The following is a 144,179-nucleotide window of genomic DNA, read 5'->3' on the forward strand; positions in this document are numbered from 1 at the left end:
ATAACATATGCCCATATACACAAAACATGGGGAGTTAGTACTAGAAGAATTTGCTTGAAGGAAATACCAAAGAAAGTCTTTAAGCTTGAAAAAAAAGTGATATCAGACAGCAATTTGAATCAACATTTAAAAAAAAAAAAAAACAAGGAGCCCTGGTAACGATAATTCTGTAGATTACTATGAAAGGTAACATAATTATGTATATATTTTTCTTTATTCTAAAATGGCTTAAATAGTAATTATAGTAAATAATGTATGTTATGCTTATAACTTATAAAACTATAATACATTGAATAGTAAAATGCACAAAGGAGGTATGTAAGGGAAAGAAAAAGTTGTATTGAAATAAGGAAATGAGACCAGATGGAAGCTCAAATTCACATTTAAAAAATAAGGAAAAAAGAAATGGTAAATTGAAACTTTAGTACAACAAAGTCTCCAGATATATGTTTGTTTCTATTCTTTGCTCAACTCTTTAGAGGTACATAAGATTACACAAAATAATGATTATAATTATCTATCTATCTATCTATCTATCTGTCCATTCCTGTATACCATATAGCAATTGCCAACATAGTACTGAAGAACCATTTGGTTACGTAACCAATCATAAGGGAAATTAGCAAATGCTATTTTTTTTTTTTTGCGATAACATGTCATGTGAGCAGGGAAGGGGCAGAGAGAGATGGATGTTATTGACAGAGCATGACCTGAGCCAAAATTGAGAGTCAGACACTCAACTGAGTGCCACTCAGGCACCTCAGCAAATACTTTGATATGAAGAAAAATGAAGATAGTACATACAAACACTTATGGATGCAGCTAAAGCAATACTTAGGAATTTATACGCTAACCCACATGTGAAAAAAAATCAAAATAGTAACAATCTTCTACCTTAAGAAAATAGAAAAACAAAAGCAAAGTAAATGCAAAGCAATATTAAGAAAGTCAATAATAAAGATCATAGAAAAAATAAATTTAAAAGATTTAAAAAAATCAATTGAGAATATTAGTGAAGTAAAAAAAAATATTTCAGAAAAGGTAAATAAAATGGATGAAACTTTACCTGAACTGACAAAGAAAGAAATATAGATGATTAAAATTACTAAAAGCATTTATAAAAAGGGGGCATAACTACTAATCTTAGAAATATTAAAGGATATATAAGGTTACATAAAAGAATCACATGCCTACAAATTAGATACATTATATGAAATGGGAAAGTTCCTGGAAGGACACAAACTAAACTGACTCAAAAATAAGAATAAACCCTAAATATACATATAAAAAATAAAGATATTAAATTAGTAATTAAAAACATCCCACAAAGTAAAGCCCAAGACCAGATGACTTCGCTGGCGAATTCCTTCCAAGCTTTTTTTTTTTTAATTTCATTTTTTAAAATTTACTCCCAAATTAGTTATCATATAATTCAACAATGATTTCAGGAGTAGATTCCTTAATGCCCCTTATCCATTTAGCCCATCTCCCCTCCCACAATCCCTCTAGTAACCCTCTATTCTCCATATTTAAGAGTTTCTTGTGTTTTGTTCCCCTCCCTTTTTTTATATTATTTTTGTTTCCCTTCCCTTATGTTCATCTGTTTTGTCTCTTAAAGTCCTCATATGAGTGAAGTCATATGATATTTGTCTTTCTCTGACTAATTTCGCTTAGCATACTACCATCCCTTAAATTAGATAATTTCTGAATGTATTCTTTAAGGACAGATTAAAATCGTACCCCAAAAAGGCAAAAATAGCATGTGAAAACAAAACAACAAACCAATGCCCTGTATGATGGTAGATGCAAAACATTTCAACAGATAGTTAAGAAATGAATACAGTGTATAAAAGTATTATACACCATGATCAAGAGAGATTTACCCCAGGACTGTATGGTTGGTTTAATATCTAAAACATCAATTAATATCTAAAAATGAATGTAATATGTAATATTAAAAGAATAAAGACAAAAAGTCCAGTAAATACTCATCTCAATATAAGCAGAAAAAGAGTGTGTCACCAAATCCAACCAAACTCAACAAAGTAATAAAACTAGGGAAACATTTCAACATGATAAAAGACTTTAAGGAAAAAAAATCCACAGCTAACATCATTATTTAATGGTGAAAGAATGAATATTATTTCCCAAGATTAGGAACAAGACAAGAATACCCGGTTTCACCATTCCTCTTACATTGCACAGGATATTCTAGGACTATTAAGGAAGAAATATAAATGGCATCTAGATTGGAAAGGAATAAATTATCTCTATATTCGGATGGCATTACCTTTTATGTAGAACACTCTAAGAAGTTCACTCATACACACATACACGCAATTAGAACTGATAACAGGGTGCCTGAGTGTCTCATTCAGGTGAGTATCAGAATCTTGGTTTTGGATCACATCATGTTCACTCAGTGTCTTGAGTTAAAGCCCCACATTGGGCTCTGCACTGGCAGCCCAGAGCCTGCTTGGTCTCCTCTCTTTCCCGCTCCATCTGTCCCTTCCTTGCACGCTCTAAATAAATAAATAGATAGATAGATAGATAGATAGATAGATAGATAAAACTGGTAAGTAAGCTAAGATACAGGATACAAGCCCAATATACAAAAATTAGTTCTATTTCTATATATAAGCAATGGACAATGTAGAGATCAAATGAAGAAAACAAATCAGTTTACAATAGCATCTGAAAGAATAAAATACAATACTTAGGGATAAAACTAATAAAGAAGTGCTGAAATGACAAAACATTGCTGAGAGATTGAAGAATATTTAAATAAGTGAAAATATATCCTATTTTCAGATTGGAAGCCTTAATATTGTTAAAATGGGGACATACCTAAAATTGATCTACAGATTCAATGCAATCTGTATCCAAATCCCATCTGGCTTTTTGGCATAAAGCGACAAACTTATCACAAAATTCATATGGAAATACAAATGACTTAGAAGAGTCAAATTTATCTTGAAAAAGAATATAAACTTGGAGTCCTCATACTTCCTATTTCAAAATTTACAACAAAGCTATGGTGATCAGCACAGTGTCATTCGGGCTTAAGAATAGATATCTAGATACGGGCGCCTGGGTGGCTGAGTCGGTTAAGCATCTGACTTCAGCTCAGGTCATGATCTCACGGTCCGTGAGTTGGAGCTCTGCTTTGGGCTCTGTGCTGTCAGTTCAGAGCCTGGAGCTTGCTTCAGATTCTGTAACTCCCTCTCTCTCTACCCCTCCCCCACTCATGCTCTGTCTCTATAAAAAAAAATGAATAAATATTAAAAAAAATTAAAAAAAATAAAAGAATAGATATCTAGATTAATAAAATAGAATAAACAGTCCAGGAATAAACCCCTAACTTTTCTGGTCAGTATTTTTTTTTAATTTTTTTTATGTTTATTTATTTTTGAGAGAGAGAGACAGAAAACGTGAGTGGGGGCAGGAAGAGAGAGAGGGAGACACAGAATCCAAGCAGGTTCCAGGCTCTGAGCTGTCAGCACAGAGCCTGACATGGGGCTTGAACTCACAAACTATGAGATCGTGACCTGAGCTTAAGTTGGATGCTTAACTGACTGAGCCACCCAGGTGCCCTAGTGGTCAATAATTTTTTGACGAGAGTATTAGACATTTCAAAGGAGGGATTTCAATGGATGGTATAGTGACCACTGGTTATCTATATGTAAAATAATGAAGATGGCCTCTACAGGATTTTTAATGCAAAAATGAAATCAAGCAGTAATTTAAGTGTAAAAGCTAAAACTAAAATAACTATTACAAGAAAATACTGGAGGGGTGCCTGGGTGGCTCACTTGGTTAAGTGTCTGAGTCTTGATTTCAGTTCAGGTCATGAGTTCAAGCCCCCCCTATTGGGTTCCATGCTGAGTGTGAAGCCTGCTTGGGATTCTCTCTCTCCCTCTCTCTTTGCCCCTGTCTGCTCACATGCTCGCTCGCTCTCTCTCGCTCTGTCTCTCTCTCTGTATCTCTAAATAAATAAACAAACATTGAAAAAAACCAGGAAAAGAAAATATTGGAACAAATATGTGTGATCTCACATTAGGCATTTGTTCTTAGATAAGATCCCAAAAGCTCGATTGGCAAAAGAAAGATATAAATGGTTCCTTATCAAAAATAAGTACTTTTATTCTACAAATTATACCATCAAGAATGTGGAAAGACAGCTCAAAGAATGGGAGAACATATCTGAAAATCATATATTGGATGAGGTTCTTGTATACATTATATATAAATATGTCTTACAACTCAAAAATAGATAACTGAGAATAAATCAGGCAAGAGATTTAGATAGACATTTCTCCAAAGAAGATGTATTATGTATAATAAGCACAAGAATATGTTCAATATTATTAGTCATTAAAGAACACAAATCAAACCTTAATGAGATATCGTTCCATATTCACTGGGATTGTTATAATAAAAAAAGATAGACAAAACAGATGTTGACTCTGATGAGAAGTATATGAAACCCATAAACATTGCTGGTGGTAATATAAAATGGTACCAATCTGGAAAACATTTTTCCAGTTCCACAAAATGTTAATTATAAATTTACTATATAACCTAGTACATTCCCTCATAGGTATAATATCCAAGTGGAACAAAAATTTATGTCTACAAAAAAAAGTGTACACAAAAGTTCAAAAAAGTATTGTCCAAAAGGAGAAACAATTCAAATACCTACCAACTGATGAGTGGATAAATGATATATGGTATTTTCACACAATGGAATGTTTTTCAGCCATAATTTGGAATAAAGTACTAATATATATTACAACACAGATAGACAGTGATACTATTTTGTTAAATGAGAGGACACAATCATGTAAGACTATGTATTATGTTGAGAATAGGCAAATCCATAAAAACAGGAGGTAGACTTGTATTTTCCTAAGACTGGGGATAAAAGGATAAGGAAAATAATCCCTAATTATTTTTTGAATATATTTTTTGCAGGTGACAGTAAGGTCTTAAAATTGGATATGGATATGGTTGTGTTTTTTATGCTTAAATTTGGCGGATTTTCTGTTACATGAACTATATTTCAGTATAACTGGAGTGGAAAAAAAAAGAAAAAAGAAAGCCTTAGATATTTGTAAATATTCTCAAGTAATGATTCAAGTGGTATACATGTTTTTTTAAGCTACAAACATAAAAGGGAAATGACAAGGCAATAAATGTTACATATTTATGCTGTCATTGGCCCTCCTCTGTGTGGGTAGCATATGTGACTTATGTCTCTCTAAAAATTCTGGGGCCAAGTAAAAATGTACAAATACAGCTTAATCTCCTTTGTCTGTCATCTGTTTCTATATCCTTAGCTAATGAATTGCAAATTTTGTCCCAACTAAATGTCAGTGCATGTATGTGTGAGTGTGTGTGTGTGCGTGTTTGTGTGTGAGCATGCATGTGTGTGAATGTGTACTTTTTTCCCACCCCAACACTCTGGTCGCCAATTATAAAATAAATTTTTAAGCCATTAACCTAATATCACATACCTGGAATCTTTGAAATTAGGAACATAGAAGTCCACCATGCTCTATTATTTACAATGTATTAGTATAGACTTCTATGGTTGTATTTTAGAAGAATGAATAGTATATCTCATCTGTGAAAGAGAGTGGGCATGAGTAAGAAGAGAAATATACAAGGAGTGCCTACACAACAAAGATACCTACAATAATTTCACTTTGCTACCTCTTGTTGCTACTTGGGACAAAATCTTTTCCCTTGATATATTGCATACTACCACCTGAAAAAAAAAACATTGTATCATATTGAAAACATGTTTCTAGGAAAATATTTACAGAAAGGCTAAATGAGCTTTCCTTAGTCTTTGATAGAGAGACTTCACAATTGATGTTATCAAACCTTTGGAGTAAGTCTCAAAATGTCAAGTCAATTAAATCTCAGAAAACACTTGCACAACTAAACTTAAAATTTCCATTTCTTCATTTTGTAAGATCACCTTACATTCCAGGAATCCAGTAATGAGTGCAACTATAGATAGTATGTCATTTATGAAGAAAATACTACACTAGAATAACCTCTTGGGCAATTAATTGAATGGTAGGGATCGAAGTGAAAATAGGCTTTCTATTCCGTCTCTCCCATCTATCTAAACACAACCCTAGCTTCTTGATTCTTTGATGGTCCATACTTTGGTCCCAGGACATTTGCCATAAGTATCTTGAGCAGTGTGAAATGTCCTTAGTGGTACCTGAATACTCCATACTGTTGTGAAGAGTATTGGGGCTGAAAAGCCCCTGCCCTCTGCTTCCATGACTTCCCCTTTCTCAGTTACAGTTCTTTTCACATGATATTGTCACTGTTTGTGTCCTGTTTTCTCTACTATTCTTGAAGCGACGAGAGGACAAGGGCATTGTCTAATTCCAAAATTCTGATCATTTGTGGGGGTGCTGGGTGACTTGATTGATTGGGTTTCCAACTTTGGCTCCAGTCATGATTTCACAGTTTGTGAGTTGTAGCCCTGCGTCAGGCTCTGTGCTGACAGCTCAGAGCCTGAAGTCTGCTTCTGGTTCTTTGTCTTCCTCTGTCTGTGCCCCTCCCTTCCTCATGCTCTGTCTCTCAAAAAATAATACATAAACTTTAAAAAAGTTTAAAAAAAACACAAAATTCTGATCATTAATAACTAACACAATTAAGGGGGAAAGTAGATACTCTAAATATGAATGAATTAATGGGTGAATAAACAAATTAATTGAAAGCAAGATATATTTAAATTTTTATAGGTTTGATACTGGAGTAAACCTTTTAGGTCACCCAAGTAAGACTATCTCTAAAGAAGAATGACATTTGATTGTTTTTAGTCAGTGAATTGCACTATTGAGTGAAGCCCAACAAGGTAAACTACTGTGGGACAGTTCTTATTGTTTTTCTTTATAGTGAACAAAACCTCCTTGTTTTAAACTAACTTTCCTTAGAAGCAGGGCAAATCACATCCAACATCTCTTTCCCATTTAACTGTGGATATTGAGAATGCCAACATGGAGACTTTACTTTTATGTGCTAGACAGTTCAAGTTTCTTCAACTTTCATTCCTCTGATACCAATTGTGAATCATTTTCAAAAAATTTATTGGAAATCTATAAAAGAGCTAGGCACCAAGCCAGGCAATCATCTTGCTTATCCTCTGTTCTTGTTCTAATTAAAACAGGAAGCTAAGAATATTAAAATTTATTACATAATTTATTGTCTTGAGATAAGTAGCAAAGGAGAACTCCAGGAAGGGATAAAATATCACATTCTCAGTGAGAAGATTATTTATAGCATTATAATTCCAAATTAGATCTTTCTTGCATGTCAAGTTTTTCTTATTCTTGTGGAGAAATTGTTTATTCCTCTGGATGAGAATAATGTTTGGTTGTTATTTAAACCACCACCACCACCACCACCACCACCACCCACCCACCCTCACACACACACTAACAATTTCCCATGATTTACATATGCTAAAAGTATTTTTAGAGGATGACCAAATTTATTTATACAGTTTACCTGGAAGTACAATCTTTTTTTTTTTTTAATCTCCATTTAGCACTTTTTGGTACACTAGTTTTACCACAATTTCATTCTAAGGAATGAAGGTTTTTTTCCCCCTTCCAGTAGACAATAAAGGCAGTATTTAAACCTAAATTATTCAATAATTATCTAGGTCACATTCACAATCTTCAGGTGGCATAGTGGAAACCTTTCTTCCTTTCCAAGATGAGAGAGGCTATGTAAGTGTTTAGGAAGATAGATAGGGAATCATGGCTTCTTGGTCTCATTCTCACATTTTCTTAAGTCCCAGGGGTAATTTTTTGGCTTTTCCAATTCACAAACTTAATTTCACTAGTTTACAATGTGAAAGGGCTGTAGCCTTGGTGAATTGAATCATACTCTTCTAAAACACAAGAGACTGTGGCACAAGAACAGACACTCAGGTCAATGGAACAGAATAGAGAACCCGAAAATGGACCCACAAATGTATGGCCAACTTATCTTTGACAAAGCAGGAAAGAATATCCAATGAAATAAAGACAGTCCCTTCAGCAAGTGGTGCTGGGAAAACTGGACAGCAACATGAAGATTGAACCTGGACTACTTTCTTACACCATACACAAAAATAAACTCAAAATAGATGGAAGACCTAAATATAAGACAGGAAGCCATCCAAATCCTCGAGGAGAAAGCAGGCAAAAACCTCTTTGATCTTGCCTGCAGCAACTTCTTACTCAACATGTCTCCATAAGTGAGGGAAACAAAAGCAAAAATGAACTACTGGGACCTCATCAAAATAAAAAGCTTCTGCACAGCGAAGGAAACAATCAGCAAAACTAAAAGGCAACTGACAGAATGGGAGAAGATATTTGCAAATGACATATCAGATAAAGGGTTGGTATACAAAATCTATAAAGAACTTATTGGGGCACCTGGGTGGCTCAGTCGGTTGAGCGTCCTGCTTTGGCTCAGGTCATGATCTCACGGCTTGTGAGTTCGAGCCCCATGTCGGGCTCTGTGCTGACAGCTCAGAGCCTGGAGCCTGTTTCAGATTCTGTGTCTCCCTCTCTCTCTGCTCCTCCCCTGTTCATGCTCTGTCTCTCTCTGTCTCTCTCAAAAATAAATAAACATTAAAAAAAATTTTAAAAAAGAACTTATCAAACTCAACACCCAAAAAACAAATAATCCAGTGAAGAAATGGGCAAAAGACATGAATAGACACTTCTCCAAGGAAGACATGCAGATGGCTGACCAACACATGAAAAAATGCTCAACATCACTCATCATCAGGGAAATACAAATCAAAACCACAATGAAATCCTACATCACTCCTGTCATAAAGGCTAACATTAACAACTCAGGCAACAATAGGTGTTGGCAAAGATGCAGAGAAAGAGGATCTCTTTTGCATTGTTGGTGGGAATGCAAGCTGGTGCAGCCACTCTGGAAAACAGTATGGAAATCCCTCAAGAAATTAAAAATAAAACTACCTATGACCCAGCAATTGCACTACTAGGCATTTATCCATGGGATACAGGTCGGGACATATGCACCTCCATATGTATAGCAGCATTATCAACAATAGCCAAAGTATGGAAAGATCCCAAATGTCCATCAATGGATGAATGGATAAAGAAAATGTGGTATATATATATATATATATGTTATACACACACACACACACACACACACACACACACACACACACTAGAGTATTACTCAGCAATCAAAAAGAATGAAATCTTGCCATTTGCAACTACATCGATGAAACTGGAGGGTACTATACTAAGTGAAATTAGTCAGAGAAAGAAAAAAATCATATTACTTCACTCATATGAGGACTTTAAGAGACAAAACAGATGAACATAAGGGAAGGGAAATAAAAATAATATAAAAACAGGGAGGGGGACAAAACAGAAGAGACTCATAAATATGGAGAACAAACTGAGGGTTACTGGAGGGGTTGTGGGAGGGGGGATGGGCTAAATGGGTAAGGGGCACTAAGGAATCTACTCCTGAAATCATGGTTTCAATGTATGCTAACTAATTTGGATGTAAATTTTAAAAAATAAAAAATAAAATTAAAAAAGTGCAAAAAAATAAAAAAAAACACAAGGGACTGTTACAGAAGTCACAATACCAAGACATTAATTTATATTTTTACAAGTTTCTAGTGGAAGAAACACTAAAGCCTTTTGATCAAGAATATCTGCCTTCAGAACAAGAAAAAAAAAATCTAGAGTTATTTTGTTCTTCCAACAAACAGAACTTGAAGTCCATTCTTGATACATAATGACTTTCACAGGAGACCCTAAATGTAGTAGTATGAATATTTTGTACTCAGCCACAGCACAAAACTTCCCATCAATTGTTTTTTATCTTGACCAGATAAATACACACTTGTTGGAAGCATCAGTCCCTTTCCTATACTGCCTTATCTCATCTGATGTCACTATTCTATGACTCTTCAAAATTAAACTGCCTAGTTTTTTAGACAGACCTAACTAGGATAATTCTGAGAACTGTACATTTAGTCTGATCTCCAGTGAGGATTAGAAATAATTTTGTAGCTATAGATCTTATCTCATTACTGGTTGAAACCATAGGCAATCAATCAGTTGAAACAAAAGATGCCTGTTTGAGACTGTAAGTACATCCTTGCTCTTGCACAGATGTCCTCCTTTTAGTTACTTTAATACCTTACTGTAGCATGCCTTTAACTAATAAGCATATATTCTTGGATATACCAAAAATACTGTAAATTCTACATCCCTTTAACTTGAACTCAAGATCCTTTCACCCAAACCAGATTTATCTTCCACAGCACTTATCTGAATGAATTGAAACCACATACGTAAAATCATTCCAGTTGGTGTAACAATGCCTTCATTTGCATTCTTGGAGTACGTAATTAAGATATGTTATTTATTTAATCAAATTATAATGCCTTTGGGTCCCTACCAACACATAGTAGCATAAAAACGAGTATTTTCTTGGGGACCTGTTCACCAAATATTTCCTTGAATACCAGAAAAATCTGTGGATGCAGTATTATTCCTTTTAGCTTCAGGAAAAATATATACTCATTTGCCTCCAGCCACAGCAGTGAAATTGTTGCAAGAGTTGTCCTCACAATGAAAGATTAAAAAAAAATCACTTAGAGGTGCCTGGATGGCTCAGTCGGTTGGGCGGCTGACTACAGCTCAGGTCATGATCTCATAGTCTGAGAGTGAGTTTGAGCTCCGCGTCGGGGTCTGTCCTGAGTGCTTAGAACCTGGAGCCTGCATCCACTTCTGTTTTTTCCTCTCTCTCTGCCCCTTCCCTGCTTGCTCTCTGTCTCTCTGTCTCTCTCATAAATAATAAACAATAAAAAAATTTAAAAAATCACTTACTAAAAGAGCACCAATGAAGGGTAGACAACAACATGCATGTTACATGTACAGAAAGGAAGAAAAAAAATATATATATATATACATATATATATATGTATATATATATATATACCATGTAGTATATATACATATACCACATAGTGTGTATATATATATATATATATATATATATATATATATATACACACACACACACACACACACACACACTATGTGGTGTGTGTGTATATATATATATATATAACTGTATCAGTAATAATAAAAACATTAAATCATAAAAAATGCTCTATAACTACAATAGAATAAAATTAGAAGGCAATAGCAGGGAGGGAAGATGGGCTAAATGACTAAGGGGCATTAAAGAATCTAGTCCTGGAATGATTGTTGCACTATATACTAACTAACTTGGATGTAAATTTTAAAAAATAAATTAAATAAAAAAATATGCTGCTATAAAAACAGAAGTCAATAGCAGATAGAAATTTGAGAAACTTACAAATATGTAGAAATTAAACAGTATACTCTTAAACAATGAGTCACAGAAGAAAATGCAAGAGAAGATGGAAAATATTTTGAGAGAAATAAAATGAAAACACAACAATATAGGATGCAGCTAAAGCAATTCGTAGAGGGAATTTTATAGTTCTAAATGCCTATATAAAAATTAAAAAACAAGAATAAAGTTCTAAATGTCAAAAACCAAACCTTCTACCCTAAAGAGTAGAAAAATATAACAAAATAAACACAAAGCCACAAAGGGAAGGGAATAATAAAGATTACAGTGTAAATTAATGAAAGAGAAAACAAAACAAAACAAAAACAATAGAGAAAGGTCAATCACACCAAAGTTGTTTTTTTCTTTGAAAAAAAATCAACAAAACTGACAAAATTTTAGGTAGCTTGATTAAAAAAAGATACAAGTCTCAAATTATTAAAATCAGAATGAAAAGAGTAGGTAATACTACCTAACTTAGAGTAATAAGAGGATTATAAAGGAGTACTACAAACAGTAGTATGCCAATAAAATAGGCATTTAGATGAAATAGACTAATTTCTAGAAAGACATAAACTACCAAAACTGACTCAAGAAGGAAGAGAGAATCTGAATAGAAGTAGAACAAATAAAGAGTAAATTAATAATTTTAAAATTACCCTAAAAAGACCCAAAAATACTCCACCAAGTACTAGTAATAAAATCCAGCTACATATAAACAGCTTTATACAACATGACCAAGTGGGATTTTTCCCAAGAATGCAATGTTGGTTTAACACCTAGAAATCAATGATGTGATATAGCATATTGATACAATAAAAACAAAACAAAACAACTAAAACACAATCATACCCATAGATGCAGAAAAATCATTTATGAAAATCCAACACTCTTTCTGGATAAAAACACTGAACAATCTAAATATAAAAGAGACTTAACTTGATAAAAAATATCTATGCAATACCCACAACGAACATTACAAGCATATCTGTTTTCTCCACTTCTATCCAATATTATACTAGATTTGGAGCAACAGCAGTTAGGAAGAAAATGAAATAAAAATTATTTATATTAGAAAGAAAAAAGAATAATACTCCATTCAAAGATAATGTGATCTTTACATAGAAAATCCTAAGGAATCGATTTAAAAAATCTATTAAAATTATTAAACAATTTCAGGAAGATTGCAGGATACAAGATGAAAATGCAAAAATCAATTATATTTTTATATAATTGCAAAAAACAATCCCAAAATGAAATTAAAAAAACGATCAATTTGCAACACCTAAAAGAATTCAATAAATTTAACAAAATCAGTGCAAAACTCATACTATGAAAAATATTAATCTTTTAAGATTCTAAAAAGCTGATAATGGAAGAGACAAGGATGCCATCATATATGAAAAGGTATTAACATAGAATGCTTACTATTGTAAAGAAGGAAATGCTCATCAAAATGATCTACTTATTCATCACAATCCCTATCACAATACCAGCTAGCTTATTTGTAAATATACTAGCTGCTCCTGAATTCACATGGAAACTCAAGGAACCCAGAATAGGCAAAAAAATAAATAAATAAATAAATAAATAAATAAATAAAATATTTTTTAAAAATGGAGAACTTTTTCTTCCTGATTTAAAAACTGAAAACAACATAATAGTAATCAAGACAATATAATTGACTTTCAACAAAATGCCAAGACCGTTCAATGGGGAAAGAATAGGTTTTCAACAAATAATTCAATTGTATATCCTCATGAAAAAGAATGAAGTTGACTCATTCTTCACACTGAGCACAAAAATTAACTAAAAATGGGTTACTGACTTAAATGCAAGAGCTAAATCTATAAAACTCTTAGTAAAAAATGTAAGGATAAATCTCTGTAACCTTGGATTAGGTAGGTAGTGGTCTCTTTTATATGACATCAAAAGCTCAAGTGATCATGGGGTGGGGCAGGGAGAGATAAATTGGACTTCATCACAATGAAAAATTCTTGTGCTTTGAAGGATACCATCAATAATGTGAAAGCATGTGTAATTAGAGAAAATATTTGAAAATCACATATGATAAGGTATTAACATCCATAATATAAAAAGAATTGCTGGAACTCAACAGCAAGAAAATAAACAACCCAAATAAAAAAAAAAAAGGCAAAGAACTCCAATAAACATTTCTACAGGGAAAGTATACAAACAGCCTATAAGCATGTGGAAAGATCCTGAACATCACTAATCACTATGGAAATGAAAGTTAAAATCACCATGAGATACCACTTCACACTTAGTAATATGGCTTTTATTTTAAAACAAACAAAACAAAGCAAAACAAAACAAAAGTAAGTGGTGGTAATGATGTGAAGAAATCAAAACCCTCATACACAGCTGGAAGTTATATAATGGTACCATTGCTTTGGAAAACTGTTAGTTCCTCGATAAGTCAAGCACAGAGTTATTTGACTCAGAAATTCCATGTATACAAGGTATACATAGTGGAAGTGAAAGTGAATGTACAAACAAAAATAATACACACATGTTCATAGCAGCATTATTAATAATAGTCAAAAAGTAGATACAACCCAAATGTACACCAACTTATGAGTGGATAAATAATATGTGACATGTTCATACAATAGAATATTATTCAATCATAAACTGAAATGGAGTACTTACATATGTTACACAATGGACAAATTTTGAAAACATTATGCTAAATGAAAAGAGACAATCATGAAAGACCACATACTGTTTTATTTATAAGACATTTTCAGAATAGGGAAATCTATATACAGAGAAAGTAGGTTGCCTAGACCTGGGTCAGGCAGGAAAGTAGAGAGTGACAACTGAAAAGTACAGCATTTCTTTTTTGGATGATAAAATTACTCTAAAATTATGTCTCAATAAACCTTTGGCCTAAAAAAAAATTTTTTCAACACTGTGCTAGGCAATTGGGATAATGAATTCATTCATTTTAAGAACAAGTGTAGAATAGCTACCTCCAGTACTTATCACTGTTATGTCATACTGAGTAATAGTTCAAGTACTGAGACCTTATTTTGTCAATAGGAAATTCTGTTCCATAGTCCTTTATCTCCCTCTGTTTGTTGGCCCAGGATTATGTGTTAATTCGTATTTTAGGTGACTTAACCAAGAACTTGTATTTGGCCTCACATGTCCTTCAAGAAGAAGGAATTATAAGTAAGGTCAAATCCAAGCCACAAAACGAAACCCAAACAAAACCAAACCAAGAAAACATACACAAAACACCCAGTCTTTTGCCAAAGCCAAGAGATTTCCTACATGCTAACTCCTGAGACTTATTAATAGGGATTCTCAAGGTTTCTTCTTCCTAAACTTCAACCCTCCTCTGACGTATATCCTTCTTTACAAAAAAAAAATCTAATTTCCAAGCTGACAATGTTTACTGTTATGTTCAGCAGTTTCTTTGGTGCATTTTATAGTACAATGAACCTGTAAGTCACTCTCTAAATTTAGTTTCATGGTTAAGTACATTTTGAATGATAAGTGTGGATAATCTTAACATTAAAATTTCTGCAAATTTATGAATGTCAGAATTCAGTTTAACTCTGAGTCCTAGTCTCCAAAATAGAATTGACTAGAAAGTATCCCACTACTTATTTTTTTTATTTTACTAATTAACAAGCAGAAGAATTGGTATTCTACAGGACATACATTGGGAAATACTTTGTTGGTGCCTACATTATAAGGTTTTTCATGTAGCCTGATTCAAAATGAAGTTATTGACAAATGATTTACCTGCAAATGGGCAAGACAAACTATGATCTTATGAAATCGATACCTCTCTTACAATGGTCAGATAGGCTTGCTGAATCAATTTGAAAAAGATTGTTATTTCCCAATGATGAGAACTCAGTCCAATGTACTATAGTGTTCTTGATGGTAGTCTGTGTATTGGCATTCTTAAACTTTCATTGTCTCTACATACAAACTTTTCATTGGCATCAGCTGTGCTAATATTCTTTGGTTGTCTCAAGTCAACTCAGGTTGCACAAATCCCTTAAATTTCTCTGGAAAATATTGGTAGAACACTTTTCAAGTAAGGCATTACTGATCTATGCATGTTTGCATTTATTTTGTGGCTGGCAAGAATATTTAGCTAACCTATTTATGCTCCATTAATAATCTTACCACAAATAACAAAGAAAAAGACATAAATAAAATATTAAATAGGCCATATTCATGTGGCTTTAAGGTAAATAAGAGGTAAACATTTCTACACTGCCCAAATAAGGAGAATTACATGGAAAAATATTCCTGTAATGTGTTGCTTCTAGGCTGCCAATTAGTATTATGTTAAAATGGCTACAACCATCTGGCAATTGCAGGATGTTGGAGATAAAGTTGTCATTAAATTTAACCACATGAGGTCCAAACAGAATTCTTAGTTTTCCTATAGAAAATTCAGCCTCACTATTATTCATATGTCCATTTATTTATTTAATCAATTATCATCAAAGCCCTAGTTGCAAATCACTGACTTTTGCTATAGAAGGAAGTGCTAAGTAGGGGTAGTATGATTACTGACATCAAGAAATTATATTCTTAAGAGAAAAAGACATTTACACAATTATAAAATAAGGAAAGTCAGAAGTGTCATAATTTGGGGAAATGAAATAAATATTAAGTGCCTCCTGTATATGGGCAGTATGCTATACTCTATAACTAAAGGTAAATTTACTGATTTCCTAGACCTGCCATAAAACAAACAAACAAACAAATAAAAACGAAAAACGAAAAACAAAAAACAAAAAACAAAAAACCACCACACACTGATGGTTAAACAATAGATCAATTTTGGAGGTTCAAAGTCCATGATTATGGTTTGGCTGACAGGTTTGGTTTCATCTGAGACCTCTGTCTTTGGCTTGCATATAGCCACCTTCTCACTGTGTCCTTATATGGGTGCCCCTTGAATTGTGTGTGTCTGTGTCCCAGTTTATTCTTCTAGTAATGCCAGTCATAATGGCTTAGGACTTACCTTACAGACCTCATTTTAACTTAATTACCTCTTTAAAGATTATATCTCTAAATGTTAAATTCTGAGGTAGTGGGGGTTCAGGACTTCAGAATATTACTTTGAAGGGGGACACAATTCAGCCAATAACATTAAGTATACTTTTACCAATTCAAAGATGGAAAGTCTGAAACTCAAAGTGAATCACCAAGTTCCCACTGGAGAGCAATATGTCTTCTGCTCCCAGACTCTTCGTATCAATGATAATAGAGAACATTTTCAAGAAGCCACTGTGTTTCATATTCTGTGTTAAGAATTTAGATGCAGTGATTCATTTGGTACTTATATCGGTGCTATGAGATAGGCATTGACAATTGTACTATTTTAGAGCTGAGAAAAAAAATGAGCCTTAGAACGATTAAGCTACTGACTCAATGTCACATAGTTGGTAAGCACGAGAGCCTTGGTTTAAATCTTTTGTGCTCCAAATCCATCCTTTCTTTTGTGGAACTTGATTGTTTCAAATGTTCTGACTTATGAAAAGCAAAACAAAACAAAACACATCAGCATGTGTTTTAATATTTGACTTTATAAATATGTCTCAATATGGATAACATTAGTATGTTTGGGAGTTTGGAAAACAAACATAAAAGGTTACTTATTGAATGCATTGGCATCCAAGCAAGGGGCACAGAATTAAACCAGGAAAAATAGCAGGGGAAAAAATCAGTATTTAAATAGACTATCTTTTGAAACTGAAAAAAAAAAGTTATACATTTAAGATATGCCATGGTCCTTTTGCATTGCAGTTTGTTTGAGGAATTAATGTATTATAGTAATTTTACTTTCATTTGATTAACATTTCATTGATGATAAAAAAAGAACCCCTTACATCCTTAGAAAAATTCAAAATATCTCCAAGGATGGAAACTCAGTGAATTATGATTTAGAGACAAAAGAAGAGACAAGACTGACACTTCTATCTAATGGGCAAAGATGTAAATGAGCAGTGGTAAATCAAAGGGAAAAAGTGAGCACTTGATTTTCAACACTGCCAGGTTGAATAAGAATGAGAGAGTCCATCTGTCTGAGTTGGTAGAAATGTGCGACCTCTAGAAGAGGTGGAGAGGGATCCTTTAAGATGAGAAATGAAAATGTCACCAAAATTTTGAGAAAATACTACTTCCCAGGAGCAGATTAATGAAGCAGAAGTAAAGCTCCAACTGTCAGCAGCTGAATTATTAAAGGAGGAGAAGCAGAATCTGTGGACAGGTGCAGGCTTGTCCAGAAATTGAAAAATCTTAAACCAAATCTCCAAGTGAATCACAAGGAACTTCATTAGACTTTTATCTGAACACTTTAATGCTTCATTTGCTCTAGATTTTAACATTTTTAAGAGTTCATGTTTTTCATACATCTATACCCATTCTCGTCCAAAGAGGAATAGGAACAATTCTGCATCAAAAATTGCAGATGGGAAAGTGGGAAAAGAAGGCAGGCTGGTATTATGCTAGTACACTCATCATATATGTGCCTCCAGTTAGATATCCCAAATGCAAGCATACCTTTTAAAGAGTTTTCTAGCAGGTGAACCAGAATAGTGGATTAAAAGTTGCACTTTAGGTCAGTAGAACAAGATTTAAATCCTCGCTTTAAAAATATTGCATGTGACCATGAGCAAGTTCCTCTATAAAGTCTTTACCTAAGGTTTTTCATTTGAAAATACCTCTTGATTAATGTATACTGAGAAGATTAAAATAAATAAAATATACGGAGTACAGCTGTTTGCTTTCCTTTTCTCTGTCACATCTACTCTTGTAGCTTTACTCTGGTCTGGTTTTACCCCCCAGAACTCTTCTTAAAGGAACACTTGACTTCTCTGTATCATTTTCCTTGGCTACAGAATAAATTTTTTGAGATCCATAGCTCGGGAGGAGACACACTCATGCATGACACTTTGCAACCTTAAATTAAAAAATAAACAATTTGTCCAACTATGGGCAGAATATCAGGATGACTCACAGAGGCTTTATTTATTTTTTTCTTATGTGATGATAAACATGTAGAAACTACAATATCATTAATCATTTGGATGCAGGAATTCAGAAATTGTGCCTGTAATGCACAGCAATCAATTGCCCTAACTTAAGAATCTAAAACAGGGGTGCCTGGGTGGCGCAGTCGGTTGAGCCTCCGACTTCAGCCAGGTCACGATCTCGCAATCTGTGAGTTCGAGCCCCGCGTCGGGCTCTGGGCTGATGGCTCAGAGCCTGGAGCCTGTTTCCGATTCTGTGTCTCCCTCTCTCTCTGCCCCTCCCCCGTTCATGCTCTGTCTCTCTCTGTCCCAAAAATAAATAAACGTTGAAAAAAAATATAAAAAAAAATAATCTAAAACAATTTTAGTATCTAAACACATTGATTTCTAACGTTCAGCAATTGATAAACTTTTCAGTGAGTCTTTTCTATCTACGAATAATGCAGGTTTAACTAGAAATTCACATATATGCTTTTGTGTCTGTAAGTATGTAGATTAAATATTTTATAAGATGTTACTGCAGTAGCTGTCTAATCCACTATGCTGTAATTTCCTTATTTGTTATTTATAACAATGCATTTATGCATATGATAGAATACATGCGCAAAGCATGTGTGTGCATAATTTATATTATTTTGCTTATAAATTATATGTTATTTTCTTATAAACTTATAATTTATATTATTTTGGATAATTACTATGGTGGATGCTGTCATGCACTGCACAGTCTCCCTTTAGGAATGAAAGTCTCATTCTTTCACCTGATGGGAGTGCTGCCAAGATGACCATTTGGCCCCCAGTTGTCTCTCCTCCTTGTGACTGTCTCAGCTGAAGAAAGCAACAACATCCAGAGTCAGGTGTCTCCTGAGGCACGCACCATGATGCAAATGATTACTGGAAGGATACAAGGCTCAGCCCCCATACCTGGACAGACATCCAGCTTTCCATCAGATAAACAACTCTCCTTCCTCAGATGTTAACCCTAGGAATACTCCCTTCTGAAAATCCTGTATCGTTACTGCATCTCAGGATCCTTTCCAAGGAGAAATAACAGAAACAAATGCCTGGAAGGAAGAGTTGATTGAAATGCTGACATAGGCCTTCAACAATAACAGAAACCAAAACAGAATATGATCATTGCCTTTTCGGGGGGGAGGGGGAGTTAATGGAAGAGGAAAGGCAGTGATAAAAAACAGTGATGTTATCTTTCCTGATAGAGGTATAGTATCGAATGCACATAGAGTGACATATTCAATTGTGCTGGTGTTAGACATATCTGCTAAATTTTTGGCTCTGCCTCTGCTAGCTTGTGTGTCTGTGGGCAAGACTCAAACTCTCCAATACTTATGGGGGGATCAAATGATAGAGTGCATGCCCGGCACATGGCATTGCGTCTGGTACATAGCAAGCAGTAAATAAATGAACAAATAAGCAGTTTGTGAAAGCTATAATGGTTAACATCTAAATTAGTCCCAGAACTGAACTTCAACAATGCATCTTTAAAATACTTTTTTTTTCCATTTTAATTTATAATATACAGTTCTACTCATATTTGCAAAGGAAAGGATACATTGAATAATTATTTGCTCACAAGCCAGTAATCTCCTCCCTTCATAATAGAATTCTTTTAAGACGAAGGGTGCTTCCATTTGGTAACTCATATGCATTCTTGACTCTCCTTTACCCTGTTCTGCCCCAGAAACTGGTTTATATGGGTCTGTCCTATACTCTTTGCCAGCCATATCAGTTTGGCCAATGAGGGACACCAAATGAGATTAGGGGATGAGAGGAGACTCAGTGTTCATTCTCCACGAATCCTTGCATGCCAGTTTACTGTGGGCCACAGTGTCCCTTAACACAGGCTAATACCAGGTCCCTTTGTCCCATGCAGCTCACTTCTCTAGTTTTCCAATAATCACCATTTCCTCTTGTTTCCTCAGTCCCAGTATTTGTTATATCTTTCTGCTATTGTTAGATATAGAGTATTTCACTATCCCTTGATTCTTTCCTTATAGTCCTACCATATCTTGATAAATAGTGACTTAAATTAGCCAGCTTGCATGGTCTGTTTCCCTCCTCCTCCTGCTGGGACCTTGCCTACCCTAAATGACTTTAACTGGTGATTTAAAAATGTGTTTTATTTGAAAAATGATATTTCATTCATTTTTTTTCTGGAATTACTTTTCTTCATCATGTGGAACTTTAAAGCAAATGATCTGAGCTGCACTGAATGTGAAACCTCTATAATTTTATTCATAAAGAAATCTTGTGTATTCAGCTTTAAGTATGTCAAATGATAAAGTGGATTGATAAAAGTTTTTTTTTTAATTAAAAGACCTCACCCAAAGGGTTCACCCACAATGACAAATGGCATTTCTTTGTGTGTGTGTGCGTGTGTGTGTGTGTGTGTGTGTGTGTGTTGTTGGTTTCAGGTAACTTAAAAAATAAATATCAAGAAAAAAATAAAGCAGGAAAATAAAGCAAACAAAAATATATTTATTCTCAAATATGCTCACTTATATCTTGCTCAATACTGAAATTTGCCTAAAAATCCAAAAAATATATAAATCACAATATAAAGCATGATACATCCTACCACTGTAGTATCCTGTAGGCACAAAAAGTACTTTTATGAAAATGTCTTAATTTTTTCTCACCAACATGAAGACATTTCTTTCACTAAGTGCTACTATTCAAGACATTAATTTTAAAATATAAAATTTCTAGAAGAAAACACATAACTATTGATCTGATTGCATCCAAGGTGTAGGGAATAGATAATATTATCTGCTAATTCAAAGTTTTTGAACTCACAAATTGCCAATAATGAGCATACAAGTCATTTCAGAAAAAGTACCCATTTCTCTAATTTCTAAAATAAAACAGTGAAAGGACAGATATTTCTTCATATAAGTTTATTTTAATGTATTTAAGGGGTGAATTTGTTTTATTAATATATCTAAACTAGTCTGGCTCTAGAATTTATTTAGTTAGTTTTGGAGAGAGAGATGGGAGCAGGGGCAGAGAGAGAGCGGGAGAGAATATCCCAAGCAGACTCTATACTGTCAGAGCAGAGCCTGACTTGGGGCTCGATGTCAAGAACTGTGAGATCATGACCTGAGTCAAAATCAAGAGTCAGATGCTTAACCAGTTGAGCCACCCAGGTGCCCCTGGCTCTGGAATTTAAAGAATGAGGTGAATAGCCCCAAAACTGCTACATTATTTTTATAATAAAGACCTTATTGTAGTCATAGAAGCTTGGGTGAGAAGAATGTAACAGGTATCACTCTAAATCCCTCGAAATTGTATTTCACTAATGCACTGATCTTAGTATTATGTCTTAGAACTGAATCATTTTCACAAGAAACCAGTTCAGTATAAATTTTCTAAAGACCTAGAAGTAGTAACATAATAATGCAGAAGATTTCAGAACAAAATCACCTCAATTCCTTGGGATTTAACTCAGAGGCTTTTTGTCCTTTTGACGTAGTCTTATTTCAATATTGTCAGAGAAATCACAGGAATTTGGCTTGATGTTAATGTTAGGTTAAGAGTAAGAAAATACCTTAAAAATATTTTGGGGACTTAACAGGTATTGTCCTGTTTATGCAAAATATCGAATTTGCCCCCAGATAAGTTATATAAGTAAATATTAAAACACAAAAGAATTCCTTAATGATGACAGTGCATCAGGCTGCATATTGCCCAATTTGGAAATTGTGGTGCTTTTTAGTCTGCTTGGTCTAGTTCAGTCAACTCCTCCTTATTTCAGAGAGGCCTGATATACTATGCAGTATTAGACTTCATTACATACATCCATCAGATGTATTCTTTGTCAATGAATGTACAGTCCTTCAAGTGGAGGTAGTAAAACATACTCAATATTCTTCTCTTTTGTTAATTAAGGTGATTTTGTTGTCTACAAGGAAAAATAACATTATGGTAAATAGGTACCAATGTTGATATTTTTATAATATATACCTAAATCAAGGCAGTTGTAAACATTTAAAGTAATTACAGAAATTTGTATTGATGTTTTCAGTTCTACAAAGTCAGATCAGTTGGGCCCAGCCTATCTTCTAGTTTCATTTCTCTTGCATTCTGTATTCAAAATATTTCTAACATCTTGAAATCCCAAATCCTTTCTCCCAAATATCTGTAAGTCTCTCTAATTTTCTACCTACTCTTTCCTGTGTCCAGATTGCCCTTAGCTTTTTTGTTCAACCACTGAAAATTCTCTTCATTCTCTCAAACAACCACAACAACGACAATGGCAATAACAATAACAGCTTTCAAATGTTACTTTTAGCATGAAGCCTTTCCTAAGAGCCTCACATAGGATTAAACTCTCTTTCTTCCTTTCTTTTTTTAACTTTTTTAATTTATTTTTGAGATGGAGAGAGACAGAGCATGAACAGGGGAGGGGCAGAGAGAGAGGGAGACACAGAATCTGAAACAGCTGTCAGCACAGAGCCCGACGCGGGGCTCGAACTCACGGACCGCGAGATCATGACCTGAGCCGAAGTCGGATGCTCAACTGACCAAGCCACCCAGGCACCCCTCTTTCTTCCTTTCTTGGATAGAATTTTACATGCCTGTATGTTAGCATTTACCATATTGCATTGTTGTCTAATAATGGTGACTAACAGGTTAATATCAGGCCTAGTCTCTGTAGGCTTGGCTGGGAATGACCTTGGTGTTCCTCATCACCCAGTAATATTTCCTTGGAAACACTAGAGTTAAGATAAATGTAAACAGCTGTTTGGCCTCACTTACTATTTGGGAACACACCTGATTTTGTGAAGCAGGGTAGTCAGGCAAGTGTTGGACCTATATCTCTCAAATGGTATAAAAGATTGGTGGAGAACTGAAGGGAAGACTCCTCTGTATCAAAATGACCCACAGACACTTTTAGTCTTATTCATGGAAGCCATATATGGCCTGTGCAGATGAGGAGGTAAAAGGAGCTGTGCAGTCACTCCAGAAATTGTCAGGTCTCTAGTTGAGATGACAATGTTGTTCCTGTTGTGTCTATTGCCTGTTATACTTTTATACAATTGTTTAAACTTCTTCGTTTTTGTTTTGTGAGTCCGATTGTTGTGCAGTCTGGGTCTAGAGTTCTTTCCTGTCCAGAAAGAAACAAGGACACAGTATTAAATGCAAGAGATGCTAATGTCTGGGAGAAGACAAGAGCCCCAATTAAGGGTCCTTGCTCCGTTTTTATTACAATCAGAAAACTTACAAACATAGGGATGGAAGTGCACAAAGAGACAATGAAACTGTGAACATTAACTCATGGGCCTCAGGGAAAGGGGGTTTTGAAGACATGGAGGGGAGGGGTTAGGGGTTTGGGTTAATACAAAACAAAAGCCTGGCACTGGGCAGAAGGTTGTTTACACCAGACATGAGACACCACCTCTGTTTACCTAAACTGGTCTAAGGGACAAGAAAGACAGAGCATGCTACCCCAGGGTCAACAAGGCACCTTTCTTTTGCAATTAGCTCCACTCTGGGCAACTTTGCCCCACAGAGGTCTATAGCCCTATTTACCTATTTACCTACTTTGGTCCTTCCTTCCTGTGAAAGCAGCTTTCTGCTCTGGTACTAAATTAGGGGGTGTTTCTGCCCTGAATACCTAATCTTATTTACCTCATATCCCTTTGTTCTATACTGGGGCCTTTGCCCTACCCTGTCTATACCTATTTACCATATCTTGTTTACCCAAACTTGGGTATGAACATCCTATGGTTTTCTAATTCTTCATGCCTTGTTAACCCATTGGTGCAAGCCCAGGAAATTCATAAACTTATTCCCCACATCTCATTACCAACTAGAACCCATACTACAGCTTTGGTGTTGCAATTATATACATACATTATAGGTATGCTATAGTATATGCTATACGGTTATATATATATTATATATATATTATATATATACACATACATGTATCATATATTACATATATATGGTCATTTGCTTATATTTCTGGGTTTTTTTTAAATAAAATTTGTGTTGTGCTTCTCCTTTCAGGCAGTTTTCTTTTAATATCTAGTTCCTGGAATATTTCTTCTACAGTTTGTTTATAATATAACTTATTTATAAAAATGTTTTAAAAAATAAAATAAGAACAACAGAAAAAGGTGTTAAGAAGATGCTATCATGGTTTGTTTCTAGAGGTTTGGGTTTTTTGTTTGTTTGTTTTGTTTTGTTTCTTCAATGCAGTTGAAGTCTCTTTGATAAACTATCTGCAACTTCTTCATCTCCTTTGAGTCAAACTAACCCTGTAGGAAACATAATTTTCCAGAATGGTGCTTTTCAAGTATGCTGTAATAACTTCCTATCATATTAACTTTGTTGCTTAAATTATCGGGACAACTCAAGAGTTGTCCATAATGCCAAAGTCAATCTTGTCTCTTGTCTTAATGATCAATTTGCTGGTATATCTGGGTAGATTTTGACATAGTCCATTGTAAGGTTTGAGGATGCAATTAGACAACAGAAGTCAAAGACATGTTTTGGTTTTGTACTTTACATTCAAATAGGACTCAGCATGAGAATATAGATAATATATAAGGCTCCTCTATCTAGCTATGTGGTTCATACATTGAAAGATGAATAGGGATATCAATTTGGCCATGGTTATTACAATCCTTTTTATTTGAAGTGCTACTGTGTTCCTAGCTGAATACTAAGTGATTTACCATGATGTGGGTTGCATTGTATAGAGTTGAGGCCAAGGAATGGGGGGAATCTTAGGGATTAGATAATCAAAGAAAGAAAGATAAGTTACATACTAGAAAAGATTCAAATAAACACCAATCATATAAAATATACAGTTTGGAGGCCATAAACAAAACACTACTTATTAAGTAAAAACTAAGGCTAACTGGGCATAAGTTTGGGTAGAGAATGTTTAATAAGTGTGGAAAAACACTGATGTGTAGGTGTATTCTGCTGATGTACATGATCAGCAATATATTAGAAACTGGAAATGAGTATTAGTTACTAACTCAGTTTGTAATGGTGAAGATTCCTGATTCTGACAAAAGAATTTCCATTTGTTTTTATTAATTATCTTGAGTTTTATACATTTTGCTGAAGAAGAATCATGGTTTATTTCCATTGTCCAGCAGAGACTGGTCCCAATGCCAGTTACTAGGATTTCCTAGTTTTAAAGATCCCTCAGAATACTGGAAATAAAGGTAGTTAATTATTTTTATGAAAGGTAGATAATATTTAGCTGAAATAATAACCACTAATTTCCCAAATGGGCAGAATCATAGTCCCAGAAATCACATATAATATGTTATGGAAGAACCAGACTCATTCCATGTCAAGAGTAAAAAAATAAAAAAATAATACAAGGTAAAAAAAGAAAAACAAAGTTCTTGATTAAAGGTAAGCCAATGCATGTAACATCAAAATTTAGAATGAAATCAGCAGGAGTATACAAAGAAGGCTCTCATACTCCTTGGAACTCCTTTACTCAAAGCCAGAAAAAAATCAAGACAGAAATGAAATTGGTCAAGATTTTAGAAGCATGATGTAGTAGCCGCTTGACCCTCAAGGAAGAGAAATGGTTAAGTGTGATGACAGAAATCTCTACTAACAAAGGTCTTTAATAACATGGGTGTCTGTAATTCTCTAGTTTCTAGTCTTTGAGTCTTATTTATGTTGTGTCTCTTTATAACAGAAGAACCTAAATGATGTAAGATAGGGCTAAAGACCCAAGGAAGTTTTATTTCTCCATTTTAAAATAAGCAAATTTTGAGAAGAGTTCAATGAATTCTTCAGATTGTCTGGATAAAGTATTAATGTTGGGGGGGGGTCCTAATTTGATCCAGCATCCTTCTGGTTTATAATATCATAGGACGTTGCCAATCCAATCTAACATGAGGGCCCTGCTCATCATTTCATTTTCATAGAATTGATACAAAAGGACCAGCATATTAAAAGAAGCATGTTTATCTTTCTCTCTTTTTATCACTGAGTACTAACATTCCCTCAGAAAAGAACAGTGATACCATAGCACACATATTTATGCAAATACCTATCATGAATAAACTGGAAGGGTGTTTCCCAAATTTCCACCTAAGATCAAATTTGTCTTTTTAAAATTTTTTATTTAAATTCCAGTTAATGAACATACAGTGTGATATCAGTTTCAAGTGTACAATTTAGTGATACAACACCCAGTGCTCATCACGAATGCATTCTTTAATCCCCATCACCTTTTCCCCCATCCCCTGCCCCCTCTAGTAACCATCAATTTGTTCTCTATATGTAAGAGTCTGTTTCTTGGCTTACCTCTCTCTCTTTCTATTTTCTCATTTGTTTTGTTTTTTAAATTATACTTATGAATTAAATCTTATGGTATTTGTTTTTCTCTGACTGACTTACTTCCCTTAGGATAACACTCTCTAAGTATTCTTTATTATAGCTGAGTAATATTCCATTGTGTGTGTGTTGTGTGTGTGTGTATATATATATTTAATTTTAATTATATACCATATCCTATTTATCAATTCATCAGCTGATGGACACTTGGGCTGTTTCCATAATTTGGTTATCATAGATACTGTTTTTATAAATATAGGGGTGCCTCTCTCCCTTTGAACTAGTATTTTTGTATTCTTGGGTAAATACCTAGTAGTGGAATTGCTGGATCATAGGGTAGATCTATTTTTAACTTTCTGGGGAGGCTCCATACTGTTTTCCAGAGTGGCTGTGCCAGTTTGGATTCCCAACACGAGTGCAAGAGGGATCCCTTTCTCCACATCCTTTCCAGCATCTGTTTCTTGAGTTGTTGATTTTAGCCATTCTGACAGGTGTGAGGTGATATCTCATTGTACTTTTGATTTTAGTTTTCCCTGGTGATTAGTGATGTTGAGCACTTTTTCATGTGTCTGTTAGCAAAATGGATGTCTTCTTTCGAAAAATGTCCACTCGTATGTTCTGACCATTTTTAAATTGGATTATTTGGGGTATTTTCTTTTATGGAGACTTGAACATCAGATTTTTTTTTATTTTTAAATTTTCTTTAAATTCCAGTTAGTTAGCATGTAGTGTAATATTAGTTTCAAGAGTAGAATTTAATGATTCATCTCTTACATACAGAACCCAGTGCTCATCACAGGTGCCCTCCTTAATATCCATCAGCCATTTAATTCATTCCCCAACCACTTCCCTTCCAGTAACCCTTAGTTTGTTCTCTGTGGTGAAGAGTCTGTTTTATGATTTGCCCTTCTATTTCTTCCTTCCTATGTTCATCTGTTACATTTCTTAAGTTCCACATTTGAGTGAAATCATATGGTATTTGTTTTTCACTGACTGGCTTATTTTGCTTAGCATAATACACTCTAGCTTCATCCATGTCATTGAAAATGGCAAGATTTCATTCTTTTTATGGCTAATAGTCCATTGTGTGTGTGTGTGTGTGTGTGTGTCTGTGTGTGCACCCAACTCCTTTATCCATTAGGCTGTATGTGTCCATTTGAATCAGTATTTTTTATCCTTTGGGTAAATACCTAGTAGTGCTGTTGCTGGATCATAGGGTAGTTCTATTTTTAGCTTTTTGAGGAACCTCCATACTGTTTTTGAGAGTGGCTGCACCAGTTTGCATTCCTACCAAAAGTGTAAGAAGGTTGCCCTTTCTCCACATCCTCACCAACACCTGTTATTTCTTGTGTTGTTAATTTTAGTCATTCTTACAGGTGTGAAGTGATATATCATTGTAATTTTGATTTGTATTTCCCTGATGATGAGTGATATTGAGCATCTTTTCATGTGTACATTAGCAGTATGTTTGATGAATAGACATTCATGTCTTCTGACTCTTTCTTTCTTTCTTTCTTTCTTTCTTTCTTTCTTTCTTTCTTTCTTTCTTTCTTTCTTTCTTTTTAATTTTAGAGAGGTAAGAATGGCAGAGGGAGAGAGAGATAATCTTAAGCAGACTCCATGCTCAGCATCGGGCCCAATGCAGGGTTCAATCTCATAACCCTGGGGTGATAACCTGAGCTGAAATCAAGGGTCAGACACTCAACAGACTGATGCACCCGGGTTCCCCTTCTTTTAATTTCTTAACTGGATTATTTGTTTTTTCTGTGTGTTGAGTTTGGTAAGCTTTTTATAGATTTTGGATACTAACACTTTATTAGACATGTCATTTGCAAATATCTTTTCTCATTCTGTAGGTCACTTTTTAGTTTTGCTGAATGTTTTCCTTGTAGTGCTGAAGCTTTTTATGTTGATGAAGTTTAAATAGTTTATTCTTCCTTTTGTTTCCTTTGTTTCAGGAGACATATCTAGAAAAAAGTTGCTATGGCCAATGTCAAAGAGGTTACTGCTTGTGTTATCCTCTAGGATTTTTATAGTTTCGTGTCTCAAATTTAAATCTTTAATTCATTTTGAGTTTATTTTTGTATATGGTATAAGAAAGTGGTCCAATTTCATTATTTTGCATATTATCGTCTAGATTTATGAGCACCATTTGTTGAAGAGATTATATTTTTTCCATTAGATGTTCTTTCCTGCTTTGTTGAAGATTGATTGACCACATAGTTGTGGGTTCATTTCTGGGTTTTCTATTCTGTTCTATTGATCTATATGTCTTTGTGTATGTTGGGGGGGGGTGCCAGTACCATACTGTTTTAATCACCACAGCTTTGTAATACAACTAAGTATAGAATTGTAATGCCTTTGCTTTACTTTTCTTTTTCAATGCTGTTTGGGCTATTTTGGGTCTTTTGTGGTTACATACAGATTTCAGGGTTATTTGTTTTAGGTCTGTGAAAAATGTGGTTGGTAGTTTGATAAGGATTGCATTAAATGTGTAGGTTGCTTTGGGAAGTATAGACATTTAGCAGTATTTGTTCTTCCAATCCATGATCATGGAATGTCTTTCCATTTCTTTACATCATCTTCAATTTCTTTCATCAGTGTTTTATAGTTTTTAGAGTACACGTAGATAAGACTAACTTTGGAATGCTGAAAAAACACATAGGTTTAATCTCTGATATTCTGAATCAAGTTGTAAGAACTAAGGACATTGGTGACTCTGAACTGGTGACCCAAAGTCTGCAATTAGAGAAACATAAGACATTATTTTAGCCATTGTAAAAATAAGATGTGCTGTGCTTATATTCTGTTCTTAAGGAGCACAGCAGGAAAGAAGAAGAAAGAGAAGAAAGAAGCATAAGAGTAATTGAAAGATGAAAGCATGTGTCAAGAGAGAGGGGAGGTAAAATACAATATTGAGTACCTTTTATCTTTCATGCACTCTGCATGGCATTTATATACATTATAGACTTTAGGAGAGTTTATTTTGCATACAAGGAAACTGAGGTTGAGTGAACTTAATGAATCAGTCAGGGGCCCCATAACAACTAAGTGGTAGAATAAGAATATTAACCCATTTCTAAAAAATTAATGGTTTTATCTTGACAGTATACCAGATTGAAAAATGTGTGCATGTATAATTATAATACAGAAGAGACAAAAGGCACTCCATAATACAGGCACAAAATACTTAAGCAGGTTGGAAAATACCACAGGGACTGGCCTGGAGTAGGCATTTAGTAAAAGCTACTTACTTTCTGTTTTTTTAAAAAACAATTTGCTCATTCAAGCAGATCGGTATATGGATATATTTGATTTTGTAATTATTATTTTCATTTTGATATACATGGGAGCAGCAACTAGATGCATGCAAAAAAGTTAAAGTCCTAAAAATCTCGGAGATGTAGCCAGCTCTTGGTCTTTATGTTCAAATGAGTCCCCAAAGGATAAATAACTCACTACTAATTACAATTAATTATCTCTGCTAGCAAGACTTTTCATGGTAAGACACTTTTTAATGTCTCCCATTTTTCCTATGATACTCCCCAAATCACAATGTAAAATATCCTTCTATGCCAAGTGTAATAATGGATATTGTATTGTGCCAGGTATTCAGATCTATTTTGTACCCAAGCACTCTTTCCTCAGTGCAGCTGGGAATGTAGACAGCTAAAGACTCTCAATTGGTCTTTCTTGGGGAATTTTCCTTACTAAACAGAGCCGCCTGATCCAAGCTGATGCCCCCTCCTACCCATGCCTGCATCATCTGACTGGTCATTGTCAGAGTCTAGCTGCTTTACCTTAAGACAGAACAATTCTGAAGGATCAACCCATCACCAGAGCTCCCCACATAATGTCTGATTCTTTTATTGCATTTCAATCACAATTAAATTCCTCCTTGTGAACAACCCTACTACCTTCATTCCACTACAGATGTTGATTTTCAGGACACTCCTAATAGGTAAGTCTCCATCTCTGAGCCTCTTATCCTAGGAATCTGATAAAGACATCACTTATTATCTGTTTCCCTCAGGTACTTTAATTTCCTATATATTTATGACTATGAAATGCTGTCTGTTGGGGCACCATTCTTCCATGGACAACTCTATATCACTTTCAGTTTAAACTGTGCATTAATTAGGATTTGAGTAGGAAATTGATGACATATCAAAGCTATAATTTTATAATTTTTTTATAATTTTATAATTAAAGGGAATATTTTATAAGGTGTAGATAAAATATATACAAAATATTACATACATTCTTTCCTGCACTGTGGAGCAGAGTTGATTCCACCCTTGATTTCAATGGAAAAAGAGAAGTGAAAGAATTTAGGATAAAAGCCTCCAGGGAAGACCACATTCAAAAAGGTTGGGGCTGTTAGTTGAGGGAAACAGTTGTTTCAAATACCTTGTATGGAAGGATATGGAAAAGCAATTATATCAAGGCCAAGAGTAAGGGTATGGGTGGATCTGAATAGGCAAATGGAAGAGGCAGTAATGCCTAGGGATATAAGTGTCTTGCTTAAGGCCACAGAGTTAGTAAATTATGCTGTAACTATAGAACTGTCCCACAAACATGCCTATTCCATCATTTGATATAAAAATTGTACATTTTGTATTGTGATATATTTATTTTTATTTTTTTTAAGTTTTTTTAAATTTATTTTTAGAGAGAGAGAGTGAGAGCAAGCAGGGGAGGGGCAGAGATACAGGGAGAAAGAATCCTAAGCCAGCTCAGTGCTGTCAATTAGAAGCCTAACATGGGGCTCAAACTCACAAACCATGAGATCATGACCTGTGCCAAAATCAAGAGTTAGACGTTTAACCAACTAAGCAACACAGGTCCTCCTATTGTGATATATATCTATGCTCATATCTGAGGAAAAGTTGAGCTTCTTAAGATTTGAGGCTTAATGTTACCCATTTCAGAATTTCTAACACCTAGCATGTTGCTAGGCACAGAACAAGTTTCTTATTTCTTGCTTTTCCTTTGTTAAATATCGTCTTTATTCCGTGCTTATCCTTTGCTAAAGAGTAGTTAACTTATCTCCCTCTAAAGATTATGTATTATAGTTTCCTGGGGGATGTACAGGGAGACATTAATGAGAATGGGACATCAGTCCAGAAAATCACAACAGCTGACAAACCTTGAGATGAATGGGGCAATGCTGTCATAGCCATAATGTCATTATACTCAGGAAAATCAATGAAACTTTATTAAGTGACTGAGTGAGTGAAGGAAGTTAATGGCACAGCTAGGATGAAATAGTAGTTTCTTCATTTTCAGCACCACTGTTTCTTGCCAACACATGATAAGACCTCTTGAAAGGAAAGATGAACATATCGTGAATTACTAGCATCCTCAAGAGCAGACAAATGTATGAACAAATCATGCATTAAACTATGTTAAAAGAAGAAAAAATGTATATTCAGCATCTTTTGATAAATAAGGAAGTTATCAAAATATAGGAGAATTCAGCTTTGGTAAAGGGATTTGAATGAACAAATCATTGACTTTAATTAATCACTATTGATTTTGTGGCATTGGGTTGAAAATAATGGAAGTACATTAATCAAGCAGAAGAGAAATGGCAGTCACTAGCTTATGACAGTCAGATAATTTGATACAAAGGTCTTCTTATTTTAAGCTACTGTGGAAAGCAAAAGGGAAATTTAGACCTGCCAGGTTTCAGAGGCCAAAGAAACAGGCCCCAGATGGAGTCCTGTGGACTTCTGCCATCTCCTTGGCTGGGCTGAATTTCTGCCATTTGTCTGCATCTGTCAGTGCAAAAGGCAAAATCTCTCCCCTCCCACCCCCCTACTTCTACCTCCATCACCCACCCCAGCTTTCAAAACACATTTTATTTTATTGTCTCATTACTTACTTATTGAAACAAGTTCTGGCCCTCCTCTCCCCACCAAAAGCAGCCCACTTCCTGCTGTATGGGAACTTACTTCTCTGCCCAGAGCAGGTGTTATTGTTTAAAAATACCAAACAAAACTCCTTTAGCTACTATAAAAAGCATAGATTTAGAAGCTTTATATAATTTTCAGAGCAAATGGCATTAAGAAATTTGCTCTTGCACCTGCCTACTCTTTGGATTTGCATAAATGTTCATTGCTGTACAAATGTAACACGGCATTTGGTTCTATTTAATGCAAAAAAACAGAGGCCCTGTCCATCTGTAAAGCATCTTCCAAAGGAATCAGAGACACTTACTTTGCTTAAGCACATGAAAGAGTCAGGGAAGGTTTCAAGATTTTCATACTAAAAGAAATTTTTAAAAACACAAAAAATTAAAAATTAACAAGAAAAACCTATGCACATATTTTTTGTCTTTGTAGAATATGGGTGTTTATTTGAATATATTACATTCTGAATATTGGGCATTGATTTGTGAGAGAATTTCCTTAATAACATTAAGCTAACAAAGCCTGTTTGCAATAAATAATGTGAACAAACATCCTTAGATTCCAGGACTATCAGATGATATGGTTCAACAAATTACCAAGGATCTAGAGTTTTCAAAATACAAACTATTTTAAAAGAACAAAGGAGGAAAATAGCAGATGGGAATTCAAGCCGAGTTGTGTTGCTCCTGTAGACACACTTATTTCTTTACATCTTGCTTCAAATGTAAATCTTTTCATATAGGTTGCACGAAGTGAATTAGTGAGTTCTCTCAAACTTGTGTTTTTTTGTTCACTAATTGCTGTTGTATGTACTTCCTTCTGATTTGCCATTCTGTAACTTGCTGTACCTCTGTTGTCTTATTTCATACTCTTTTAATTGCTTACCAGAATTAATATAAGAATTATTACAGTAGTCTAATTATTTGTATCACAGCACTCAGTTTCAGTGTCAACAAATTTATCTCCCATATTTTGACCTGAATAATTTTCTTAGAAAATAAAATTATAAACATTTAATTCTCCCATGAAAACTATACTTCCTCTCATTACCCATAATGAAACATCAGACTTCCATATTGAAGTCTTTGACTTCACTTCGGATGTCTTTTTCTATTGGTTCTTTACCCACTTCCTTTAAATCACTACTGACATTTTGGGCTGAATAGTTTTTCATGTCTGATGAGGAAACTATCCTATGCATTGTAGAGTATCTGGCAGCATATCTGACCTCTACTCACTAGATTCCCAAAGCATTGCCCCACGAGTCATAACAATTAAAGATGGCTCCAGGCATCGCCACATGTCCCATGGGCACACGGTTTTCCCTTTCCGAGAATCTTAACACTGTTTTCATGGAACTCATGTATATCCTCAAGCATACGAAACCATGTACATTTTGAATTTTTATCTCCTCTTAACATATTCCTACTTATCCATCTAAATTAAGTGCCATTGTTCTTGTGACATTTTCTGCAATCCTTCTAACAGTGAATATTTGTGTCTATATTTGTGCCTGTCATCCCATTTTAACACATTACTCTGAATTGAAACAATTTTTATTTCTGTCTTCTCCATAAATCTCTGAACTTATCAAATGCAGAAGTTGTGTGTTTTTTTACACAAATCTTTGTGTATCCTATTACATAGTAAAAAAAAAAAAAAAGAAAGAAAGAAAAACATGCCACATGAGAGAGAGGAGCTTATTGAATATGTTTGAAAGAGATTGAGTGATCGGGTAGATTTTAAAATGATGAACAGGTGTGACACTCTAGCATATAATAGATACTCAATAAATATATAGAGAATGGATAAGCAAACCATTTAGTATAATGGCACACAAAATGGTGGCAGCCTATATAACACAATGACACACCAGCAATGGATCCCATAACCTTCTTGAATATTCATTTCAAATTATAAAATGTCTCAGAATATTATCACATAAGTGTAAGCTAAGGTGAATGTAAAAAAATTATCCTTATTTTATTTTGGCTGTGCTATATTAAACAGATTCTTGTTCAATCTTGTCTATGCTGTGACCTTTACTAGAATAGAAGATGTATCTTAAATGGCCCTGGATAGTTTTTGATCCTTGCCAAATAATTGAAGTCTATTTACCTCTCCTCATGTTTACCCTTTCCTCATAGGGCAATTCTCTTGTCCTTCAGTTTTTGTCTGGTTTAGCATAAACTAATGGCTTTACTTTTATGCCTTGAGGATTTATAGTCTAAATTATAGTAGAGATGGCTTTTGACATGAATTTGCACTGTTCATATTTGCTACAAAAAATAAGAGAAGGGGAATAAGGTAATGAACTGTTTGTGAACTCTTTTTTCTCTTCTCTGACATGTGAATCAGAAACAGGCAGGTCAGGACTGATGGCTAGAATCTTAGATGGCTTATAAATTGGTGAAAGTCAGAGAAAGGATAGGGTCTCTGTCTTTATCCTCTTATTGTTACAATCTATGTTTTGTGACAGACCTTAAAATAAGCCCTTTTCCTTCTAAAAGTCATTAACAAAACAGACACAAAACTCTTGCTTGGTAACTTCTGGGACACTTAGGAACTTCTCTCTGTTGACTCGAGTTAAATGTATTCAAGAAGTGGTGAGGAATTCTGCAATGATATGAACAGCCCAGCCAGAGGATATAAATACAGTAAATCAGTAGATATTGGAGCAGGAAGTGAGGGGATGAGTTAAAATATGCCTCAGGTGGTAATCTGTGTGTGTGTGTATGTGTGTGTGTGTGTGTGTGTGTGTGTGCGTGTGTGTGTGTGTGTGTGTGTGTGTGTGTGTGTGAGATTGCAAGAGACAGAGAGACAGAGAGAGAGAGAGAGGTTTATTTCAGGAATTGGCTCACATGATTACAGAAGCTGAGAAGTCCCACAATCTGCCATCGGCAAGCAGGGAAACCTGGAAAGTTAGTGGTATAATTCACTTTGAGTCCAAAAATTTTAAAATTCAGGGACCCGGGATGTAAATTCTGGTCTGAGCCCTAAAGCCCAGGAACCGGGAGCACTGATATCTGAGGGCAGGAGAAGATGGATGTCTCAGCTCACACAGAGAGCGAATTTTCCTTTCCTTTCCTTTTTTGTTCTACCGAGGCCTTCAGTGGATAGATGGTGCCCACCTGCTTTGGTGAGGGCGATCCTTTTTACACTGTCTGCTGGTTCAGTGCCAGTCTTTTCCGGAGATACCCTCACAGACATACCCAGAAATATGTTTTACCAGCTAGTTTGGCATCCTTTAGCCCACATAAAATTAACATCATAGTTGACACATAAAATTTAACATCAAAGGTGTGTTCCAAAACTATAGAATAAAAAGTTAGCAACATAATGGAGAAGAGGGGGAAAATGGTGAGGTATGTAAAGAGTTAGATTTTAGGCCCATTCCCACTTCCCCATATGTATGTGTTTAATGTAAGTGGAATAGAAGCCGCTCATATTCTTATTGCTATTATAGTTAAAATTCTATGAGTAAGCATTAGCACATGATGAGCAAACAAGCTGGGTTGTAGCTAGGTTTAGAATCTGTAGAAATGCTTTCAAATCCTTTCAACAATGCCATTTTTATCCTTTTTAAACAAATTTTTTTTGAACTCTAGTTTGCCTGATTTGGACACTCTGAAGTACTATACATGTCTTGCAACTTACATCTGTTTATGTAATATTGAGAAAAAATTGCCTTATTTTGAAAATTTAATACATTTTTTCTTTAGATTTCTAAAATGATGTTACAAGTATTTTAAGTACATTATATATATGTATATGTATGTATATATGAGTGTGTGTGTGTGTGTGTGTGTGTGTGTGTGTATATAATTATGCATAATACTCTCTTCTGGGAAGTGGCTAAAATAGGAAAAATAACTCTCTTTCATAGTAATTTTTTGTGACTTTATGATATTTTTTCCATGAGCAATCAGCTTTCTTCCTCTTCATGTTATCACATAAATATTGTTGTTTGTAAGGATAAAAATCAATGGCTTGATTTATATATCTCTGTATCAAACACCTTACACAAAACCATTTTCTAATATTGAAAGGCAACAAGAAAAGTTATTTTTCTCAGAAATTGTAATTTGTTTTCTTGTGACTTATCAGCAATGTCTGCATAGTTTCAGAAAATTCCATAACCAGATTTGTTTTTTTCCAAAAGAAATGTTGGGGAGGCAATGTGCCCAGCTTTTCACATCATAGAAAACTAATTACTATGAGGGGACAAATGGAAAAATATCAGAAAATGATGAAATGAAAGCAGATTGGAAAGTGGTGACCCTACACTTACATACATTCCCAGCATATAGCAGTCTATATGAGGCAAATAGATCATGGTATTTTTTACAGTATATTGAATCAATCTCTTTACATGTCTGTATCTTCTACTTGTTAAGTTCCTCTGGGCAGAAACTGGCATAGTCAGCTTTATAGCACTATCCAATTGCTGGAACATAGTAGGCAGATGTTAATGTTCATTTTTGAGATATGATTTGTCCTCACTGAAATCATAGTCACATACAACTCGGTTTGCTTTCTGGAAACATTGAGTCTGCCTCTCATCTATGCTTATTCTTACATCTAACCATATTTGCAAAATGTGTGAACATGGGTACACATACATGCACATGCCTGCACACACATTACTTTAGTTTTTAACTGAAGTCATTTTATGGTGTTTTTCTTGCCATAATTCAGCAAAATGTATTTTTAAAATTGCTTTTACTTCATAATGAATCCTGTCTTGAGGACAAAGTGCCCAACCAGGGAATCTGAAATGAATATGATGTGACTCAATGAATTAAAAGTGTAATTTCTTTCCTCTCGTTATATGAGCACCATAAATTTTCCAATCTCATTTTTGTTCTGAATATTCATAATTCTTTTGATTATGTGGTTCTTTTCTGTAAAAGAAAAAAAGAGATAAAGGCTTTATTTGTAGTAGATGTTAGGGTGGGTCTACTTGTTCAGAATCACTTCAGGTAATTTAATAATTTACATTTCTTTCATATGTGTTTGAAAAGGGTACTCTGTTCACGTCAATGGGTACTGAAGTCATTCACATCAAACCTTGCCTTCTTATTCCCTCTCCTGTGAAATGAAATATCTGAATCAAGAATTACCATATCTTAGAGGCTCAGAGTATGTAATTATGCCAATTTTCAAGGCAGCTCAAATGGTTAGATAAAATGTATTTGAAAATCAGTATTTTGTGCTGATCACTTGATTCAGTCTCATTAGATAGCATTACCTTACTCCCAGACATCAATTAATGGATGGCTGGAGGATGATTCTCTATATTCCTGACTTCAGTTTGCCTTCAAATTAGGTGCAGACAAAAATGAGGGACACAGAACAGTAGGCGTGCAAAGAAAACACTTTTCAAAATGATTATTCAACGTGATTACATGAAGGAACAGAAATATTTTGAAGCCAGAGCTGAAGTAATGACATCTCAAAGAAAAAACAATTCTATAGGAGATTTGAGTCTTATTTTCATATAGCTCTGGGCCTTTTTGCCAAGAACAGGGCCTAGTGTAGATCAAGCTCATGATCTCAGAAATCACCAAATGAGCCTTTTGTTGTTGTTTCTGGTAAGGAAACCAGGTCCTAGCAGTGGTGGCAGTGAGTAATTTTTGGAAATAGAAAAGGAAATCAGCAGGTCCAAAATGGGAACACATACACACACACACGTGTGCGCACATGCCCCCTCTCTCTCTCTCTCTCTCTCTCTCTCTCTCTCACACACACACACACACACACACACACACACACGACTCTAAGAGTTAGATGCTTCCCAGCACATTATGGCCAAAGCCAAAGCCAAGTCCCTGATGAAAGCCACCTTTCCCTTTTACTAAATTTGATACAGTATAGCTATGCTGTTCAAATTCTTTCAGGAAAAGAGCTCTTCCTTGCTTGCATCATCTACTTAGGATATCCTATTTGCTAAAGTAAGGACATTTAGACACCAAACATAAAAATGTGTACAAACTTTACTTCAGCATTTTATTTTTCTTTCCAAATTATGGAGAAGACAAAGTATTTCTCATGTACCTCCTCCCATGTTTGCATGTCTTCCATTAGGATTAATAATGTTATATACATTAAGATATGAAATAAAAATGTATTCCTACCTCCATGTAGACATCCAACCCATACAGCCAAGTAGCTAAATATCATAAAACTGTGCAGCACATATGATCATAGTAGTTAAGGATATGGTTCCAAACTCTGCCACTTATTGATCATTGCACCTTGACATGCTCCTGAGCCTATTTTTTTGAGTTCAACACCTCGTTCTCTGATATAGTATCTTCCTCTGGTAGTGTGTTCATTACAAATTTCACTTCCTAGTAATCAGCCTTGGCTTCTCACTCATTTCTTTTTACTGATTACAGAGCATGATTTCTCTATTCCTGCTTCAGAGGGTTTATTCCAGGATGCTTTGCTGAGGTATTTCCTGAGAAGTATCAATATAGCATTCTGTTGAGGTGGGTGGCATGCTGGGGTCCTGTTTTCCTTTGTGTCTATATGTACATCTCCATGATGTTCTCAGCCATGCCCTTTGCCTGTCCATGGGAGAGGAGGGATAAGACTGTGTGTCTGAAGGCTTAGAGCTCATAACTTGTCCTGGCTCTCTCCAGTGTCCAGGGGCCTGGAGAGACCAGCAGTCACTCAAAAGAAAGAAAAAAAAAGAGGGGGGTAGAAAAGAAAACAAAAGAAAAAGATGAAGAAAATAAAAAAGGAGGAATAAGAACTGGCCAATTCTCACCCCTGTGTCCATTCACAGGCATTAGTGGGTTCCTGTGTATGGTGTCATGAGATTCTGTACTTCATAACAAAAGGATGATGGATAGACTAACAATATAGCTGTTTGCAAAACTGTGGACACACTGAAATCAGAGGATTTGGGTTTTGCTTTGTTTTGTTTCGTTTTGTTTTGTTTTGTTTTTAGTTAGTTTTTGTTGTTTAAATGCTGGTCTACTTGCAAATAATACAACTGAATAGTGTCCTAGGAACTGAGGGATGTGGTGGTGATAACTTAGAAGATAAACCAGATGCTGAAGTTTGGCACCTTGATAGTCATGCTAATTTCCAAAAGGACACCGTCCCCCCAAATATCAGCAACTTTTTCTTTAACTGAAGTACAATTAACAGAGGATTGTATTAGTTTCAGATGTACAGTATAATTCAACAATTCTCTATATTGCTCCAGACTCATCAGGATAGGTGTACTTTTGTTTTTAAGTTTAATTCATTTTTAGAGAGTGAGAGAAAGAGAAAGAGAGACAGAGTGGGGGAAAGGCAAAGAGACAGGGAGAGAATGAGAATCCCAAGTGGGCTCTGTGCTGTCAGCTGTCAGCACAGAGCCTGATCTGGGGCTTGAACTCACAAACCATTAGATAGTGACCTGTGCCGAAGTTGGATACTTAACCAACTGAGCTACCCTGGCAACCCAGGATAGGTGTACTCTTAATCCCCTTTATTTTTTCCATTCTACCATCCACCTCTCTTGCAACCACCAGAGTTTGTATTTAAGAATCTGGGGTGCTTTTGACCTGGTTTGGTTTTTGGTTTGTTGTTGTTGTTGTTGTTGTTATTTTCCCTATCTCCCTTTTCCCCCAAAGTTTTATTTCTTTTTTTTTTTTTAATTTTATTTATTTTGAGAGAGAGAGAGAGAGAAAGAGAAAAAGAGAAACAGACAGAGAGAGAGAATGGGGGAAGGGCAAAGAGAGAGGGAAAGAGAGACAATCCCAAGCAGGCTCCGTAATGTCAGCATGGAGCCCAATTCAGGGCTTGAACTCACAAACCAAGCAATCATGACCTAAGCTGAAACCAAGAGTCAGATGCTTAAACCAACTGAGCAATCCAGGGACCCCTGTTTGTTTTGTTTCTTAAATTTCACATATGAGTGAAATCACATGGTATTTGTCTTTCTCCAATTGGTTTATTTCACTTAGTATTATATCTTCTTGGTCCATCCATGTTCTTACAAATGGCAACATTCCATTGTTTTTCATGGCTGAATAATGATCCATTTTATATACATATATATATATATATATATATATGATCCATTTTATATACATATTATATATCACATATTCTTTATCCATTCATTTATGAATGGGAATTTGGGTTGCTCTCATATCTTGGCTAAAATAAATAATGCTGCAATAAACACAGAGGTACATATACGGTTTCAAATTAGTGGGTTTTTTTTAGGAGGTAAATGCCCAGTAATTAAGTTACTGGATCATGTGGTAATCCTATTTTTAATTTTTTGAGGAACCTCCATACTGCTTTCTACAGTGGCTGCTGCACCAATTTGCATGCCCACCAATAGTGCATGAGAGTTCCTATTTTTCCCACATCCTCTCCAACACTTGTTATTTATTGTTTTCGTTTTTCCTTTTTTTGGTTCTAGCCATTCTGGCAGGTATAAAGTGATATCACATGGTGGTTTTGATTTGCATTTCACTGATGATGAGTGATATTGAGCATCTTTCCAATGTCCAGATGTCTGTTGGCCATCTGTATATCTTCTTTCGAAAAAGTTCAGTTCTGTTTATTAATCAGATTATTTAATATGTTTCTTGGCTATGGAGTTATGGATATTAATCTTTTATTGCATAAATCATTTGCAAATATCTTTTCCCATTCAAAAGATTCCTTTTCTTTTATTCTTGGTTTTCTTCCGTGTGCAAAAGCATTTTATCTGGTATAGTCGCAATAGGTTTCATTTTGGTGTTCTCCCCTTTTCCAGAGGAGACATATCTGGAAAAATGTATCTATGTCTAATGTCAAGGAAATTACTGTCTATGTTCTTTTTTATAATTTCAGGATTCAAATATATGCCTTTACCATTTGAGTTTATTTTTGTGTATGGTGTAAAAAAATGATTCAGCAAGTTTTAATGGAATGAGCCCTGTGCCATTCTTCTTTGTTTCCTATAATTCCTTGAGCTTATTACTTAACACTGATAAGCTTCAATATCCCAGTATGCATATAGAGCTGACAAATTGGTTTTCCTATCTGGAAACAGGCAGGATAGATTGAGATGTGAAAGAATATGGTTTTGTACACAAACAGCTGTATTTTTTTCTTGTTTAATACCATATATATTTATCTTTCAGACTTACTAAAACAAAAACAACCAACCAAAAAAACCTATTTTAAATATCAAAAAGTATTCTTTTAAATTAGGCATAGGCAGGCATACACAACATATAAATGAATGGACATAATTGTCTTCCATTATCATATTTCTAAATCAAGTTAGAAAATAAGGAGAAATTCCAGATGAGATTTGCCACCTGGAGACAATGCCATGTTTTGTAAATCTGGAATCCTGTCAAGGCTTTGGGATCAGAACCAGTCAGGCATGTGGTTTCTCTTTTTAGGCTAACAAAGGCATGAAGGCAATGCTATCCTAAAACACAGTCTTGTGTTTATGTATACTCTGCCTCAAATTGTGATTTGGGGGGAAAGCACTCACTTAGCACCCACTGTTCATAGAACTCTTAAAAACTGAGCATTTAAAACAGAGTTCTTTGTTTTCTTGCTGTCACAAACCTTCTGCACAACTTGATTCATATAAGAAAGTAACATAGTCCCTAGTTAGTACTCATTAAGTTGTGTCATTGGACAGGTGTTCTAGACATGTTATCTCAGTGAATATCTCAAAAACCCTACTCAATAAGGACTATTATGCTGGGTTTTGTTTATTTTAAATAAGGAAAGTTAATTTAACTAGCAGGTTCAAAGTCACACACCTAGTAAAGCAGAGCTGGGGTTGGAAACCAACATTTTGACTCCTTGTGTCATAATTTTTTCATGACGTCATACTGCTAAGAAAGATGGGGAATGTGGAGTTTCTCTTGATGAATCTATGTTGGTTCACTATACGGGGCATGACAGTCTTTCCGGGTAAAAACAGACATTCAAATAACCTGGGATTCTGGAAAGAAAATATAAATAGACTTTTTTTCTTAATAAAGGTTATCATTCCTAGCCTAAGGGCCCCTTGGAAAGAAACAAGCCTAGCTCCTTCCAGATTGCCTCTAGGAGTGTATTGCAAATAAATATTCATAGTCTTTACCCATAGAGCTTTTGCTTCAGAATGTCCAGGTTGGACCCTGAATATCCTTACTCCTCTTCTCCTACTACCACTTCTGAGAGATTCTTCCAAGTAACTGAGATTGGAAGTTACTGCTTCACCTGTATTCTTAATGTCAGATTAGGTCAGAATCCCAGTATTCACAAAGAATATCAGATATGCCTGCAAAGCACTTAAAACATCTCATGTTATCTTCTTAGGAAGTCATGTTTTGGTCACTTAGAGGGGCTGTCTGGTATGGTCATAAATAACACAGATACTGAGTTCAGACAGCCTGGGTTCCAATCCTAAGTACATCACCTATTATTTTTGTATTTGAACATGTTATTTAAACTCTCTGTGTCTAGGGATGAAAAAATGTTCTATAATTATGGGAAGATCACACGAGACAAGTTATAGTAAGCCCTTGGCAATCTATTACTATTATTATGGATGCCTATGAGCACCAGTAATATAATATACCTTTTAGCTACTGTCCAATTGACATAACAAATGATCCCAAAACTCAGTGGCTTATGACAATCAACATTCGTTCTTATAGTCAGGGAATTATAGGTCAACTGTGATTTGGCCGAGCTTGTCTGCATCTCAGCTGGGTGGATTTGCTTCAGCATGCAGATGGAGTTAAGTGTGGTTTTAGGATCTGGATTGGGTTCAGATCTGCTCCATGAGCTTTTGTTCTGGGGCTCAGAATCCAGGGCCAGCAGATGCCTATGGCATACTTTTCTCATGGTGGGTCATTGATGTGCAAAACGCAAGTCAAACTGTACAAACACATATGAGGCCTCTGCGTGCATCACTTTTGCCAACACCCTTTTGGTCAAACTAGTCACACAGTCAAGGCCATATCATCTGAGATGAAAGGGGGACTTTATCAAATGCAGTTAGGGGCAGGAGGATTAGAAATATATGGAAAAGTAATCTATCCTAGCAAAAACTATAACAATGATTCTCAATGAATAAAAATTTTGTCCTTTAATAAATTTGTGAGACTACGATTTACCATGTCCTATGCTGAACACTTGATATAGACTTTTCTTAAGGAGAATAGAAAACCACCATCATTTGTTATCATCATCTAATGAGGACTACTTTCTTCTTATCCTGCTCTGAGAAGCACATTTGTGGCCTGACAATTCCTTCACTGGAACAGCTCAGAATAATATATAGTAGAACAACTGATTTCTTCCAGACACTCTGCTAATACTCCTTGAGACATCAAAGATAGAGAAATATATCAGAGGTGTGCATCCTGGGTAGGAGCTGAGTACTACCTGTGAAAGAATGTTGGCTGACTCTTGAGTAGAGGATGACCAGTTTGAGTTGATTGATTCAGCAAAGATTTCTTGCAAACCAATGTTATCCTAGATTTATACCAGGTAGAATTTAACAGCAAGTTTATAAATATCACAAGATTCAGTAAGGATGTTAACAAAAGACACAGCTAAAACCTAAAATAAAATAGTAAAAAAAAAAAATAGATCACAGAGACAAATGGAAGATTACAAAGAAGAGATTTTATTGTATAAGAAGTAGAGAGGAATTGATTCTGGCTAGCAAATACTAATATATAAGAGATTCACCTCCCTGGAAGCACTACACATATCTATAACGTTGGTTGACTACTTAATATAATTTTAAAGGACAAAAAAAAATCAAAAGAAAAATAATCAACTTACCAACAAAAATAGAAAACATCATATAGACAGTTCACAGTGTCAAGAACATACTAAAAACTAAGGCATTTGAGAGGTTGAATTTCAATAGTAATTAAAGAAATGCATAATATATCAACAGTTGTATTGGTTGTGTGTCCTTTTTTATTTTAAAATTTATTTTATTTCAGTGAACATACTTAACATGAGGTCTGCCTTCCTAACATCTTTTTTAAAATTTAGAATCCATCGTTATTGACTACAGGTACAATCAAAAAATTTTATAGGAGATATTATTTTAAAAATAAATAAAAAATAAATATTATTAATATCCAGTGGTGGAAGCAGTGTGGGATTCAGGATAGTTTCATAAAATTTTAGTGGAAATAAAAATTGGTGCAGTATTTTGAGACCAAAGCTTGTCGGCATATATAGAAATTTAAAAAAAATTTTTTTTTTAATGTTTACTTATTTTTGAGAGAGAGAGACAGAGTGTGAGCAGGGGAGGGGCAGAGAGAGAGGGAAACAGAATCCAAAGTGGGCTCCAGGCTTTGAGCTGTCAGCACAGAGCCCAACACAGAGCTCAAAATCATGAACTGTGAGATCATGACCTGAGCTGAAGCCAGATGTCCAGCCGACTGAGCCACCCAGGCACCCCAGCGTCTATAGAAATTTTAAAAATGTTTTGCTCTTGTTCAGTATTTATATTCAAAGATATTTATCCAAGAGGAAAGAAAATAACAACAGTAATAAAAACAAAAGCGATAATAAACTTAAAATCTTGTCCATGTAGAACAAAAAGTAAGGGGAAACTTTATTAAAAACTTTCTATAGCAAAATTGGAACTGGGCTAAATGCTCACATTGGTAGAGACAGTTATATATGCCCACCTCCATTCATTACATAGAATTCGATGCAACACTTTTTCAAATACTCTAGTTGGAGAAATATCACAGAAAACCTGGCATCTTTTATAAATGAGGTAATGTTGGTAGTTGTTTGCCTGTCACTATTTCAGAAGTATGTCACGAAGTGTGGGTTCTTTTTTCTCCATTCATTTTCTTTTTTCTTTTTCATTTGAAACTAGTTTCATTTGAAACTAGTTGTATGCTCTGTGTACATACAAGATGGTATAAAAACTGAACATACTTTTCCAAAGCCACTAGATATCATGAGACATGTAAATTACTGCCTTGAATTTGAATGAAGAGGTAAAACTAAAATCAAATCTTTCCAGATCTGTGTCAGGAAGAATCGTGATGGTCTTTCCAATTAATTGTCACTGATACAAAGTACTTTGAAGTTAAAAAGGAAAAGAGAATAGCTATAATTAATGCAAGTAATAGATAGTACAAATATAGTCATTAACATGGCTTCTGTATCATTTTGTGAGACATACTTTTTTTTTCTTTTTCTAAACACTAAAGAGCTGGAGGAATAACTTACATGTTTGTTTAGTACATTTAATCAAATCTTAATCTTTAGATTCACTCAGATCTGAATAAAAAACTAGTTATATAAATTAAAATGAGAACAGTAAGCGATAATTGATAAGTTCAATATTTATGATGGGTATTGTGTGCTTCTCAGCTGAAAAGCTACCAGGGGAGTTCACCTTTCATGTTTTTGTGGGAACCTCAAAGGGAATAAATTAACCTACAAAGAGTGAAGTGAATAATGAAAACAAATCTTCAATTTCTACAGAGAAATCTGTAAAAGGTGATAAGCAGAGATTACTTTTTATATCATTAATCACAAATGTATTGATTATGGAAATAGCGTACTTGTTTCAAGATGGTGAACTAAAGTCTGATGAAATCATCTTCCTCTTACTTGTCCCATATTTATTAAATTGTTAAAAAGTTAATAAACATGGAACTATATTCAAATTTATAAGTAAATAAATGGACATACAGCAATGCTACATCCACTAAAGTAGGAAGCATATGGCCGGTGGGGCAGAGTAGTAATAGAGATAAAAGCAAACTAAAGCTGTCCAGTGTGTATGTGTGTGTGAGTGGAGTGGAGGTTACTATTCTATGAACAACTGAGGCCAGGATATAGGGAAATTAAATATCTATGGCCTCCTCTTTATAACTATCTGTCTATCTGTCCTGTTTCCATCCACCTACCTATGTATCTAACTTGTCTACCTGCCTCCATACTTATCTGCTTATCTTCTTAAATTACAGATGCTTTAGGGGCAGAGTGGTAGAGGGCACAGGTATTAAAATTTCTCATTGCCTGTCCACATGAGAATCAAACTAGGTGTTCTTCCTCATTATTTTTTTCTCACAGTGGACTCTGAAATTAGAATGGAAGATTTTGTTTGTGGTGAATTGGACATAGAAAATAGAAATAGCACCAACCATTGGGGCTAATCTCTCATTCCTAGACTGTAGACATGATATTCTAATTTGCTAAGGACATTTGGTTTTGTAAATGGAGTGAGGCCTGAATGGTGAGTACTAAGCTCTCATTTCCAGCTGATGTTAAAAGGGAAATCCGGGGAGTCTAGTTATATCTTAAAGTATCATTATAATTAATGCTTCTTCCCAGTTCCTTTTGCTGGGTCTTATAGTGCCAGTTCTGATCCTTCTCAATTGAAGGATGATTCTACCCTTCATTCTACCCTCTATTCCAAAATTGTTACCTCAGAAAATGATGCCATTAATGCGTCTACTTAGGATCTCCAAAAATGTGCACAGAAATCTAATTCCTATTTGTTAAAACCTCTTGATGTTGCTCAGAATAATGACATTGTTTAACACTAGGGACTCATATTCCTGTACTCAGCAGTAATTGATTAGCACTTTTCCCTTTCATCCAAGTAATTGCAACTGTAGCTAGGCTGAAATATTTTCCTCTTTGCTTACTTTTCAAAAGAAGATAATCACTGACAGAACTTTACAATATTATAAATAATAGCAGGCTTCAATATCTTCATTTTATATACCAGACTGCATGAGAGAATTTAAAGTTTGTCCAAGTGCTGGAGTCAGAGTTGAACACAGCTTTGTGTGGCTGTAAATCATCACTCTTTCTTTATTCCATGCCTTCTCCATATTTATAAGATACTGGTATCTGGATCAGATGACATAATGCATACGAAAGTGGTTCGTGAGCCACAAACTCCTGCTTAAATGAAAATAATGATTATAGAACAAAGCAAAATATGTTTCTTTTAAGTTAGCAAAATCAGACCCATGTTAACAACCTACATAAGCAGATTCCTATCTAGCAGTAATCCTAAATCATTAAATTATAAAGGTACAGTTGAAAGTATTTTAACAAACTTTCCATTGCATGTTTCTCTTGCATTCACACTTCAATTTACTATTTTACACCATGTGAAGAGTAAGATAAGGCTGCTTCTCTCAAGTGTGTGGTATTCTGAGGGGACAAACGTAGGCATACAATAATTTCTTTAAGTATAGTCATCATAATACAACCACACAACAATTGTAGTAATATGAGTCGTTAAAGGACAGAAACTAAATCCCAGGAGGGAGGCACATAAAGAATTTTAGGAATAGAATCCCGTAAGGTAAAATTTAGCTATTGCCTAAATCTTGAAGAAGTAGTATAATTTATACTCGATCCCAAGATACCAAGCTCTAACCACGCGATTTAGTGGAGTTTAACAAACAGCTGATCGTATTTTTTTTTCCTGCTCGAAGAATTGTGTAAAACAGTGGAAATGCAAAATGCATTGACACACTGTGCCCCCAAGAGGAGACGCAGGCACTTGAAAGATGACAGCAACTCAGATAGTGAAGTGCTGAAAGAAGAATGTGGACATGGTACCACATGAGCACGGAGAAGACAACACATTCTTCCTCCTTGAGAATGAACAAAAAATTAAAGAAGTGTTTGTTGAACCTCGAAAGATGAGCTGTAGTTCTCTGGTGGAGAAGGGTGTGGAGCTGTTCCTAAGAGGAAGAGACTCTATGAACAAAATAGAAAGGTAGGGGATTACACGGTTTGAGAAGGCATGCATATTTATGCCAGAAACAGTACCCACCAGGGGCTAGTCTTCTTACCTTCACATAAATATTAAGATTTGCAGAGCTATTACAGGCCACATCTAGTTCCAGCTACTCAGAAGGATGTGGCCCTGGAGGTACAGGGCTGAAGGTACTAGATGGTCAATAGGTCTTTGCAGGAGCCCAAGCACTTGCTGGCCAGTGCCTCTTACCTCCACCAGGTGATAAGAACTATTTTTTGCCAGTTCCCCTTATCTCCACCAGATGACAGCTTAGGTAATAAAAGAAAACTCATGTCTTGCATGTGTGTGATCCAGCCTAGTTTAGTATCCTTATCCCAACATTAGCAGTATCTCTCTACCACTCCAGAGGATAGCTGCTGGGATCCATACATGAGACATGCCAATTATGAGTCTTCTTATTACATTTCAAGGCTATGGTTCCACATCAAATTTTTATCATCCATCCATCCATCCACAGAAGCCTCAATCCAGACATAATCTATTAATCAGGAGTTGTTTGTACCATAAGCAATGCTGCTTAACAGCACACTTTACAATCTACCTTTATCCAATCTCCACAGGAGCAGAGGAAGTTAATCAAAGGTTAAACTCTCATTCAAAAAGTGAAAGACTATTAATGTACATAGTGTACTAGTTCTCAAATATTAGTTTGTAAACAGAGAATCTCCTTATTAAACACTCATATTCTTAGGCCTAAGCCTGAGTTTATACATATACTTGAGAATAAAAGGCTTGCATATCTGAATATTGAGGCACTTTAAAGGCATAATATGAAGAACCCCATGGTTTGAGAACCACTGGCAATGGGTACCTATAAAGGAAGAGGGGAAAGACATTAGTTGCAGATAATTGATACTTTCATCTAATGCAAATTTATTTTGTTCTTCTGCCAGAAGATATAGGCAAGATTGAAATGGCCCATGCTCTTGTGTAGAATTTGCAATTTTAACTAAAAGTAATAGTGAAAATGATAGTTATCATAGACACGTTATACATTCTGCTGACAGAATTTAGGGGATAAGGGAAAAGAAATGGTCTAAGGGTCCCTGCCAAAGTCACCTGAGGTTGAGGAAGAAAATGAGTCTTAGAGAGGTTAATATGTTTCATGTCTCCAACCTCATCTCCTACCATAATCCCTTTAGCAGTTTGCTTTCTAAGCATGCTGATCCATCTTTCACTTGAATATACCATATTACCCTTAGTTGTAGAACCTTTGCACAAGCTTAGCTGTCTGCCTGGGGTAACATCATCTTCATCACCATGATCATCATCATCAACATCACCATCATTGCCATCATCATCACACCCATATGCACATAGACATTACACAGCACACATCCTTTACTCAAGGAAGTCACCCCTGATCATCCCTGGAGTTCTCCCTATCAAATGTGTTCTTGGTATCTAATAACTTTATTTCATATATCTTAACACATTATTCCTTTCATGGTCATTTCTGTATTTATTTATATTTTCATCTCGATAGTTAAGATTAATGAAGGTAGGAGATGTATCTGGTTTTGTGCCTTGCCCAGTTCTTGGCTCTTAGGAAGTGCTTGAGAAATAATTTTGAGTTCATTAATCAAAGAACACATGTGTAAGTAAATCAAGAATATCCTGGAAGAAAATTTGGGTGATGGTTGGAAATTTTTAATCTTAGTTTGTATGTGAATTGCAAATAAAATACCCCAAATTGGAAATGTTCAAATACTAGTGAGAAGATACTGGGACTAGAGAGAAGGGTCTGAGACTGTATGTAAAAACTGCAATAGACTGAAATGATCATAGCCTTGGAGGTTTTGCATATGCAAATTAAAAGAAATATTATAAATCTCAAACAAAGCTTGTCACGTGTGAAAGAAGGAGAGATTCCTCAGAAAGGTGTTAATGAGTAAATGGGGATTACCAATTGACCTCTGTGGTTTGGTAAAATGTTGACGCCATAAACTTTACCTTCTTATGACCTAAAAGACAATATGGAAGGGGAAGACCCATTGGCCACTTAGACTTTTTCCTAGAAAGTACCACTTTCAAAAACTCAATCATCACAAAAAGGACAATTGTGATCCCATTGTTATCTCTTTGAGGAGGAAGAAAATGAATTATAGAAAGTTAATTGATATGTTCAGGGTAGCACAGTAAGTACATAACAATGGCAGGTTTCGCAAACAATATTTGCTAGCTTTAACATCTATATTCTTCCAATATATTAATTTTTAACATCTCTCATATTTCCTGACCTTTTCAGATGCGCTTCACCTATTAGTTCATGTGGCCTTGTGTTTTCCTATTAAGACTTCCCCAATATCAAGATGGTTAAACCTTTTAGATTGCATCCTTCTTATAAATGGAACATCCCCAAGGCTGCCGTCTTTGCTTGATGGTTTCTAAAAACAAATACACACCTGCTATGGGCTCACACATATGACTCAGTGTCATTTCTTTGAGAGAAGGTGGAGTAATTTCTGTGCCTTTTTCAGTCACCTGCTCCCTGCTCCAATTATTTCTAATTTGAAAGGCTCTCTTCCCATTCACTCCTCTCAGTTCAATCTTCTCTCCCTTGTGCAGGGTGAAGGATCATGTTTCCCGTATACTCATGTCAGGATGCCAAATTACCAGTTACCAATTAAGGAAGCCCATTCACAAACCAACATAATCATTCAATTATGTGATAGTCAGGAGAATGATCTCTTTCCCTGATGCTGGCATCCTAAACCACATCAAAGAGGCTGGTATTTATTTCAGATCATTATACCTTGATGACTGATCAATTTGACCATCTTCCTATTCTGTGGGACAAACAAAAGGGATCTTTGTCTGCATTTCATGGCCGTTTATCACTCCTCTGGCTTTCAAATTGCAAGACTGAGATCAAAGGAAAATGGGAGGAGTGGTATTCAGCAGCCTAATGCTGAAAGCAAAATATAATCATACTTCAGTGTTTTCTAATTGTTAAATATCACCGCTGCCTACTTTGTATTGTAAAATAAACATACCCTGGAGCCACTAAGATAACCAAGTCTGTTAATATATTGTACATCAAATTCTATTTACTCTCTTTGATTTTAGAATCAAAAGAAGTCCCAAATAATCAATCTAAATGTGAATTCTAATCCATATATTTCCCTAGGCTCTGCTAGCAATTTGCTGTGTGATTTTGTCAGGTAGCATTCCTTATCTGTGCCTAATTTTTCATGCATGTAAAATGAAGGAATGGGGACTTGATCATTTTTGACATTTCCATTAGCAAGTTAAAGACCCTGCTTTGATATTCAAGTGATGCGCCGAATTAATTTACTTGTTATCATAACTGTTTTTATTTTACAAATAAAATTCACAAATAAGACTGTATTATGAATATGAACATAGGATTTTTCTATACAGAATATATACCTATAAAATGATTTTATGCCCATATACCATATCATCCCCATAAAATGTGAAATCCTAGAGTAAGCTCTAACACTTTTATTTGTTTGTTTAATCATAAACGTCATAAATATGTAGCACATGATATGAAACCTCAGCTAATTCCTTAAAATCTACTTCCCTCCAGGGGAAGCCACCTTCAACAGCTTAGTATGTATCCCATCACTTTCCTTTTCATGCACATATATATAGATACTATGGCATTTACTTTGTTTTACATTAATGGGGTTGTGTTTTGCATAATATTTGGGACTGTGTTATGGTAAATGGACATAAAATCATATTATAAGTGTGTATTCTCTATAGAGAAATCCTTATGTTCATATTGATAACACATTCTTTCCCTTCCCATTTAGCCCTATGCTTTGCAAGGCTGTCCACATCAGCATATAGAAATATCTCAATCTCTTTACAGATGCATGATAATTAATGATATAAATGTACTACAATTTAATGTGTCCATCTGTTGCTACACATTTAGATTTTTAATTTCTCAAAAAATTTACAATGAAAAAATGTTAGAAATTTCATTTTTCCAATTCCAACTGTGTTTATTCATCTTTTTATTTGCAAGAGCTTCCTGGCATATGAGTAGTGACTCAATATATACCTGATGATTAATTCATGGAAAGATATTGTTATATGTTACCTTAACAATGAATTTATGTTTATAGTGGTAGAAATAAACTTCTCCATCACTGTTGGCTTTTTTCTCTATTACCGGATGGATCCAGGGAGCCAGCATCAATTACAAACATGAGAAAGGGCAAATGATTGAAAGATTAAGAACTCCTATTACAGTTTTTCACCCAGGGAGGAGGAGAATGTCTGGTAGACCTTTCCTTCCAAATCTTCTCTTGTCTGGTCTCTAGAAGACTGAAAGGATTACACATCTGGAAGAACTCAAGTGAGAAAAAAGACTATCAAGAGATTTGAATCCATTCATCCATTTATTCTTTGTTTTTGTTTTTAATTTATTCATTTGATCAATTATTTCTTCACATAGCAAATGTTTCTTAAGCATTTAACATATACTGAATACTCTAGTATATGATAAAATGTATTGTTACCAAGGAGTCTGGTAGAAAAATTTTGAGAAGAATGCTATTATTGAATCTTAGTGTGTTTTATTTACTTTTTCATGTTAATCTATTTCTTGTAACAATAGTACAAGGTAGGGGTTTGGTTTCAATTATGTAGAAAAATAGACTCACAGAGAATGACTTCTCCCAGTATAGAGTATGGCATTTGCAATCAAAGAAAATAGATTCTGAACTGAAGCTCAGCCAATGACCAACTTTATACCTTTAGTTTAGATGTTTAGTTTCCTAATGTAGGAAATGGAAATAATACTAACAATACCCAATTATTTAAATTGAGTTTAGCACAAGGCTTCGAAAACCATAAAGTTAGTAATTGTGACTGTTGTTTCATTTTTGTTTCCTAGTCTGAGCACTTTAAATCATCAAAATGGTCCCAAAAGAATGGAAATCACAGTTGACTGATTAGCCTTGCCTTGGGGTCTGGACAAAAAGAGAGGCTGATATTCTTTAGCTTTGGTTCTGGGAGTAAGCTGTCAGAAAGTGAGGACAAAAGTCCTGCTCAGGAAGAGGTGGAGAATGACTGTCCCATAGAAATCAAGACCGATGTGATGAGAATAGGCTCAACAAAGTTCAAGGCCCAACATTTCTGTGCCCCTTACCACCACCTCCAGATTCAGAGTGTTTTGTTTCACAACCTTAGTTTCACTTGATTGAATTGTTGGTGATGCAATCACTTTTCTTTTGTGTTTGGTGATAGCCATTTTCCAAAGCAGGACATGTTCTCAGGGGGCAAGAGAGTTTCTGCTCTGCATTTCTTCAACTCTAAGAGGAAATTGTAACCTTAGTCTGACTTTTTGGCCCTTAGAGTTCCTCAAGACCAGTCATATGTAGATCGGTTCATTTGGCTATTTTCCTCTTTCTGCTTTAATTTCTTTCTACCATTTATAGACAGATGCCTGGGGGAAATGGGGGAAATAAAGTTTGATATCTGAGGCCAGACAGCATGGGTTTTAACCTGGCTTATATGAGTTCTAAGCAGTTGATCTGGTACATTGCATTACCTAACTAAATAAAAGTCTTCATCTTTTTACTGCAATGATGATACTTCATTCCCAAGGTCATAAATAGGATGAGCAAGGTGAAGCACTTGGCAGAAAATGCATTTTTTTTTCTTTAAGCAAATTACTAACACCGAATAGGCTGACAGACCCTGCAAAAATTTGTGTTTCCTTTTGCTATTGTTTATATAACCTCTAATTTGAAGTGTGCAATATTCCTCTAGATGTATTATAATTAAGATGCTATGGATAATACTGCATAGACTAGAAGCTCCTCTACCTGGTCTTACTAAAAATCAAAGGTGAAGAATCATACTTCTAGGAAAGCATTTGCATACAGATGAACCCAGTAGTCACCTTCGACCTTTGACCCATTTCAATCTCTATTGGTGACAACCTTTAGTTCTTTTAAATAATTCTGTTATTCAGTGCTAACATGACGTGTATTTTGAAGCCTTAAATAAGACTGTTAGAACACACTACCTTCATTCATAAGAGCAGACCATGTAATGTAATGTCACACATTAGTTGGAATGTGGGTTTAAATTCCAAAGAACGGAGCTTTTGTAGTCACTGAATGGTATCATCTTACCAATTTTCACACAAAAACACCCAGTTGTATCTTTTGAATAAAACTAATGGTGGGGGAAACAAGCCCAAAGATCACACTTTAAACAGTTTCCAATATAACCCTTAGCTTTCATTATAGGCCTAGTATAAAATTTATTTGATTTTATAACTGGAAACATTGAGATATGGTTGCTATTATTATTTATGCTATCTGACTAACTACAGAGTGGATTTTACAAATGAAGACACATAGGGCTAAAAGAAGGTGGAGAGAAGTGAGGAGATTATGCACAAATAGTTTAAAACACTGCAGGATGTTCAATATGCCTGAAAAATGTTGGAAATAAAGAGAAAAGAGAGCATTACTGAGGATTGCTCTTTCCCCTTCTCTTCACCTGGCAAAGTCCTGGTCTTCTTTCATAAGCTATTTCCTTTTAGAATCTATCCTTGTACTCCCCCTTGCCTTGTATACATTGTCTTCCTCTATGTCCTTAGTATCTGGCATTTTCCCCATCTAAACACCTTCACAGTGGGCTGTATTGTAGCAGTCTATGCACTCCTCTGTCTCTAGGACTTTACTGTAAGCATCTCCAGAATGAGAACTATAGCTCTATTTTCTAGCATACAGGTGGTGCTCATTATAGTTTTATTGAAGTGAGATTAATGCAGGTCTTTATAGTAAATAAACAGATCTTAATGAGATCGTCAGAGTATAGTACTTTTCTATTCCTAAGATTTAATCTCATCATGTGTTCAGTGATCATGTACTACATATATCAGAGGTCTTGCTCAAAGGGATAAAGGTTATAGGGAGATGAGATCATATGCACACTCGCTAGTTTAATATTCGGGCCAAAGCGTGAGTTTTCTACAAAAAACTCTCTAAATGTCCTATTGTGAGATCCTGGGTCCAAGTATGCTTGCCAGGAGTATTTACTTTTGAGCTAGAAGTCCGCTTGGTTAGAGGTAGAATTCAAATTATAGTTACGGAAAGGAACCAGACCAAATTGGGAAAGTAGTACCAAGTAAGATGAGGTAAAGAGATATTTAAGGAAATTAATTGAGTCAGGAGTCAGCTCTTCAGCAGAGCAAATGAGCAGAAAGATGATGTTAGAGTTTGGCTTTTATGGACATCTCTGGATGCCATTACTGAAAATGGCTTGTCGCCCATTGACATTCTGGTTGCTTGATTAGTAGATGGATGCTACAGGCTGGTTTAAATAAACTGTGTAGGGCAAAGGTTCCGGGAACTAGCAGGAGAAGTTGCCTTGAAAAAGAGACTAGTTGGAAGTGCTAGTACAGGAAAATGGGATAAACACTGTTGGATATGGAACAGATAAACAAAGCCCCCAAAACATAATCTACCTTGATGGATTGTGGAAGCTGTCACCAAAGAGAACAATTAAATGAGGTCACAAAGAATGAGTGAGAGATCAGTGTATTACTTTTTAAAAGGGGAGGGGATGGTGACAAAGATAGGTATTCTATTTTAATGCTATACAATGTAGATTTATCCCTAAGATCTGGAAGATTATCTTTACAATCTAACGTAGTATCTGTAAATGAATTTTTTTAATGTTTATTTATTTTTGGCAGAGAAAGAGACAGAGCATGAGCGGGGGAGGGGCAGAGAGCAAGAGAGACAGAATCTGAAGCAGGCTCCAGGCTCTGAGCTGTCAGCACAGAGCCCCACCCGGGACTTGAACTCACAGATCGTGAGATCATGACCTGAGCCGAAATCGGATGCTCAACCGACTGAGCCACCCAGGTGCCCCTAAATGCATTTTTAAAAAAATTTTTAAATGTTTATTTTTGAGAGAGAGAGAGAGAGAGAGAGAGAGAGAGCATTCATGAGTTGGGAGGGGCAGAGAAAGAGGGAGGCCCGGAAACTGAAGCAGATTCCAGGCTCTGTGCTGTCAGCAGAGAACCAGTGTGGGGCTTGAACTCAAGAGCAGCCAAAGTCAGACGCTTAACTGACTGAGCCACTCAGGTGCCCTGATAAATGCCTCTTAAATGGCTTAATAATTTCATGTTTCCTGTTTTGACACATAGGGGTTTAACACAAATAAGATATATCCTTAAAACTATGGACTTAATAATCTCAGTTACAATCCTTCATATTTAGATTTCTCCAGTTTAACAAAGTACAGGTGGACCCATTATCCTTTCAGCCCCCTATCCCCACCCCCGCAAAGCCTTCTTGGAAAAGATCAGGAAAACGCAATTATCTCTGGTTTAGAGATGAAGAAACCAAAGATCAAAGAATATAGGTTTTATCTCATGTAATCCTGTAGGCAGCATATCCTGTGATTCAAAGAAGAATTTTTCTACTTGAAACCCTCTTTTCTTTCTTGTGCAACATGTTGCCTTTCCATGGATCTCTGATGCACTTAAATAGAAAGAATCATTTAAGTTAGGAAACAGGGTCCCGCAGAAAAACTTAGTGTTTTATCTCTCCCAAGAATAGTAGTAATTTGATAAGGAAGTCAGTAAAATGAAAAAATCAAATGTGTTTTACTTGGGGATAGCCCTTTATGTATATATTACCTTTTAATATAAAAATGATGGAAGTAATTATGCACATTTTTCAACATAGAAGAATTACATCTCTTTCAAAAGTCTCATAGGTATCTAAACAAGATATTCTGTGTGAAGATCTTGATTGAGAGGTAGCAACAAAGAAGCCCCGTTCTACAAACTAAAACTTCTCTGAACCAGGAAGAGCTCCCAGGAGTGGGAGAAGGGTTTGATGCAATTAATAAAGAGGATATGCTAGTTGGAAGTTAGGAGATACTCCATCTGAGCTGAAAATGTTGGGCTAGGAGTCAACAAATCTGACCTCTATTTCTATGAGTTACCACTGAATGGCTCTAGCCCAAATATCTTCACTAAACTTTAAGTAAAATAAGAAGTTTGGTAAGTTCTCTATTAATTATCTTTCACAACTTGTATTAGTTTCCTGTGGCTGCCATAACAAATTGTCACAAAATTAGTGGCTTAAAACAACCGAAATTTATCTTCTCACAGTTCTGAAGGCTGGAAGTTTACTTTCCCTGGGGTGAAATCCAGATGTCAGATATAGGCAGGGCCATACTTCCTCTGAAGGCTCTAGGGGAGAATCCATTCTTTGCCTCTTCTAGCTGATGGTGGCTGATGGCATTTCTTTGCTTGTGGCTCTATCCCTCCAGTCTTCGCCTCCATTTTCACATTTTCTTGTCTTCATCTGTCTGTATAATCCCTCCCTGCCTCTCACATGAAGTGACTTGTGATTGGATTTAGGAAACTTCAAGATAATCAAGGATAATCTTCTAATCTCAGAATATTTACAGCTTCCAGAGATTAGGACCTGGTATCTTTGGGGGACCATTATTCAGCCTACTACAGTACTGAAAATATTATCATCATCATCATCATCATCATCATCATCATCATTATATTTTTAAAATATATTATAATGGATAAGAGGACTCTAAAAATCACTGGCCAAAGTACTAAACTTTTCTCATCTGTAAAATGGAAATAGAAACTGAACCTGTTTTACAGGCTTGTTGAAAGAATTAAAAAGATAATACTTGTGAGCCCTTAAAACAGTGCCTGTCACCCAGTAGGTGCCCAGTAAACCTTAACTTTTACTGTAAGTTGTTACTATTTTCCACTCATGAAAAGGCTGCATATATTGAAAGATCTTGTCGACCAAAGACACTACATGTGTTCAGTAATATTTAATTTGATTCCTAATGTTTTATTAATCAAAGATATTTATCACTGCCTGTCAGAGCTGACTCGGCAGGAGATAACCAGGACATCCACAATCAGTTGACATAACTTCAGCCAAAAGAACAGACATAAAACATTATAACCAACATATTCATAGTCTGAGCCAGTGTTCCAAGCCTGATAACACTTGTTGAAATAGTGAAAATATCTACTTTACCTCTAATAAGTAATTCAAACTTTAGATTTTCTCTCTATAAATCTTTTAAAATCTTACTTAATTATTTATTCTTTCATTCTACATTTCCCACCACTACCCAGGGGGCCCAGACCTTGCTGAGAACTCTGCCCTTAGGCAATGCTATACCTTTAAGGAGACCTTCAGAGCTTCATCATCACACTGGGCCTTCTTCATCAACCACCTCTGGAGCATGTATGGGAAGGAAGGGGTCATCATGTGGAAGTTGTAACATACAGCTTACTGCCATCATTTAAAATAGCCCTATCAGGAAACCAACTCCAGCAAGCTTAGCTATTAATCCCACTGCAGTTTACTGCCAGGGGGACAGAGGAGAGACTGTGCCATGGGTAGCATACCATGACGTCTTTAGGAGAGCCAGAAATATGCCCCTTTTTCATATTAGATGCTGGGACAATCTAATTGCCAATTCCATCAACATCCATCTGTGGCTGCTGTGGTAAACTCAGATTGGCTTTATCCCACGGGCTTACTCTGTAACATCTTCCATTCTTCCAAAGGACTTGCTAAAAATGGGGTCCCTCCTATCCCTTCTTGATGACCAGTGTCAGGAAAGCAGTTCTATGAAAAGGTGAAGGTCAAGGGAAAGGATCCCATTTCCCTAGTGACTGCACTAATTTACTTCTGGGCACATTTATTGGGATGAAAATGGGAAAGTCATGTACAAATATGTTGTATTTGTACCCTTATTTCCTCCTTCTAGAAATTAAATTCTCTGTTTCATTCTCTAGGGATGCTGGCACCTACAGGACATCAAAGTCTGGCACCTTCAAAGATGGAGGCAGGTAGTATTCAAATCTAAGTGAAATAAAGACAAGCAATGCGATAAATTTGCAGATTTATTCCATGAAATTCAGGTACTATGTTTTGGATGCCTATCTAATACTAGTCACTGTACTTTGCATTTGATCACTCACAATAAAAGTAAAGATGAGGAAACTGAAGCTGTAAGTGGTAAATATGTTAGTGAGAGCCAGACAGGGAGCAAGATGCAGACTGAGGAGTTGCACTGAGATAGTTCCTACTCAGAGTTTAGGCTCTTAAACCGTCTACTGTAGCACCTTCTGATGTGCTGGACTGCCAACCTGCTTTCTCATTCCACTTTCTCATTTCCCATTCTCTAAGAATACTAGCAGTGACCTTCCCTGTTCATCTAAATTGTTCTTGGCATCTTCGTTCTCTTCCTCCCCCTTAATTTTTTCCGTGACTCTAGATACCTGTTTCCTAGCTCCTCAGAGTATTGAATTGTAGCTTTCCATAAATAGATGAAAGCATGTGACCTGTGACTTTTATTGAAGTCTTGTCTAGGATCCTAACTCCTGGCAATCTTGTTGCGAAGAGCACAATACAAAGCAGAATTCATAATTCTGCATTCAGGTGGGACATTTTATACGTCTGCATGTCTTACGTGGCATTTTAGTGAGTTTTACTATACCCTTCAGTTCAATATTTTATTATACTTCACTGAACTGTAGAATAGATAAGAGAGGGTACTGAAAAGAGTCAGAAAAGTACATGTTTAGATCCCACGTGGGAATCCTGTTTAGCCATATTACCATAACTTTGATATTTCATTAGTAAAACAGCAAAGATAGTACGTATCTAACACAATTCTTACATGGTTTAGATAAGAATGTTTACAAAGAAACTACAATAACAGGAACATGGTAAGCCCTCAGTATTTAAAAAAAAAAACATTTTGTTCTTCTTTACAAAGGTTTATTTTTTAATAGGTCCTTAATGTTGCTCAACATGAAGGCACCCATTTCCTTTTAATCTTCAAATCTTACTCTGGAGTTTGGCCCATCCTAGGTGCTCCATATAGGGTAGTAAAATTGAATTTCTGAGAGCTGCTTAGACATTAAATGAATCCTTGGAAATTCTTCCTATCTAAAAAATCTTACCCTTATCTAAGATTAATTCCTCGGAAATTGCAGAGGGAAGAGGATGCGGAGGGGAGGTGGAAGTAGAAAACAAGAGAGCAGGGAGAAAGAAAAAAAAAAGATTATCTGTGAGATATTTATCTAAACAGTCTGGCAGTGAGAATGGCAGGCTCTGGATGGTCTCCCAGTATGGGAGGGAAGATGAATGGTTTCCGGGGAACCCTGGTGCTGCTCCTTAAAAGGAGCCTGCTGTGGCCAGAGCTGGCCTTCTTGACCCTGTTTTAATGTAGGAGGAAGGATGGGGAGAATCATAAGAGGAACACACACTCTCACACTCCCACAGAAGTTCCCCTGGAAATACTGGATCTGTTAAGGCAGCCAGGATGTGAGGATGCGTGGCATGGTAAAAAGCACTTGAAATGCTACTTTACTGCTGCACCTCTGTGATTCAGGCACATTATTTAGCTCTTTCAGTTCTTTACTTGTTTGTAAAATGAGAAAAATAACATCCATCTCATAGGGCTAGTCAGGTGGTTAAATAATACAAACTACATTAAAGCTGTTAACAGAGTTTATGTATCTACTATGGCAATAATTATAATCTGTTATGTATTACATATACTTACTTGAAGCTAAATGTGAAGAATGTTTTTTCAAATGTTTGTCTGTTCATCTTTATTGAAAATTAACCCTTGTATGAAGTACTGACATCAGTGTGTATCATCCTGTCCTTTTGGCCAGATTTCATGGAACCAGAGGTGGACCCTTGATCTTAATTGAGTGATGCAGACTTTTGTCTCCTAGAATTTAGTTTAGGGTTTAAAGTTTTGTGTGTGTGTGGGACGGGGGATGGGGGGAGAGAAAGGGAGAGAGAGAGAGGGAGAAAAGAAAGAAGAGAATGAATTTGGAGTATCCCATTAGTACCTTTTTACCCTTAATAAATACTTTCACAAAAATCTCAGTCAAGCTCTGCTTCTGGAAAAGTCATTACAAATCAATTGGCATGGAAATTATCTGCCAGAGATTAACTAGCATTAAGGCAGTTGTTGGTGTCCTTAAAATTGAACTGCAAAGACCATTAAGATTTTTTTTTCATTGACTGGTCTATAGACTCTGACAAATTTGGGTACATATGCTGTATCAGCTAGTAATGAACCTTGGGGAAGTTATTTAACTTCACGTGCCTCAGTTTCCTCATCTGTAATATCTATCTCACAGGACTATTTGAGGAAATGAAGTAACATAAATAGGGGTCCCCCCCCAGATATCTTGATATGCCATAGAAATTTAATAAAGAGTAGCAGCCTCTGTTATTATTACTACTGTTGCTACTACTGCTGTTTCTCTGTGAATGATTCTAGCTCTACTTGATGTCTTTTTGTTAGTACTTTTTAACCATTTACAAGCGTGTCCTTCTAACTTACAGTTAAGCCAGAGTTAGTGAGTAATCTCAAAGTCAGTAGTTAAAATGGAAACATTAGTGTAAACACAATTGGAAGAGACTAGTTGCCATGGAGATGCTTTTGCCAAAGTAATGGAGAGGTAAGTTAAATGGCAAGGGAGGCTGTAAAAAGTTGCCTGTAATTTTAGCTGCATTGAATGTGATGGATGGAAGAAAAATCCCAAATTGTATTTAGCAGGCATTTTTTTTCTGTCTTTAAAATTTGTATTTACTAAGAATGTGTTTTTGCTCCAGTGCTACTGTTACCCACAGTAATATTTATCTATCACTGGTAGATGTTTCTGCAGAAAGGAGCAAGTATCATTTCACAGGTGTAGAGTCAGACATCTTGGGTTTGCAGTGATCTCTTTTCAAGATTTTGTCCACATTCACTTCGGACTCACTTTTCTCATATGTAAGATATGAAGATGAATATCTGACTCATATGCATGAGCTAATTTATGTGAAGTAATTAGCAGAGAACCTATTATTTAAGGAACAATAAAATATATTCATTATTGTCATCAAATTATGATTGTCATTGATGGGGCACCTGGGTGGCTTAGTTGGTTAAGTGTCCGACTCTTGGTTTCGCCTCAGGTCATGATCTCATGGTTTGTGGCATTAAACCCTGCATCTGGCTCTGCACTGACAGCATGGTTCCTGCTTGGGATTCTCTGTCTCTGTCCATCCCCTACTCTCTCTCTCTCTCTCAAAATAAATGAAATTAAAAAAATTATCATTGTCGTTATTATCATTACCATTATCCTCATCATTTTAGAATAGTAGAGCTTGGGCAATCCTACAGGATCATCTAGTTAAATCCTATCATCAAATAAAAATCTTTTGCCACATATCAGACAACGGGGTTGACACTGGTGACTTATGTATGAAAACTGTGTAGTCTCTGGCCTTTGCAGACTCATGGATGAAATGTTCCTTTAGATCCACAAGCTTCATGGTAAGAGGTAAAAAGTATACATATCTCTTTCACCATTGAGTGTAAGCAGAGCAACATGCTTAGATGGCTTCTCACATAAAGTAGATATTTAATAAATTCTGATCAAAGAAATGAAATAATTAATAGAAAGACTGGTAACTGAATTATTGAGTAAATATGTTGGCACAAAGAAGTTGGGCTTTAGGTGTTGTATAGCATAACACAGGGATCTAAACTAGTCTAGGGTTGACATCAAAGAGCATTTAACTGAACCTGGAGGATTTATTCTCCATCCAGTGAAGAGCCACCATTTTCACTGGTCTCATCTACCCTGGCAGTGCCTATTGTTGCTGTCTCAGGCCTGAGCAGGTGTAATATGGCACCCTCTTTGCCAACACATACCAGGTTATCATCAAGGTCTTTTAAATATAGCAAGAATCTTTAGCTCACTTACTTAGTCCAAAAGTAAATGACTTGGTCCCTGTGTTATGACCCCCTAACCCACGGCTTCTTATGCCTCCAATTTCCTCCTAGGAGCTGTTAGTGAATTATGCCTACTGGATTGCTGTAAGATATGACATTGGATAAGCCCACTTAGTCACAAATTAATATCCATCTCCCCAGTTTTTGAGAGGGCATTTGTTTTTCCAAGGCTCTGCCTTATATAGGGTTTGGAACCATGCCCTCTGATGTAAAAATCTGGCAAAATACTGAAGAGGGGTAATAGATCTAAAAGAGAATGTTTCATTAGGAAAATTTATTCTATGATGCACAAATCTCACTTTAATAACTTGAATTTCATAGATTTCACCTAAATTTCTATATAGTTACAAAAACAGGTGTGTGTGTGCGTGTGCATGTGTGGTGTGTGTGTGTGTCTTTAGTCTTATGGCATAGGGATTAGAGGAATTTAAGTGATCATGATGGAACTCTTTTATTGACTAAGTGCAAATGAAACGTGTTAAAAATACTTCTTTGTAGATGTTACTTATGTGATACCTTTCTCGAGTACTATTCAAGAAAATTATTATTGAAATTTATTAGGAATCTTTCTTCCATTTATTGTACCCACATGAGCCCTGCTCTACTTTGTAGTCTCAATGGGTCCCAGGAAAAGAAGTCTTTAGCCAAGAGCTCTGACTTGAATACTGGGTGACATGTTAACACTCGTTACGTAAGTCTGTTCATAGTTTTCCTTTCCTTCTGAACTGAATTACCATTACATCTAGGCCAAAGGTCTGTGCCATGGCAACACCTTGACTCTGACCACATGCCCTAGGATTATCTCTTCAGACTCTATGATTATTTCTTTAATATTTGCTAGAGATCATATTATATTAATCTGAGGTTGAGAAACCATGGTTTATTCACTCCCAGTCTATGCATGGATAGATTTTAGATTAGCTTTTGTTTATTGTTCGTAGAAAATGGTGAGTAGTCTAATGTTTTATTAGTAAGCACTATGTGCCTGGCATTATGTTAAGTACTTTCATATTTATTATCTGCTATATCATCACACCTACAAGACAAGTTTTTAATGCTGATTTTACAAATGAGAAAATGTTATTACAGAAATTAAGTAATTTGCATAATATAAACATGAGGATGTGTTAGCACTGGTTGTACGATATGTAAAAACATGCATGATACAGAACAAGAATTTCTCACTCCTGTAGTATCATCCTCCAAGCTGACTTGAGTTGCTAACATTAGGGAATCAAGTTCATGTAAAAATGGTAAAATCAGGTTACACATCCAATGTTTTTTTAGTTAAATTCTGGAGTTTTCTTCATTAGGCTCTATTATTACAAAGGATAAGGGGAGTAAGAAAAATGACTACCTCATTAGTCATTATCTAATTACCTCTGGAGTGAACTGAAAGGTTTCAACTTCCAGCACTGCCACATGTTAGCATTATAAACTTTACCAAGACAGTGTTAAGATTAGTATATAAATAGTACCTGATACTCAGTTTATGTTAGCATGTGGTTAGGCATGCAAGGTGCTTAGCATAGTGCCTAACATATAATTTGTGCTCAATAAATGATATTTATTATTACTCATAATAATAGAATTTAATTTTGATTAAGCTGCAAATAACTATGAATGTATAAAGCGCTAACATAGAAGCCATTTGATGGCTGCAATAAAAAAGAAACCCTCACTGCTAAAATGGCAGACAACACTCCATGTGTTTTCTTTGGAGGACTTTCCTACTTTTCTAATGGAAGATTAATCCCTGTCAAGAATTTGGAAGCTGATTAAATGAGCTCATCATTTTACCTAAGGAAGTCATTTCCTCTGCCCAGGCTTCCTGCTGAACTAGCACCTTGAATGATACTCATGCAATATTTAACTGATGTAGGTATTGGAATACATTTAGTTCAAAATGGCCTTATGCTTATGGCATATGTAATCCAACTAGAAATGTTTATTTTCATACTCTGAACCAATCCAGTTACCAGTTAATCACAATAGCGATTGACCTCTGTCAAAAGTTTTATGCCATGTGAGTAATTCCACTTATTTATTCCATAGTTTTAAATATTCTTAACAAATATTTCATCCTAAACCCCTCTATATATGTGTTAAAAGAGCAGTATTAATTTGAATAGGCACATGTTTATATGATAAGTCAATCTCATTATTATTACTGACTTTAAAAGGGACAACCTCTGTATACTAAAAACTAGCATACATCCATATTCACACATTCATACATGCATACGTTCACTCAGACATATGCATAAATGTACCTTTTTAATAACCCCATTTAATGTTGGGTTGGATAATGACCCAAGCATACATTAAATTTATGTATAGTCTCATTTTTATTTGGTGACTCTGAAAACCTTAAAGTCTTCAAATGATTTTATGATTAATACTGGTTTTAACACTTGTAAAAGAAAAATAAAAGCCCCACTGCATTTAGGGACTAACACTGAAATGCCTATAGAATTTTGGACTTCCCAAAAGTGTCCTCACTGCACCTTAAAAAACAGCTCAGGCTTTCAAATTTAGAAGACAAACAGGATAAATAATACAACAATAGCATCGATGTCATACTTGTATAGTATTTCCCTCCATGTTTCCAAAACAATGCCAAGAAGGAGACAGGCTGGGTTTTATTACCCTTAGTTTACAAATAAAGAAATCAGGGTTCAGACAATTTAAGGAAATCAACTTAACTCCCATATGGTAAGTTGAATAGGATATAACCCCCTCCCTGCCTTTTTAAACTAAAAATGTAGTACACTTTTCAAACTACTTGATTTTTTTTCTCTGAATTATAAGAGACTAAGTAGAGTATTGAAGACAAAGGAGATCATTTACAAAATTAGATATCAAATAATCAGTTACCAAGTGACCCTCTTACTTGGATCTGCAAACACTTGCTAATTAAATCCCTAATATCTGACATGTCCATCTCCATGATGCCAACCCTGATGATAGTTGCATATAGCTTCGTATAACGCTAGTAAACAAAACTTAAATCCAGTCCATTGTCTCAATGTTAGACTCTGATGGATCACATACGCAGGAGCTGATCTTGGTTTTTACCATGAAATTTTTCCTCAGCCTCTTGATATATTTTTTGTGTTACTACTGCCTCTGTGTAAAGCTGCTTGCCTTGGCCTTACCTGAGTCCATAGCTGGTTTCACCTGTCAAGGTGCTTAAATAAGATGAAATTAAAAGAAACCACTAAGCCGATTTCCATTCCATCATTGTCTATCAGGGAGGTGAAGAATTTGACTGTGGAAACAATCACAACTCAATTAAGTAATGAAAGTGCTTACTGTTTCTAGGATTAGTAGTGGTTCTACCCTATCATGTTGCTGCTTTGCTGATCTACATAGTAGGCTGGAATGAGGTAGAATACAGTACTCTCTAACTTTTTGGGCTGGTGTGCTATTTCTGCTTTTGGTTACAGTGGGAATATGGGACCATATTAGCTACTCCTTCAAAGATGGTGAGTGTGTGCACGCACACACACACACACACACACACACACACGCACACAACACGGTTTGTGTATGAATGGTTTCTTGAGAACTTGAGACTACCTACATAAGTGTATGGTATGAAAATGAAGTTCACATTACAAATGGGCAGAATCTTAGTCTATTCAAATTATCATTCTCCTCTGGTTTCTCCTTCCTGTCTTAGAAGTTTTTAGTTCTTACAAATTTGCATCAAGATTCTCCGCTTGCATTTCCTAAAGGATTGATACCACCAAACTGGGTGACACCGTCCTTAAAATTCAACCCACATTCAAGTGTGATTGAATTTATAAAGCTATCACTGCAATGAAGTTATTTTGCAGTTTAAAGAAGAAAATGTCAGCAAGGGTGTGATGACATTGTCTCCTGACCACCTTCCCACCCCATATATTCTAACCTTTGTTCCATTCTTAAGTGATCATCTTTCTTCCATAGCCTAAGAATTTAAGATGTTCAAATCATTAGTCATTAATAATCAAGATCTTTTACCCCACAACTAAATCCTCCCTCACAGCCTTATAGAATAAATAAATGGTATGGTTCCCTTGGTCTGTAAATACTACCACCTGTTATTTGAAAGACATCACAATGCTTGTCCTTCCTGTCTTGTGCCATGGCTCCAAATTACACAGTTCTACTAGATAAGTGTTTTGTATCCTGCCTCTCATTTCTAACCATTCTGTCATTACCTTATTTTAAGACTTCATTGTTTCACCATCACACAAATCTAATGTTCTCTTAATCTGTATCCATTTTATCAGTTTCCCTGTTTGACCCCACCTCCCAGTCCCTTAATCCACTTTCCCTCCTTGGGCAAGAGCAAGCTGACTGAAAAACCACAAATGACCAGGCCAATTTCTTGTTATAATATCTCAAATTTCCCACTCTACAGAAACAAAAGTGTGAATTCTAAATATGTGATGCAAAATCCCTCAGTTTGGTCAAAGTCCAGTTCTCCTTCTTTATCCTCTGCTGCCCCTGAAGCATGAAATAAATTAATGAATAAATGAGTGACTGAAGACTCAGCACTTGGCAATTTGCTAAATTTTTGTCTTTACAAATTTACAAACACAGGCAAAATTATTTATGGAATAAGTTTTGACTGCTTTGAAGGCATTAAAAATGGGGGAATATAGCTTTTTCTAGACCCTTTGTAGAGTCTTTAAATTGAACAATATTGGTTTATGGATGATGTGTTTCATTTCATTACAGTAAAATTTCATCATCATGTATTAGAAGAAGCAGTTTAGATAATAAGAATCCCTAGAATCATTATTCAGATTTTCATATATTTAATTATTTTACTATTCTCACTCCTTTTATTTTGGAATTTTCTTAATGAGAAAGAAAATCAATAAATTGGCTTGAATGCATTAATACAGCACCTGAAATATGTCTGTGTAAACAAGGGATCTTTAGATGGAAATAATGTTGAGGGAATCTATTCCTCCCTTTAGACTCTAGCCTCTGTTAGTGTCAAAACAGAGAAAATGAGAAAGTAAAGTAAAATTAAGAAGTAAAGAAAGTAGGGGCGCCTGGGTGGCGCAGTCGGTTAAGCGTCCGACTTCAGCCAGGTCACGATCTCGCGGTCCGTGAGTTCGAGCCCCGCGTCAGGCTCTGGGCTGATGGCTCGGAGCCTGGAGCCTGTTTCTGATTCTGTGTCTCCCTCTCTCTCTGCCCCTCCCCCGTTCATGCTCTGTCTCTCTCTGTCCCAAAAATAAAAATAAAAACGTTGAAAAAAAATTAAAAAAAAAGAGAAGTAAAAATCAAGTAAAATCTTGATGAATAAAACTGAGTAAAATGTTCATAGAGTAAATAATTGTTTTACCTAGTCTAAGAAGGAATAATTTAGATTCACAGAGAGGAGGGGATAACATCCGCTCAGAAGAAGTGATGTAAAGGTACACTTGCATATCAGTTAGATCTATAGGCATTAAGAAACCTTTTCAAGAAACCTTAGTATATTAACAGAAAAAAAAAAAGCCAGTATCAAGATCCTGTTCCATTAATTTCTAATATTAAGGCTCTGATATCAGGACCAAGAGTATTACTAACAATCAGTACACTTTAAGATAAATAAGGTCATCTAATCATGCAGTTTTGTCTTTTTTATTACATGGCTGTATGGTCTTGGCTTATTAATCCAATATGTCTGATATAAGGTCCACTCTGAGTCAGTCGTCTTTCTAAGCAAGGCTCCTACTTATGACTATAATCTCTTTAGTAACCTGAACTCTCTGTGTTGTCCTCCTAAAATAATAGTACATCCTAAAGCATCATACTCGGTACATTCATTCCTCTGCGCATGCCTAGAATGCCGTCTTCTTCCCCAATCCTTTTTATCAACCAAGCCACCTCCTAATCATCCTTAAAGTTGTAGCTCATGTTCCCTCCTTCAGGAAGCCTTGCCTCTGTTTGAATTCATTGATGCTTTCTTTTACATAATGCTTGCTAAATTAATTCAAGGTATTTAAACAATTAATATTTTTATCTTAATGTCCTTGAGCTAATTAGTTGCCTCATGTTACTGGTAAAGGAACTTCAATTTTCTGCATTTAACTAAGTTGTCAAATGTCACAAAATAAAGCTGGGCTTTAAACCCAGTATTCAAAACTGTCCAGTGACTCTCTGGTTCTTTAATATACAACAGAGGATTGGGTTTGATCAACTTTGACTCTCCGTGCTCAGTGATGTTAATTTTGCCTTAATTAAAACTTAAAAAAATCCAGCTTTCTCTCTCTTTCTTTGTAATGGTTAATTACACATATACATATAACACAACCAAAAAGGATACTTAACCAAAACACTAAAATATCAAATTTTATAGTGTTTTCTTTTTAACTAATTGTGACCCTGATGTGGGTAATGCATGCAGTATGAAGCTAAAATCTACACTGCTGTTAAACCCACATGCATAGTCACTACTTGAAAAAAAAAATTCTATCAGGAATAGAGTAGCAAAGTTAAATTGGAAAGAGGATCAAGACCTAACATCTTATATAAAATGAATGACTTTGGAATAACTATACATTGCATTGATATTTAATATTTCACAGATGCATGTATTCTATTTGTATGTGCTATTACTTGAACATTAGCATTTAATGAAATTCCTCCCTCAAGATCTGCAGGGTTTTTAAAATTTTCATGTTACAATGAATTTCTCAAGTCAAATCAATGGGAGCAAGAAAAAGAAATGGCTATGATAGAATTTTTTCCTAATCTTTTGCTAGATTCAGGATGGTTTCTCTTTATCAGTTACTCTATGTCCTCATTAAGGTCTTTCTGTCCTGCAGATCACTTTAGTGGTTTGTATATATGGAGATGATAAGCAAAGAAGACAATTAGAGTTATAAACTGTCAGTTCATCTGGATGCTTCAGAAGTCCTATCTGTGAATCCACTGTCAATAAAAATTGCCATATTGTTAATTAATTTAAATAAGTTTGTTAAGCAATATGGATGACTAGAGGGATGTATAGATGAATCATGCGATAAATTTCATTATTCTGATCTTAAACATATATATCTGTGTCTATATGCATTTAAATTCTACTCAAAGCAAATGCCTGAAAATGTTAAGGTATATTTGCAATTGCAGAGTATCTATCTATCTATCTATCTATACATCTATCCATCTCTTAATACTGGTTGTATTGGGGTGGTAGGTTTATGGTTATTGATTTTTTCTTCTACTAATTATTTTATAATTAACTTGTATTAATTGTATAATTATTTGTTTTAATTATGAAACACTGTGGGAAACTATGCATTTAATGTTTACATAACATCATCTAGTGCCTAGCAAACATTTTAATTCCCCAGAAGTCCTTAGACACTATAAAAATTAACCCTGTATATTGCTTTGTGAGATCAGGTAAAAAGTCGCCTATTAAATAACTCATAACCTGACTAAACCCAAATACCTATTGAGTAACTTTTATTCCTGTATTTTTCTCGTATATATAATCAAATCCATAAGCAACTTTTGTCTTTGAACTTCAGAAAATATGTTCAAAATGTGAGTAAGTTTCTTTTCATATCTTCCACTATCTGAGTTGAAGGCCCAGTTATCTTCCATCTGAATTACTTCAATCAAATGCTCAGAGATCTTCTTACCCCCTTTCTTCTCATTTATACCCTGTCACACACCAGCCTAAGGTGCTAGCTATTCTTGGAGACCCCAAAGTGGCTTCTATCTCAAGACTATTGCTTTAGTGCTTTATCTACCTGTTATATTCTTCCTCTGGACAACTACATGACTTGATCTTACATTTTATCCATTTTTGTGTTCAAGGTACAATCATGATCAGCTTTATCAAAAATACCCCATTTTCATTTGTAAATTTTTATTTCCCTTGCCTTTATGTTTCCCCATTATATTTCATTGGTTTAATTAATTGTTGATTATTGTCTAAATGTTTTCTATTTGAATGTAATATCCTCATGGGTAGGGACTTTTGTATCTGATTATTACCATTAAATTTGCCCTGAATATAGTAAGAATCCAAAAACTATTTGTTAAATAAATTAATAAATAGAGAAAATAATATTATTTATTGTTTAGATTCCTAAAACAATATTTTGGCTCAGAATATATTTAATCTTTATAATTCTACATGTGAAGTGAGCTTTATTCCCATTTCTTAAGTAATGAAACTGAGGGATAAGAACATGAAACTACTTGTACTTGTTAGGTGAGTAGAAGGGCTAGATCTAGAATCCACCAACGGTGATTCTTGGTGTTTTCTCTTGTCTTTTCTGAAGAGGTACCTTCCTCCAGGCCTTTATGTCACCTCAACTGGTGTTAAGGATGGGGCTCCTAATTTCCTAAGGAAACCATAGACCTGCCTAGGGATTTCAAAACCACCAAATTCAGTCACCTCTGGAATAGGTTGACCATTTCTATCACGTAGCCAGACAGGAAATATTTCCATCTTTATGTGAAAATTGAGCATCATAGAAATATCTCCTTAATGTCGGTCACTTTAACCTAATGATTTTGCAGAGATTCCAGAAATTCGTGTGAATCCTCTGAATTCCCCAGTTAGAGTTAGTTTCCCAGTCTGGGCTTACTTTTATTTCATGATAGAGCACATGTTCTTCTTGGTATTTACCTGAATTTTACTTGCTTGTTTGCTTCTTTACAAAGATTTGTAGAAAAATAGCTTCTGATTATACTGGTATTTTCAGAAGTCCAAGTCCTGGATGGATCTGTTTTAAATACATTTCAGGCCCAGCTCACACTCATAAACACATAGATGCAATTTTTTTTCTGCCCACATGTATCTTTAATTTAATTGATCTGTTGATATCTCAGTGGTGGGACCAAATTGTACATGCATCCATGGTAATCTTAATCAAGAATTGATAGAGTTGTCACCTCTGGGACATTGCAGTAGATGCAACATTTTCCTAACTCTGCTCAGAGATATCTTTGGGCTTTGGTGCTGCATTCTTTTTTTGGTTAGTGTTGCTGTAGCCCTAAGACAACACGGTTCTTAATTCTCCTACACTCTCCGCCAGTGTTCTGTAGTTTTTAAATTAAACCATATCCACCAATTCTAAAGACAGAAATTTTCTAGTCATATTTGATTCCACATCTTTAATTACCTACATTCAATCCATAAGGAAGGCTGATCAACTTTATATCTATACCTATGTCTATACTCATATATACATCCACATCCATATTATATCTATGTCTACACACTTATATTGTATCTATATCTACATCAGTTTACATACACATAGACATGCATATTTTAAAATCTGTTTATATATTAAAAGTCTGTACACTGCAATGTTTCCTGTTACCACCACAAAGTGAAGATCTGCGTTGGATCTTGTTACGTTATCTACAAAACATCCTTGTCTTTTAGTTTTTTTGTGACTGACACCCACACCCTCAATAATTCATTGTAGACACAAAAGCCAAAATGATTTTGTTGTAAAGAAAATTTCATGTTGGCATGCCTGAGTGGCTCAGTGGTTCTCAGTGGATCTCATGGTTCCTGAGATCGAGCTGACAGTGCAGATACTGCTTGGGATTCTCTCTCTCTCTCTCTCTCTCTGTGTGTCTCTCTCTCTCTCTCTCTGCCCCTAACCTGAGCTCACTTCTCTCTCTCAAAATTAATAAATAAATAAACTTTACAAAAAAGTTAAAGAAAAGTTCATGTCACATCCTCACAACATTCCATGAGATTTCACTGAACAAAGACTACTGTATAAATTATTGTCCATTCCCTAAAATTCCCTCCTTTCTGCTTTTCTAGCCATAATCTCTTTCTCCAACCCCCACCCCTTAGTAGTTTGTTCCCTTTTATTCCTGGGTCGTGTTCCATTGTCTAAGAAATCATAATTTACTAAGTCGTCCACCTTTTGAACAATGTGAGTTATTTCTATTTTTTTTTTTTACTGTTATGATTAAAGTCACCATGCTCATCCAGAAAAAAAAAATATGAGCAAATATACATTCACTTCTTTGGGAAATACCAAGTAGTACAATTCCGTATAGTAAGTGTATGACTTAGTGTATGGAAAGAGTCCAAGTATTTCAAAAAGTTTGTCATATCTTTTTGCATTCCCACCAGCAATACATATTTGTTCCAATTTCTCTCTATGTCCTCACCAACACCTGATATTGTCAGTTTAAAAATGTTTATTTATTCAAGTGTTTGTAGATAAATCTCATAATGTCTCTTTTTTTTTTCTGATGACTGGAAATATTGAACATCTTTTCATGTGTTCATTGACCACCTTGGTATCTTCTTTTGTGAAGTTTCTAAATCTCAAGATGAGTGCCCTTTTTTATTATGTTGTTTATTTCCTTAATTTTGGATCATAGGATTCTTTTTCATTTTAAGATAAGTTTTTTCTGGGATAAGTCACTGATTAAGGTCCAATTTTTTTCAAATTTTATATCCAGATGATCCAGCACAATTTGTTGGAAATATTAATTGTTCACTCCCTGTTCATAAACTTTGGCAAAAATTTAACCTTCAATAATATTGGATCACTTAACATATAATGCATATGATTTTAATTTCCTCCTTTTGACCTTTGTACTATATTTGTCTATATTTTACTTGTATAAGTCTTAGAATTTTGTGACACATAATTGTTATTTTCACTTAAAATCTGAAATATTTATGGAATTTTTAGCATGGAAAAGTCTTCATATCTGTCCATATGTTTACTGTTTGTTTTGTGTTATTTGCAAAGATTCAAATCTCCAACTTGAATTATTTTTTACTGATGTCTGAGGAATATCTTCACTTAATTTTATTTGAAAAATTACTGTTTCTTATAGTGGAAATCTGTTGGACAAATATATCTAAATTTTTTTCTGATTAAATTTTATTTCAGCTTCATTTTTGATGGATAACTGGGGTAACTCTAGTTTCTGTCTTTTTTCTTAGAACTTTAAAAATGTTAACAATTATTCTCTGGTTTGTATAATTTCACAAAGGAAAACTGGAGTCATTCTTGTATTTTATCTTTGTTTCTGATAAGTTTTTATTCTCTATTTTTTTTTTATTAATGCTAGCCAGCAATATGGTTAGAATATGTCTTTATGTGATTTATTGTGTTTATTTTACTTGGATTCTCTTTAGCTTACTGAATTTCTGGGTACATAGTTTTCATCAAATTTAGTAAATTTTATCCACTATTTCTTGACCTCTTAATCCTAGTCCATGGATTACTAGAGCTGTTCTTATAAAATATTGTCTTTTTTACCTTGTTTTTCAGTCTGGATTGTGTCATTCCTCTATCTTCAAGTTTACTGATCTTTTCTTCTGAAATGTCTGCCTGCTGATAAGCCATCCATTGAATAATTAAATTACTGATATTATATTTTTATTTTGTAGATGTATCATCTCGTTCTTTCATATTTTCCATTTCTATTCTTATTTTGTACATGTTTTCCTTTGACCCTTAAGCATAATAAAATAAGTTTACTTTGCCAGTAAATTTAATCATTTATATCATTTCTATATCTTTTTAATTGATCAATTAAAAGAATTAGTTCACATTTTCTGACTTAGTGACATGCCCTCACATATTGTGATTGGATGTTGGGCATTGTGAATATTATGTTGATGGGTGTCTGAATAATGCTATATATTTTTTTTAAATGTTGTGAACTTTATTATGGAAGAATTAAATGACTTGCCTATCACTTTTAATCTGTTGAGACTTGTATTAAGCTAGTTTTAAGAGTACCTATTACTGTAGGAATTGTTTAGCCTTACTATTAAGGTGTGGGTCTTTTAGGGTTTCTACTGAATGCCCAAGTGATAAATGAAAACCCTACACTGAATTGACAGAACTAGAAAGTCTGTCTACCAAGTATGATTTCTGAGAATGATTCTGTTTATAGCATACTAGCCTTTTGCAAGGACTCCTAGAATTTTACCCCATGCATACAAGACTTAGTTTGGCAAAGACAAAAATAGATTCCCCTTCAGGTTTTGTGGTTCTCTCTCTCTCTCTCTCTCTCTCTCTCTCTCTCTCTCTCTATATATATATATATATATATATATATATATACATATATATATACGTATATATATATATACATATATATATATATATATAGATAGATAGATAGATAGATATAGATATAGATATATAGATGCACCTCCTCCAAAATTCTGCCTTGCAACATTAGATTCCCTGAAGTCTGATCTTTGTCTCCTAAGCTCACTGACACCACTATACCCTGCTTTGAGAATTTTCATCCTGATTTGGAGACAGTAATGTTCACATTTGTTTCCTTTCTCTCAGAGATAATATTCCTGTGCTGCCCAAAATTCAATGTCTGAAAAGAAATATTTTATATATTCTGCCCTGTCTTCTACTTGTAATGATGGAAAGGTGTTATGAGCTGAATTGTGTCTCCCACACCTCCACACCCCCAAATTCGTATGTTAAAAACTTATAGCTCCCAGGACCTTAGAATGTGACTGCATTTGGAAATAAGACCTTTAAAAGGCAATTGAGATAAAATGAGGTCATTAAGGTGGGCCCTAATCCGATATGACTGGTGTGCTTATAAGAAGACAAGATTAGGACACAGAGGCACAGAGCTCCAGGGACAATTGTGTGAGGACACAGTATAAAGGGACCACTTCCAAGTCAAGGAGAGTGACCTCAGAAGGAATCAAACCTGCTGACACTTTGATATTGGATTTCCAATGCCCTGAACTGAGACAATAAAGTTCATTGTTTAAGCCACCCAGTCTGTGGTATTTGGTGATAGCAGTCCTGTCAGACTCATGCAGAAGATAAGTGAGATTTTCATTACTACATCTTTCCAAAGGAGAAGTGCCATAATAGTATTATAAACTGCCAAATGTAATTTAGATTGTATTTTAAAAACCAAGTATTCTGCGTATGACCTAGATGCCATTTAGGAGATGTATTTAAAGGGACCCAAGTGTTGAAACTACTGGATTGTGTAATATAAAATGGATCTTGTTCAATCTTCTTTATTTGAATGATTCACAGTATCTTACTTTATTACACAATATAGCCCTGTTTCAGTAAATTAACGGGACAAGAGCAAATGGCCTTTCTTCCTTTCTCTAGCACTAAACTCACTAGGAAGTGATGTGGATTTTTTAAGAAAACTTTTTTCATGAAAGGAAAAGATGCAGGTATTTCCTGCATATGTATTTAATCCTAAACAGCATACTAATTATATTACGTTATTAACTTTTTAATACACATGACATAGTTATTTTCACTGTGTCTATTTATTAGATGAGAAAGCTGAGATCATATAAGTTGCTTCAATCACCCATGGTCACATGACTAGTAAGTGAAGGAGCTAAGATTCATACCAATTACCCCCATGGTTCTTTGAGCTCTCGGTCTTTTCTCCAGATTATTATCAGGATGAGATTTTTTTAATAATTGTTTTATTTTTAATTTATTTTTTTAACATTTATTTTTGAGAGAGAGAGACAAAGCACAAGCGGGGAGGGGCAGAGAGAGAGGGAGACACAGAATCAAAAGCAGTCTCCAGGCTGAGCTGTCAGCACAGAGTCCGATGTGGGGCTCAAACCCATGAACTGTGAGACCATGACCTGAGCCAAAGTCGGGCACTTAGCCAACTGAGCCACCCAGGCGCCCCTGAGATCATAATTTTTAATGAGACTGTTCTCTCCCCATGTGAGCATGCATAGTGGGATATTCAGAATTTTGTTTGTTTGTTTTATGCTAAAAATGATCAAAACTTGTTTAAACAAAAGTTTTTGTAAACTTTTTCAAAATTAACTAATGAATTTAAGATTCTGTTAAGAAAACTTTCTGTGTAGTTTCAAATTTGTTTTCCTTTGTCTTGTAATAGGCATGGAAAACCTTGATACATAGGCATTGTACAAATGAACTCTACAAATACATCCACTCTTACTCTTGATACTCTTAAATATATTATTAGGAACAGCCACTTTACCAAAGTTGAATTGTGAATCTGTAAGACATTTAAACATTAAAATTAGTTTCCTGTTCATAGTGTAACATTAATAATAAACATTGCATTACCTGGACTATTAGATTCATTGAATGGAAGCTTTACTTTAAAAATGCATGTGTTGTGCTCAGGTTGAATCAGATTTAGATTTTCTTTAACAGATGGACAAGCTCTTTCATAATGTTAATCCTTGCTCAGAATTCTCACTGAGGGCTGTCATCTCAAGCCTTTTTTTGATGCCCTGAAGAATTCATGTGCTCAAAGTTTGCATTTATTTGACTCTGCAAGAATGGAATGGATTACAGAACAATTTAGCTAATGGTGTTTTTATAGGAAAATATAAACTCATCATCAATACAAAAATATTTCTGACTGCACAATAGCCAATCACAAAAAATAGCATCGTCACAAAGTCATGGCACAGAGAGGCCTAAATATACATAGTTATGATAAATTAGGTCACTAGGGCAAGTCATGAATGCCCCCAAATGACATAAGTGGCACGTGGTTATTTTGGTGCCACGCTGATTATAAAGGGCTGAATAGAGTTGACAATGTATACATGAAGAGATAAACTCCTAAAACTTTAGAATAGTCGCTCAGTTCATCATGACATGCTCCCTTATATCATGATAAAAATTGTCTTTTTTTTATTAAAAAATATTTTATTTATTTTTGTCAGTCGGGGGAGAGGCAGAGAGAGAGGAGAACAGAGGATTCAAAAGCAGGCTCTGTGCTGATAGCAGAGATTCCCCAGATGGGGCACGAATCCACCAAACATGAGATCATGAAGCAAGCTGAAGTCAGTTGCTTATCAACTGCGCACCCAGGTGCCACGAAAATGTTTCCTTTTAGGACACTAGAGTTCAGTTTCAAGGCATGACCATTGTAGTGACATTCATCATGTCCAAATACCATAATAGGTGTTCTATAAATAGTTTTTTTAATGAATGAGTTTTCCCTTCCTTCAAGGAGAAGTAGATGGAAATTAAATCGATGCAGGTTTGTGATTAGACAGTTGGTGCCAATCCCAAATGTTCCAATAGCTAACTGAATGACCTTTGGCCTAATGCTGAACTTCATGTTGTGAGTTTATTTTCTTATCTATAAAATATTTTACTTTCACTCAAAATACCAGTTTCCCAAGAAAAATATTCTATGTTCAGTAAAATGAGGTGGGGAAAATCTTGTTAATGTTTTGCCCATTTGGAGACTCACAGAAATTATTAATACATTAAAGACCCTAAAATTTTTATGGTAAAGTCATGTGTTGCATGTTAAGTAAAATTTTTCAAAACTTATTTCACAAAGAGATCCATTTTTATCTACCTTCTGTAATACCTGTTAATGATCCATTAAATGAATTACCATCAAAGAAGACCAATTTGCCAGGCCTCTTTCCACATGATGTATTCTGAGATACTCTATTTCCCACATGATTCAGTATGTTACCAGACTCCTTTGGATCTTCAATAAATGAAAGAAATTATTTCCTCCCCATCCTTAGTATCTCTGCGGAGTGATTGGGGTTTTAGACTTTAAGTTTCATCCTTTGGAAAATCCAGGCCAAAAATAAATAAAATTCTCACAATGGATCATAGAATAAAATATAAATAGAAAACTATAAAATTCCTACAATATAATATAGGAGAAAATCCAGATGGCAAAGCCTTTAGCAATGTGTTTTTAGATATAACACCAAAGACTTGAAAGAAATAATTGATAAGTTGGACTTCATTAAAATAAAAAAAAATGTTATGAAAAGGACACTGTCAGAATTAGAGGCATACCACAGCCTGGGATAAAATATTTGTAAAAGACATTTTTGATAGAGGGCTATTATCCAAAATATACAGAGAACTGTTAAAACTTATAGCTGCATTTAGGTTAATTAACTGTATGAATATATCACCATTTATTTGTCTATTATATATTCTTCATAGACATTTATGTTGTTTCCAATTTGGGCTGCTATGAGTACTGTTGCTGTAAGCATTCTTATCCAGTAAAACCTTGGTTTGTGAGTATGATTCATTCCGGAAACATGCTTGTAATCCAAAGCACTTGTGTATCGAAGTGAATTTCCCCATAAGAAATAACGGAACCTCAGATGATTCATTTGATCACCCAAAAATATTCATATAAAAATGATTATAATACTGTAATATAATACAAAATAATAAAGAAAATATAAAAACCTATCACTCGTGGAATCGCTGCTGTCTGTTGGCTCAATGGAATCTTTTTCTTTTCATGCAACTTTAACAAGGAACCTATCAATGACACTTTTGGCTCCTTTTGAGATTTTGCGGCAACGTGACATTGCGTTGGCATTAAACACATTTATCACTTGTGCTGCTACAGCCTTGTTCGGGTGGTGCTTTTCTACAAAATTTTTCACTGGTTCCCACATTTTACACATCTTCCTAATCTCATTTGAATTGAGGGATTCCTCTGCCTTTTTCTTCTCCTCCTTTGCAGACCTGATACAGAGATAGATTTCTTACAAAATCTTGCAAATTCAGCCACTGGCATACCTCGTTCATACTTCTCAATGATTTCCTTCTGAACTTCCACCGAAATCATCTTCTTACTGCCTTTCTTTTCAAGCTTTTTATGAATGGCGGCCATTGTATACACTTTTATAGATGTTGACTATAGTATAGTATTAATAAACTTTTGTCATATACTGTATTTCATGTAACTGGCAATAAGGCAGCAGAAGAAAGCATCTGTGTCTGCAGGCAGCCTGACCTAGAATAAAGTAAAGCATTTCCAAGCTTCCTCTTGTATGGAAAAGCAAAGGACTGTCCATAGATGCTTTGAAGTGACAAAAAAAAAAAAAAATAGTGCTAGTTGCAAGCACTTTTCCAATGTTATGAAAAATCACTGATTTCTGCCGCACACCACAGCTTGACACCAAGCATCCAAGTGGGATGGTCACCTACAATCCCACAGAGAGACAGAGAGAGAGAGAGAGAGAGAGAGAGAGAGAGAAGAACCATTGGCTCATTTGTGATCATGTGGCTTTTGACATCACGTACTACTCATATTGCAAGACATCTCTCACTATCTAATTAAAATTTATTAGAAATGTTTGCTCATTTTGCAGAACACTCTCAGAACAAGTGTTCTTGAAGAACATCTACAATCCATGGTTTTTCTTTATATGCCTTTGTCGTACATATGTAGACATTTCTCTTGCTTACCTATGTAGGAGTGGGATTGCTAGATCTCATGATATGTTTGGTTTTAACAGATAATCTCAAACAAATTTGCAAAGAGGTTGTCCAAGTGTGGAAGTTCAGATTTTATCTATTTCTTTGGGAACTTAGATTATATGTAGTCATGCAGGTGACTTAGTATAATAGTGCAGTTAATTGAGGTTTTTATTTAAATTTCTCTATTGAGTGATGGTATTAAGCAATTTTTCACATTTTTATTGAACATTTGGAAATACAGTTATTTTGAAATGACTATTCAAAAATTGATGAATTCCTTTCCTCCCTCATATCATTCCTTTCTCCCGTCTTCTTTTTTCTTTGTCTTTTTTTTTTTTTTTAGTTGGCTTGTCTCTCTGTTTATTATTCATTTGTTAAAGTCTCATATATATTCTAGGTATGAGTCCTTTGCCAAATATATATTCTGCAAAATTGTTTTTCTTACTTGGTGGCTTCTACGTTTATTCTTTAGAGGAATTTTTGATACAGATTCAAAATTTTATTTTTAATGTAGCTCATTTTATCAATTTTTTTCTTTTCTGGTAAGCACTACTTGTGTTTATACATTTTTCTCCTACCCCATAATTATATTATGTGTTTCGTTCTAGAATATATATTGTTCCAACTTTCACTTTTAAATTTATAAACCATTTGGGATTGATTTTGTTTATGGTGTGTGGTAGGAGTATAAATTCACTTTTCCACTATGAATATAAAAGTGCATGTTCACTATTTATTGAAAAGACTTGCATTTTTTCAGTACCCGAGTGGTACATTTGTCATAAATCATGCTACTTTATATATTTTAATAGCAGATTATTTAATTTTATTGTATTTGATTCATTCATGTAGGTCTCTCTCCCTTTTTCTCTCTCCCCCCGTTCTCATTTACTATGTAAATGTCTTACATATCTCACATTACATTTTCTTTTTGCATTTGATTTTTTTTTTTTTTTGAGGAGACAGACAGAACATGAGTTTTGGGGAAGGGCAGAGGGAGAGGAAGAGAGAGGATCTTAAGTTGTCCCCATGCTCAGCACAGCGCCTGATGCAGGGTTCTATCTCATGACCCTGAGGTTGTGACCTGGGCTGTAATCAATAGTTGGACTATTAACTGACTGAACCACCTAGGCGCCCCACATTTGATGTTATTTTGATACAATTATGACTGTTACCTTTAACTTTTCCATTTTATTTTCTAATTGTTTTTTTTCTAGTGATAGAAAGCAATACATAATTGCATATATATTGCTGTTCCTAAATTTGTCTATTAATATTAACATATGTTCTATGATTTTTTAAATTTTCTTATAAAAATCATGGAAATTTTTATATATCTCTTTCTCATATATATGTGATGTGTGTGTGTGTGTGTGTGTGTGTGTGTGTGTATTTTTTTTCTTCTATATCCTATTGGTTAGATCCACCTGATCTGATGACAGCCCTCTTCAAGTTTGTACACTTCTTGTTGTATTTTCCCATTGGGGAAGGAACTAGGAAACTTTGTGGAATGTCTTTTTAAAAGGACACTAATCGCTGGGATGCCTGGGTTACTCAATGGGTTAAGCATTCGACTCGATCTTGGCTCAGGTTTTGATCTCATGGTTTGTGAGATCAAGTCAGGCTCTGCTCTGCCTAAGCCTGTTTGGGATTCTGTCTCCCCCTCTCTCTGCCCCTCCCCTGCTTGGGCTCTCTTCTCCCTCTCTCTCTCTTTCTCTCACTCTCTCAAAATAAATAAATAAGCTTAAAAACAATAGGACACTAATCCTATGCCTAAGGATTTCCATGTTATGACCTAATAACCTCCCAAAGGCCCTATATACTAGTACCTACACATTTAGGTGTTAGACTTTGACCATGCATTTTGGGGAACCATAAACCTTTAGACCATAGCAACTTTCTAATATACTTTTCATGAAAGTAGTAGTAAATGAAATCTTTTTTCTGATTCTTGATCTGTGGGAAGAGTTTTTAATAATTTAGCATAGAGTACAATGTTATCTGTAAAGTGTTTATAGAATCTCTTTATCAGATTAAGTGCCCTCTTATTCCTAGTTCTAGAGAGTCTATTTCATAAACTGGTGGAGAATTTTATAAAATGTTTTTTCATGTATTGAAACAATCATATCTCTTTTATTCCTTAGTGCAGAGAATTTCCTTGATTAAACTTGAAATGTTAAACCAACCTAACATTCAGGAACAGTTTCCATTTGGATGTGGTGTATCACCTCGTTTAAATAATGTAGTGTTCATTTTTAAATATTTTATCAAGATATTTTCATTTGTGTGCATGCAAGAGATTGCTTTGTGAATTTTCATTCTTGAAATGTCTTTGGTGTTGATATCAAGGCTATATGTAATAATCTTCTATAAAGAGTAAGGAAGAATCCCTTCATATTGTATCCTCCATAAAATTTTGTGTAAGGCTAGTGCTATTTATTCTTTAAATATTAGAAAATTTTATTTAAAAAAATTTTTTTTACATTTTATTTATTTTTGAGAGAAAGAGTGAGACAGAGCACAAGTGGGGGAGGGGGAGAGAGAGAGACAGATAGACAGACAGACAGGTAGAATCTGAAGAAGGCTCCAGGCTGAGCTGTTGGCACAGAGCCCGATGTGGGGCTTGAACTCACAAACTGTGAGATCATGACCTGAGCCAAAGTCGGACACTCAACCGACTGAGCCACCCAGGTGCCCCAATTTTGGGAAGTTTTAAATAATGCCACCTGGGCTTGGAAATTTATTCATAGGAAAAATTTTACATAAATATTTTACATAAATATCAGTCAAATGGATGTAGATTTAGATTTTCTACTTCTCCTTGTATCCATTTGGTATTTATATTTTTCAAAGAATTTCGCCATTTTGTCTAAATTTTCAAAATGAAGTTTCAAAATATTGTTCATAAAACTTATTATTTCTTAAATGTCGGTAGGATCTTCATGATGTTCCCATTCCTGATACTGGTAATTTGTGTCTCCTCTTTCTTCTACAATTTTTATCAAACTTTTGCCTTCGTACATTTTCTCTTATGGATGAATGTTTCCCATTTCATTGCTTGCTCTTATCTTCATCATACTTTTCTTCTAATATATTTGGCAGCCGTTCCAATTAACATTATGATTTCTTGTGCATCCCATGGATTCTTAGAATTATATTGCTTTATTTTCAAATATTTGGAGATTTCCTGGGTACATTTTTATTGATATTTAAACTGATTCTATTGTGTTAGGATATTTAGCTATGCATGATTTTAATTCTTTAAAATTTGTTTAGACTCTTAATTTTAAGGGATAGCATATGGTCAATCTTGATAGTTTTTCTATATACCCTTGAAAAAATACACATCTGAAGTTTTTCTTTGCAGTATACTGTATATATCAGTTAAGGTAATTTTGATAATTATTTTGTTGAACTGTTTTATGTCTTTAAAAATTTTGTCTGATTATCCTATCAAATTTTCATAGTGATATGTTAATATATTTTTCTAAGATTTTGGATTTTGTTCATTTCTCCTTTAGTTCAGCAAGCTTTTGTTCCATATATTTTAAGTTACAGTCTTAGATCAATGCAATTTAGGATTAATATATTTGCCTAATGGGTTGATCCATTTAATAATATAAAATGCCCTTCTATACACCTTATAATGCTTCTTATCTTAGAGGCTAATCTCCCTAAACCTAGTACAGCTATATAGGCTTTTGTTAGCATCTACACATCTTTTTTCAGTCACATTCAAACTCTGTGCTCTTGTATTTAAATTCTGTCTCATGTAAGTAGCATATCACTGCAGCATGTTGTTTAAATATCCAGCCTGGCAGCCATTGTCTTTTCATGGAAAACGTATCTACATGTATTTAATGTAAAGAAAGATTTTGGTTAAATCAACTTAATATTTGTTTACTTATCACACTTATTTTTGTTCATATTTATTTTTTCTTTCTTGTCTTCCCTTGAATTCATCTATTTTTAAAAAAATTTTATCCCCCTCCCCCAGATTATTAGTTACCATTCTTTGTTTCCAATTTTTTTATTGTGGTAAAATAAACATAACATAAAATTTACCAACTTAACCATTTTTTAAAATCTTTACTTATTTTGAGAGAGAGAGCCTGCATACTTAGGAACCAAACTGTGAGACCTGAGCTGAAATCAAGAGTTGGATGCTTTATTGACAGATCCACCCTGGTGCCTGACATCTCAACCATTTTTTTAAGTTTACTTATTTATTTTGAGAGAGAGAGAGAAAGAGAGAGCCAGCAGGCAGGGGCAGAGGCTGGTAGGGGTAGGGAGCAAGGGAGCAGGGAAGTGGCAGAAAGAGGGAGAGAGAGAATGCCTGAGCAGGCTCCTCCATGCTTAACAGCACAGAGCCCTACACAGGGCTCAAATTCATCAACCATGAACCCTGAGATCATGACCTGAGCTGAAATCAAGAGTCGGATGCTTAAATGACTGAGCTACCCAGGCACTCCTCATCTAAACAAGTTTTAAGTGCATAGTTCAGTGGTATTAAATACATTAATTATGTTATGCCTCTAGCACCATCATCCATCTCCATGATTCTTTTCATTTAGTAAAACTGAAACTCTATACTCATTAAACAAGAACTCCCCCTTCCCTACCCTCCAGCCCCTGAGAACCACCATTCTACTTTCTATCTGTGATTTTGACCATTCTAAGTATGTCAAATAAGTGGAATCAATAATACTTACCTTTTTTTGTCACTGGCGTATTCACTGAACAGTGTCCTCAAATGTCCATTTTATACTATCAGAATATGTGAGAATATTCCTTTTTTTTTAAGGTTGACAATATTACACAGTGAGTGAGTGAGTGTGTATGTGTGTGTGTGTGTGTGTGTGTGTGTGTGTGTATCACATTTTGCTTATTCGTTCATCCATTAATACATATCCTGAGTTGATTTCACATTTCAGCTATTGTGATTAACAGTGATAATCAACATGCGTGTACAAATATCTCTTCAAGATCTGCTTTCAGTTCTTGAGTATATATCTACATTCTAGGCTGAATAGTTTTGTTCCTCCAAAAATCATATATTGAAATTTTAATTTCCAATGTGATAGTATTAGGCTTTAGGCTTTTGGGAAGTGATTAGGTCCTTCCATTAGATAAATGTCCTTATAAAACAGACTCAAAACAAATCTCTTGTCTCTTCCACCGTGTCCACATGTCTGTTTCTTCCCCATTGAGTTTATAATAATAAAGGAACCACATTAATGTTCATTTGTTTTTTCTGGTCTTTTGACAGCTGTTACACAAGTTATGATTACCAACTAGAAATTACCTCTACTAATGGTAGTGGTTTAAGTGGTTGACACAGGAAGTGACTATTGTAGGGTTTTTTGTTTGTTTTGCTATTATGATTGAGCACTTTGTGTCTTGATTTTTTTTCTTTTTTTTTTTTAACATTTATTTATTATGGAGAGACAGACACAGAGCATGAGCATGGGAGTGGCAGAGAGACGGGGGGACACAGAATCTGAATCCGGTTCCAGGCTCTGAACTGTCAGCACAGAGACCAATGCGAGCTGAAACTGGGGAATGGTGAGATCATGACCTTGAGCGGAAGTCTGACACCCAACAGACAGAGCCAGGCACGCGCCCCTTGATTCTTTATTATTTAAACCCAATTGTGTTTACAAGATTGCATATTTCTTAATTACCTCCACCAGTGGAAATAGAAAATGCAGAATGCTTGCCACTTGTTGAAACAGTTGGCATTGTAAGAGAGAGCGCAGCACATTTATCAAACCCGTTTTAAACCATGCCCTCAGGCATTTCAGAGAGGTCATCAGCAATGATCTTCAGAGTAACCCTGTGAAAGGCATGATGTTAATTTTACCTTCCATGTGAGAAAACTCCCCAAATTGCCAGATCTGTTTCACCTGAAAGCCCATACATTTTCCACAGCACCTTCCTAACAGAAGTCCATTCATGGGAGACTGTCTCTGCTTCTTATAATTCAACACCTTCAGGCCCACAGAGGAATTTTAGGGGAAATAAGACAGACCTCTTATCCCATATGGGGAAAAAAAAAAATTGGATCGCTGTGGCAAAATGTGGTGTGCATGTTTAATGATCTGTTTGTAAAACACCTTCGTTCTGATTTGCTTGTTCAACCCTCAGGATACTAGTGGACTGTGAGCAGGCTGGTTATATAAATTCATTTTAGAAATGAGGCCCTCACATTGGATAATTTTACTAGTTCTGTAAACTAGTAATATTTGACTAAGAAAACACTCTCTTTTTATTCTCAAGTTCTCTAATCTTACAAAAAAACTACATGTAAATAATGAAAATATTAAATTTTTTGCCACAATTTAGATATTTTTCTGATTATTAAAAGAATGCATACTTATTGAAACTTAAAATATACAAAATTATGAAAAAATATCTACAGTACTATAGTCTGGACAGAGAAATATAAACAATTTTGACTTTTATTTGCATTTTATAGTCATTTTATGTATTTTCTTTATGTAAAGTGTGTGCATTAACACACTTGAAATCGAATTACATTTTTACCTCATTTTTGTTCCTTTGATAACTTTTTGTGTGTTTGCAAATTCTTTAACACCTCAATTTAATGGCTGCATAACATTTGCTAACATGAATGTATGATGCTTCAGTTACTTATTCCTCAGTTATCATGCATTTAATGATTTCTCTTTTTTGTGAGTCTAAAGAATGATGAAATAAATAGCTTTCCATATAAATATTTCTCCTGATTTCATAGTATTATTGTATGCTGCATTTAGGTTAGAATTTCTGGGCCAAAGGTAAATGATATGATTATGTTATATTTGTTCAGGAAAATTGTGCATTCTATACAATTATGCTTATAATTTTAGTTTGGTAACTAAAACTAGTCTTTGATAAGTTGGGGATTTGGGAAGGTCAAAAACCAACAATATGAGAGAAAATGAGGCTCTCTCAGGCAAGGGTAAACAGGAGTGACATTGACCTTCTCCATAACCTTGAAATCTTTAAACATAGGCAGTCATGTGTCCTGTCTTGTGTCAGTGATGAGGCTACGCAGGACAGAGACTCGTACCTACGAAAACTAAAATCTATATATTTTAATTTCTTTCCCTTGGATCCCAGCAACTTGTATCAGGCAACACTATTTTCCTGGCCTTCTATTCTTAGCTTGGACCTCCCTTTCTCCTTCCAAAGGTGCATGCTGAGCCTCACTGTGTCTGTGAACAATCAACAACTGCCTTCTCTTCCTTTAGGGGAATTGCTTTGCTTTGCTTTGAAATTGCAGGAAAGCCTTCATTTAATGTTTGCATTTGGTTGAAAAGCCTGAGAAGACTCAATGAGGACAAGCAAATGAATATAAAATAGAGGAGGAGAAAAGGGACGGAATAAGAAATAAGATTCAGTGGCACTATTTTTTTTTCTTTTTTTAAATCAGAGAAACAGACACACCACCCACCTGTGCAGGTCACACACTCAGAAATTCAAAGATGATGATTCTGAATATCAAAGTAAAAGTTACCCAGACAAACTCAGGCAGAATGCAGATATCTCTCATTTATATGGGTGAATTCTCTGGCTTAGATAAACGTATGAAATGCTGACTGTCTCATTGACAGTTTTGTGTCTTCACTTCTCTGTCCATAGACACAATTTAGAATGAGAAAGAAAAAAATTGGAGACTATTTGTTTTCTCAATTTCCTATGACTTTCACAAAAGATGACCCACTTAATCTTTATGAAATCCTGTAGGAATTACTGTCCTCATTTTTAGGCAAAGAAATTGAGCTGGGTTAGATTAACTAAATTGCCCAAAATTCTCACTTTTATGCTAAGTACTTTTAAAGATATTATACATGTATTCCTATCCAGTAAAGATACTACTTCTAGGCATATACTTAGAAAAACAAGTACCAGAGTTTTGAACTGCAACATTATTTTTAATAACCAAAATTGGAATAAGCATAAAATACACATGTGTAGTATATGGATAAAAACAAGTATGAGATATTCATGGCCTAGAATCCTGTGCTGAAATTAAAATGAATGGACTGAAATTATATGCACCAATATTCCAAAATTGTAATATTATCAAAAAAGCAAGATAGTGAGTGATTCATGCTGCATGGTAAGATTATATAAAGTTTAAGTACATGACAGACAGTTGCAAACATAGATTATAGCTACATAAATAGGTAAATAATAATAATAATATACTAAACATATGTTGGAATTGAACAGAAAAAATATCAGAAGAATAATTATTTTGAGTAGGGAGATGGGAATGGGATCAGGGAAAATCTACAATGGAAATCTCAATTCTATTTGAATAACCATGAAATCAATGGTAAAACCATACAATTTTATTCAGTTAGGTTGTAGCACTTAAATGTTTATTAATTTTTATTTTAAAATAATTCCTGAGTGGACAAATGGTTGGGAAATAAAACAAGGAAGGAATGCAAGCAGTATTTCTTAAATAGAAAACAAACAATTTGCCTCTGAATTACCTTTGTTCTATATAAAAATGCAGATGGGTTCGTTCTACTTTAAATAAAATAAATCAGTACTATGGGGAGTAAGCCTCGTAAAAAGAACTCTTGTGTGCACATACACAACACACACAAATGAAACTTCATCTCTGAGATGTGTTCCGTGTGTGTATGTTGCATATACTTTTTTTTAATGTTTATTTTTGAAAGAGAGCATGCAAGTTGGGGAGGGGCAGAGAGCGAGGGGGACAGAGGATTTGAAGCAGGCTCTGCTCTGACAACAGTGAGCCAGACAAGGGGCTTGAACTCAGCAGCCCTAAGATCATGACCTAAGCCAAGGTCGGACACTAAAAGGATGATCAACTGACTGCGCCACCAGGGGCCCCATGCATATTATATTTTAAGAACCATTGTTCTGAAAGCACAGTCATTGAGCACGGGAACCAAATAAATAAATATTTCCCCAAGGATCTCTTGGATTTTCTACTCAATTTAACCTAATTAATAAAAACAAAATGATATGAAGAGAATAAATAAAAACTAACACCATGGGTTTAAATATTAGCCTTGCCTCTAACTGGTTGTCCTGAGTAAATGCTTAATTTCTTTCCCCTGCCCTAATTTCTTCTGTATAAAAAGGGAACAATGAGGTAAGCTGTTTTATAGCACTTTCTATTAATGGTATTCCTAGCAAATTTGAATCATCCAGGTCCTCTTAATATTGAAGAGTGATTATATCAGTTCATTTATTTCATCAAATATTTATTGAGTGCCTAATACACACAAAGCACTGTTTTAAAGCTCAGTCTCACAGTACTGTAGACCTATCCTGGTGCCACGTGTGGGACTCTATAGTGGTTATCGTCTTCAGTGGTTTTCCATCTCAGCGGCTTCAAGGAATGAGTACAGTATGTGAAAAACCCATACGTTAAATAAGACATAATCCCAAAAAATTATTGTAATTATCTTGAGTAATAAATACACATCTCTCTCTTTTTTTCTCCAGTTGAGAAAACTGAGGCTAGGTTATATTAAATAATTGGTTACAGTTAAAAAGCCATAACATGGCAAAGCCACTAATTGAATTGCATCCTACAAGTTCTGAACCGAGTCTCTTTTTATTTGTTGTTTGTGGCAGTAGAATCCATAAAATTTGCTCCCAAGCTGATATTGATGCATCCAGCCTTCAAATAATTGTCTGTCCTCTGGTACTTGCTGAGACCTCAGTTGGGGTCCTTGAGCACTACTGAAACATAATGCTCCTTGAGAATATGTCTGGTACTTCCGTTGTCAGACATTCTAAATTTTACCTGACCATTCTTTCCACTGCCCCTGATAGCAAAATTTTGGATTTTGTGTTTGCTTCAGCCTTTGCTAAAATATTCCCTACCTTTGTAGAATGAACACCCTGCCTCAGAACTCCCCCCTTCTTGCTGGATTCTTATTTCTGATTGTGCATTGATACCAAAAATTTTAGTTATAACCCCAAATTGTCCGTTCAAAGTAAGTAAAGTAAAACCCTAACCTTTGGAGATCCCAGACAAATGGAGAATAGCATATAATTCCCAGCATGGCCAGTGCATAGACATGGTCTAAGGCACAGGTTACAAGTTTCTTCTTTCGGTCATTCAGAAAGTTGCTCAGTATTGCCAGCTTGTTCAAGGCAATGTCAACACTACTCTGTGTTTTCACCATACAATATTGTTTAAAAACTGTTGGAATCAATTTTTCCAAAGCCAATGACCCTTTATGGATCTGAATAACCAATAAGATTATGATTTTGAGGGGAAAAATAGTGACAGAAACCATAGTCCTTTCTATTTTCCACTCTAAGTGATTTCTTAAAGCCAGACCAGTAGCTCCTATATCCCTTTTCACGTGGCTTCTTGATCTCAGACTGTTGTGCTAGTTGCCTCCTCCCATTTTAGTCTTTGGAGCCTCCCTAATTACCACCCTGAATGGTGAAGTCTCCATTATTTCTCAAGGGAAAATAACGGGAACTGAGATTTTATATTATTTTTTCATTTTGTTTTTGTTCAAATAGCACATCTAAAACATCTCAATCCCTCAAGCAAATAGTATATCTGGCCAAATGATACTCATTATTTAACCCTTTTCTGCAATATTGACTGCCCAAGAATGCTTCCATGATCATTCTTAACAATGCCTGTTTCACAACACTGTAGTAATTGTGTTATTACATAACAATTTGTTTCAATACCTTCCTTCCCTTTGAACTATGAAAATTTTGAAGACTCAGGGCATGGCTTATTTACTTTCATAACCCTATAGCTAAGCATAATGCAAAAACTAGATGCGAAATTTATGTTTGTTGAGGATTTCAAAGCAACCACCATAATTTTCCCACTTATAAATACCCACTTAATGGAAATTCACATTTACTTATGCTTTGTAGATAGTAAGTGTTCATAACCTCAAAGAAACATTTAAAGCAATACTATGATTATATATGAGTGAGTTATGGTTTTGTAATCTAACAAAGGTTCTGTAAATGTATTCCCTGACACTGACTCCATAGCAAAACAAAAACCTTCTCAAACTTCTGGATTCTGCATTTAGTTCTTGAAGTGAGTCTCCTAATTCTCCCAGTTTGGTTTTTAGAATGGATCTTGCTAATTTTCCCTGCTGATTCTACTATTCCTTCTATAATTCTAACCAAGTGTGTTCTCAGTATCTTCAGTAGCAGAGGTAATAGAGCATACTTGGTGATCACTTACTGTAAATGGATAGTTTGCAACTGGGGATATTTTTAAATGGCACTCATTTCACTTGCACTTTGTACCTCTCAGAACAATTACATGCTAGGGAAGAAAACAATACTTCATCTAACAGCAATCATTAAATAGATGCTTTAAGACCTTCCTAAAATATTTAGTATAATGAGGACATGAGGAAATGAGTAACATAACAGTAAACATAATATTACTGTCTTCATAAAACTCTTTTACTGTGTCAAAAACCACCTAAATGATCCCTTATTCTTTCAACATCAGCCTTGCAATATGGGCATTATTGTCCTTGTTCTACAAATAAAGAAGTTGAGATTTAGAGTCAGCTAAAGTGATATCCTGAGTCTGGATGACAAAAAGTGAGCAAGCCATGAAAATTGTTTTGTTTCCTGGCAAAGTGAGCGTCCGTACTTTTTTTTTTTTCATTTTAGATTTCTGTACCTGAAAGAAATCTGTCTCCTGACTTTAGAACAGTGGCACTATTAGTGGCCATGGTCCAAGAATGGCTGCTGGTGAATAGTTGGAGACAACCTGAGAAACTGGAGGATGAGTAATAGGGTTTATGATGGGAAGCAATTCTGGAATTGCTGCAAGCTGGCACTGCTACTTTCTGGATGACCTTTGTTGGCTGTGCCAAGGGGTTTCCTTTTTTAATAGTGCTGCTAAATGCCATTAGTAGATACGGCTGTGAATTTCTTTTTCCTGTCAGCCCCACTACCTCAGGAGAGAAGTTTCCAAGGGACCTCTTCCAGGGAAGGTCACTGGCTCTTTCTCCTTCAAACTACTGGCTGTGACTAGAAAGGCAAGTGGGAAGTCAGTGGAATTGTAACCTGAGATTTGGGGGGAACACGAGAGTTAAATTAGAATGAGGCTTCAAGATCAGGAAATCCAAAAACATGATTGAGCAGAAAGACAAATGAGTAGAGAAGAGGGTACCTTCTTTGTTCACTTTTCCATCATTGAGACAAATTAAATTTTACAATGTTGCACCAAATAGTTTTAGATATTTACTTTTAAGTCAATGCTTGACATTTAAAATGGCACAAAAGATATGGGTATGGGATTGGAGAATCTAAGCCAGGTATATGGTAGGGTGATCTTTTCTCAACAATGATTTCAAAGAGCTTCATGAAGATAGGACACTAGGTGGGTATTAAAACTACTTCCAATTTTTTTTTTTTTGGTCTTACAAAGATCATCTCAAATGTTCTCAGAAATTACAAGGTGTATTGTGAGATCCTCATTGAGTCTGTGAGATTGTCCTTTCATGGAAGGGAAATTTACGCCCCTGGAATTGATGCTGTCAGAGCTCCCCCTACTGCTTCTCCTGAATTTTAAGACCACTTAGACTTGTTCTGGGGGAAAGCTGACAGATTCAAAGGTGAAATCATGGGATTTTCCTGATGCAATTAAAGTAAGACGATATGTGGAAATACATGCAACAATGAAGGGAAACTTTTTAATGGAATACAGGGTATAATGATTAGGTAAGGGGATGATGGAGGAAGTGCTAAGCTTAAGGACCTTCATTATTGAAATCATACTTCATTAAAAAAAGTCACAAATATGTTTGCTTTAAAAAAATGTACCAATTCAAGTTATTGTATCTCTGAAATTTTAATCTCTTTGGGGGATTTCTAAAGCTGATAGACTTTCATATATTTCTAATTTCAGAAAATCATGAGCAAAATTTCTAAAATGCAGTCCCTCTCCCCACTCATCTAAAGGGGTACCTGGGACTCAGAGTCTAGGATGCTAACACTGTCTCCTCTAATACCATGTTGAGAAGTAGGGTGAAAGTTACCACCTGTCAGGGTGACAGTCCTGGCTCCCTACTTGGCCTTCTCTGATACCACCATGGTGGGAGTGGCGGAACATTTCATTACAACCTGATGAGAGTGGAAATCTAGACTGATCTCTCAGCCTTTCCTATTGTGGATGGCAGTGGGGCCACAGTTTGGCTGTGGTGTTTGCTACATTACATTGGTCATTGTCAAACAGATTTCTTTCTTGACAGGCTGCCCCTTTTCTTGTATTTTGGCTTGAGGGAACAGACGTTTATTGGTGATTTTTAGCTGTGCTCATCAGTATTTCTGGGATGCTAACTTTTTCAGCTCCAAGCTTGGGTTATATAAGGCAAAAGGAAGCCCAAGGAACTCATGAGAGAAGTTTCCAAGGAACAATTCTAGGGCCCTGACTTCCCTATTTAGCCTTTGTCCTCTCCAATGTTTGGGATCTCCTTATGTTTGTTTTATATATAATATCCTAGAATTTTAGTTAGCCTAGCAGGAGAAATAGGGGAAAGTACATCTATTTCACCTTCCAGGAGTGCGTGTCTCAGGTGGGTATGTTTTCATGAGATAATAAACTCTTTATTTAATTTTTTAAATGTTTTTTTCATTTTAGAGTGACAGAGCATGAGCAGGGGAGGAGCAGAGAGACAGGGAGATGCAGAATCTGAAGGAGGCTCCAGGCTCTGAGCTGTCAGCACAGAGCCTTACAGGGGCCTCTAATTCAGGATCCATGAGATCATGACCTGAGCCAAAGTCAGAAACTTAACTGACTGAGCCACCCAGGTGCCCGTATGAGATATAAACTCGTAAGGGAGCTCTTTGCAGTGAATCAAGAAAGATGGTCAGTATTAGAATATCAAGTAGTGAAGTAAAGAGGATGTTTGAAGGAATTCCAAGCAGAGCAAACATTTTGAGGATCAAATATTAGGAGTTTATAAGTGTATTACATTTATTGCAAACAATGAATAGATTTCTTTGATAAGGATTACCACCGCTGCATAAACTTAATAACGTGAGCCTTGGCTTTGTTGGCTTGTTTGTTTTTTCTCAATCACTTCAGCCCTAATACTACATATATTTCTAATTAATGCATGCTGATTATTTTGAAAACACCTATAATGAAAACAAACAGGATTATAGGACCATAGCTGTTTCAGAATTAATCTTAGGGGAAATGAGAAAGAACATAGTCAATAATTATATATATATGATATATGTATATCATCCCTTTAGAGAGAATGAACACTTTCTATGGATTTTCTGCAATGCGCAATTATAGAAATTTAACTATTGTTGTAGTTAAACATCCTATATAAACTGCAGGGGAATATATAGCATACTCTTTTTTTTGTTTGTTTTTTGTTTTGTTTTGTTTTGTTTTGTTTTTATCCCTCTACTCTTGGGCATTAGTGCAAATCCAGTTATCTTAAAAGGTTACATTGAAAACTCATTGTGGTACTGTGCTGTTTAATTTCAAGGTTAGTGAGAATTGTTATGGCGACTTCCAAAGACCCAATCATGTACTTAATGAAAACTGATTTATTTCCAGAGGCTTTTGGACTCTGCTTAATCTCTAATATCCTATCAACAAGTTGAAAAGAAAAAAAATAAATAAACAATTCAGAATACGTGGAGAAAGTCTGCTTTGGGCCATGAATAAACTTATAGTAGAATATGTTTTCTAAAAAGTCCACAGCTGTATTTCAGTACCACATGCTCTTCCAGTATCTTGCCAAGTGGGAGGTTTATTTCTTCCTTTCTTGTTACAACCTTAATAAACACACTAGCAAGGGCACCTGGGTGGCTATGCTAGTTAAGCATCAGACTCTTGATATCAGCTCAGGACATGATCTCCCAATTGTAAGATCGATCTCCCAAGTGTAAGATCTGCACTGAGCATGGAGCCTGCTTGGGATTCTCTTTCTCTCTAAACAAACAAACAAACAAACAAACAATAAAAAGCACAGTAGCAGAAGTGACATTTTTTGCTATTCATTGCTAGGTCATCCAAGGCACAATATCTTCCTTGCGGTTTTCTCCCTCTTTCTGACTCTTTCCCCTTGCTCTGCCCTTGTAATCAAGCTGTTGTAAGGAGTCCTAGGCCACATCAGAAATTATGTTAGTATTCCAGGTGACAGATAGTTAAATTCTAAGGAGACATAAGGGGATAGCTAGAATAAACAACCAGTCGTATGAGTGAATGAGTCTATAGATGCTTTCAACCTCCAACTTGCTAGCCACCAGAGCAATGTCATGTGTTAAGGTAGAGAAAGAGAGGGTTATTGGAAGTCAAAGCAAACTTGCAATTTGGTCCAAATTATTCTTGCTGAGACTTAGCATTACATTCTGCTAAAATAAGTATAATAATATATATTTTTCACAGTTGTTACACAAATGAAATAATTTGACTAGTTTAAAATGCTGGGTAGTGAGCTGTGCCTATTCTGACACTAAATAAAGCTGATATTCTTTTTTTCCTATATACTTAAATATAACTATGATGTTTGAAATGTTTTATATATCCTAATTATAAAAAATGTGAACTTCATGGGAAGTGCATAATTAATTTATGTAAAGAAGATTTGGATCCAGTGGCACCTGGGTGGCTCAGTCGGTAGAGCATCCAACTTCGGCTCAGGTCATGATCTTGCGTGTTGTGAGTTCAAGGCCCACATCGGGCTCACTGATGTCAGACTGTTAGTGCAGAGACCAATTTGTATCCTCTGTCCCCCTTTTTGTGTCCCTCCCCAACTTTGCTCTCCTAAAAATAAATAAATATTAAAAAAAAAAAACCTACTGTTTTAAAAAAAAGAAGATTTGGATCGAGGCTTTATGGAGGAAAACAGTGTTCTTTCACCAGTTTTAATGTTACTAACAGAGAAAATAAAATAAGAAAGAGAAGCCCTGAGTGGAAATGTTACAGAAAATCAAGAAAGAAGCAGAAGAAAAATTAAATTCTTAAGGAAAGGAGAGAAGGTCCCAAAAGATGGAGTAGATTCATCTAAGTCAAGATTTGCAGGATGCAGTCTTCTTCCCCAGGATTGGTACTTGGAGAAAAATGCATTGCAAATTGCATCTCAAAATTGGGAGGTAGGGTGGCAAAGAATGGATTAACCAATTATCACTTCTCATTGTTGAAACCCTACCATCCAGTAGATTTAAACAGCATCCTTAATCACTTTGATATCTTTTCATTTCTGGTTGTTACAGTGATATACTTTCTATTGGTTTAGCTTCTTCTGTACACAAGAGCTTATTACCCACCCACCCCCTTTTTTTAGAGCAACACACACATGAAATGTGTCCTTCTTTCCCATCAAAATCTTTGTAATGTTCTAAATGAGTTACCATTCCTATCCAGTTGTTTCTTTTTTTTTTCTTTTTTTAAATGTTTATTTATTATTATTGAGAGACAGAGCGAGACAGACTATGAGCATGGGAGGGGCAGTGAGAGGAGGAGACAGAGAATCTGAAGCAGGCTCCAGGCTCTGAGCTGCCAGCACAGAGCCCAACGCAGGGCTCAAAGTCACAAACTGCAAGATCATGACCTGAATCGAAGTCAGATGCTTAACTGACTGAGCCACCCAGGCGCCCACCTATGCAGTCTTTTGTTTTTTTCAGGAAACTAAAAGGGAAAAGTGTTTTTCAATAATTGAAACATTTCTACTAAATGACCATTATTATGAATTTTGAAATGAATTTCAGTGCACTGTAGAAGAGTTGTGCAAATTTTTCATTCTAATATGTCTTCAAAGAAAGAACTCTCCCTCTTTTAATAATAGAGAATAAGTGGTGGGGGGATTAACAGTGATTACATGTGCATATATCAAGGATATTGTTTTGTCTGTGGTTTCTTCAAAACTCATGTGATTATTTTGGATTAAAAGCAAGCAGGAAACCCAGTTGCTCACTGGCAGTCAATCATTATTTGAGAGATAGTCATTTGTTAAGCATTATTACCACATCTTAGGATTTCAGAAACCCTGAGAAACTGATTGACTTAAATGAATTTTATATTTGTAACTAAGAAACAATTATAATATAAGAAGACATCTCACATTTTTATTGACCCATTTCTCCTCCAACCAATGTAGCTTGTTCACAGATAAGTTTTCTTCTACAAGTATGAGAAAAGACAAACCAGCCAAGACAAATTAATGCAAAATATAATAAAAGCATTTTTATGGTGCTGCAAAATGCTAATTATCTAGAGCCTTGCCTTAGGAGTAGCAGGGCCATATTTGTGAGGCACATCTGATACCAAGCCCATTTTCTGCTCTGCTATGTTATTTTTAAACATATTTGTTTCATTACTATAGCAGGACCAATAATAAAAACTGCATTTGATTTGTGTTGTTTTTAAATGTTTAAAGGAACAAAATCATCCTCTTTGGCCATCCAAATGCTAGATTTCAGATAAACTAAAAATGAAAAATACATAACAAAACAAAACAAAATAATGTAAAAAGCCAAGAGTTTTACTAAATACCATTTACTGAGCCCCAGGATGTTTTGGTTTCATGGTTGAAAGAGCCCATTTTTGTGTCTTGACGACAGAAGCAGAAGATGAGGACTAGCATACATATTTTAAGATAATATGGATTTATTTTATTGCTACCACTGAAAGAATGTACAGTTACTATGGGAAAGATAATATGTTTTGACTACAGATATCCCTTAGTTACAACTCAGATTTCTTAATTTATTTGTTGACATGTTTATTATTTGGGAACCATAATTCTCAGGCTTTGCGACTATTAGATGATATATATCAGACACTTAAGAAGTCAATAGACTCTTTCCATTGAAAAAATACAAATAAAATGTATTTTTTCCTTGAAATACTCTTTAAAGATTCTTTACAAAGTTTTGTTTCACATGACATTTGAAAAGAGGGGTGTTCATTCTCCTTTGTGCATTCTTTTCATTTTGAATTTATAATGGCCCAGGCTTCTCTAGAAGGCATAGAATAATCTATACTGAAAGATTCTTATTAGTTGAGCAAGATGTAGAGGGAAGAGATATCTTGTTTCCATGGTGATCAAATCTACGTTCTTGATACACCTGGATTCTGAGGTATAAGAAGGGCTTATAACTGAAACCTAACATATCCTTTATTCATTTTCAAAAGAAGTAGAAAGTAACTTGGCATTTATGTACCTATAATCTATATATCTTTAATTTATATATCTATGTTTATTCAAAAGAAGTAGAAAGTAACTTGGCATTTATGTATCTATAATCTATATATCTTTAATTTATATATCTATATTTATGTATCTATAACCTTGTCTGTGAGGCCAGTCAACTTCACACATATTTAATGTTGGCCAACATATTGGAATTGTTCATTCTTGCTCACTTAAATTTTTATTTATTTATTTGTCTGTTTGTTTATTTACAAATGCATTTCTTAAACATTTCTTAAACTTAAGCATTTCTTACAGTGCTGGGCTATATAAACATGAGCAGTCACCAAATATGAATAAGGAAAGATAACTATTTTAAGACAACATCTTTAATGGCTGTGTAAGAAACTCCATGAATCTGACCTACTGGAAAACAACTGAAATTGGTGAAAATTATTAAAAATAAGTATCAGAAGTATATTAAATTTGTCCTAGGATTATAGCAAGTGCAGAAACATTCAGTCAAGAAAATGTGTTAAATCTCAATGAGTATAGTAAGAGTTGGTGCAAGTTGAGCCTCACTCATCTTCTTCCCAACTCAGTATTGGAGAAGCACATCTCCAGGTGATGTTGCCAAAAGGTGAGGTTTTCTCACCCAGCTCCCAGGATTGCTGGGAGGGAAAGTCCACCAGAATCTCCTACCCTCCCAGATTCACATTTTAAAGTCTAAATTTCAGATGAGTGCAGCCAAGAGGTCAGTGGCTCCTTTTTCACATATCATTTATTCATTTGGTGATGTTCTATTTAAGAGATGGCAGGTTGAGATTTCTGTAATAAAATGTAAAATGATATCACCTGAAATGAAAAATATTCTCGAGGGTTCAAAATGTGTTTGAACTGGCAGAAGAAATTATTTACAAACTTAGATATAGATTGATAAAATTATACAGTCCAAACAACAGTAATGCAAAGGCAAAAACTAAGAGAAAATCTTAAAATCAGCAAGATAAAATCAACTAACTATGTACAATGAGAGTCTGATAAAATTAAGAGCTGGCTTCCCAGCACACAAAACAGAGGACAGGAAGCAGAGATAGGATATATTCAAAATACTATAAAGAAAGGAAAAAAAAATCAGTGAAGGCACTTATACCCAACAAAACTATCCTTTGAAATGCAGAATAAAAAAAGAAAAAAAAAATGACAGTTCATAGTAAAGAAAACCTGAAAGAATGTGTTGCTATCAGATCAGTTTATAAGATATACCAAAGCAAGTTCTTCCAGATGAAAGCAAATGTGCCTAAACCTTAATTTATATCCACAGGAGAAAAAAACAAAACAAAACAAACAAACAAAAAACACAACTAAACCACAACACTGGTAAATGTGATTATGTAATTGTAAAAGATAATTTCTATGAATAATTTTTCCTTTCTTTTCTTTTCATTTCTTTTCTTTTCTTTTCTTAACTGATTCAAAGATCAATATATAAAATTATGCCTATAAAAATAATATTCTAGGTTCTATGTAACCCATATATTTCTCAAATCACACTAAATTGATAGATGGGAGAAAGAAGTATCAGTGTAATAATACAACACCAAATGTCAGCTCCAATAAAGAACAAAAGTTGAGGAGAAACAGAGATATAAATAAATAGATAATTTAAAAGCTCTATAAATAGGGGCACATGGGTGGCCCAGTTGGTTGAGCCTCCGACTTTGGCTCAGGTCATGGTCTCAACATTTGTGTGTTTGAGCCCTGCATCTGGCTGTCTGCTGACAGCTCAGATCCTGGAGCCTGCTTCGGATTCTGTGTCTCCCTCTCTCTCTGTTCCTCCCCCACTCGCACTCTGTCTCTCTCTCTCTCTCTCAAAAATAAGTAAAGATTTAAAAACACTAAAAAATAAATAAAAGCTCTATAAATAAACTATATCAATTATTAATTACCCCAAATATTAATAGAATAAACTATCCAATCAAAATGTTCCTAGCCTTGATTAAAACAAATAAACAAGATTCTACTACATGCTCTCTACTAGAAACATCAATTTGATTCAATGATACAAATAAAGGGGTGCTTGGATGGCTCAGGTGGTTAGCCATCCAACTCTTGATTTTCTCTCAGGTCATGATCTCATGGTTCATGAGATCAAGCCCCACGTTGGGCTCTGTGCTGACAACACAGAGCCTACTTGGGATTCTCTCTCTCTTCTCTCTCTGTCTGTCCCTTGCTCATGCTCTCTCTAAAAATAAATAAATAAAAATTAAAAAAAAAATCAAAGATAGAAATAGTAAGTATAATGATAGAAAAAGTCATAACATGCAATTGGCAACAATAAGAAAATATGAATGTCTAGTCTGATATGTGACAAAATAGATAAGACAAAAATGTTACTAGAGAATCAGAGTGGCTTTTCTAATTATAAAGTTTCAATGAATCAGTATTATATAGCAATTGTATAGAATTTTGTGCATGTATGCACCTGACTATATACATATATACATATATATATACACATACATATACATATACATACATATACTTATATATATATATATATATATATATATATTCTGTATAATGTACCAACTAGTTTGAAAAAAACTGGATTTCCACATGCAAAAGAACAAAATTATACTATATCTTACTGTATATACAAAAGTCAACCCAAAATACATTAGATTTAAATGTAAGACCATAAAAAAATGTAAGATCATAATGCTATTAGAAGATAATCATAGGATACCTTGACATTGTTTTTTGTTTTTTGTTTTTTTTTTTTTTAGGTAGAGAGAGAACAAGCAGGAGACAGGGGCAGAGAGAGAGAGAGAGAGAGAGAGAAAGAATCCTAAGCAGGCTTCATGCTCAGTGTGAGTCTAGTGTGAATCTGACACGGGGCTTGATCCCAGGACCCTATAGTCATGACCGAACCAAAATCACAGTCAGTTGCTCAATCTACTGAGCCATTCAGGCGCCCCCCAAAATAAATTCTTATGGCAAATAGGATACCAAGGTTTGTCCATGCCAGTTTTGAAAACTTGGCTCAAAAGTCAGATTTACTTTATATGTGTCAACTTAATGAAATTCAGTAGACAATTTTAACAAATCTTTGCAACATGTCTTTATGGGGAAACCATGTTGCTGAAGATTCAGTATCATTTCAAAAGGTTCTTATAAAAGGCCATTCAATGTTAATCTGCAAGTTATAGTGCTTAAAACACCTTGGGGTAATATTTGGATCTATGATGTTCTGTTTGCTTCTCTCAGCAAACATTAGACAATTCAATAGGCACAGAAAAGGCTAATTCTGTTTCTTGTTCATTAGCATGCCTGAACTTAGGGATATTTGATTTTATTCTGGCAATTAAAATATAAATCAGATACATGTCACCATGAGTTCCTCCATGGGAGACATATTCCTTACTCCCTGCTTTATGAAGAACCATTTACTATACCATCTCCTTGAGCTAAAATTTCATTTTGTATTTATTCAGGCATGAAATGCACCAAGCTGCCTGACACATGGCAGTAAAAAATTATGTCTTCTGTCAGTTCCAACTTGTTGAACAACTATTTCAGATGGAAGGAAGTGCCTCCAAATAGAGGGTTAGTTCCTGGAGTAGAAAAAGTAGCACCCAAGGTCACCTTATTTATCTCATTTTCCCAAACTTTCCCAAATGCCCCTGAGGTTCTTATTCTAATATGCTTTCTTGTGAATACACTTGCTTGAACTTACCTGAAATTGCCAAATGCTTATACTGTTGTAATGGTCTAGTATTGTTTATTTTGTTTACTTTTTAGGAGAGAGGAAAGCTCAGGTCCTTGAAGTCAGGCCTATGGTGAGGCAAGGTTTATATCCTCAGAGCGTATGGAAATTACAATCTGCTATGCCAGCTGAATTATTGCTATATTGATAACGGAAATACTCAGTAAGGCATAGAACAATTCATGGATGTCCATCTCCACATTTTTTTGTATTCATTCATTCAACAATCTTTTACAGATTACAGTAATATTAAAATTAGAATGCCAAATAAAATCTTCTTATATTTAAGGAGATTACATTTTTATAGGGGAGATAAACAAGTGAATCAATGATAAAATATTAACTTAAATCTTTGAATAGGTATAACATTATTATGAAGTAAAGGGTTAAAAGGGGGGAAATGTCCCATTTTAGTTAGGATTTTTCCAAAAGGAGACACTGAAGTAATAACAATTTGAGTACAGGTGCTTGGGAGATGATCAGGAATTATAGTTAAAGAAGTAAGTAAAATGAGAAGGAAAGAAAGGTACTGGAAGATATGTTAGCTACTGCTGTGGGTAACTGAAGCTCAAAGACACTGTTGAGAAATCTTGAGGAGCATGCTCAGAATTATTGACTCAGGACTGGAGACTGGGCTATTTATATACCAACTCCTACTTTCTAATAGCAGAGGGTTGCCCCCTGGGTGTTAATTTCACACATTTGAAAATAGAGAGCTGCTTTCAGTTTAGCATAGCCCAGGGATACTGGAGAAAATTCTTGGGCTGAGAAGATGCAGAGAGGCTGAGAGGCTGAGAGATGCAGCTACCTGAGTTAGGAAGCTGCTAGCATGTTGTAAACACCCCATCACAGTTACAGGTGAATGCAGCATGGGCCAGAGGGATGAGATACAGCATCGACAGCATTTTCTGGTACCCTTTCCCTATCCTCTTTCTTAATAGTCATGGTAATTCCATGATGTCAGTGTTAATGTCCCTATTTTACAGAAGAGAAAATATTTTTTGTGTGTTTTGCTTTAGGGAATACATGTAAACTTATACTTTCTGAATCAGGACCCAGACTAGACAGATTGAAATACTGAAAATTTTGAATGGCAACCTCTTTTAAAACTTTACTACTGGTCTATGAGTACCACTGAAAAGAACTTTTAATCATATACCTTGTATTGTTTGATACTTAACTCGCTTCTTTCTCTCTTACCTCCCTCCAACTCAAGTGATGAATGTAGAGGGGTAGTTTGAATGCTGTGCTTAAATGCTTAGGGCCATCTCTAGACTCCTCAGTTCTGTTGTCCTTAGGGAGTTCTGTGTCCAGCCTACCTGTAGAAGTAAAGCATTATGATCATTCACTGATGTATGAGTCCTTCACTGCTTGACCATGGAGTCACTTATGGTACTTACTAGTAGATTGTAAGACATGTTGATCTAGCTCTGACCTTGGGACAAATTGGAAAACAGAACATATTCTAATGTGGTTTCAGCTAAGTAGCTATGATTCCTTTATAACACAATTCTGTACTGACCTCTCTTCTTGAGGCAAAATTCCTTAGAGCCTGAGGCTTTGCCTGCCCCTCCCCCCCGCAGTTTTTCCATCTCCACTCCCCAAATGACCTATTGTCTGAGAAGATTGATCTGGGAGCCTCTGCATGCCGGGATTGTCCCTTGCTGTGTCAGCTCCATACCCAGGCTTTGGCATAGTACCGAACAGGTAGTTTGAATGAAGAATCAGTGCTTTGCAGCTCTTCTACCCAGACTACCACCTATTTCTTGACGCTGGAACTATAGAACCCTGAAGTTGTATATTCTTTGCTTTGCTCACTCTCATGATCTAAAATAAGGATGAGACAAGCAGGTACAACCAAACCTAGCTTGTCTAGGTGAAGTCAATTTCAAATGGATATTACCCTTCAAGCCATGGATAAGCAAATAATTCAACCAGATTGGAATATTTGTGTGAAAGGAAATAGATATAGGTTAGGAAAGGCAGAACATGAAGTGCCTTCCCTGGCTAAGAAATAATGGGGAACTATTGATGATTTTTAACCATTAGGATGAGATTTCACACCAACTGCTCTGCGGCTGTTGGATGAAATGCATGCAATGAATTTTAGTCCATCCCGTCGCTAAATCTTACTTGAGATACTTCTGTGATTAGGAAACCTGACTTTATGGGTGAATCCAGGATTCTAAATATTTTCCTTTAGTCTAAATGATTCCCACTGGAAGCAGGAGATATCTGTGTAATGCTTAGACAAATGTGGTTAATATAGCCTATCATTAATTTGTCAGGTCTAATTAATGGTATCAGTTACCAGATGCAGAGGGAGACCATTAAACTTCCTAGGAGTGTAAAAAAGGCAGTCAAGGAAGCTGCTAAACCCTATACTCTCCCTGGATCACTGGAAGTAATGGGGTGAAAAAGACTAAGCTAAACAGATAAAATGCTTAACAGAATTGAGAATATGCATAGTGGTGTCTCCGTTCCACTCCGTGCTGGGTGGGCCCAAACATCTAAGGTGAAAATAAGAAAAATGTTAAGTCAAGCAACAGACTGAGCTTAACATCTATACGGTTATTGTCTTGGGCTTTTCCCTGTCCTCTCCCTCCTCTATTGTGCTGATTATTAGTTAGTTGAATTGATGGGACAGTGGGAAAAATATGCGCACACACATATGTATAATATATGTATGCAAATGCATGTAAAATATGCATTATACCACATATATGTAGACACAGATATATGTAAAAACAAACATATTTAAACATTTTGCATATGGGTATATATTTGTATCTATGCATATATATGTGTGTATACATATAATATTGAGTTAATATAACTTTAATATTCCTGTGTCATAGCCTTTCTTTCAAGGCTCCATGCACCATGCTTTTTTTTCCAAACATCTCCACAAGACCTTTCCCAAGACAGAACTAACTAGACAAGATGTGAGCATATCTCTAGTTAGTATATTACATATTTAATTTAACGTTTTTTTGTAATTATACTACTTACCCAATAAAATAGGAGCTCTGTTGACAAAAACCCAGCAATCAGAAAAGAAATACGCCCATTTAAAAGGCCACCTTTATCTCTACCTGGTCAGATTTTTGCTATGCTTTTTGTTGTACTAACTCTTCAGTATAATGAAATATAGACCATACTTAGCTCTGCTTTCTTCCATCTTTTTGAGTCCCTTCAATAATAATTTATATACCTGGGTATAGTCTCCTTACTTGAGCAATTCTTTTTGTAAATTTGATAACTTAAATCTTGGAATTTGCACTACCTAACTGACACCTTTCTATACTTTTACGTAATAGATCCCTTCATCCATCTTGCAAGTGATTGATATCCACTCATTTACTGCTTTGATGTGTGTGTATGTTCTTCCATTTCTCTCCCTTATGTCCTTTTCCTCCTTCTTCAAGCCATCACTATTTTAACTCGAGACTCCATTATTTTTCTTCAGGTTTCTCCTGACCCTGTTTCCTCTTTCAATCCTTGCCCCTCATAATCATTTGATAGGCTGTGATTGTATCAATCACCTATTAAAAACATATAAACTCCTTACCCAGCTGTCAAAATCCTTTACTATTTGAAATGAACTTCACTTTGTTGTCTCTGTCACCAGACCCTAACATCATTCTGTTTCCTATCCATGTAGAATTTTTAATCCGTTCTCTGGTATGTATGTATGTATGTATGTATGTATGTATGTATTAGATTGCCCTCCCTTTTCTTCTTAATTCATCGGAATTATATTAATTTTTTAAGAATCATTTCAATTTTCTCTTCTAAGAACTCTTACTTAGCTTCCCCCCCACCTCCAAAATTTATGACTTCAATTTTCTCTTTCCAGCACAAATACGTATAACTTTGGCTCCTGAGTTTTGTTTCCTAATTTTCTGAAATTCTTAAGTATAACTCATGATCCTAATTCTTAGGTTCTTATTTTATATTTATCTTCTTGTATTTATTATTAAACATGGCATAGTGTTTATACTTATAAATCCTTTGTACAATGACAGTTACACAAGCTCGGGCTGATGAAAAAGGGACATCTCTACTAATGGCTTTGAGTACCTTTTGTAAGGCAAACACACTGAAGGATTTTATGCACATTTTCATATTGTATCCTCTTAATAACCTAATGTTAAGTAGACTGTGTGATTTGTTACCCAAACATGGCTGCATTTTAGAATAAAAGGGAACACTGTTAATATTACCAGAAAAACAGAGGTAAGCTAGAATCTTCCTGGGTAGAATAACATATATAGGCATCCTACCTATATGGGATATAAAATTTTACTCTTAAGGAAGTAAAGAGTTTTTCCCAAGAGGCTGAATGTTAACTCAAAGTAGTCTGAGTCTAAACTCACATGTAGGTTCTTATTCAAGACAATGTTGCTTCCTTGGTACAGTAAAGCAAATATATATATATATATATATATATATATATATATATATATATATACACACACACACACACACACACATATATATATATTATATTTTATTTTATTATTATTATTTTAATGTCTATTTTTGACAGAAGGAGAGAAACAGAGTATAAGCGGGGGAGGGGCAGAGAGAGAGGGAGACAGAATCCTAACCAGGCTCCAGGCTCTGAGCTGTCAGCACAGAGACTGACACGGGGCTTGAACTCAGGACGCTGAGCCAAAGTCGGACGCTCAACCAACTGAGCCACCCAGGCGCACCTATTATATTTTAATTTAAAAGTGTATATTTTTAAATTTATTTATTTATTTTCATTTATTTTTTTAATTTACATCCAAGTTAATTAGCATATAGTGCAATAATGATTTCAGTAGAATCCAGTGATTCATCCCCTATGTATAAGACCCAGGGAGGGGCTTAATGCCCCTTGCCCATTTAGCTCATCCTCCCCACCCATAACCCCTCCAGTGACCCTCAGTGTTTGTTCTCTATATTTAAGAGTCTCTTGTGTTTTGCCCCCCTGTTTTTATATTATTTTTGCTTCCCTTTCCATATGTTAATCTGTTTATTTTTTGAGTTAGGTGGAAAATTCTAAACTCTCCCCCAAGATCTAGGCCCCAAATGTATATGCATGTTATGTCAGCTATTCAATCAAACACATCCAGGTACTGCTAGGGTGGGCTTTTGTGACCTTAAGATAAGAAGATTATGCTGGGTGAGGCTGACATAAAGGGTGAGACCTTTGAAAGCAGAGAATTTCCTACAGCTGGTCCTATTGAAGACCTTACAGATAAATACTTATGCTGGCTTAGAAGAAAGCAAACAGTGTTGCTGTGAACTGCTTTTAGAGGCTGTTTGGCAAGGAGCTTTGGGCAGCCTTAGAAATTGGGATTTGTCCCTGGTTAAAAGCTAAAGAAAATGTTACCTCAGTATTACAATCAGAAGGAACTTAATTCTGCCAACAACTTGAATGAGCTTGGAGTAGGTCATTGAGTCTCATATGAGCTGTGTTGTAGCAACACCTTGATTGCAATCTTTTGAAACTCTGAGCAGAGAATCCAGGTACACCATTACTGAACTTCTCTCCTATGAAAATACTATGAGGTAACAAATTTATTGTGTTTTCTGCTGCTAAGTTTATAGTAATTTGTTACATGGTAAAAGAGAGCCAACATGATCTGTAAAAAAACTGAATAAATGAATGACAGAACACCTGTCATTATGCATAAAACGACATATTTTATTTGAAGGTAAATATTAATTTATAATTGGTGTATGATTCACAAAATTACCATCCAAAGGCTAGTCTTCAATGTAGAGTATTCTGTTCCCGGGATATTTAGTATATGCCTTCAAAAATGCACAAAGTAGAGGAGAGAGTGAAAGCCATTTACTGGCTAATTCAAGGGCAAAGCACTTTAATATAGATTGGAGATGGAGGTTAAATATTATCTTTTTTGAGGGGCTTGGGTCAAATGGCGTGTCTCTAAAATTGGCTTTATTCTGCAATCCCACTTGAATTTGTAAGCAGTAAAATTAATGAAAGGAATCTCAGACAATGTCTACATTCTGACCTTTCTTATTTTGAAGAGTTTAATTCATGTTCCTTCTAATATCTTACACATCAAATGTCACTGCACTCAAAATAGCAGGGTAAGAGTCACCTCATTCTACATAGAATGTATAAGCCTCTATTATACTTATTAACATTTTATTCCTAAAATCATTGTCAGCATACTATTTTCAAACTCTTCTCTCTTTTCATGACCCTATTTTATATACATTTTTCTGAACTCCAGGGCCTTCTTTTTTTGTCATTTTAATTTTCAATTTCTATTCTAATTTTAATTATAATCAGCACCATTATTTCAAGGCAGCAAATGTCAAAATTGTATTTGAGTCTCTGGATAGCTTAAGAAAGTGTAGTTATTTTCTTTAAAATTACCTAAAGCAAGAAGAGGTGTGACCTCTTGTAGATGTATATTCTGAGTACTTTGTAACATGATCCTGAATAATAGATGTAAAATACACAGAGTCAAATGGAAGATACGCCTATTTGAGTGAGAAAGTATACTTTGCAATATTTGCTTGGTGATCTTTATGTGCTAGCTATTCACAAATAATGATTCCAATCCATGAACATAACTAATATTTTAAATAACACATTCTGTTTTTAATATACATGTAGTAGTACATAAGGATAAAACATTTAAATTGCTACAACAGATGCTTGTTTATATGTATTTAGTGCCATTATAAAAAGAGCCTGGAGAATACACAACTGAAGGTTCTCATATATATGCCCAGTGCTGAGGGAAATGGATTTTATTTCTGGTAATTTAAGGCATCTAATCACTATCCTTAAATAAATAAGGATTCATTACAGGAACAAGAGGAAATGTGAACACAGTGCAACTTGGAAATAAATGTGATCTAGAACCTGAATTTCTATGCACATCTTACTTGAGCACAATTTATTTGGGAGGTTTATGACCTGTGACTATTTCTCAATTTAATACAACTAACCATTGCAGGGTAGGTGTCAGCCACTTGCATACTTGAGAGGAGAGGGGTTTAGTGGCAGAGAGGAAGGGGCCCTGCATATTAAAATTATGCACAGATGCACTTAAACTTGAAGGTGCCAACTGCTTTACTAGAAGAGGAGATCATTCACAGAAATGGCTTAGTGGACTGAGAGATGGGAAACCACCAGGAAGCCATTGTGATACACAACCATAACAAATATCAGTCCTGAAAAGTAGAAAACGGTTAGGTGGCTGATCTTATAGTAATATTCAATGGTTCTTCAGTTCTGAATAGCTTCCTGTTGCTTTATTCTGGTAGAAATAGTAAAGGCTTTGGATTTGGACAAGTGTGAGATAAATCTCAGCTCCATCCTCAGTAAAGAAAACTTCAGCTGATACATTTAATAAGAGAAGAAGATTCAGCTTGTCTCAGGACAGGTATATGACAAATGCTAAGATTATCCAGAAAATTGAAAATTAGTCTGGCAGTTTACTTGAATGGATATCACTCTAGAATTTTAGGAAATGTAGAATGTGTCCAAAGAAAGTTAATGGGGAAAAAATGTATAAGAAAGTGACTTACAACAACATGATCCAACGATAAGCAAATTAACAGTTTTGACCAACGTTTCCTTTAGCATTGTTGTCATCATGTTGGAATATGGGGTCAGTTCATGGTCTGAAGACCTGGTAATACCTTCTGAGGGAGACCTGCATATAGGAACCAAATCAAGGCAATGAAATGATTTACTAGTAGTTGAGATATATTAAGTATTCATGAATATTGAGAGAACAAATGAGTAAGTAGATGGGTGGACTGACAGATGGATGAATGGCAGCCTTGGCCCCAAATCCCATTTGTAGAATTTTAATGCGTTACAGTGGTAGTGGCTTGTAGGGAGAATTGCATTTTCCTACTCTGTTTAAGGCTGTGCTCCAGTCTCAAGAAAAACTTAAAGCTGATTTCGTCATAAGCCACCAGTGCACACACCTGATTCTTAGATTCTCACTTTTCTCTGCCTTTATCTACATATTTCCTTTACGTGGTGTAGAGTTGTTTCCTCTTTTGCTTGCGTGTGCGCGCTCTCTCTTTTCTGGAATACAGATGTTTTCCAAAGCACGTGCAAATTACTTGGCTGATAAAAGGTTAAGGTTTCTCTGAAGTAACTATCTAACTGGAGAAAAGTTGAGATTAAACAAATCCTTTGACATAAAAAGATGAAAAATGGGTAACATAGAGATTGTTGGCTGCAACACAATTGGAGGTGATTGAAGCAAAAGTCATCTGATTTGAAAAGAATTTTATGTGAACTGAAATATAAGAGAAAGAGAAAGAGAGAGAGAAAACAGCTTATTTTTTTGTTTTTCTCCTGTGGTCAAAAGAAAGACCTCCTACATTCCTGTAGAACAAAAAAGATATGTCAGATATTATTCAGTGAGATTGCAGGAATAGGCAGAGGAAACAATATGGTCATTATCTGGGACAGGAGATTGTCCCAGGTCTCATCTGACTTTGGCTTCTCCTTGCAATCAGTTTGAGAGAGCAAGAACTAGAAGAAGCAGGAACTCAGGGGAAAATAAATAAATAAATAAATAAAAAACTAAGAATCGTGTTACCATCACATCAAAAGCTACAGCTGTTACATCAAAAATATGTCCAAATGATTTGAAATAGACAACCTGTTTTTGTGGTTTGACTTAGCCATGTCCAAGCTGAGTCACTTTGGACAAGCCACTTAGCCTCTTGAAACCCTTCCATGTGTGATTTTGGAAGGAAAGCATCACCAAAGAAATGAGCCACAGCACCCTGTGCCTATTTTGTGCACTGCTCAGTTCAGTTTGTTCAAATTAAACCCAGAATGTCGTCAGTTCTGGTGACAAATGAGGATGGAAATTCCATCATTCTAGCAGCCCAGAGATTGGAAAAGACAAAAGCAGCCCTCATCTAAACCTAAATCTTCTTGTATGTAAAACAAGGACTGTCATTGTTTTGCTTTGCTTATTGAACAAATTATAAAGAAAAAAATATAAAATTAAGCTCAAAAATAAAATTTTATAGCAAACTATAAAATGTGTGTTAATGTCTCCTATTGCAATCATGATTGTTTAATAATAAACATAAAACTTAGAGACAGTGATTACAGCGTCTTTAGACAAGATCTAGACACAATTGTGTTTAAATATAAGGTGCATCACTTTTTAGCTGCGTCACCTGTGAGAAGTAGTGGTTCATTTTCAGAAATACCAAATAAAAGCTGTGCTGTCTAGTTAACAATAGGTTTACAACCTGCTGGAAATATGTACGAATCCCTCCACCCTGCACAATGGAGTCCCAAACCCTTAGACACTTCACTTCCTGGTTCTTCGCCTCTCCATTTCACGTGCTTATTTTTTGCGGGCTTTGCAATGAGCATGCACCAAAGAACTGAAGTCTCTGTGTCACCTCAATGAATATACATTTGTTCAAATCAGACTACTTTTTGGTCTTACATGGGCACAGATGACTTCTGTGTAAGGCTGTAACCTCTGTAGTACTGAGCCAATGAAGAATCAGGGGAGGGACTTCACTCTAGGAGATAAACTGCCTGTTGTAACCACCCCCAGTGTGCATGTCCATCAGATACCCGCTTTTGCAAGAATGTTGATTAAAGCCTCACTTCACTGTGCTCTGAGTCTCCGTGTCCCTCCTTTGATTGGGTCAGTGGGCTTGTTTCTCACATCACTGTAGACAACTTACTTTACCTTTCTGAATCTTCATCATCAACTTCCTTCTCTGGTTGTCCTATCCTAATATTCAGTGAGTTTTAAATACTAAGTTTGATAATAAAAGTCAAACATTCAGCAAAAACCTCAGAATATGGTGATTCCCTTCCTCCTCTATTGTTCTAGTTTATTAAAACATAATTTCAGTGTTGTCTCTAGAGTTATTATTCTTTGTGGTGGTATTTTGAGACAGTGCATTTCCTTCCATTTGTCTCTGGTGGCCAGTTGTCTTCACTAAGACAGTTAGTGTTGTCTTTTTGTTCCACAGGATGGCTCTCATGTTCCATATGCATCATTTGGAATATATGAATACTCCTTGATGATAATTCAGATTGTGGTACTTCTTCCAAATGAAAATTAGAAATCTGAACATGGTGAATATGATACTACTCTAGGAAAATTGAATAGGTATTCTTGTTTGGATGATAAACCAGACATGTTTTTCTAATCATCCCTTCATTCATTTCTTTATCTGTGGCTATATCATACATCCAGGGCTTGTCTGTTAGGCAGTATACAAGATGCTAGAGTGCATTGCTGAGATCCACCTTTAGGACTGAGGCACCAATTCTCTAGAAGCTAGAATTCTTGGCTGCTGAGTACCAATAGCAGAGTACCTCTCCAGTAATTGCCCTCAAAAGAAGGAAGTGCTTCACCTTAAGTTTACCCCTTTCCGTGGGGCAGTTCACTTCTACTGGGGGCAGCTTGTTTTTATTTATTGCAAGGATATCAGGGACAATTTTCCTCTCCAACCTGGGGCATTTCTGAAAGGCCATCCAAGCAGTTACAGTGAGTAACCCCCAGTAGAATTTCCTGTGCCTTATTTTTACTTTCTATAAAATAGGATGGTATTACTACCTACCTCTTGGAATTTTTAAGAAAACTATATGCATTATATATCTCACGTGCCTAAAATAGTGCTTAGAACATAGAAAGTACTCAAGAAATGTTAGCTATAGATCAGTTAATTTGCATTATTTGGTGAATAGCTGAAGAGGCCATTTGATAAAGCTTAACATTTTTATGATCATCTCAACTGTTTTATATATATATATATATATATATATGCATATATATATGCATATATATATATAAAACTAACTTGTATGCAAATTTATATATATATAAAATTTATATAATTATATATATAATATATAATATATAATATATTTGCATATATATGCAATAATACATATAATTATATTATATATTATTATATTATTTATTATATTATATATTTATATATTTATAGTTATATAAATATATTTTTTATATTTATTTATTATATATATTATTTATAATATTTATATTATTATATTATATAATAATATTATTACTTATATATATTATATATATATAATATATATATATATATAAAACCCCTCCAGTAACCCTATGTTTGTTCTCCATATTTAAGTCTCTTACGTTTTGTCCCCCTCCCTGCTTTTATGTTAGTTTTGCTTCCCTTCCCTATGTTCATCTGTTTTGTCTCTTAAAGTCCTCCTATGAGTGAAGTCGTATGATATTTGTCTTTCTCTGACTGACTCATTTCGCTTAGCATAATACCCTCTAGTTCCATCCACGTAGTTGCAAATAGCAAGATTTTATTCTTTTTGACTACCAAGTAATACTCCATTACTTGGTGTGTGTGTGTGTGTGTGTGTGTGTGTGTGTGTGTGTGTGTATACACGTATATATACATACATATATATATATATATATATATATATATATATGTATATATATACACACACACGTATATATATTCCACATCTTCTTTTTCCATTCATCCACTGATGGACATTTGGGCTCTTTCCTTAGTTTGGCTATTGTTGATAGTGCTGCTATAAACATTGGGGTGCATGAGCCCCTTTGAAACAACATACCTGTATCCCTTGGATAAATACCTAATGTGCAATTGCTGGGTTGTAGGGTAGTTCTCTTTTTAATTTTTTAAGGAACCTCCATACCGTTTTCCAGAGTGGCTGCACCAGTTTGCATTCCCACCAGCAGTGCAAAGAGATCCTCTTTCTCCACATCCTCGCCAACATCTGTTGTTGCCTGAATTGTTAATGTTAGTCATTCTGACAGGTGTGAGGTGGTGTCTCATTGTGGTTTTGATTTGTATTTCCTGGGTGATGAGTGATGTTGAGCACTTTTTCATGTGACTGTCGGCCATCTGACTGTCTCCTTTGGAGGAGTGTCTATTCATGTCTTTTGCCCCTTTCTTCCCTGGATTTTTTGTTTTTTGGGTGTTGAGTTTGATAAGTTCTTTATAGATTCTGGATACTAACCCTTTATCTGATATGTCATTTGCAAATATCTTCTCTCATTCTGTTGGTTGCCTTTTAGTTTTGCTGGTTGTTTCCTTTGCTGTACGGAAGTTTTTATTTTGATGGGGTCCCAATAGTTCATGTTTGCTTTTGTTTCCCTTGCCTCCAAAGACATGTTGTGTAAGAAGTTGCTGCGGCCGAGGTCAAAGAGGTTGTTGCCTGCTTTTTCTTCTAGGATTTTGATGGATTCTTCTCTGACATTTAGGTCTTTCATCCATTTTGGGTTTGTTTTTGTGTATTCACCTTAACTGTTATTAAAGTGATGTGATTACCATTCATATTGCTCTTCTTTAGTAAGAAAATAAATGGCAGAATTGAAGGAGTTGTTACTCATCAGAAACCTCTTTTTCATTAATAGAATTACCTTGTACTGATAGCTTTTTGTTTCATTTCAAATCAACTTATGACTCTGTGTATGTTCTCTTGTTAGTTTCCTCAAATTTGTCTCACATTTCTCTCAGTAGGAAGATGACATGTGTAGATGTAGTAACTGGCAATGTTCTCAGTGCCATCCAAGGAGAAACACTGCAGTATATGGGGAAATAGAGTGAGTTGTCTGTGCTATGAGCAAGACAAATTCAGATTGAATTCTCACCTCCTGGGCAGACCCCCGTGAACCTCAGGGGAAGTGAGAGGAGATGTCATTAAAGACTGCCTCTGAGCCTGTCTACATATTTCACTGTTGTGGTATTCCCACCCATATATCTATATATATATATATATATATCTATATCTATATCTATATCTATATCTATATCTATATCTATATCTATCTATCTATCTATCTATCTATCTATCTAGATATAGATATATATAACTAAAACTTTATTTTTTTCTCGTTCTGATGTGTTGGAGTTTGAGATTTTTTACTAATGTAATTTTTGTAGGACTTCCTTGTGTTACATATCCATTTCCCTAAATCCTATAATAGACATGAGAAACAAAATATTTTCCACATAATTAGGAAGATACATTTAATTTGATATGTGGTTGGGTCACATATTTTATTTACGGTGACTTGCAGCATCAAGGCTTTGAGCGTCATAAAAATGCAAATAGAATGAGAAATGCTTAGGGATGTGTGGCATGCATATAGGGACAACTAGCCTTGAAAATAACACTTTATACCATCTAAAAAACACCATTGCTTATCCATGTGAGTGTTCACGGGTAATTACTGATCAATCAGGCCCATTTCACATTTATTAACTAAGTTGATTGCCTATGAAAGGGACCATTTTAAAACCATACAGAGATATTCTATAACTTAAGAAATAGAAGTTGGTATGAGGGAAATAGAAAATAATAATAGGGAAATATTTGTTCCCCAACTTTATTGAGAAATAATTAACATATAAGTTTAAAGCATATAATATGTTGATTTGATACATATTATGTATTACAAATGGCTACTGTCATAGAAATAAGAGAATTTTCTGCATAATTTCTGAAACTGAATGCAACATATAATAAATGTGGTAAGTATCTACGCTATTATGGGTAAATAATTGGTCCTTATTGTTGAAACGCTCAAAAATTTGGTTCAATAATTATTAAATGAATTATTCTTTAAACATAGCTGGCATCTTGTGAATTAAGCGTATTCTGCTATTTAGTCTTTATATTATTAATAATATTACTTATTATCATTATCTTAATCATCATTGTTATCATCGTCATCATTCTCGGTACACAGTAACAGAATATACCACTGTTGTTTTGAGTACTAAATTAGGTATACTTGGAGGTTCTGATTATGACAGTTAAATGCAAAAAGTTTCTAGAGCATGATCTATCTTGATCTATCTTGGAAAGTTGTTCACTGTGACAATACAATTGTTAATGCTATTGGCTATCAAACAAGTAGTAACATGCAAATTAAAACAGTTTAAGTTTGATGAGAAAAGAAAGTGTAACATATGTAATTTAATTGGTCATTAGGAATCTGGACTTCCTAATGTTCATAGCCCTACCAACTTCTCTCCAAATGTTAGGTACTAGAGCAAGATGGGAACTTGAAATAAACAGTCTAGAAAAGTAATATTTAGAGTTTTGAAGATGACCATTCAGGTTGTATGATTTCTGCACCATGCTCTTAATTCTTTCAAGATTTTTGGACAAGGGAAGAATCACACGGTCTTTTGGCAACAGAGTGAAAATACCCATAGATTTAAGCAGCATGCTCTGGATCCCATCTAATTTGAGGGGCAATATCTCTTGTGCACTTGTTTTTTCCTGTTGTTACTGACCTCTAATTTTTAGTTCGTGGCTGATGTAATTAATGTTTTGACTCTGGCTATGGTTATTCCGTGCTGAATTACCCTCCCTTTGTCTCCTGCTTAGCTATGGAAACCTATCACCTATCACCTACCCCTACCACCTTTGCTCTGTATTCTACTAGTTCCTGGAGCCCTCATCTGTCTAGGCTTTGCTGGCTCCAAATGCAACATCCACACCAAAGGAGAATGCAGGGAGCCTGCAGACTTTGTATACTTGGCTTCTCTGAACTTCAGCTAAATCATCTACAAAATGGTTATAATATGTTTTTTCCTTCTAGAGTAGAGGAAAATGTTAAATAACAGTTAATAATAACATCTGAAAGCACTCTTTGCTGAACTGTTACATAGTTAAAAATCATTAAATATATTTATAATTTTAATGAAAACAATATAATGCCAAAGAAGATGAAGAGGGGTCCCTGTTATTTATAGTTTAATAGTTTAAAAAGAAACACATGCAGATGAGAATGGACTTTGCGAGATCTGAGTTCACCTTATGTGTTTCATTCTGTGTGCCCTTTGGTCTTGTGTTTCCTCTCTTGGTGTGTCTCAGTATCCTTTAACATTGACTCTGGCAAATTATCTCTGAAGTACTGATACCTATTTTAGTTAAAGAAAGTTCAGGACGGGGGATTTTTCTGCCTTGCAAAATTTCAACATCATCTTAATTGTTTGGTAAAACAATAGCAACAGCAAGAGAACAGTAACATAAAGTCTCTCATTGAAAAAAAAAAAAAAACACTTGTACAGGATATAATCAAGGTTCAAGATATTATACTATTCAGCCTTAGGTCTCCAGTTCATGTTTATGGTTCCATCTGACCTAGAAGTTCTATCAATCAGGGAGTACCCGATTCTGTATTCAAACTTCTAGTTCCTCACAAAGTATGACATTCCAAAGACTAGAGGTGGAAACTATCCACACAAATATTTATGAGACACAGAACTAAGTGTCATAGTCCTGTCACTAGCATGATGTTAAGATTTATATTACTTATTTCTTCTTGTGCCCTGATCTTCACATCTATGTTGAACCTAGAACCAGGAAATCCTAATAAATTTGTTTTACACATTTATTACATTACAAATCCTAATAAATGTGTTTTATGAGAAATATATTGTGAACTCCAATTCAAATGATAAGATTTTTCTACTCTGATAACTAACAGACTGTGATGTACAACAGTGAATTTAGTATTGACTTCTGGCTAATTAGAACTAAAAGCTGACTAAATAGGTATCACTTGTTGTATCTTCTATTGGCTAGAATTTCCACTAAGACATTACATCTCTGTGAATAAATAAATCTGTAAGTTCCTTGCTAACTAGGAGATGCTCAATAATGTGCTGGGCTTGGTGAGGATAAACAGATTTATACAATAGATTGGATACCTCTAGGAGCATTCAGTAAAGCTGCCTAGTTAAGAATATTATCTCTGAATCTCAGCCTCATCTCTTGTTCTGTGACCTTGAACTAGGTATTTAACTTCTAAAACTTAATTCTTCCATTTGTGAAATTGGAAATTATGTTAGTAGAATCTAATGAAATATTGTATTGTGTGTTATTTTAGTACAGCAATTTTAGTCACACATGATCACTCATAATGCATGCTAGTTATTAACATTATAGTTACTAATAATCTTCTGGCTTGAAATTATATACTTGTTTACAAATTGAGATGTTCTTACTCACACCAGCGGTTTTATTTGATTTTCAAAGTGGTTCTCTGAGGGTGACTTTGTTATGCTGATGAATTCACAAAAAATAAAGACCATCATGATCATTAATGTAGGCAATGGCAAGATAAACACGGGACCCCAAGTCTAAGATCATTTTTCTATTACATATCACATCAATTTTAAAAATATTGGGAGCATGTGCTTCTTCACCACTTACATTTCTTAAGATCATCAAAATGAGTTATAATTTATCTACAGCTGTCCTGCAAAAGCCTTCTTTGGCCTTTGTTCATCAGTACCTATCTACTTAGTATTTTTTTCTTGAGAACTTAGCGAAGAATCAGCAGTATCTTTACAAAGCATCGAATGAGGGGACAGAACAATGAGGTTCTAGAGACTGCCGAAGACACTGCACTGAGATGCTGGGGAGTAGCAAAGGTTGAAGGATGAGCAGTGGTATAAGTAATGGATTGCTAATTTATAACAGGGAAATCTGCTCTCTCAGATTATAAAACCTCAGGGCAAAAGAAGGTTATGGAAGAAGAATTAGAATAAACCATGAAAATTCTTGCATACAGATTTATAAATTACTGAATTTTCTAGGTCATTGTTTCTAAAAATGAATTCCTTTGCTATCACTTGATATCTCTGTGTGTGTGTGTGTGTGTGTGTGTGTGTGTGTGTGTGTGTAAATATAGTAAGGGAAGTAAGATTCTGTTGTCAAATAAGTTAAAAAATTTTGTGTAAAACACAGTAAGCTAAGTGGCATTATTGAGAATTTAATATATCCCCCCTGCGTTGTGAATTTCAAAGGAGAGGACATTTTGTTGCAGGAAGTGATTCTAAAATATATTATTCAGGAACATAATTTGTGGAGATGCTAGTATTGCTCAGAATATAATTTGAGGAACTGTACTCTGGTGGTCAAGGAATGATTATAGCATTTGCAATGAAATGCTTATGTGTATTAGTCAAGTGTGGACGTAGTGGACAGAAATGGAAGATGATATAAGCCACCTTTCTACAGTCACTGTTTGCTTGTGATCTTGTTGGAACAGAGATTCCTGTTATGCCTATAACAAACTCAAACATGTCAGAGTTAAAACTGGAAGTAGCATATATGAGAGCATCATTGTTCTGATTCTGCAAGGACTTGATCTGCTTTGAGGAACTTGTCACAGTGTTTGTGCAAGCTGGCTACCCAGGACAAGTAGTTCTTGCTTGTTCACTGAAAGAAAAAGCTGATTATTGACTTCAGACATTGAAATGTTTGATCAGCAATGGATGCTTGTGCTACTGTGTGTATGTGTGTGTGTGTATGTGTGTGCACGTGTGTGTGTGTATGAAAGGGACAGAGAGAAATTGAGAGAGAATACTTTTATTAGAATTACTTAAGGATATTACACATGCTTATATACGCATAACACACACAGCTTCTGCTACTCTTGGGAACACATAAGCCAACATACTCTCCAGTAGGGAAAAGTTCAAGGAAGACATCACAGCATAAGAGAGACAATATATCAATTTCACCTTATCCTTCCCCTTAATACACATCATATCAAGGAGACACATTCACTTATGCAGCATGGACAAAGTTCCCAAGAAGCCATCTTTGGAAACTCCCCATTCCTTCCTGCACTAGTGGATTTTTTGATGGAATATAGGAGGAGGGGTCAAACCTTGTTTCTTTCCCCAAATTCACTGTCTTTTATGTTCTTACAAAGTCATGGTAATCTGAGAATAGTAATCGGGAACAATATGAGTGTAGAAAATAACTATTTTCATGTAACTCCGTGTTTAGCTTTCAACAAAAAAAGCAAGTATGAAAAGATAAGAAGAGAAAGAAAAGATCTCTCAAGTCTCAGCTTCATAAGAATAAGCATATCACATATAGATTACAAACGTGCTAGAATGAGTGCTCAAGAATGCTAACTTAACAATGCCAGGTTCCTGTTTCAGTGATTCAGGATAAAATCCCAAATTCCTACTCATGACCCATGAATCCTTTCCTCACCTGTCCTGTATCTGCTTGGATAGTCCTCTCTTGCCATTCCCAAATGATCCTAGATCATGATTTCAAGCTATTTTTCATTATACTTTACTTTCATCGGCTTCCTATTCAGTCAGACTGGTCTTATCTGTCCACATTTTCTAGTCAGCCCGAACTACTTAGAAGTGCACTTCCCGATATACTAATACCGTCCTGTTACTCTTGCTTAGCAAAACTTCTGTTCATGTGTCATGAGCATCCCAGGATGGAAATAATTTCTATGATTGTGTCATATGCTTCCATGATTTACTCTCCTATAATGCAATTGACTCTTACCGTAAGCAGGGATACATTGTGAGCACATTTAGAGAGTAGACTTTTTTATTTTAGAATCTCTTGTATTTTGCTTATATCTACAAATATGGAACCTTGGGAAATATTTACAGAACTAATTAATCATTATCTGTTTATATGGCAGAGAGATATGGCCAACCAGTATTCCTATAATGTATCCAATTTTTTTCTATTTTCCCATGTATGTAAATACATTATTTTCCTGAGAAAATTATAATATCTTATTTTTTTTTCATGAGTAACACTTCCTGTTATAAATATGAGGTAGAAGAAGCGATTCTGCAGACTTTTATTTAACCCAATAATGTTAAAATGCCCACTAGGGAAATACTTTTGAAATCTAAGTAATGCATAAATATTTTCACTACAGATCAGTTCTTTTCTAATTTCCTGATTTTTACTCAAACCAAGTGAATTTTGATAATAGAGATGTGAAATTAGTTTTAAGTTAGGATATGAACTAAATAAATAACGACATGAATAAGAGAAAATGCATAAAGTTTGGGATGTGAAGCAGGAATCAGGGTGGCTATGCAGAAATTCCATCCAGATTACATTCTCTCCTTTGCATCATATTCAGAAAGTCCATAAATCACTCTAAATGCTGACAATAATGCTGTTTCTGGCCAGTGGAAATGGCAGTCATTAAATAACTGTGTCATTCAGCAATGTGTTCTAACATGTATTTTTTATTATAATTATGAATAGGTCCCATACCATCAAATTAAGCAGTCAGTAAATCCCTAAGAATGCTAGATGGAAAATTAGATTTACAATTATGGCCCCAACAGTGAACAGTATTTTTCAAAGTTAAGTAAAAATTGCTTGAGGTTGAGAAATGCTTTCTCAGCAGGTAAAATTAGAGTTTGGTGATAAAAATACAATCTGTTTTATACACCTATCTACACTAAAAGTGTAAAATTTATATAGATATATAATATTGCTGAAACAGAGACAGGCTTTACTTTACAAACAAGTAATAGGCACATAATTTAAATTTGTCAATAAATATGGTATTATTTTATTAGTAACAACAAGCTTCATCCTCTTTGATTAAGGAAATAATTGAGAAAGCATATTTAAGCCAGACCTTGTGTCTGGTGATTTTAGATGTGTGATCTTCTTGAATACTTTTGAAAACCCAGAAATGTGGATCTAACATTAATTATTATAGGTGAAGAATATGGGATTTACAATGAACCAGGGAATTTGTCAAAACTCAAATAATAAATGGGGGATCCAAGCTGTCCTGGAATGATTTCCTATCCAGGTTTTCTACCCCAGCATCTCTTTCCATATAATTATGATTTATGCTTTACCTTCTACTCAATCAAATGTTTTAATTATGGTAAAACTAAATGTTTTAGAGAACATTTAAAGAGAGATATTAATATACCCACATTATTATTTCAGGTTGTAATAGCTTTTTTCAGGTTGTAATAGCTTTCCTATGGTCAATGAAATTACATTAGATAATGTATGTGCAATTACTTTTGAACTGATAAAATGCAATATAAACATTCAATACTTAACACATAGCCAGTATTTGTTGAGTACCTATTATCTTCTAGACACTATTCAAAGCTCAAACCTGACTATACCTGATACTCCCTATCATGGAGCTCCAACTCTAGATTGGAGATTCAAGACAATGAACAGGTAAACAAATAAAGAGAGAAATGATTCATAGACTGATAAATGCTATGAACAAATTAAATTTTGGTAAAATAATAAAAGTGAACTGCAGGGACAAGCCTGGTGGGAAGCATGGTGTCTCTAGATTGAATGGTCATCAGTGATCAAATGATGGTCAGACATGGAGTAGTCTTGGGGAAGAGCATTATGTACAGAAATACACACATGTGCACACACTTGCACACAAATACACAAATGCCCACATAATATGAACAGCATGAGGACTCAAGTAGCAAGAATAACCTTAAGATGTCCAAAACACAGAAAGAAACAAAGGCTGGTGTGGCTACATCCTGGTGAAAGAGGAGGATGAAGGTACAGGGAGAAGGAGTCAGCAAGAGCTAGAGATAGGATGGGCTTTTTAGGATAAAAGCTTTGCATGCAAAGTAGTACCTTCCAATTATTTCTATCTCCACAGAGAAGGACAGGTTGTTTGCCTGTTTTATTTTGTAACGTCTGATTCAATTTGGCTGATAATCTTGTAAAATCCAATAAAAATTAAAATGGGACTAGTACTGGTGAAAAAATATTATAAAATGTGCTAAATACTTACTCATATTTATCTTACTGTGGACTAGTAATAAAATGTTCACAGAACAGAGCCGGTTTGGTAACAGCAATGTATTTAGCTCTGATTGAGAAAAGGTTTGAAGTAGAATGGTAAGATAATTTGATACAAATATAATATTGTGTGTGTGTGTGTGTTTGTTTATAAAATCACCACTGAACCTTACAGCCTAAAGTTCAACATCAGTTCATGGACAGAATTTAGGACTTTTTTGCCCAGAACTCAGAAAGAGGTTGTTCACATTAAAATTTGCTTGAGTTTTGTATGTGAGTAATAAGAAACAAAACAAAGCATAATAGTAAGATTAGAAAAAAGAGCATCCCTACAACCCTCCAGAGCTAACTTTTTATAATCATTATAGGACCTAAACAGCGACTCCTCAACTTATAAATTACTGTGATTAAAATCTGCTCACAGTGAATCTCTGATGATAAGATTTGGGTCCAAAGCCTCCCCTGTTCTTGTCCCCCAGACTGAAGAAGAGATTCAAGGAAAAGATTGATTTCTAAGTCTTTGGCCTCAGTCCTGGTGGATTCATTTTGCTGGTTATAGCTATGCTACAACTTCAGCAGCCCTGTTAGGTGAGTTAATGTTATTCTAGCATTTTACAGAGAAGCAATCTAAAGTTCAAAAATGTTAAGCCATGTGTCCACGAGGTTACATATCATTGCCAAACTGAGATTTGGGAAATTTATGATAATGTATACATCTTAATTCCCCTGTAAAACAGGAAACTCCTTAAAAGCAGTGAGGACTAGAACAAATACAACACAGAAAACATTCTTTAGGCCACTGTTTTAAAAGACTTTTCCACCATAGTATTTCCACATAAGTATTGGGTGTTCTCTTGCACTAGATCTGCTGATTTCTACATTTCTTCCCCCCTGCCCAAGCTTTACTGATATGTAATCGATATGTAGCATCGTGTTAGTTTAAGGTTTACAAAGTGAGGATTTGACCCATGTATATATTGTGAAATGATTACCACAATAAGGTTAGTTAACACATCCATCACCTCCTGTAATTATCTGTGTGTGTGTGTGTGTGTGTGTGTGCGTGCGTGTATGCCTGTGTGTGTGTTGAGAGCATGTAAGACCTACTGCCTTAGCAACTTTCAAGTACATAACAGTATTGTTAACTATAGTCACCACGCGGTACATTACGTCTTGAGAACTTTTGAAACGTTCAGCTGGAAGTATGTGCACTTTGACCACCTTCTCCCCTTCTCCCCACCTGCCAGCCCCTCGGGTTTTTTTTTTTTTGTTTGTTTTTAAATATATGAAATTTATTGTCAAATTGGTTTCCATACAACACCCAGTGCTCATCCCAAAAGATGCCCTCTTCAATACACATCACCCACCCTCCCCTCCCTCCCACCCCCCCATCAGCCCTCAGTTTGTTCTCATTTTGTAAAGAGTCTCTTATGCTTGGCCTGACAGCCCCTTGTAAACACCCTTCTACTCTCTATTTCTGTGAACTTGGCTCTTGTAGATTTCACACATATGTGAGATCAGACAGTGTTGTTCTTTCTCTGTCTGACCCATTTCACTTAGCATATGTCCTCAATGCCCGTCCATGTTGTCACAAATGGCAGGATTTCCTGCTTTTTATGGGTGAATAATATTCCTACATTTCTAATTCCTAAGGTTCACCCCCCACCCCACCAAATGGTCTGATGCAGCTAAGAATAGAGCCCACTATTAATTTAAAATTCAACATTACAGACCTGATTTTAAGATTGAGGAATTCATCACTTACTCAGTTTTACAAAGAACAACATTAAAATTTTTTGCACTGAGGGGCACCTGGGTGGCTCAGTCAGTTGAGCGTCTGACTTCGGCTCAGGTCATGATCTCAGGGTTTGTGAGTTCAAGCCCTGCCTCGGGCTCTGTGTTGACAGTTCAGAGCCTGGAGCCTGCTTCAGATTCTGTGTCTCCCTCTCTCTCTGCCCGTCCCCTGCTCTCACTCTCTCTCTCAAAAATAAATAAACGTTAAAAAAAATTTTTGCATTGAGAATGATTTTATTCATTATTATGAAAAACTCCACCACACACACACTCTGAACTACAAAGTACTTTTTTTTAGCCATTCCTCCTCCTCCACGCACCCTTTCTATTACTCAGACAATGAGGAAAATGATTGGGAAGTTTTAAATTCAAGCACAAATGTCATACATTATCAATAATTGTCAAATGTATTTTATGTATGATCATAACTTTTTATAAGATCAGTTTAGAAAAAAGAAGAAAAAGAAAAGAGTGACAATACGACACATTTATTTTGTGTAATATAAGAAATAAAATGATCAATGATGGCACAATTTATGAAGTATTTAAAAATATTTGTAATACAACTTTATACAAAATGAATGTGTTCTCAATCTTCCAGTTCTGGATTATTTTCCTCATTTCTTTTATTTTTTTCTATGTATTTATTTTTCCTAATGACATGTTTGTTTTTATATAAAAAACTGTTGGCTCTCATTTCATTGCTCAAAAAAAGAACATGCTATTTAGAATTCAGCTTATAAAAAAATAATTCAGCTTACTAAAAGAGGAGCTTGTATTGAATTGAATGACAAGAAACTATCCATGGTCATCCCTGTATATATTATGCTTTTTCCATTTCAAAAATGTAAAATAGGGACGCCTGGATGGCATAGTTGGTTGAGAATCCAACTCTTGATTTCGGCTCAGGTCGTGTTCCCAAGGTCACGGGATCAAGCCCCAAATTGGGCTCCATGCTGAGCGTGGAGTCTGCGTAAGATATTCTCTTTCTCCCTCTCTGTCCCTCCCCACCTTGTGCACATGTATGCACATGTGCACAGTCTCTTTCTAACAATGATAAAATTTTAAAATGTAAAATATATTTTTATGGTGAAATAGGGAAAAATTTAAATTTTGCATAATTAAAAATTTTTTATGCACCCTGAAATTCTATTTCACGTATCATTTTTTATGCTAAAATTAAACTTAGGACATAGGCGTCTTGACTTCTACTCAGTCATAATACACTTCTTTTCACTCTTTTGTATTTTCACACATAATACTTCATTTTAAACATGCTAGATACTAATTTTCCATGTAATCATCACAAATATTGATGTTTCTCATCTTTATAGGAGCTCCATACCAATGTTCAATCTTGGAAGCCAATAATTCCTGCCTTTTTAAAAAAGAGTTAAAATGTCACAATCAAGAAAACAACATGAAGTAGTACACACATTAAAAAGAAAGCCAGTTTTTATTTAAAACTGTCCCTGAAGTCCAAAGAAGTGAAGTACGCCTAAGTTCTCCCACCTAGGAAAGGGCAGAATAGAGAACAGAGGGTTTTGTTTTGTTTTTTGTTTGTTTGCTTGCTTGCTTTGGTTTTGCTAGTTATTTCTAATCCAGCTCTGTCGTGGTACTTACTTGCTACTTAAAAAAGAATGACTAACTTCACCACATTTATATTTTTACTTTCTATTACCTGAATTCATATAATTATTTTATGCTGCCAGCATACTGTAAGTAATATACCAGGCATATTTCAGTCAGATTTCTCAAAGAATCAAGTCATTTTCTAAGTGACATTAAAAACTGCTTAACTTTAAGAATAAATCTGGAAAAAAAGACACTTAAATTATGGATTATCCTTGAAATCCTCATATTTGATAGACCTAATTTTGCTTTTTACATCAAGTGTTAGAACTATTGGCATCTTAATAAAAGCTGATTTTGTAAATGAAATGCTTTAAAGACATTAGGAAAGATTCATTGATTAAAAAATGTGTGCCATGTTTCGCTTGCATGGGGTTTCCTCCTTGGAACAATGGCATAAATTACAAGGAAATGCAGACAAATTATGAGGACACTCTTGATGTGGCTAATAGAATCATTAACTTGGGTAATAAGGAAGACAAATGGTACATGGCATGTTATAGTCACATACCCGTGCTCTAAACCAAGGGTCCAGTCAATTAAAATCTCTTTTTGTTAAATGATGCTAATCCATATTTCATGATAAAAGTAAATAAGACAAGCAGATTTTTAAAACTATAAAATTATTTACAAAATTGTTCTTATCAAAAAATGGCTTGTATATTTGTCTGTAAATCTTTTATTTTATATTGGGAATTCAAGCCTCTCCCAAAAATTTATTCCATGCTCAAGCAGGACTACAACCTGTTTTTCAATTAGGAACTCTTCTCCATGAAGCCCCAATGTATATCAATGAGCGGTTCTACCTGCTGCCTTAGAAGATTTGTCTCTAAATGCATACTTTAGATTTTTTTGTTGTTGTTTTATTTTATTTTTATTGTTGTTTTCTTTTTGTTAAATGTTTAGTAGATTTAAGGGACGCATTGAATATCCATTTTTATTTTGTGTTTGGAAATTTTGCTATGCTCTGGGAAGATGATTCCTAATCTCACAGAAATCCTAGTTTTGGCATCTGAAAGATAGAATTCTCAGAGGTACACAATACTAAAAAAGGCAGACTTTGTGAATCTAAGCTTTTTCTGAAATAAAATTTTAGGGGCACCTGGGTGGTTCAGTTGGTTAAGTGTCCAACTCTGAGTTTGGCTCAGGTCATGATCTCATGTTTTCATGAGTTCAAGCCCCACATCAGGCTCTGTGCTGACCTCGTGGAGCCTGCTTGGGATTCTCTCTCTCCCTGTCTCTCTGCCCCTCCCTCACTTTCTCTCTCTCTCTCTCTCTCTCTCTCTCTCTCTCTCTCTCAAAATAAATAAATAAACATTAAATAATTTTGAAATAAAATTTTTATCTAAGAAAATAAAAGCAGATAATGAAAATAGCACAATAGTTGTTACTAGATTGGTTAAGAATGAGAGCTTTGTTTAAATTTTGGCTCATTCTCTTAATACCATTAAATTGAACTGCAACTTTGGAAGTTACATAAATTACTATTTCATTTTCTTTAAAGTAAAATTGATAATATCAGAGATGAGAGATATTTATTTTAGGAAATTTAATTTCCCACCCTCATGAAATGGGAGTCCCGGATATTTGTTGAGTGAGCAATACCACTGCTACTAAATGTGCTGATCGCTGTAAATCCTTTTAGCTCGGTACTTAACACATGGTACCTCCTCAATAATTGTTGGTATTACTGGCACTACCAGCAACTGTATCAGCAGGAGAAGTACTAGAAGTATGGCTACTATTAGTGATATTAATACTATAATATTGTATTCTGGCAATGAAATGAGTGCTGAATGAATGAATATATGAATCAATAATTAGATTAGGATTTGAATCCTTTTCAGAAAGGAATAATATATATGATAATGGAGAAGCAAAAATGTTATATAAATTCTCATTTCAAAGGATTTGGATCATATAACCTACAGCAACTTAGATGATCACCTGGTTCAATTCCCTCATGTATGGAGAAAAATACTGAGTCTAAGAGAGACCTAATATTCTGTCCAAAGTCACATAGCTCGTGGGAGAATCGAGCTCCCTTGGATTTAATGATGTGACAGCCTAAATAATCATATGCATACCAAGATATATAATGTATTTCTCTCATAATTGTAGAAGTAGTTAATAATATAAATTATATATATATATCTCATTTAATTTACACACACACACACACACACACATACACATATATATATATATACATACATGACATGGGATTCCATATAAAATCCTCTAAATGTGTAATAGTCATGGAAAGAGAGATTAATATATGTCAGTCCAAATTTGTAAAGTTTGCTTTTAAAGATAGCAGTAGTACTATTTATGAAACGTCACACATTGAGAAAAAAATGAACAAAATATAGGAAAATAATCACTTTTACCATCATACTAACACTGTCCCTCTCCCAGAAAGCATGCCTTTTCCTTCGGAGGGAACCCATGAACATCTGGTAGGATAACTGGTGATGAAGATTTTGCATTGTATTGTTTTTAGCTGATTTCTTTGAATCAGCAACTTTATGATCATTGAAACTAAGCTGTCCATTGTAATTGTCTTAATGGCTGGGCTTATGTTCTTATAAACAGACATTTGGCTAAATAAAAATACAGAAATGTTTTTGAGGTACTAGCAGAGAAGGTACACCCCAGCCTGTCTCCACCTTCTTTCTGATCTCCAATCCTTGTTAAGAGAAATATATTAGACCCAAACTTAGGTGACCCAATTCCTTGATTCATTCATTCTTTCATACACTCATTCCATAAATTCTCATTAAATGCTTTTTCTGAATTTAAGGCACTGGAGATACAACAGTTAATAAGATTTCATACCACTCCTCTTGGAGTTTGCAGTCTAATGGATGATGTAGACAAGTCTCCAGTCACTGATCATCAATATGAACACAATCACAGTGCACTTTGAGAGCACAGAGAAAAGACATCTAACTCAGAGTTGGAAGACTATGGGATGCTTCTCAAAGAAGATGCATTAAAGCTGACACTTGCAGTAGGAATGAATAATATAAAGGGTATCCCAGGCGGAAGGATCAGTGTGGGATAAAGACTAGAAGCAGAAAGGACATGGGGAACTTCAGACGGCTGAATGAAGGGACAGGTAAGACACAGGATGCTGTAAGAGGTATGGCTGGACAGATAAGTAGAAATTCAATTGAAAAAAGACAGTTTTAAGACATATTAAGGTCTCAGGTTGTGACCTTATTGATATGTGTGCATATTAAATGTGCATGTATACACACAGGCACATACACACGCGCACACACACACACACACACACACACACACACATATATACATCCCATATATATGTGTGTAAGATATTTATGAGGGAAAATGTGTGTATATGCTGCACCTGCCAGCTAATTAGCAGTTAAACAGATAGAAGCTCAATAATGGATTTCTCATGACAGATTTTACAATCACTTGTAATCATCTCTACCTCTTCATGTAGTAAATCTCCAAATGAGTCTAAAAACAATTTTAAATCATCTGTCTTCCACAATGCTTTCTGGATAGCACATTAATGATATTTCAGATGCATTTTTCACATTTAATCTTGGGAGAAACTGGCAAAATGGGGTATCAAGTGAAGACTACAATTATTGCTCATGAACTTTTGATAATATTGTCTGCAAATGTCTGTTCACATTCAGATATAAGCACAAGCCTGCCAGAATATAGAGACATATTTTTTCTTCCATTTCAAAATTCCATTATTCAGCATCAATTTCTGAGGTCTGATTAACAGTGACAGTGTTTTGGAGGGCATTCTATCTAAAGTGATTACAATTCAGGAGTTGGAAGGCCTTTGTTTCAGCAACAATTATTTATGGAGAAATGCTTTCTTAGAATCAGACAGCATAAAGTGTATGTTTTCAGGAAGAGCATACAAAGATAACTTCACTTTGAATTCATTAATTCAGTTTGTATTTCTCTGTGCAACACAAAGGGACAAAACTACTCCCCAGTGTAAAAGATGGTGAGATGCAAGGAGGAAAAATTTATGTTGATGTACTGCTTTCGTTTCAAACAGGCACCACAGCTGATCCTCAAACTGACCTGACAAGTCTGTTTGAGAAGGACTCCTCATCCCCATTCCACATGTAAGGAAACCATCATTTCAAATAGTCAAGCATTTTACCAGAGACTGGTAGAGAGTAATTTGGATAGTCAGAGTTAGAACCCATACTATCTGATTCCCAGTCTAGACCTCTATACAGTGATCTGGCTCTATGTGGGGGCAGTGTTTTCCCCATCTATCTAGCTGACTACACAGCTTATTATGTGTTTTTCTTTTCCCACAGAATTGTGTAACACCAAACTTCTCAAATGTGTATTCCGCAAATATGTTGATTAATGGAAAAATGGGTTTCGATTTTCTTATAATATTATAAGGGACTAAAAAACCCTGGCCCAGTTAACTTCATCATACCTTATGTCAACTTTCAACTTTGCTTCAAATCATAGGCTCAAGGCCTAAGTAGTGTGGTGGGAGAAGATTCCAAGCCGCAACATATCTGAAAGCATTCTAATGACTCATTGCCTCTACCACTGCTCATTTATAATTTCTTGATCCTCAATTTTCATTAATGTGATAGATTGTTCTAAAAATGAAATTAATACATAAATTATAAAGCCTATATCAGGACTTAATTTATTCTTTGAAAATTTGAAATTAATAATAATAAAAAATTATAGAACAAATTTATGGAAACTATTTTGGTCTACTTTATGCTAAAGTGCCAAGAGGAGTAAAGATTTTTCACCTCTATGTTAAATTATATTGCTAATATATTTTTATTCTGCTTTACTCTTTATGATATATATCTTGTTTGCTCTTACAACCATGGTTTTCCTTATGTTGTTATTTGTTTCCCTTTCTTTTCCATGGAGTGCATAAATTGAATTTATTCTATAAAAAGAACTATGATACCCCAATATGCAACTGCAGAGGCTGTAAAAAATTATAGCCACCCTGTCTTACACCTAAGAAAGTAGATACATCAAAATGTCACCCAATAGTGGTGATATTATAGACTAGTATACTCAGTCATCACCTATATCACTTAAACTATTATACTCTTTTGTAAACAATATTATAGTTTACAGCAAGAGCTATAATGATGTATAATCATCAGTCAACATAATATACTATTTTAATTTATCTAAACATATAATTCAACAAAAGTAGAAACTACTTAATGAAGTACTTAATGAAGTATTATGAATAATACAAAAGAACAAAACAATGAAAACAATTTGAAGTATTAGATGAGAAAATTGTTTAATAAATTAAATATACTATGATGCTGGAATATATTCCAGTCATTGTAGAATGATGACTCTTAATTCTGGAAATTTCCTGGTTGTCACTGAGTAGATTAAGTATTGGCAAGAATTGGATAGCTGGTGCCCAGATGTATGGTCAAGAGTATCTCAGAGGTATAGAGCTTTTGAAGAAAACGTGGGTCCATATTTGATAAATAGTTCTAAAGTTACAACAGTAAAACACAGTGAGTGTTCAGTAATTATGTTTCCAGGAATGTTTCATGGGACCACAGGGAATAAAGGTGAAAACAATAGTGAGGAATAGCTAGTCAGTAGGATGATCGGTCAGAGGAGTCCCACAATCTAAAGTGGCTGGAGAACTCGGACCATTCCGGAAAAAAGAACCATGGTAAGGTACCACAGAAACCACCATATACCAAAGAACAAGAAACCGGGAAGTGAAACACTGGCACCAGGCCCTTGTTACAGAACCTGCCTTCATGAACAATGTGTGAGAGAAGCGTTTATCATAAAACATTTGGTTGCCAATGGCAAAAATACAGTTCAAACTGACCTAAGGAGGGAGAAAGCTTAAAGGTCAAAGACATGCTTATTTTGTGTAACACAAGGTAAAATTATGTCCACCTTCATTTTTTTAGTTCTGATTTTCTGTTTTAGTTTTTTTCTCAGGCAAGCTCTACCTTCACTCTAGCAAGACAACCACCAACAGGTCTAGGCTTGTAACCTTCCAGCAAGACAATGTTAATGGAAAGAGAGGATATTCTTCTTGGCCATTAAAAAATAATAATATAATAAATTAAGTCTTGATAATTAGATATATTCACCTGACTTTGCTCAAATCTCCTTCTTGAAGTAAACATTGTGGTTAAGTGAATACACTAACGGACTTTGTCACCTTGTCACTTCTGGAATTGAGGTTGGTGGCAACCTTAGTAGTAACACGTGAGTAGAGGAACATTTTCAAAAGCAAACTGAAATCACCTAAATAATGTCAGATGAGTGGTGTATCCATGTAGTCTGTATAGGAAAGACATGATATTCATGGCAGATTTTAATAAGTGGACCATTTGAAGAGGATAGGGTAGGGATAATGGAAACCAACTAGGGATGATGAAAAGACCCTCAAGGCTGGTAAATCTCTTGTGGGAGATTGTGAGGAAGCAAAACAGAAAGCTGGAGGAATTTTGCCCCTGCCGAGAGAGGCCAGAGAGATATACCCTGCCCTCAATTCATCCAACCCCTATGTTTCTCATAAAAATAGAGTGGGATTAGAAAGATCCAGTAGTAAGGTATAAAGAGAAAAAAATCAAACAAAGTAGATGGGAAAGCAGTACCAGTGAAGATCTTTCCTATGCAGCACATAATACTATTGTAATCATTAATTGTGTTTATCAACTAGACTTAGCTACAGAGTGCCCAGACATTTGGCCAAACATTATCCTGCATGTCTATGAGGGTATTTCTGGATGAGGTTAACATTTGAATCAATAGACCGAGAAAAGCATATTGTGTTATTAACCCTAATGTGGGAAACCTCTTCCAATCAGTTGAAGGCCTGAAGAGAACAAAAAGGCTGACCTCCTTGGAGTAAGAGGGAATTCAGACCTGACTGCTGGCACAGGACGTTGTTCTTTTTCTGTCTTCTAACTTGAACTGAACCATAATTTCTTTTTATGTCTTGAGACTGCTAATATTTGGACAGAATTTACACCATCAGCTCCCTCAATTGTCAGGCCTTTGGTCCTGAACTGAAACTTCACTATTTCCAGTTTGCTCATTGCAGAGTTTGGGACTTCTCAGCCTCCAATATTTTGTGAGCCATTTCCTGGTGATACACCTCTTTCTATATAGATACATGCTGTCCATTCTGTTTCTCTGGAGGACTGTAATATAACTATATATGCAGATTCCATCTACACAACTCCTAGCTACATGAGTTCAAGGCCGATGGCTTAAATATATGTGCCTTATATGCTTATAAAGTAAATTTCTAGGCGCACGGACATTGTTTTACTCAAGAGTAATTTTCTGGGCCGTTGGTATTTTTCACTACCATTTGTTCATATAGTCGGTCTTCTTAAAAGGACACATGGGTTTGGTTTGATAGCATCTGTAGCAAGTGCAAATACAGAGTCACTGTAACAATTGCTACTTGTGAGTTTGATGTAAACGTTTTCAAGTGGAGAATTTCTTCCTTCAAGATTTTTCTGAATGTCCTTTTTTATACATTTAAGTTTGCTTCATTTGAGCTTTATTAATGTGCTATGATGCAGTGTAATCTCATGTGATTTCTTTTTTTTTTTATTGACTATTACAAAACTAAAATCTGTCCATGCCATTTTTTTGTAGTTCAGTTATTTTTTGTGGTTGTGTAATACTCCATTGATTAAGTATATCATAATTAAGTTAATTGTTTATGAATTTTGTGGTTTTTTTTTTTCCCCTCCAGCTCCTGACTATTCTGAACATAATTCTCCTATAGGTTTCCTGGTGCATATGTCAGATTTTATCTAATGTGTTTACTTAGGAATTTCATTGTTTGGTCATAAATTATGCAAATGATAAAATTTCTGAAATTATACAAAACTATTTATAAAAATTATTATATTATTTTTACTCTTCTTTATCCCTATTTTTTCAGCACTCAGTATTACCAAATTTCCTGTTTTTACTAGTCTACTGAGTGTAAAAGTGATTGTCATTTGCAGTTTCCTAACATCCAATAACGTTGAGCATCTATGTTTATTTGAAAAGGATTCCCTTTCCTTATCAAGGAGATGCCTATTCATGATTTTTGTCATCTTGTTTAAAATACAAAGGGCTGTTTTTCTTATTGATTTGTAATTGCTGTTTATATATCCTCGACAGTAATTATTTATTAATTACAAATCTGCAATTATTTCCCTTATTTGTTGGTTTCTTTTTCACTTTATGGTATCTCTTGAACTTAATTTCTTAATTTGAAGGTGGTCAAATGTGTGAAACATCAGTTCTATGTTAATGTTTCACCTGAATTACTTAAGTAAGTCTCTCACTTCCTAGAGGCAAAATAGGTATTCTCCTGTATTTTCTTCTAAAACTTGTAAGGATTTGGGATTCACACTTAAATTCTTATTACATTTAGAATATATATTCTGTGTGTGTGTCTGTGTGTGTGTGTGAGTGTGTGTGTGTTATGACATAGAGATCCATTTTAGTTTTAAAATATGTAGGGGCTCCTGGGTGGCGCAGTCGGTTAAGCGTCCGACTTCAGCCAGGTCACGATCTCGCGGTCCGTGAGTTTGAGCCCTGCGCCGGACTCTGGGCTGATGGCTCAGAGCCTGGAGCCTGTTTCCGATTCTGTGTCTCCCTCTCTCTCTGCCCCTCCCCCGTTCATGCTCTGTCTCTCTCTGTCCCAAAAATAAATAAACGTTGAAAAAAAAATTTTTTTAAATATGTAGTGCCAACACTGTTTATTGAATGATACCCCCTTTATGCAATAATTCACATGCTACATAGATACACTTGTTAAGTTTCCACATCTCTTGAGTCAGTTTCTGTAATGTCTATTATTTTTTGTTGGTCACTTTATCTACCCCTGTGTCAGCACCATGCAATAAGAGCCTGTGCTTCTTCTGTGCTTAAGACTTTTTATATAGAATTTCCAATCAGCTTCTCAAATTTCTTAAAAAGTCCCCTAAGGCTTAAATTTAATTGCATTAACCCTATGGATAAACTTGGTGACACTTTTCATTGGTATGATACTAAATCATTTGTCCAGGAATATGCGTATCTCTTTATCTAAAATACATATGCTTAAAAATAAAATAAAATAAAATAAAATAAAATAAAATAAAATAAAACAAAACAAAACAAAACAAAACAAAACACATACTGCTTTTCTTTATCCTGGCATGAACAATGCCTACTACTATGGCTGGCATATAATATTTACATGTAAATATTTTCGAATATGTAATTTGAAGACATTAATTGAAATCCATTACCTTAAGGAAGAAATGTTAAACCATCAGTTGGTTTAAAAATTTGCAACATCCCATCAAATGATTCTCTTGTCTCTACTTGACATCACCATTGACAGGATGCTTACTACCTACTGAGCAAGTTTCTGGAGAAAAAAAATATTCAAAAAATTAGTTTCTTACTTTGTTCTGAAATTACCCATTAAGTCTGGTTTACTTATTAAATTTCAAATAATTCCCTTTAGATTTTCATTTAATTAGCTCATTTTTACTTTTAGCTGACGTTTCCTATAGCTTCTTATCAATTACAGATTTGTTGTTTCATATTCTTTATGATTCATAAAACCCTCTTATTTAAAGCAGAAAGCATCTCTTATCAAAGGTTTCTGTAGAAGTTCATGTATCCATCTTCTTCCTTTGTGTTGTCTTTCTTACCATCCATTAATGACATTCTGAGACCATCTTTTAATCTTTATATATTTCATCTTCCATGTTATAGACTCATCAAATCTTCCAGTACTACACATTTATGTGAATCTGTATTAAAAGTTCACTGTCATTTATTAATATTTAGATAAGCCATTCTTTCCTCCATTCTTTATTATTTTTAACTCTGTCATACTCTCCACTTTGTCTTTCCTTTTTCTCTGGTAGCAGGATTACTTCTGATTTCTTAACATATACGTGTCCAAAACTGAGGATATGCTCATGGTTTTATCTATGCCATAGAAGACTTTCTCAAAGCTACTGACAACAGCCTTGAGGTTGGAGGCTTCCTTTGAATTCCAAGCTTCTTTCACTCAAAATAAATGTGGAATGAGAATAGCTTTTAAATAAATTTAGAAGATAAAGTACTTGAGTCCATAGGAAGCTAGTTCATATTTCATTTGCTTAAAAACCTTTTTCAACTCATTCAAAGAGCATTTTTAGTAAGGGCAGGAGGGGCTCTTAAAACTTCCTCTATTTCCCATTTTTATAAATATGCTGAGCACAGTGTAGATGTTCAATATATGTTTATCAAAAACATTTACTCATACAAGGTATTGTAGAAGCAAGACTAAAACTCAAGTCTGATATTTCATTTATTACAGGAATTATAAATGCTAAAAAATGCAAATGGCAAATAAAAAGGCTTCATGATTTTTATTGCAGTCAGTTGATTTTTAATAAAAAGGGAAATTACTGCATGAGAGGATCCAGCTCTATTAGCATACATTTAAACATTTTCCAATATTAGCACTGCATTCCATTGTGACCTGCCCACTGATTCTGATCCCAACCAGTAAGTGAAGATTTTTACCTTTGTTCAGCTAAGCCTCACTCTCTCCAAGCCTTTCTCATTCTCTCTCTCTGCTTTTTCACATCTAAGTCCTGCACCCTGTGCTGTAATTTGCCCGCTGCAGCAGCCATTTTCATTCCCTTCCCAATGATTATACCAAGGACAGAAAATGCCCCTAAATTAATCCATCACACTGGCACAGATTCTAATGAGTAGGAAATGCCAAATATGATCCATTATCACTGCAATTGGAAAATCATAACATCATAGCTCAGGCCAAGCAAACAGTAAAGGAAATCTCTGAAGCATATAGTGAAGGCCGGATGTGGAAAGCAATCTCTGGTCCTGGAGCTGCCTCGGTGGGGCACTAACTGATTTATATGTCCACACAGCTATGCCCATCCTCATGTACAGACATTACCCTAGAGTACCTGTGTGTGCTCATCCTGGGTTTTGAAAAACCAGATTATTCTCCCGGAGTTGAGTTTTCAAAGGTCACTTGACCAAAATGCAATGCCACAGTGCCCTCAAGTGGTCTCATATATTTACAATAGTTATTTCTTGAGTGGCAGGATTCTTGCTTTGAAAACCATAGATGTTTTTATTTTTTTAAGAGAAAGTAAAATATACAAACACCATCAGCAATAACAACAACAAGAAATCTTTCTCCGCCCACTTTCACTTTTTTCTTTCTTCCTTCCCTCCTTCCCTCCTTTCCTTTTCTTTCTTTCTTTCTTTCTTTCTTTCTTTCTTTTTCTTTTTCTTTTTCTTTCTTTCTTTTTCTTTCTTTCTTATTCTTTCTTTCTTTCTTTCTTTCTTTCTTTCTTTCTTTCTTTCTTTCTTTCTTTCTCTCTTTCCTTTCTGCATTGTCTCACCTCACTGTTCTCCCCACCTCCCTTCTCTTCCTACTAGTTCCTTGTCCTGTAAGCTCACCTTGCAGAGGTGACTGACAAGCCTTCCACCCAAGGTCTGTGTTGTCAATGTAACAGTCTGGTGAGTCAGGGACATTACTTTTTCCACTTCTCCTGCCAATTGGGAAAGTTATATGAGAGAAGGCAAGAAGAACTATGTACCAAACCCTTTGGTGTATGGGAAACCAAATGTGAAGATAATAGAAATCTTTGTCTTAATCTGATCAATTTACACTTTTGTGTGTAAGTCAACTCAGGACTTCTCCATTCCAATTCAGGTATATTCACATCAGTTCTGAATTTTACTTTGGACTATGTGGAGAAAAATACAAATACCCTTAAATCATTACTTTGTTTGATTGATAAATCTAGAAAATGTATTATGCATTTACAAAAATTTACTTCATCATATTTTATATACTTTTTTCTCAAAGACAGGCCTCCCAGATTTCATTTATTAGAAATGTGGTGGCAGTTTCATGCATGCCGCTTATTGAGAAATAAGAGTTATGTGTGCCAATTTCTCTTTCTTTCACTTATTAAACCATTGTGCAATTCTAGTTAAGTGTGGAACAATCACTTATCAGGGAATTATTACCAAAGGGAATAGTCTTGATGTCACTATTTAATGGTAAATAACAGTGAAATCAAGTAAGTTAATAAATTTTATGACTATATATATATAGTGTATGTAAATTTTATATATAAGAATAAATAATATACTCATGTAACCCCTTTTGTGAAACAAAAGAAAAACAAAATAAAAATAATAAATCTGCAGAATATTTACATTTTAGTGACCAAAAATGAAATTCATGAGACCTGAGCTTGAGCAAATAGAAGAGAGGGTCCAAATGGACATGAAGGATGCTTTCAATATCACCATACTCTGAGTCATAAAGCTCTTAGCTTTTGAGAAAAATAATGAGGAATATAAATAATTCACAAAAATTTAAATATTACTCTTAGCCTTTATTTTTTTGGCTATTTTTCCAACAAAAAGAAGGGATTATTTTTATTCAGGAAATATAGAAGAGATTAGAGTTACCCAACATGGTTACCTTTTCAGCTGGACTATGATGACTACCATAGAGTTTAGAGCAAAAGTTTCAGCCATGCACAAACTAGTGCAGAATTCCAGTTCTGAGACATTTTATTTGTGGGATCCCATTCTGTGATCATGGATGTTGTTTTTTAATCTCTTTGAGACTGTTTCTACATCAAACATAAAATGAGAATATTAAGAGACCTACATCATATTGTTGTGGCAAGAATTCAAGGATGCAATATTTGTAATCTTATAAACATTAAAAACTAAAAATAATATATATAATAATAAAAAATTAAAGGCATAGTGCCCAGCATTAGTAACTAGCCAACTGGACTAATTTTTATTTTATTTTGTATTTGTTATTTATAGACCATTTAAAGCAAAGGAAATGTCTGTCTATCTATTATCTATCTATCTATCTATCTATCTATCTATCTATCATCTATCTCCTGGGTCCAGTTAAGTAATTTCCATGGTACTCCAATCACAGGGAACAGGCTGAGGTTCCCTTTACCTACATCCAGGTCAGAGAAAATTTGAATAGTGGGAAAATTACTATTTTTTTGAAAAATTACTTTTTTAATTGACTTTGATTTCTACAATTTATTAATGACTCCATAGTTTTCTTGAGTCTCAGTGCAGTCATCTTAAAAATGGAAAAAAATAAGAAAAAGAAGCGTTAGGAAGCCCCTGAGATCATTTCAGTTACTAACGTATTCAAAATGTGGGTATGTTTACTATATAATTTTTTAATATAGCATAAATCTGTCATATTACAAAGAAAGAGCTCAAAAAAGTACAGTATTAGGCTAAGTAAACAGATGTGAGATCTTGAAAATCTCATATGTTCCTTCAATGCAAGTAGTAATTATAGTTATAGTAAGGTACAACCAGAAATCTTAGAATGCGTATGTTCCATGTGACGGATTCTCCTAATTTTATCAATAGTCAGTGATTGATGGTTGCAAGGAACTTCCCTGGTTTTAAAGAGTCATTTGGTCATAGATATTATTTAATCATATTCTCTGCATATGACAGCGTGTCACCAATACACAGCCTTCCCCTGCAGCCTCCAGCAGTGCACTCTAGCAGGTCTGAGTGAAGTATGTTAACAGGTCATGAGGAGCACTGAAGCGCTATCTTCCCTTGGATCTCTTTAAGCGCATCTCCTGCCACTACTATCTGTGACCCTACCGCCCAGCCAAAATCTCAGTCTTTATCTCTGTCTGATCTTGACAGGCCATTTAATGTCTAAGTCATTGCTGTACTGCGCTGTCATCCATCCTGCCATACTCCTGTTTTCATACCTAGCAACATCCTGTTATTTGTAGCACTCTCTCTAACATTTTTATGTTGACTTCCCAAATCTCCTCCATCAGAATTGATTGTTCTTTCTTTTGTCCCCTTAGAGCACTTAGTGTGCTTTACTAATGGTGATGCTGTTTAGATTTACTCAAACTACCTCTTCCATGCATTCTATTCATCCATACATCTATCCACTTATTCCCATTTGGTGTTGAAGATACTTGCTCTGCAGTAGGTCACAGAATAGTCTTTGGCTTCAGAGAGATGTGTTGTGGCTTCTTTCTTTCATGCTTACCAATCTGGATAATTTAACTGCTTTAAAGCTCAGTTTACTAATCTGAAGATATGGGCCAACGTTAATATACTGACTTGACAGTGCTTCAGAGAAAATTGATTGAAATGGGCTAACACATTTATCTTTATCTTGGCACCCAGTAAACACTCAAATACACACTAGTAGCTATTAAGATTATTATTTTACCATTATATCCATGCCAACTGTCATCCAGACCTCTCGAATTTCGGACTTATATATCAACTGTCTTTGAAACACTCATTTCAATATCTAAGTGGCATATAAAATTAACCAACCTCTCAAACATTGAACTGATGAGTCCCTCAAACAATACCTGCTTTAATTTAGTCTGCCCTATCTACATTTGCATCTATTATATATATTTTAAATGATCATGCATACATTTTAGAGTCATTTTGGACTCCTTTCTTTCCTTCACAACCTACATCCTATCTATCAGAAAATCATAGTGACTCTTCTAATTAATATATCTAACAGTCTCACCATTTTGCTCCACCCCCAGTGTTTCCATTTTGATCTGAGTCAACTATAATTCCTTACTTGAGCTACTGTATTTGTTTTTCTTGCTGGAATCCTTGTGCTGCCCTGTGTCCCTTAACATTTTTGTCAAATATATTTTACTTTATTTGTTTCGGACAAACTTTATTGATTTGTCATTGACATACAATAAGCTGCACACATATGAAGTGCATAGCTGTCTTAAAGGAAATATACATCTGTGAAACTATCAGATATAGATACAAAATCAAGGTAATAAACATTATCATATTAACATATAACCACAAAAATCAAGGTACATAACATATCCATTACTGTTAGAAGCTTCCTTTTGCCATTTCGTAACTTGCTCCTCCCTCTCTTCTTCCCTGCCCAGCGAACCACTAAATTGATTTCTGTCCCCAGAGATTAGTTTGCATTTTGTAGTATTTTATGCAAGTTGAATCATAGAGCGCATGATCTTTGTGTCCAAGTCTTCGTATGAAAATATGCTGTCATTTCCCTGGGTAAATAACAATACATGGAGAGTCTAAATTATAAGGTAGTTTATGCATAACTTTTTAAGAACTGCTAAACCTTTTCCCAAATTGGTTGTATTATTTCCCATGACACTAACAGCATGTGAGAACTCTATTTCTTCAATATCCTAGACAACGCTTGCTATGGTCAATCTTCACTTTTAGTCATTCTACTCTACGTGCAGTTATATTTCATTGTGGTTTAAATTTGCATTTCCAGAATGACTTACAGACTGAGGACATTTTCATATGCTTATATGACATCTATACGTCTTCCATAGAGAAGTGTCTTTTCAAATATTTCCCTTTTTTGTTAGGTTGTTTTCTTCTTACTGATTTTTGAGAGTTCCTACATATTTTGAGTTCAAGACATTTATCAGATGTGAGTTTTCCATAGATAATTCTCCCAGTCTGTGATTTGTCTTATTCTTTTGATATCATCTTTGAAGATCAAGGGTACAGTTTTCAATTTGTTATTTTAAGATTTGTGCTTTTGATATCACATATCACGTGTAAGATCAGGGTAATATAGATATATTCCTATTTTTTCTAAAATTATGGTATAGCTATTACTTTAAGTTTTCTCCAGTTTACTCACTTGTATTTTATAGACTTCGAATTGCTTATATCCTATCACCTTCAGAAATTCACTTCCTTTTTCTGATCAGATTTTATAGATTTCATTAGTTTTTCTACATAGACACATGTTGTTGGTGAACATGTTGGTGAACACAGTTTTAATTCTTATTTTCCAATTTCAGTCAGTTTCATCTCTTTTGCTTGCCTTATTGCACTGAGTAGAACTTCCAGATATGCATAGAAAGAGTGACATTCTGGGGCACCTGGGTGGCTCAGTCGGTTGAGCGTCCGGCTTCAGCTCAGGTCATGATCTCATGGTTACTGAGTTTGAGCCGTGCATCAGGCTCTGTCCTTACAGCTCAGAGACTGGAGCCTGCTTCAGATTCTGTGTCTCCCTTTCTGTCTGCCCCTCCCCTGCTTTCCCTCTGTCTCTCTCTGTCTCTCAAGTGAATAAACATTAAAAAATTTTTTTTAAAAAAGAAAGAATAACATTCTTACCTTGCTCCTGATTTCAGGAGAAATTAATTTAGGTTTTCTTCCAAAGTAAATAATTTAATTATTAATTTAATTATTCCTTAATGCTAATAATATTTTAATAATAATTAAATTGTTCTGAAATTAAAATAATCTATCATGAAACATGATGTCACCTATAGATGACCTTTATCAGGTTTGAAGAAGCTCATTTCTGTTCCTAATTTGCCTAGAGTTCTTTATTTTTCTAGAAATGAATGTTGATTTTGTCATTTTTTTTTCCTGGATCTATTAAGATGTTCATATGTTGTTATTCTTTTTTGTTTAATTATTAGTGGATTGAAATGATGAATAATATTAATGATTTATCAAATCACAATTCAACCATGCATTCCTGTGTTAAACATGACTTGATCATTATCATTAATTGTTTTTATATATTATAGGATTCTGTTTTCTTCTAATGAATTTTGTTTGGCTTTAGTATCATTGTAAATACAAAATGAGTTGGAAAAAAGAGTCACTCTATTTAGATATATAAAAGAATGTGTGTAAACAGTACTTCAGTGTTTATGTATGTAGTTATCATTTCAATGTTTCTTATTCCTGTTTGTAGATCTATGTATTCATCTGATAATACTTCCCTTCTATTAAAACGGCATCCTTTAATAATTCTTGCAATACAGGTTTACCAGTGATGAATACTTTCAGTTTATGTTTATCTGAAAATATTATTTAGGAAGGATATTTTAACTGAGTATGAAATTATAGGTTGATGGCTTCTTGTTTTTCTTCTTTTACTGTTTCAAAAGATGGCTCACTTTCTTCTCATTTGCATTGTTTCTGATGAGAAATTGGCTAATCAAGCTGATTAATCTTTGTCTCTCCGTCTCTATCTCTGGGTGCTTTTAAGATTTTTAATTTTTATTGGCTTCAAGAATCTTGATAACTATGTGTCCTGATCTGTCTTGGGTTTTTTTAGGTTTTTTAAAATATATTTTTTTAAATTTATTTTGAAAGGGTGGTGGACAGAGAATGGGAGAGAGAGAATCCCAAGCAAGCTCCATGCTGTCAGCACAGAGCTTGATGCTGGGCTCAATCTCACAAACCATGACATTATGATCCGAGCCAAAATCAAGACTGAGACACTAAATTGACTGAGCCACCCAGGCACCCCTGTGTCTTGATTTTCTGCTTTACTTCTTGAATCCATGGGCTTAAACCTTTTATCAAATTGGGAAATTTGGAGGTTTTTTTTTTCTTTCTTCTTTTCCACATTCTGCTCCTCTTTGGGGAGTCCTATTACACATGTATTAGGTCTCTTGAATTTTTCCCAGAGATCACTGATCCTCTGTCTATGGAAAGTGTCTCTGTACAGTATGCTGGGGCAATAGCAGGGCTCACCTCATTTGTTTGCTGTCTTTCAGTGGTTACTATTTGTTTTTTCCAGGTGTC

This window comes from Acinonyx jubatus, chromosome E2 (assembly GCF_027475565.1).
Source record: "Acinonyx jubatus isolate Ajub_Pintada_27869175 chromosome E2, VMU_Ajub_asm_v1.0, whole genome shotgun sequence".
In the NCBI taxonomy this organism is placed as follows: domain Eukaryota; kingdom Metazoa; phylum Chordata; class Mammalia; order Carnivora; family Felidae; genus Acinonyx; species Acinonyx jubatus.